General features: G+C 40.8%; 8 protein-coding genes across 13 annotated transcripts; 3 read left to right on the forward strand and 5 right to left on the reverse strand.

Annotated features, from left to right (window-relative positions):
- Positions 1-9,516: 9,516 nt before the first annotated feature.
- fndc5a (fibronectin type III domain containing 5a) lies at positions 9,517-34,578 on the forward strand. 2 transcript variants are annotated; one of them, XR_003840365.1, is made up of 6 exons: positions 9,517-9,698; positions 25,104-25,219; positions 26,047-26,245; positions 31,017-31,106; positions 31,205-31,396; positions 31,783-34,578. XR_003840365.1 is itself a non-coding variant. In XM_029493882.1 (6 exons), the coding sequence occupies exons 1-6, from the start codon at positions 9,641-9,643 to the stop codon at positions 31,837-31,839; spliced, it is 654 nt and encodes a 217-aa protein (XP_029349742.1). In that variant the 5' UTR covers positions 9,517-9,640; the 3' UTR covers positions 31,840-34,578. The 2 variants fall into 2 exon arrangements, 1 of the variants encoding a protein (XP_029349742.1); XM_029493882.1 differs by having other exon boundaries at positions 31,205-31,338.
- Positions 34,579-51,841: 17,263 nt separating this feature from the next.
- On the reverse strand, positions 51,842-82,443 carry ldlrap1b (low density lipoprotein receptor adaptor protein 1b). Of its 2 annotated transcripts, XM_029494415.1 has the most exons (9): positions 82,195-82,441; positions 69,477-69,619; positions 68,607-68,719; positions 64,510-64,624; positions 63,425-63,497; positions 58,649-58,744; positions 56,125-56,258; positions 55,710-55,744; positions 51,842-53,258 (listed from the first exon to the last, which is right to left on the reverse strand). In XM_029494415.1, exons 1-9 carry the CDS (start codon positions 82,277-82,279, stop codon positions 53,114-53,116), a joined length of 939 nt encoding a protein of 312 aa, XP_029350275.1. In that variant the 5' UTR covers positions 82,280-82,441; the 3' UTR covers positions 51,842-53,113. The 2 variants fall into 2 exon arrangements, with proteins under 2 accessions (XP_029350275.1, XP_029350276.1); XM_029494416.1 differs by lacking the exon at positions 58,649-58,744 and having other exon boundaries at positions 82,195-82,443.
- Positions 82,444-85,663: 3,220 nt separating this feature from the next.
- On the reverse strand, positions 85,664-96,347 carry maco1b (macoilin 1b). 3 transcript variants are annotated; one of them, XM_029494455.1, is made up of 12 exons: positions 96,240-96,347; positions 95,935-96,068; positions 94,408-94,549; positions 92,876-93,002; positions 91,920-92,043; positions 91,406-91,584; positions 90,511-91,066; positions 89,168-89,326; positions 88,758-88,940; positions 88,496-88,616; positions 88,156-88,330; positions 87,845-88,047 (listed from the first exon to the last, which is right to left on the reverse strand). In XM_029494455.1, the coding sequence occupies exons 2-12, from the start codon at positions 96,012-96,014 to the stop codon at positions 87,845-87,847; spliced, it is 2,049 nt and encodes a 682-aa protein (XP_029350315.1). In that variant the 5' UTR covers positions 96,015-96,068; positions 96,240-96,347. The 3 variants fall into 3 exon arrangements, with proteins under 3 accessions (XP_029350316.1, XP_029350315.1, XP_029350317.1); XM_029494456.1 differs by lacking the exon at positions 96,240-96,347 and having other exon boundaries at positions 85,664-88,047; positions 95,935-96,014; XM_029494457.1 differs by lacking the exon at positions 96,240-96,347 and having other exon boundaries at positions 90,511-91,057; positions 95,935-96,014.
- An 886-nt stretch (positions 96,348-97,233) lies between these two features.
- Positions 97,234-102,339, forward strand: rhd (Rh blood group, D antigen). The gene is made up of 10 exons (XM_029494178.1): positions 97,234-97,408; positions 97,691-97,871; positions 98,076-98,226; positions 98,349-98,496; positions 98,631-98,803; positions 98,941-99,078; positions 99,155-99,282; positions 99,367-99,446; positions 99,690-99,763; positions 99,914-102,339. Exons 1-10 carry the CDS (start codon positions 97,258-97,260, stop codon positions 99,938-99,940), a joined length of 1,251 nt encoding a protein of 416 aa, XP_029350038.1. The 5' UTR covers positions 97,234-97,257; the 3' UTR covers positions 99,941-102,339.
- Positions 100,232-103,979, reverse strand: tmem50a (transmembrane protein 50A). The gene is made up of 7 exons (XM_029494179.1): positions 103,890-103,979; positions 103,265-103,411; positions 102,969-103,081; positions 101,715-101,782; positions 101,366-101,458; positions 101,080-101,140; positions 100,232-100,993 (listed from the first exon to the last, which is right to left on the reverse strand). Exons 2-7 carry the CDS (start codon positions 103,364-103,366, stop codon positions 100,948-100,950), a joined length of 483 nt encoding a protein of 160 aa, XP_029350039.1. The 5' UTR covers positions 103,367-103,411; positions 103,890-103,979; the 3' UTR covers positions 100,232-100,947.
- A 615-nt stretch (positions 103,980-104,594) lies between these two features.
- Positions 104,595-106,367, reverse strand: mgst3b (microsomal glutathione S-transferase 3b). Its single transcript, XM_029494026.1, has 4 exons — positions 106,140-106,367; positions 105,838-105,960; positions 105,594-105,666; positions 104,595-104,952 (listed from the first exon to the last, which is right to left on the reverse strand). Exons 1-4 carry the CDS (start codon positions 106,263-106,265, stop codon positions 104,852-104,854), a joined length of 423 nt encoding a protein of 140 aa, XP_029349886.1. The 5' UTR covers positions 106,266-106,367; the 3' UTR covers positions 104,595-104,851.
- A 678-nt stretch (positions 106,368-107,045) lies between these two features.
- rsrp1 (arginine/serine-rich protein 1) lies at positions 107,046-110,637 on the forward strand. The gene is made up of 5 exons (XM_029493950.1): positions 107,046-107,269; positions 107,771-108,347; positions 108,472-108,650; positions 109,885-109,962; positions 110,287-110,637. The coding sequence occupies exons 2-5, from the start codon at positions 107,789-107,791 to the stop codon at positions 110,443-110,445; spliced, it is 975 nt and encodes a 324-aa protein (XP_029349810.1). The 5' UTR covers positions 107,046-107,269; positions 107,771-107,788; the 3' UTR covers positions 110,446-110,637.
- Positions 110,638-112,805: 2,168 nt separating this feature from the next.
- syf2 (SYF2 pre-mRNA-splicing factor) lies at positions 112,806-117,070 on the reverse strand. 2 transcript variants are annotated; one of them, XM_029493952.1, is made up of 7 exons: positions 117,017-117,070; positions 116,615-116,713; positions 116,341-116,466; positions 116,096-116,213; positions 115,109-115,199; positions 114,453-114,551; positions 112,806-113,212 (listed from the first exon to the last, which is right to left on the reverse strand). In XM_029493952.1, exons 1-7 carry the CDS (start codon positions 117,032-117,034, stop codon positions 113,047-113,049), a joined length of 717 nt encoding a protein of 238 aa, XP_029349812.1. In that variant the 5' UTR covers positions 117,035-117,070; the 3' UTR covers positions 112,806-113,046. The 2 variants fall into 2 exon arrangements, with proteins under 2 accessions (XP_029349812.1, XP_029349811.1); XM_029493951.1 differs by lacking the exon at positions 117,017-117,070 and having other exon boundaries at positions 116,615-116,737.
- Between the last annotated feature and the right edge of the window lie 26,539 nt (positions 117,071-143,609).

Below are 143,609 nucleotides of genomic sequence, written 5' to 3' on the forward strand. Positions count from 1 at the left end.
CACAAAGACTTAACTCACTACAGCAGCTACTGCACTTCCATCTGACCATATACATAATATATATATATTATATTATATATATATAATATATAATATATATAATATATATATATATATAGTATTCATTTAGATTATGGGTTGGTCTGCAAATGAGGGAAATTTTGCAAAAAGAAAACAAGGTCCAATAAATTCTAACTAATTAACTTGAATGGAATTACACTGTAATTGTGTAATGCTACTCATTGTTACACTTCAGTACTTTTACATTTGCATTTCAGTCGGCCCTCAGTCTCACCTCAGTCAAGATTGTGTTTAGCGTGAGCACAGTGTCTCTCCATATCTGTGTTAGCAGAGAAATCAACAACAGTTTAGCTCACTAACAGGTCAAGGTGGAATGAAATGGGGCAGATGGACTGTGAGTCACTCATTTTCAGTTCAGATGATCAAACGACAGTAACTTGCTAGTTCTATTTCAATGGCCCTTGTAATTGTAAAACATCTAGAAAATTTACTTTGGCCAGAGTTGTATGAATAATTGCACAAAAATTCATATTTTTATTAGATTGTGTGGGGCGTTTTGGGGTGTATATGCAGGATTTTCCATGAAGAAAGTAAGCATGTATCTCAGTGACATACATGCCTCAGCATCAGTAGCTGAGCCTCAAAGAGGGTACAACAACTTCACAAAGACGCCGTTGTATTTCATCCACAAAACACACCTATACCCACAAAGCAACACTTCCTCACAAAGACCAGCCATGTCCGACAATACCACCACACTAACACCTTCACCATCCCCCTGCTTTATTAATTAATGTATTCATCAAAGCGCGGAAGGTGAAGTCAGCCTTTTTTTTTTTTAGCCGGCGCAGTTGTTTTCCTGAGTGCTTTCTTGGAGCGCTGGAACTTCCATGACATTGCAGATCAAAAGTCGGAGTGGAAGAAACCAGACACAGAAGCAGTTTAGGGGGCTTTCTCTCAGTCAATCTCTGATGTTTCATCTCAGATGATCTGTGCACACTTTGAGCTTTTTGCAGCGGTGGATTTCAATGCAGCTTTGATGAACACGCACAAGAATTTGCCAATGCCGATTTCTGTCTGGGTGTTAGATCATCAGCTGCACTAGGTGTGAACAGAACATCATTTGGCTGACTGAGTAGCCCAGAAAGTGAGAGGTTTGACTTATTGGCCCATGAATCACTGAATTCAGCGCTAATGCTGCCACAGAGCATTGCCTAAGCTGCTCTACTTACTAATGATCTTTAAGGGAACGTCCTTCACTGCAATACGAGCACACTGCAAAGTCTTACTCCTGTAAAAATCCAAGTATAATTTAAAAATGAAAGGTGTATAAAAGCATCTCGCCATTTCAAAGCAGTGCTTTCACTCATCTGGGCTTATGGTACAGTTAAAATGAAAAGTTCAGAGCACATCTTCCATTCAACTAACAACACTTTGTACAACAGATAGGTCTTTGCATTTCACCTCACAAAGTAAACTTTAATGTTTCTCCATTAAAGTAAAGATTATAGTCCTGATGAATAGGTACTGCAGAAAGAGTCACAAAGCATTATTATACTGTGGTCTGCATCTGCTGCTCATGCAAAAAAACAAACAAACAAAAAAAAAAAACAGCTATGCAAGTGTGCTCTGTGATGCAAAACATGGTCAATTAAATTGATTTTTTTCGCCAAGGGAAGAAATGCTTCTACTCGGCTGTGACTATTCCACCAAATCAAATCATTCAGGTTTGGCTAAGCTGAAAGCAAGAGCCCCTGATACTTATTTCAACACAAACGGCCTCCGCTATAGTTTTATCATCCACTTCTAGGGTTAGTTAAAGGCAGAAGTGCTGACCGTGGTGCTGTAGCCAATGGCTGTCTCATTCATGGGTTGATTCATGGCAGTCATTATTTGGGCAGACGGCATGATTGCCTCCATGAACAGGCTGAACAGCTCTGACCCAGAGACCTGCTCTAAATCTCACTGTCTCAGAGAGGCAAACACTTAAAGGCTGTGCGATGGTATCAGAAAACCATTAAAAAAAAATTACAAAAGAGAAAAGGAAGATAGACTGGAAATGAAGAGATGAGGCGGTGCCAAAAATTCAGGATGATGAAAGAAAAATTAAAGGTGGGAGGACTACACTGACAGAAGACTACGCCCAAACAAAAGTCAGAGAGATAAGATGTTCTTGTGGTCAAGAGGAGAGGCTGGAAGTCAGTAAGGATCCAGTAATTCCTCCGACTCAAGTCAAACACAGAGGATGTAACGTCTGAGACAGAGACGGGAGACAAGGGGGGGCAGGGAGGAGGCTGATGACTGTAATTGCATCTCTGAGCTGACTGCTTTTATCTCTCCCAGAGAGCTGGACACGGTCTCCCTGCCTCAGAGAGGAGCCAGATCTGCCTCCTGCCTTCAGTGACTTACAGGCCATTCTCCCAGTACAGCTGCTGCAAGAAAGCTGACACAAGCACACACTTACATACACAGTGCAGGGTAGAGAAACTGCTATCAGGAGTGCAGGTCCACTTTTACAGTACAATTAGTGCCATATATTCATACTGAACTATTTCATAGTTTGGGTTCGGACCCCATTAGTTTTTTCTCAGGTTCATGAGTCACCACTTTGGAGTCTTTTGTTCTAATATAACACAAATAGAATAATTTAATATATATATGCATACTATAAAAAAATACATTGCAGGAGCAACTCAGAGGGCAGGCTTTATTGAATAAGGTCTTTTGCTTCAGTGGGAAAAGAGGTATTTCAATGAGGAATCAATGAGTCTGGTAAATACTGCATTTTCTCAACTAATTCTATTGATTGATGTGGAGAAGTGAGTGTGACTGGTAGCTTGTCTTTATGTGTGTTTATATGTTTGCCCTGCAATGTTACTCCGGCTGGGATAAGGGGTATGGAGAATAGATATGGGATAAAAATCGATTCCTGAATAGAGCACTTCCTGATACACAGTAGTAAAAATAACCTTTCAATTTTTGTTTTACGGCTTTTTCGTTCTTTAGTACACAGAGAAATCCAACATTTCACAGGCCTGCTAGGCTAGAAGGACACTCTGTTCAGGGGGAGGGGTTCCAGCTGACGGTCAACTGAACAATCACACGTGTTCACTGCAGTAGACCACTAGTCACTGTTTTCACGATCAGTAAATGTAAACAAAGAGCTTGATAACTTGGCATCAAAACAACCTGACAAAGTCAAAAACACCCTGAGCCTCTGCTGTTGCCTAATCCGACAGATGTGCTATCCTACATCTCCACAAAACATGTCAACAATGATAGCATAGCCCTTCATCAAATATTCAAGACTCAGACAAAGTGCAATTTTATTCAAGAGGCATTTGCTTATTTCCCATTAGAGGTTTGTGTGATCTACTCTATCTTTAAAATTCATTTTGTTGAATTTTGGATCACACCAAAACATTTCCCATGTTCTTCCATAAGAAGCTTTGAGTCCGTGAGCTGCTGCCAGTTCAGATTTAGCCCGCTCTCAGATAGCAGCATGTCTTCGCACAAAGCTACAAATGAACTCTGAATCTGCAGCACCGTAATGAGATTATGAGCAGCAGCACAATCGTCCAAAAGCTGCAGCTGTTCCACGTGCAAACACAAGCAGCATGCATTCCTCTTAATCTGTCAAAAGGAAGTGGCAATCAAACTTTCAAACTTTAACAGACTGAGGGAAAGTTTTTTGAACTTATTCCATGTGTGAATTATGATTCCTCTCTTTCTCTCCCAGGTTTAGTCAAACCTTCCCCTGCTGTCGCAGCTCAGCGTTTGTTGTTCTCTTCTGCCTTGGCAAGACTCCCAATCCTATCAAGCTGAAACAGCAACAGAGAGACCACTGTCCCTCACTTCCTACTCCCTCAATCCCTGCTCCTGCTGCACAATCTCTAAAATATCCCCTCTTGGTCCTGGTCCTCACCTCTGAGCAACCTGCCAGAGCTCATAATCTAAACTCTATTTGAATGGCGGAAAAGTCCCAGTAAGCCCAAATGGTGTGTCAGGAAATACTGATGCGTGTAAAATATTCATGCCAGGGTGTCCTACTTACTATTGCTTCTGGGTCTTTAAGGGAAAAACGCTAAATCAGGTTGTGGACTGTTTTTCTTTTTATATATAATCTTCTGGCCATAGTGCTTGGTCAGATGGAGTTTTTCTTTGTGACTAAAAATGATAATGGCTGATCTTAATGCCGCCGCAATTTCAAATTAAATGCGAAGCCAAGTGTTTAAATTGTCTGAAAAAGCCATCAATTAACTCCCTGACCTGCAATATACATACTGCAGGAATTTATGCTTTACTTCAACGAAAAATGAAGATTTGGATCATATTAGAGATTTAGGGTTGAGGTTTTTTTCTAACCTTTGAACCACACGATATGTCGGCATTTTTTATTCCCACTTTGTTCCTGCAGCTCCTCCTTGGGCGGCTTGAAAATACGCCCACTGGGTGGGAAATGCAATTTTTGATTCAGCAACTTTAAACGGCTCATGGAGTATCTTATAGTGTACACAATCTATTACTGTTACTCTATATCAGAGAGGTTTGAATTTCACATTTGTTTGGGTTGCTCATTATATATGACGCACCTGTTTGTATAGTATATACTTTGTGTGTGAGATGGTATTGGTTAATGTTGCGAATCTGCAAAGCCAAAGCTGACATTGACGTGAAAATATTACATGGATTTAGCATGCCTCCAGAGATAAATCCACTAATCACATCAATTCCAGTTAAATTAAATTATTATGCTTCGAAATGTAACATTTTCATCCTCTGTAACTTGGCAAAGGGATATATTGACCTCATAACCTTGGTATTGGTAAATTCTTCAGGCCTGGCTGCAGAGCAATAAAAAGAAAAGGAAACTATGGAGCATGAAAAATATGAAGGGTCACCATTGGTTGGACCATCAACACAAGCAAAGTAATAAGCGTTTTAGCAGCAAATAGATGAAATAATTACAGTCCATTTAACAATTTATTGCCTTCTCACGGCAGCAACAGGAAATCGTTGCAGTCATTTTCATGAGTGTGTTTGTGTCACAATGGGCAAATGCAAGAGCTTGTGAAGCCGACAGGAGATATTCTTGGGATGTTTGTACAGTGTGAATAATGCTGGGATGCAGCTTTTCTTCTTTTTAAGCTCAGTCATGTAAGATGTGAATGGAAACTAAATATGTTTATTGGGAAATTAAATCTGCGGTCTTTTTTCGCGAGGCAGAGAGAGGCAGCAGAAACAAACAAGCAAATGTGAGCCTCTGTGATTCATCAGCTCAAATGGGTCACTGCTCTGGTCCAGCTCATTTAGTTATATTTGTTTGTTGTGGTCTCCGGGTCAGGCCACAAGCTTTTACCACCTAGGTGCGGCGCTGCTAAAAATATTGGGAAGACAAACAAATGTTGAGATTGTTTTTTTTTTATTTGTGCGCTGCTTGGTGGAAACATCTGATTACCATGAGTGTATCACTAAATCAGGTCTCACTGTCTGCTCTTGGTTTCGGTGTATCTCTCAGTGTATCAGCAACCAGCCAGGCATGCTGGGGGCTTTCTTTCATTACACAAGCAGGAAGATGCTGCCTAGTCTGCGTTACAGGGACCCTACAACTACACACACACACACACACACAGATTAACTAAAATGTCCATAAAGACATCCAATATATTGCTGATTTTCTGTGTGATCCACGTTTTATGGAAAAAACTCTACGGTATCAGTGGGGCCAATTTCCAGGCCCAAATTACTCGCTTGGGCTGACTCTTTTATGTGTTTGCTGAGTGCTGAATTTAAAGACCATTAACATTCTGTTGGCCCAGGACTTTGAGAAATCTCGGAGTGATCACTTCAGTGTGGAAACTCCTGCCAGTTTAGTGGGCTGTCTTTGAACAGTAAATTAGCCTTATGTGTATGTGCACTTCTATTGCACAACACATTTTCTAGAAAAATGTATATATTTCCTAACAGGAAACTCTTTGTCGAGATCTCAGTGACTTAGTGGTTTAATGACCGTGTCGAACATGCACTCCTGTAAGCATCGTTAGCACAGCAGGGTATCCACAAATGTTCCTCTGAGGCTCAGCCAAATGTATTTAATTTGAAATCAGACTTTACCTAACAAGCCACCTACAAGTGTGACACCACCCAACTTTCCCTCAAAGGTCTGAGTAATGAAATACTTTTTAAATTATAATAATTTAATTTGTTTTTAAATAAACCTCAAGAGGCGATTTAAGGTACTGCAGTTTCCCCACATTAGCTACACAACATCCAACACATCTGAAAAAATGTGAAATAACTGGTTTATAGTTTGTAAAGCAGCAATGACAATATCCTGATTCTGCCACAACAACCATTGTGTTTGAATAAAAATTTTACAAGAGACATTTAAGCACCATGGATACATTTGCTGATGTGGAGCTATATGTAAATATTTGTTGCAACTGCAGCACATTTCATCAAGTCTATATGTGGAGCCGCGTCATTGCTATTGATGATGATAATGATTTTCTTTGTTTACACAGTTCTCATTAGTCTAGCACCCCCAACCAGAAAACATCAGCCATGTCAACATTGTCCAGTGTTTTGGACGACACAATGACAACCTTGTTAGTCCACGACCGATAGAAACACATTTTTTTTTTTATAAGAAAAGCGGTTTTAGTATGCTCAGAAATGCTGCTCAAATTATGGTGTTCATCCTGTAACGTTATCGACTCTCCTTCTGCCCCGTGTAGCTGATCACTACACAGTGCTTTCTGAATGAGCAGATGTCTCTCTGGTCTCCGCTCCATCTGCTGACTCTATAACAATTTAAGTTTATCATCCTGTGTGAGCCGCTCCATAAAGACAAAGTCGATCGAGTGGGAATAAGAAACAATTACCATAGTTGTGTCATTCATCGGGGTGTTTGTCTCCATTGATCCATCCATCAACTGTCCACTCACTCAGACACTTTCTGTTCGAATGTGGGTGTTCTCTCTCACCCCTGAGCCACACTACACACACTTTCACTGAACATCAAACACTGCACTTTGTCCTTCTACTCACTGCTTTGTATTGATGACTGAGCTGAATCTATTGACTTAGACCGGTACTGAAATAAACACAAATAGGAACAAGAATTACACATCATAACATTTCATTGTTTGTGTGTGTGTGTTTGCCACATCTGAATTTACCAATCTCAGACAGTTCTGGGTGATCTTCACACATCAGCTGATAGCACCACTGGATACTGTCTATTGCAGATGTTACAGATGTTCTTGCACATGGACGCAGGGCTAAATGTGAGTCATAAAGATAAACACAGCATGCCTTTTCATTTCACTCTGTGCTCCAAACATCTCAGATCAAACTCTTTCCTGTGAAATCAAAACATCCAAAGAAACTAATAGGACTCATCTGGCGCCTTATATTTCCTCGCTCTGAATATCAGCCACATCTTCTCCACATTTTATGTGATTTGACGTTGCCGACAACAAGATGGGGCAAAGACATCTGAGTTAGACGAGCAGGAAAAGCTATTCACCAGGCAGCAAGAGAAACATCTCAGTCACGGCAGGTGGGATGTGTGAGCAAAAACTGCAGGCTGAACATCAGAATGAGTCTGCACTGAGCTGAATATGGCTGCTCTCCTATACTTTTGTCCCTGCCAGCGAAGCCCATGATGGAATGGATGAATTGAAATCGATTATGTTGCCCTGCATTTCCTGTGGACACAAACACATTCCGTCACGCTATTGTACTTAATTCCTCGCCCCCATGTTTCTCCTCTTCAGTGAAGAGGAGCCTCAAGTGATGTTTAGGTCTCATGCCTCATGATTTATTTGCCAAGTCTGTTACTGCTTCTTTTTATTTGTTTTTGTCTGTTGCAATATTTAAACAACTGCTCAATTTGGGTGTCATTCGGGTTATAAAATAGTCAGGAAAAGTAATAGCATAATAAAACAATAATGAGCTTACATGTGATATGTTCACTTTGGCAGCACACGTGGAGCGGAAGGGGGCCAAGGAGGCAGCGTTGGGAACACCACAGATGAAGACGTGTTAAGAATGGATCTGGAGCAAGTGCTCTGTTGACAATATACCAAGAAAATGTAGCTCCCTGCAATTAGACTTGTGTCTGCTTATAAGCTTCGGTGATGGGCAAAACCTACCAACATTAGCTCACATTAAAAAAAGGATTTTTTTTTTTTAATCACTTTCTACCTACAATGTCATTCTTTTTACTACGTTGATATTATTTAAAATTTATTTTGATCATACACATGCATTTTCACACTGGTGCTCTTACTTGAAGTAATTTAAAAGGTGTGAATCCTGCTGATACATGTTGGTGGTGATGGAGTTATTTGTCTCCTTACAGTATGTGCTCTCCCGCTCTCACACTCAGTGAAATGGAGGAGGGGGCGGGCATGCAGATAAACAGTACAAAAGCCCCCCTTCACCGCCATCAACAGTGTTCCTCTGTAGCACGTCAGAGGCAGCGGGCTATGAGCCGCGGTGCACAGCGGGGTGAGGACACAGCTGGGGGACTGTTCTGGTCTCCCGACCCGGGACTGACGCCCACACACACTTAGACACACATCTCACGGAAAGCTTCACGTCCACAGTGCGCTTCAGGGAGCCCATCAGGTACTGTAGCCTACCCAGACTTCATCCGCCTCTCGCTTCACCCTGCGCCCCAGGTGCTGCTGGATAACAGGAGGTTCAAGTCTGTGGTGAAGTCAAGAGGCGCGTTTGGGTTTTTTTTTTAGGGGGGGGGGGCAAGTTCAAAGCAACGGCACAGACTTTGTCTTTGCACAGGCGACTGTTTGCGTGGGCCAGTGTATGCATATTTAATCGGTGAGTGGGCAGCAGCAGCAGTTCGGCGTGCCGGCTCACTAAGTGGGCACGTAAAGCAGGAGGATGCAGCTCGGTCCCTCAGTGCTTCGGGTCTCAGCTGGTAACTCCTGTTGGTGGCTGGCCTTCTGCTTTTCACAGTGAGAGCCATGTGGGATGGATATAGAACAGGGCAAATTGGACAAAGGTTGCTTCTTATCTGAAAGTAGGCCATAACTACTGAAGTAGTTGGACAAGGGAAACCCTTAAAGTTTCATTCTGCGCCCCCCCCCCCCGACACTAACTGATATTTATGTTGGATCGGGTTTTGATCCAGCTTCCACTGACTCCCTCCCTCACTGTAACACCTTGGGGAGTCAGTGTGGCAGACAGGGACGGAGCCGGCACGTTTCAGTCTGTCTGCAGCACCTCCAGCAGCAGCGGCAGCAGGTCGGGGAGGGTTTGTGGAGCCTGGCTGTCGGAGCGGGTTAGGGGGGGGGGCGGGCGACGGATAACCGACGGCACCGGGCTCGACAGCGGTCAGTGGTGAAGCTCGCCGGCCGGTCGCCGGTCGCCTCTCTCCAGGCGCTCGGGGACGAATGAGCGGCTGGGGGGGGGTGAGGGTGGGGGGAGGGGGGGAGGGGGGTGGTGAGGAGCTGTCCGAGGTGCTGAAAGCCGCTATTGCTTTTCCCAGTCGAGACTGAACGCATGAAGTGACGCGAATGCCGAGCAGCAGCAGGACACAGCTCCCCCCGCCAGAGTAAATGGGACCGCACGGCGGCAGAGCGTTTGAAAGATGGAGAGATTTTTCCTGCTCGTCCTCAGCTGTCTCGGCGTCTCTCGAGTCACAGCCGGTAAGTTGACATTTATGTGCAATAAGCAGGATGTTTCGGTGATTTTTTTTTTGTAGCACAGCAGCTTCACAGCCTGTCTCTTCATCACTCACAGAGTGCTATTTTATCGCCCTATTAGACCAAGTATGGGGGGGGGGGGCAATGCAGCGGTATGTGGGCAACATACCCCTGGCTTTTCATGGAGCTCTGTTGTGGAGGCTTTGGGTTTTAACCGCTATTGCTGTGAGACGTTGCGTAGTCTCTTGTGTTTGTGAGAGGGGCTGACTGTGTTTGCAGGCTACTGCCATTTCCGTGTAGTCATCTGATGAAAGAAATAAAGGAAGCTTTCACAAACATGCGTGGTTTGAACAATTCACATGTGAGAATGCTGCACAGACTCACAACCAGACAGTTGTGTCATGTGCATCGATTAAGATAAGTGGAGCTAAAGTGACCTATGAAAACTATAGTATTATCATTGTGTGTCGCTTTGTTTGTGTGTTTGTGCGTGTGTGCGTTGCTTTGATGGGAGCCAAGCTGACCTTTGAATCTCATTCCTTATAAATTACTGCACGCAGACACTCAGCGTCGAGCTGAGCTGAGCTGTGTATTAACAACATCAATGTGAGAATTGTATGACCACTTATTGAATACTGATTACAAGCAGGTATTGTTGTCCACTGAGTCTAATATCAGTCTGTAATGGACTGGAAGCGTCCATTAACACATGATTGGATGGCTGAGGGACTTGTCGCACAGACCCATGGAAACACCAGTGATGCCTGCCGGTGGGAGTGCTGGGAGTCCAACATACACTGTGCTGTCTGTGTGCACATTGTAACACATGCCTGTGTGAGACCAAACTGCACACACTCAGAGTTTGAGCACTCACTGCGATGAAGCGCCACACTCTGCCACACACACTCCTAACAAACTCCTGCCATCAAAGTGCACCTCTGTTTCACTTTTCAACCTTTTAGTTGACTATAAATCCCTTTGAGGGCCAGACAGACACACACACACACACACAAACACACTTACTATGTAACCTACTATTTAAGTTTTACTGACCAACACAATTTAGCACACTCGCACACCCTCACGGTCATATGTGCTTTTGACTTTCTCCCACAACACTTTTACACTCATACTTGAAAAAAGAATATTTGACAAAGTGGAGTCCAGGCACTTGAAGCACAAAGCTACTGGCAAGCAAGATGTGGGATGTTCCTAATGGATACCTACAATTGTTATAATTTGACTATAATACACGGCACTTGAGAAGAATAAAGACCTTTTTGTGCCCTCAGGTTTTTAAACATTTTAAGTAATTTTCCAAAACTTTATATAGATATATACATATAGATATTTTGGTTATTTCAACTGTTGACAATTATTACTTTATTAAATTTCCACGAATGGTTCACAACACACTGATGTAGTTTCAATCTTAGACTGCAATGACTGCCTAATAATACAAACATCATCACACACACATCACACAGCCAAATCTTTCAGCATTGTAAAGAATTTGTTAATTGTTATAGAGGTTTGACACTAAAACTCTACTATAACTTCTTGCAACTTCATTACAGTGTGTTATAATTTATTAATTACTTTACTTGCTGCTTATAAATGAACGTATTGGAGGTACATGTATTGTAAAAACACAATCAAGAGTCAACAGTGGCACTTGATTCATATCAGAATAAAAAGAAAGAACTCGCCCTAGTTCATCATGTGAACACCATCTTCAAAGATGAGTGCACACATGGACAAAATAACACTGATTTAGTTGTTGGCCTGGACCTTTAATTCATATCACAAGATTTTCCTAAATTGGTGCCACCAAACAGTATCTTCTCATGTAAAGAGTAACTCAACAGCCCTTGAAAGTCACATTTCTTTGACTTTTCACCTTGCTGCAGTGACGCAACAATGCAGCACTGGAGGAACCCGTGGCTCCACTGTTTAATGTGAGTGCAAGAGGAGCACCATTGTGACCACACCCTGCTTCACCTATCAGTGATGTTGGGTGTGGTTAGAGAGGTAAAAAAAAAAAAAAAAAAAAAGGCTTCATGCTTTCAATCAGAGGGGGCAGCAAAACACCGCTTTGGCAACTGTTGCATATGAAGTTGCTCTGTCAGCAAACAAGGACAAATCCAGATGGAAGCTTTCTGCGCCAACCTTAAGTTTCATTATCCAACAGTTGTGAAAACCTTTACTAACAACAATCTGATGATAGTTGTACTTGTTGTCAAGTAACAGTGGTGTCATTTTTCAGTCGTCTGAAATTTAAATCTACTTATACTCTGACTAAATGGCAGACAGATCTTCAGTATTTAGAACCTTATGAGAGGACTGAAGAACAGAGGATTTCAAATCTGAATAGAGTCTGAATCTATTTAGTGATTAAGGTCAGTGAAGTTGTCCGTGCTTTCATCATGTCTGTCTATGGATTTTCTTTCTGCTGGGAAACAGTTCTTAACAGTTCCTAAAGAATATCATGTGAAATGCCCAAAAGGTTAAGAAAAATCCTAGGAGGTGAAAAAATCTTTTTTCAACTGCTTGTTTGTGACAAAGGATAATATTTGAACCTGAATTGTTTTGAAGAAGTTACTGCCTTACTATCATAATTTAACTCGGCAAGTTTTTGTCTCCCAATTTATTTTAGGACTTAGTCAGACACCTGCACTGGGAAATCCAGGCCAAATCAATGTTGAGGCGGTGAGGTGGACTGGCAGGAGTGAGTGGGTGCGTGCCATGGGACCATAAAATTTATAGTAGGCCAATGTCTTTACTGTGTCTGTGTTTATAGTGATTCATAAACAGTTGGTTGATGACGGGAAAGGAAAGTTAATGTTTTCATTTAAAATGTACATTGACTCTCTTACACATTCATCTAAATGAGGTCATAAATCCTTGCAGGCAATTTCTCCTCTGGTCTCCTAACAGTTCTGAGTTTGAGGAGAAGAAAAAAAAAAATCAATCAATCAATCAACAAACTGAATAGAGAGGCAAGTGGAGGAAAGGCTCGAGGCAGTTCTCTGTGTTTATATTAATGAGTGAAGACAGAGAAGCCTTTCAAGAGTCCAGAGGTTATTTCTTTAAGCTGCAAACCAAAACGTCTCAGAAAACTTTGGCAGCCACCTGCCAGGTGATAAATTCTGCCTGAGTACAGTGTATTATGTGTCAGGTGCTAGTCCACCTCGCATCCATGCAGAGGAGCTATCGGCCGCAGCTGTGTGGGCCAAAGTTTGTAAAAGCTATCAATCTTCTTTCTTTCTCTCACCAAATTATCATCAAACACGAAGCCAAACACAGACTGTGAATATCTCTGAGCATCCAATTAGTCAGAGAAATGCAAAAAAAAAAAAAAAAACACTAAATCACAAGATTTCATAAGATTTTCTGCTTGCTATCACACACATATGCATACACACAAAACACTTCCTCATGCAATACGAATTGTTTGGTAGTCACATCATGCTGCATTATTCATTTAGATTTGATGTTATTCAAATGCGGTGGTCTTCAGACTTGCAGGGTTTCTGGAGCAGCCTCTTGATTGCATGGCTGAATCATCAGTGTTCCTTCTTTAACAGGGCATGGGTGTGTCTGTGTGTGTGTGCGTTTCAGGGGATACAGGATTGTGTGAGTGCATGTGATAATCAGTTCATTAGTTTCCCTCTCGTTAATTGCGTGAACACAATTAGTTGTTTGTAATTATTAGCTGTTGGTAATGTTGTTGCTGCTTGGATGTTTTTTTTAGAGGCAGCTGGCTGTTTTTTTTTTTTGTTTGTTTTTTTTTTCAGATATCATGTTTTCTGCTTTCGCATATGCAGCATCAGATTTGGGGGTTTGATATTATTACATTATTGCATTGCAGTTGCATATTACAATGATAGAAATACACTGTGTTCATTTGACTGCTCTCTTAGCCAATGAATAATAGTTTTGAAGTTTGATTCAAGGTATATGTCACTAATTTACAAAAAAAAAAAAAAAAAAAACAGTCAACAACATGAAGTGGTTTGGTGGCACAAATTTAAAAATCCACATCTAGGAGAGAGCAAATCCTTCTTATTTTATTCTTTTTTCCAGTTAGCTTCAAACAGCTGGCAAAGACTGCAATCAGGCGTTAATGTATTTGCTAAGAAATATCTGTAGCACTGGAAATGTGTATTTGGAGAGCATGAGAAGGTAGCATGACTAAATAATTCAGTTTAAGAGGCACAGCAGATATATCTTTTGTAAAGGTGTAATATTTACCCATTTATTTCCCAATGTACACACAGATGGTTTTGGAGTAAGTTGTTCCTTCAGTCTTGGATAAAGGGAAATGTCCCTTAATGCTAACCTAACTGACATTATTTAACAACAACTCCTCTCGATGTACGAATTTGTTTGTGTGGTGCAACCTGCTTTAAAAACCTGTGAGAATTTGCCCTGAGTAAAAGTCACTATGAAAACTTCAACAATAGGTACTGATATTTATATAACTCACAACATCTGACCTGGTTTATAATGAGATTCATCGTTCCCACTTTGTCATCACGCATACATAAAAAATTTGAATCTTTGATCATCTGTGCACCAAAATAATTTTAGGGTTTATTCAATCATTTCATGGGACGTTGATATTCTTTGATCATCGTCAGATGCAAGATACACAAGACAATTAGTCTCTTTTCCACAGCTCTCAAATCACACGGCTCATGCTTTTTGTTTTCCTGTCGAGTTCTCAGCTGCGGAGCAAAAACTCTTTGGCTTACGGATGAGCAAGTTGCAACATGCTGCATAATTCAGGGCCGTGTTTTTGTTAAATATGCACATATTTTTCTTCCGACCTAAATAAAAGCTTTTTTATATGTATATATTGGTACATTTACGGACCTTTTCCAGCTCCACGCACACAGGTGTTTTTGGTGTGTGGTGATCTGTAAATACAGGACAAGCTTTAGGATACAAAGATAAATTTTAAGATAATTTATTTGCTAGGTTTGACAGACTGTGTATATTTGGAACAGAATTGGGGCTAGGAGACAGAAAAAAAAAGAGATAAAGTGCATCCTCCCTGCAGCTTCACTGTTGTTACAGTGTCAGTACTGCCCGGATAATCTTCCTTAATCGTTTTCACTCTCTGACATGTTTTAACTGTAACCTGACAAGAAGAGACGAGAGAAAATCCATTTTCACAGTGTCCTTCACTAAAGTCCTCTTACTTCAGTCCCAATAGAGCGTTTATACAAACACACTTTATTGCTGCTGCTCCTTCTTCCGGTGTCTCAGCACCCTCACTTGAGTTCCTTTGAGAGCTTGTTGATGGCTTTGTGAGACATAGATGAGTAAAGTGATGGCATTGAGCTTGTAGCAAGAGCTCTTATGTGCGGAAGCTTTCAGAATGCGGCGGCAACACAGGCCATACAATTGGACGTGCGGCACAGGAAATAGGTGAGATCTTAACCTTTTGTTTTTATGTTATTTGTTATTGTCTGCTCAGTGTTGGCTCTTTTTTTTACCCTGGGCCTGTGGGAGAAAGAAATGGTGATGTGGCATGACTGATGTGGCAGCAACAAAGTGTTTGTGTTTTATTCTACTGACAGATTTTCGGTTTTCATAAGTGTGCGTTCAGGGCTTTGTTGAGGTCCTAAAGCTTCATGAATGATCCATTTTCCATGCATCTGTTGTTTTTGTGTGCTCACAAGTAACGATCACCACAGACAGTAAGGTTCAGATCCTGTGGCCCCTCTAGAGGAGGCATGCAGAGAAAACGTCTTAATTCACTATTTGTGTGTTGGTAATAACCTAATTGAATTTTTGCATTGTGTTCAACAACATTTGCACTGTTTCTACAGTCCATTTAATTCTTTGAAATAGTTTATTAGGCATAAATGTGGTTACACTCGGGATGATGTGGTGCATACAACAAGTGAATGCCATTAATAGGCTGGTTGATGACACCTCTGCTCTCTTATTGATTCATAGCTGATAAATCACTATAGTTTTTAATGAAATTCAGCTAAATCATTTTTACCTAACACAGTATTGTAAAGGAATAAAGATTCTTCTGTGTAGTGATTATACAAAGAATTGTTACAGAGTGTTACTTATGAGCTACTCACAGATTCCAAATTTGCCAATAAGTAGCTCTTTAATTAAAAGGGGGAGGGTGTTGCATTTTAGAAGGCTGGAGCACAAATGAGACACACAGTGGTTTGACGTTCATACAATAATATAAATGTAATGGTGTAGTCTGACAGTCACACAGGTGAAGGTATAGGTGTGTGTATGTGATAGTCAGAGTGCCAACCACTGTCCCGGGGCCTGCAAATCTGATTTCAATCCAGGGCCAGTAGTCAGTCACACAGCATGCGTTAGTCTTGGAAGAAGAGATGAAGGCAGTGATGCAGTGCCAAAGGAAAAGGGTGTGATTCTTAGGGACTGCTCGTCCACCTGCCTGTGACACCAACCCTGAGGCAGCTGCTGAACATGTGTCCTCAGAGAGACAGAGAAAGACAAAACTACAGTAAAGAGAAAAGAGGAGTAATATCATATTCATAATCCTATATGATTGTTATCTGCCCCATTCCGTGTCACTGATGTTGGCAAGGGGGGGTCTTTGTTGCTCGTGCTTTGAGAGTACATTTCATTAGTGCGCTTGTCAAATAATCAGTCTCACGATACTCTTTTGCCTCTCTGAATTAGCCGGCTTGCACTCTCTCTGCACACAATGCTGCATTGATTTTCATACCCTGCCTTTTGACATTTAATTAGAGAAACGTGTGTGTCCGTGATGTGTGCTTGTGTGTGTCCATCTGATGGAAATAGACAGAGAAGGACGCTGTTTTGCAGCCCCACCATCCTCACAGCAGCGTTCCCATGGCCAGCGGGGTTGGAAATTCATTTCCTATGAGTAAATAACTCATTTCTCTACAAAGGGACACAAAGACCCTTAGGTATGACTATTTGCTGGTGCTGGGGTGCTCTGTGCAGAGGCAGAACGGACTACAGAGAGCACACAGACTCTGTGGGATGTGCACAAATGCAGGAAGCACACACAAACACACATTTTGTGGCTCTTAAAGGAGGACATGCTATAGGCAGACAATACTCCTGCTTCATAAGCAGCACGCCTGCCTACATTGTAAGGCAGCTGATCAGCAGCCTGTGAGCAGCATGAGGCTAATCAATTGTACAATAGCACGAGTCACTGTGAGACACAGAGAGGCTACTGTCTCCCCATTTCACCCACGACGTCCTCTCTGCACCTAGATTCTCATGGATGTGTCATTTAGAGGCAGCAGTGCAGGGAGGCGCTGCCAAAACACCCGGTGTAGTAGGTGCACCGACAGAGATGAAAACAAACAGACAGAGAGGACAATTGAATCTAAGGGGGAGATTAACGTCAAGTGTCCATTACGGCTAAGGCGGTGGGTGTTGAAGACAAGAATAAAAAGATGAAACAATAAGGGAAAGGTATGACGTGGATTTGCTCTTCACAAGGGTGTCGGAGCAATTATATGAAGCGAAAGGCGAAGACGAAAAATGAGGGACACCCATAGGGCCCTTTTTCTGGTTACATCTCCAGCTGCTGTACAGAAACATGGCGGCACAGCTGTGGGACGGCATTTATAGGCAATTTATTATAAAAATACAACACAGCGTTATAGTGTGACTTCAACACGTACACATGGGTGAGACACAACTTCTAAATTATTCACCAGATGCTTTGGCTTCTAAATGAGACACATTAATGCGTCATGGTCACCTGGGGGTGTCAAACTGCTATCACTCTAACTTGTGTGTGTGTGTGTGTGTGTGTGTGTGTGTGTATGCACAAGGACCAGGAATCCCTAAGTGGGCTCAGGCTGCCTTGCCATTATGGCTTCAAGTTTTAATTTCTTCCCTGTCCTCGAAATGCACCGTGGCTTTGATTCTCTCTGCCACCTGCTGGTTATTACACCTTCCACACAAGGAGACTACTTACTTACTATAAGCCGCGAAATGAGCTAAAGTTGTTAAGCAATAATTAGTAGCAGCAGTTATCCATGAAGTGACTCACAGGAAAGGATGAAAAGTCACAATCACCCGTGGCCTGTGCCTGCCTCTGGCAGAGGAGCATGATGTAGCAGACAGGCACTTTGAATGTAAGTTCACAAACCCTGCAGGCTTACTCATTAACATCCCAGAGAGCAGAAGAAGCCCAGCGGCCTGAATGAGAAATGCATTTCTAAGCATTGATACATAGGGCAAATCAGAAATATCTTCCCAGATGGTCAAATGGGAGCTGGGACGCTACGCTGCCAGCTTTCATGCTATCCCAGCCTCAAAGCCCCTGCTGTCTGCCCCGGTTTCACACTGAATCACATCGTTTCAACTGAGCGGGGTCACAAGTGCAGAGCAGCAGCTGAACAAATTGATTTCATTTTCAAAATTGAACTTATCCACACCGGACGCACAATTTAATAACACAATCCAACATGTATTTCTGACATTCACTGCTAATATTAACATTAATGAAGGCAAGTGAGATGATGGCTGAGCTGCAGTAGTTACATTTATCCATAGTAATTCACTTCAAAGTGAATTTTCCATGCTAACATATCAAAATGTCTTCTGTGAAAAGGCCAAAATTTAAAAATGATTCATATTTGTCAGAAACAAAATGTGATTAAACTTTAAATGGTGAGGAAAAATCTTCTCTCATTGCTTTTTTACTGGTGGCTCCTTCAGTGTCACAGAACCAGCAAATGTCCACATCCCACCCTCCCCCCACAATATCAACTCTGCGCCTCTTTGATCCACAACTGTCTTCGACCTTGTTGCATCCGTCTTAACGTTGTGCTGCACAATATAAGAAAACTCCGGTTTTACCTGAATGGGCTCGCCTTTAGTCCAGCTCTTGGTTTTCTCTTGCCTCAGCTGTTACAGTGTCCTTGTGGCTGGGCTCCCTTCGTGCACCCAGAAACACAGGTGGTTCAGAATGGATCAGCCCAGTCGCTCCTCTACCAGCCTGAAAGAGCACAACTCATCAACCTACATTCTTTACTGATGAATGCAATTAATGCTTGTTCTGAACATGACAACATCCATGGCATGTCTAAACAGCACTAACTGTGAGATTCGGATACACTTCACTACTTGATCTCGAAGCACTTTTTGAACAGCACTTATATGGTTATTGTTATCCCTCACTGGCTTCGGACATAAGTGTCTGCCAAATGAGTAAATAATTAAACAAACAAAAAAAAAAAAATCGCTGTGATGCAAGGCTGGATTCACCACCAGACATAGTGAGCAACTACCCTTGGACCCCAGACCCTTAGAGGCATCAGGGTTATTGTGTGGTACCACAGTAGTAGTAGTCTGAAGATATGTGCTGTTAAGGTGCCCTGAATCAAACAATACACATTTCAGTTGACATTAATGTGCATATTTCTAAATCCATCTTCAGCAAAGCTGTGGCAGGATAGTGCTTCGTGTATTTACACCTTGTTTCAACATGCAAGTTTCCTCATCTGTAATATCCAGGTACTGCCTAGAGTACGTGTTGTACCTGTTGTTGGTAATTAATTACATCAAGACAGACTGAGGAAAAGACATCATCATTATCACTGTAACAAATGTTGTAAAAAGAAAGACGAAGAATGTCTTCTTCATAGCACCATCAGGTTTCTTTCTGTCATGTTACCTGCAGTACTTCTGCCAGTGTTGGGAAGTGAGCTTGAAACTGGAAGGAGATGCACAGGGGGAGTAAGGGCAGAGGCAGCAGGCGTGAAGGTGTCGGAGCAGTACGCCTGTCCTTCTGAGGTCGACGGAGAGCTGAGGAGAATGACAGGACTGGACACTGCCTGTGTATCCACAGCATGTCCATGTTGTTAAACCGCAACTTAGCTTCCTCTCCTTGATCGTATACAATTTCAGATATACAAACACACACACACGCTCCCAGTGGGCTCTCTAATGAAAGTGGATATTAAGGAGCTGTCACCCTTCAAACTACCTGGCATGTGAGAGACACCAAGCTGTCAAGCTGATCATCGCTGGACTAGCAAAGTTATCCACACACACACACACACAGACACAGACACACACACAGACAAAGACATACCAGGAGCATACATCAGGTTCAAAGTCAAGTCTCGTCCCTCTGGGTGAGGCAGTCTGTGTGTCACAGCGACGAGGAAGAGTTTATGAAGACATCTGCCAGGTGTTTCATTAGAGCTGACGGTACATCACGTGGATATTTAAGGCCCGTGGTCACTGCCCATGTCAGCTCCCTTCCCCCGAAGAGATACACAAAGACAGACAAAAGGTAAAACTGCAGGACACAAGTACACAAAGATGGCACAGATGATTTCACTTTGTCTTTCAGAAAGTTAAGGAGGGATTTTTACAAAACTTCACTCCCCATTTGTCGTCACAGAGATAAGTTATTCTTTTATTTATTTTCTCTAATTCAATTTTGGAGTATTTTCAGAGGAGACTTAAAACACAATAACTCATTTAGACTATATACAATAAAAGAAGCAGAAACCAAAAAATGGGCTGCCCAGATTAGTTACAATGAAAATGGTAGATATGATTATTTTAAGATCGTCCAGCATAAAAGGAATTTCTAATTTCAAAGAGGATTGCAGCAGGCTGCCCCCTTTTTAAAGAATAAAGAGAAAGCATTCTGACCCAGATCAGAAATATAAAGGCTCTACTTAAAGCTAACCGGCTCGGTGCAAAATTATAGGATTTGAAACACATAAGAAGTAAGGCACAAGGGTTCAGAAGTAGCGCTTTATGGATCAGACTGATGTCAGGCAATTATTGAGAAAAAAAAAGAATTGCAGAGTGACACCACTTCTGGAAAAGAAACCTTTATCCTCCAGTCACATGATCAACAAAGCTCATGTTAATGTCCAAATTTTCTCTCAGTCATTAGTTTCTTCGTCATCTGTTTTTCTCTTGGTTTCAGTCAGTTGTTTCTCTGTAATGAGGCGGCTCAGTGATTTAGCAGACAGATTCATTTTCTTAGTATGGTGACTATTACTCAGCCTATGAAAACAGCTGGAGGTGCTGCAGGACATTTGATGATGTGATATAACCGGGATCAGCTCAACCGCTTGGAAAAATATACATTAGTCTAATGAAGCAGTGCTCACGGGAACTTTAGGATCCTGTGTATGTTGAGCTTACCCATTCAGTTTGGTGTATTTTGGCTGGTGGGAAAACTTTCAAAGTTATTTTAAGAGTCAGATGCAGACTAGAGGCCCTCAAGTCTGCCTCCAGACAAACTCTGGTTTGGTTTGTTTGTTGAATGAAAACAAACATGCAAACCACAAGACTTTATAATAGCAATCTATAAGTCACTGGCTTTAAAAAAAAAAAAAAAAAATCGTGCTTTTATGCCCCTCTCCACTGGCTCATTGCATCATATCAAACAAGAGTTTAATCATTCAGATTCTGCAGTAAGTCAGTTCATTCAACAGGATGTGTCAGCCATCAGTCAATCCACTACAGGACAATACATCAACGCACTGACCTGAAAAGGATTTTTTTTCTTTTTATTTTCCATAACAAAAAAGCAAGTATTTTAACTCAAGTACAAATTTAACTGGACAACTTTTACTTATATTGCAATTGCACTGTAATCCAGGAGGATCACAGCTAGAACCGAAGTTACAGAAGTGCTCACAGTGTCTTCTTTGTGTTCTTCACACTTGATATGTGATTTTATACTTATATTGTTTTGTTGTTAAAAGTCAGTGAACATGAACAGGACAGAAAGCCAACAGTCAGAATATCTTGGCTTCTGATGCACCAATAGTGACTTTTAAAAAGAAATAGGTGTCGATTGAGTTAAGTCATGGAAGCACTATTTTAATAAAATTGAGGTTCAGTTCTTGTTAGAGCTAAGAAGAAAAAAAAGGAGGGGGGAGACATTTACAATCGGAAGAACTTTTTTTTTTTTTTTTTGCATGGCTAATTTATACAATGGCCTGTGTCAGAGTCAGAGAAATGAATGTGTTCCCTGGGGGGTAATATGTGCTAAACATTGGCTTTTTCTGTGTGTTTTCTGGTGCTTTTTGAGAGCGAGAAAAAGTGGGAGAGATAATGAGTTTTATTTGTGACTTTGTGACCTCTCCACCCAAGATGGCTGTCGCTCAGGCAAGCACGCAGCAGACTGGAAACAAAATCAAAGCTACTTCAAATATCCGAGCCCTTTCCTGATGAACCGATGCAGAAGCCTGCCATCTATCATTAGGGGCATATACAGTATGTCAGAGTGTGTACACAAACTACAGCAACACATCATTCTGTAATAACCCAGTGGGATTTGTCCCCATCGAAGGCCGAGTGAGCGCTTACCTATTCAGCAACTCACTTGGTGCAGTTAGTTGGCTGAGATAGATTTATATCCCAATTAAGATAACTGAGTAGCTTTGCTGAGAGTGACCAGCTCCCGTTGCTATTCATCTTTCTCAGTTCTGCTTCACTTTACAGATATTCATAAATCCCAGAAGGCCTGAAGTGCTGCCTACTGTGATGTAAACATGAACACAGTCTTCTCATGATTCAGGGTACAGAACCAACATTGGAAGATTTGTAACTAATATGAATGAAAGCAGACTGTGACAGTGTCTCTTCCTGGCATGATAAACACTTAAGGGAATCGTTGAAATGTAATCTATACAGCATGTAAAGCAGCCAAAATTCCAAAACAGGAAGCGAATGAGAATGTTATCCTGTTGAAACAAAACTAATCATAGGTAGTTTGTGTGAAACATCTGAATGGCAGCATTTTCAAATATTACCAAGAATGAGAATTGTTCACAACCGAGTATAAAGAATGCATTTAAGAGGTTAAGTGTATCTAAAGGAAAACAAAAAGGACACAACATACATATTGTTTTGTTTTGTTGTTTTTTGTAATAAAAACATGATTGATTTCTGTGCATACAGTAATATTTTGACATCAAATTCTACATTGAGAGCATGTTCTCCCTGTGCCTGTGTGGGTTTCCTCCCACAGTACAAAGACATCATATTTGGGTTAACTGGTGACTCTGAATTGTTTGTGGGTCTGAGTGTGAGTGGTTGTTGGTCTCTGTGTGTCTCTGTGTGTTGGCCCTGTGCTGAACTGGTGACCTGTCCAGGGTGTACCCTGCCCTCACCCAGTGTGAGCTGAGATTGGCTCCAGCACCCCCCGAGACCCGGAAATGGATAAGCAGTAGAAGATGAAAGAATGAATTATGCAATGCGAGTCAATAGTCTGCTTGTTTCTGTCCATTATTCCATCACTGGTGACTCATTTTACACGTTGAAAGATTTTGGTCAGAAAAGAAATGAAAGTGATTGTGTGAACAGGGTGAATGAAAAATCCACGTTGCATTTATCTGAAGAAAACTAATAAGGCTTCCTTTGCTGCGGCTACTTTGATCATCTGATCTGGACACACACTGAGACTGCTTCACTGTGTGTGTTGTGCAGACTAGAGCAGCACATGCGGTAAGTAAAGAGCCTTATTTTGAAGCAGCTGGGGCCACCAAAGTACATGGTGACACAAACACACATCTGTAACTAATCAAACCAAAGGTGTATTCTGACAGCCACACGCACGCGCACACACACATTTGTTGAACATACAAACGTTTGGATGATGTTGGCTACATGAAACATGAACAAAATCTTCAGCATATCTGTATTTACATTCGGATAGTTTCTCCACATCAGATAAAACCACTGAAAGCAGTCAGTCACTTTCAGGAAAGAGTTGGCTGTAGAATTTCATGAGACATTACTATGGTCAGTGTAAGACTTTCATTACTATCAGCTATGAACCAGCATCACCCAATACAGCTGATATGAGTTATGAATATAAAGATAAAGAGGGACTGATGAAGCCATATCAGATAAGGCAGGAGGTTTTGAAAAGCTGTAAAATGTTAATGTCTAAAAGCCGCTGTGTCGTATTCTAATAGTTTCTTCATTCACATTTATATTCCATATACGATGAGTATTACAGTGTATTATTGGTAAATGTGACAGCACCACACACTTTGCCATACTGTAAGAGGCCAGGAGATGACATGACTCTGATCATTAATGTGCCTGAGTGATTTAATGTCCTGCACCAGCCTGGACCTGGAAGGTTTCATTCTGAAGATGCAAGTTATTCCGGCATCGTCAGTTTTGTTTGTTGGATTTTCGGGCAACACATTTCCTTCTCCAATGAGGAAATGATGAGACGAGAGTTTTGTTGGAACTTCGCCTAGTGCAGACAGATGAGCTTTTCAAACAGAGCTGTTTGGTGTTTAAGTAGTTTGAAATCATAGCAGTCATTAGATCAGACAGAGAGTAAAATATCAACCCTCAGTGCAGCACAGAAATATTTAAACATGTTTTCTTTGTTATTTAACTCTGGTAAAATGGTAGAGTAAGTCAATGTCTTTCACTTAACTTGGATGCAGCCTTTAAAAATCAGGAAAGTTAGCATCAAGGTATTGTCTGTGGAAACTATCCCTCTGGTGAGAAATAACCTTATCGTTCTTAAAAGATGAATATTTTCTTAAGAGATTTTAGTAACTTTATTTAATTCATGTCTGATTTAGTATCAGTGTAGTATAAAACCTCGGTAATGTTTTGCAAATTTCCACGTTATGGATATCTCATCTCTTTCTCATGACTGTCATTTCCCTATTACAGCCTCCTTATCTCCGTTCCCTTACAGATGGCGTATGATTCTCCTGTAGGCTCACAGATAGTTTAACTTTATCATTTAATAAAAAAGATTTTAGGTTCCTTTTATCAGCAAGTCTGATGTGTGTGCGTGTTCAGACTCCGAACACTGATTCAGGGGAAGAAAAAGGGATTCATTTCTTTTGATTTTGTTGCCCCTTCTTATATTACATATATATTATACATATTTTATTGAATTCTCTATCTATTCCTTATATATCATTCCTTTGCTCTTCTTGTTTTGCACTGTTTTGTCCTCTCATCATTTAAACTGTGTAGTTAGACATCCATGTGTGCAACACCAGTCATTTTGAATTCAGCTCATTTGCGAATTGATCAGTATTGCCACATAAAATTTCACAGTTGAAATCAAACTCTTTTATTTTAACCTAAGTTTTAACTTTCAAAACTTTGTTTATTTTTTTGCCTCATGGAAGCCATCCATCCTTCCCTTTCCAAAATACAATAGTGTCTGCTGCGCCCAGGGCAGCACCACTGTAACACACTGAGGAATTGTGTGTCTTTTCTCTGTCATCGGTTTTACTACACATAATGGATTCTGCTGAGCCATTTATCCACACCACTGAATTTGGTTTCCTGCCACGCTGCTGCTTGTTTCTGCAACTGGTGGAAATATGGCAGCGCTGCAGATGTAACTAGCTTTTGCTCCTCTGTCACTCTCTCTCCTTGCAGATAGCTTGTCGCCTCCTGTCAATGTGACCATCAAAGCGCTGAAAGCGAACTCTGCTGTTGTGACATGGGACATCCCCGAAGGAGACTCTGTCATTGGCTTTGCCATCACACAGCAGGTGAGTAACACGTACAACACAAACCCTGGATGTATATCTAAGTGAATATATTAGCTTCACACACACACACACAAAAAGTAATTCAATTAAGTAGTGGCTCCTTGATAGTAGTTTACTGCCATGTCATTTTCTTTACTCTGTGGTCTCCTTGCTCTGAGTCAGGATGCATTAACTGTATTTTCACAGGAGACTGGATCCAGTTGGACTACTGTACTTGTCTGCTCTCTGGCTACAGAGATAAAGACTGGGCACGTCAGTCACATTAATTCACGTAGGACAGGACTTTGTGGAGACATCTTGCACATACTCATGAGAGATGAGGGTAATTGAGGGGGACAGCTGGGAAAAGATAAATATAACACATTACATGTGTCCAAAAAAGAAAGTTGAGTAAAAGCAGGTTTATTATCCTTCACTGTAAATATTTCTCTCTTTCACAGTAGATGACTCTGGCCAAGACTCACAGAAGATTATTACTATCTGTCCTCTAAATATGAAGTTAGAGCCGGAGACATTTGTCTCTTTAGCCACGTTCATGTTACAGTAATATTCCTGGCTCCAGTTTCATGTTGAGCATACAGATATAAGTGGGAGCATTAACAAGAAAGCAAAACATATTTACCAAAATATGGAACTAGTCATTTAATTGTGGTAATGATAAAGTAAAAATGTTTCATCAACCAGGCCCAGTTTCCTTTTCACTAAGGTAAATTTGGCAGCGTAAACCATTACCCTCTGCGCACCCCTGCACAGACAGTCAATGCGCAACATCTCTCCTCCTGCTTCAAATAATGTTCATCTAACTCTTCAATGTCATCCCCCAACAGAAGAAAGATGTACGCATGCTGCGATTCATCCAGGAAGTGAACACCACCACACGCTCCTGTGCATTATGGGACTTGGAGGAAGAGACCGACTACATTGTGCATGTCCAGTCTATCAGCATGTCTGGGACGAGCCCACTGAGCGAACCACTGCGCTTCCGAACACCCAGGGAGGCCGAGACTCAGGCCTCTAAGAGTAAAGGTAGACAAAACAAGCATATCCATACTTGCGGGGGGGTCCTCACTCTAATTCTGTCCTTTTCGAGATAGTGAGGCCAGAGGAGATATGGCCTTTTGACAATATCTTGAGTGATTTTGTCTAAAGACCAACAAAAATCAATAGATAAAGCGTGAACAGAAATTTTACAACAGAGCGCTCCTGATGCTGACCGCTTCTGACCACAATTCTGGAATAAAACAGGCAAGGGAGGTATATATCTCATTGTGTATTGACATACTTCTGTTGGCCTCACCCTGCAAGCACCCAGCACAGCTGCACAGTTAAGCAAAATGAGGGGAGGCATTTATCACAAGCAGAGAGGAGATAATCACAGCTGCAAGGGGCTGCTGAATCAATGTGCTTTTGGCTGAAGCCCTTTCTCTATTCTCTCATTTATACTCATCTCTCATGTGAGCTGGTGCTGCACTCCAGTACATACAAGGGTGTGGAACCAGAAGGAGCCTGATCCTCTGCTATGGCGGTGAAAAGGCCGAAAAATACAAGTTGAATATAAGTACGATCACTGCAGGAAAGTGAACATGTAACTTCACTAATGAGTCCTAATTAAGACAGGGAGAGTTACCTGTTGCCTGAATTGCTCACTCAGAGATCAATAACTGCACAGGTGACAGATTTTAAAAAGGGTCTTTGTGCTCATTTTACACTTGCGTTCGAAGTACAATTCATTCTTGTGTGTACTTAGTTGTTTTGGTGGAGCTGGAGAACAAACTTTGTTAGTGTAGAATCTATTAACTCATGTCATGATTTTTCTCTTATTTAGCAAGCTGTTAGAAGTTTGGCTTATTCTAATTAATAGTTTTATTTTGATAATATTCTGTTTTCCCTTATCAAATATAATGAGGTTTGGTGAATGCTATTTTTTTTATTTGTGTAACACTGGGAGTCTGGACCAGCGTGCATCTGGGTAGGTTTTTACCACAGAGTCATCAGGAGATTCCTTTGTTTTATTTTGTTTGTTTGGAAACTCTGGATAAACAAACTTCAAAAACACAACGGCTTTGTTAGGATAATGGTTCCTTCTTTATAGGCCTCTGTGGCTTTTTGATTTGATGCTGGATTCGCGTGTCATTGAATATAAATACTCACTGCAGTTACCTGGCTGTTTGTCCAGGTCTGCTCAGCTAACTCCTAGAGAGAAAGAGAATAAGTGTATTCCAATCCATATTTGCAATGACGCATGTACTCAACAAAAGCTTCTCAGTTTACAACAATACTAGACACCTTTCTCCGTCTGCTTAATTAGCTTTGCTATGTTGAAACCATTTGATGGCAGATGAAGAGATGTTTTTCACATTAGTCTGTAATTCAGTCCAAAATCACTATGGTTGGGATTTAGGCGTGGAGGTGTCAAAGTCAGTGTTAGTTCAGTGAGCTGTTTCAAAACATCAGGAAATGTGAGCTTTTATGGTTCATTTAGCAGGATTTGTTGTAGCTACAAATTTACAAATTTAGGCTAATAATTTTCCTACCGATTTAAAGATTCTTTATCCTGTAAATTGCAGCAGAAAAAAACTAAATTGGTTAACTATGGCATTTATGCTGTGAAGTTGAAGCATTACAATTCATACATTTACCTTTCATTAGAGGATGTATGAGCAGAGCCGTGGGAAAGGGACTGCATCTGGAAAATAGATGGGGAAAATGAGAGAAATAGCGTTTGTCTCTCAGTGCAGAGGATTGCACAGAGAAGAGTGTGGGAGAGTGTCTTACAATGCAGCTGTTAGTCCTTTGTCTTCATATGACAGGCGGATGTCCCGAGAAGAAAACGTTTTCACCATCTTCGCTCAACTGCTCGGCTCCTCTGTGCTGCCTTATCACGCTGATCTCAGTGGAAAGACCAAAGGATTTGCACAAATGCTGGATTACTTTAAGTTTCTTCTCAGCTTCTCTTTCGCCATACGTGTAAGCTTGAGGAGATCAAAGGAAGGAAAAAAACACCATAGTTTGTGCACAAAATAGGAGGAAGAGACAGTGATTCAGAGGCAGAAAAGAGGGGGTGACTGACAGACAGGGAAGAGGAAAGAAGTCACAGCGGAGACACATTAAAAGAGAAAACCACACAAACTGTGTGGTTTTCTCACACTCCATTGGCAACTAGACACAAACATAGAAAATAAAAAAAATACTGCCAACTCAGATTCATTGGCCTTCTCAGACTTTCGCTCTCTGGCCCCTCTGAAATTTCTCAAACCTTTTATTTTGTCACATAGTAGCTTCATTTGGATTTAGAAACAGGACTGCAGCCGAGAAGTGTTTATCAGACAGGTCTGCTTCAGAATAACTATAATCAAAGCTCAGACTGAAACCTGATGTGAGCGTTAGGTTTAAATCTGAAACTAAATTTTTGTTTAAAAAAAAAAAAAGAAGTCAGAAACAGCTGAAAGTTTTTGTTCTATCTCACTTAACTGAAGCTAACACAAAAGTGAATGGTACTTGAAAGCTATTCAGTCACAAGACGCTGACCCTCTGGTGCTTGGTCAGTGAGCATCAGCAGTGTTAAAGCTGACCTGCATGCACCAGTGAGGCCGACTGGCAACGGTGTCGGGCGCCTTGGGCTGTTCTGCTTTGATTAGTTAATACTGGGCAACAGTGGCCAATCGATCAGCAGATTGCTTGTTGCTAAGAGCTACTGGAGTGTGGGGCTCCTGCCACATCGGCCCCCTCCAAATGTCACCCACTGCATCTATTAAAAGAAAGCCGTGCCTTCTCATCTGCAGTGAACTTTAGATCAAGTCTATGACTTCCACAACACTCAGCAGCGCCAGAGAAAGTTACCAAGTGTTGCTCTGTTCAATGAAAACCTGCAGACCTCCACATGCCCACTGCAGTATGTGCACACACTACTCCCTCTTTAATACCACTCCTGATGGTTGGCCAACTTCAAAGATGACAATTGAGTTTTATTGAGGCTGGTGTGAATAAATCCTGACTGCTAACTTCATGGTTTCATGACTCATACATTCTAATATGGAGCCACCCCCCCTCCAGTGGTCTTAACTATTCTCTTTATGTTCTGCCTCTCTGATCTTTCAACTCTATTAAGACCTCACAGAATTTAGTCTTTTAGTGATCACACAAAATGCATCCCCCTGGCCACGTGAATGAAGGCAATCTTTTGAAAAACTTCACTTCTGTCTTTCACTGCAACCACACCTGTGTTGGCACTACTAATACAGTGCTACATCTCTAATTTAAGGTGCACGGGCAACTGGAGAAGAGTAGCTGACAAATGGCAGCACCCCTTATCGTTGTGCAAAGGATAGACTGTGATCTGAATGTGTGAAAGTACTTGATGCAGAGATAATTTAGGGAATACGGCATCTGTAATAGTAACACCAGCACACACAAGATTGAAAAGCTAGAAGCAAGAGAAGGCAGTTTGCAAGGAAGCATCCATACCTCAAGAGTATGATTACAGACCTTGAGCTGCAAGTGTCGAAAATAAAAAGCATGGAGTACAACAATGATGTATAAATATAAATATAAATGTATAAAATGAGAGTAGTTTTGCTCAGTCAGGTCTTCTGCTGCTCTACAGTAATGTGCAGCTGAGAATCAAAAACAGAGAGAAGAATCTCATCCTCTCTTGAGCAGCCAGAACAGGGGAATGATGCCAAAAAAACAAAAAGGTATCACTACATTGTTTAAGCGGCGATGAAGTGATCAAATGTGACACCTTCCAATAAAAAGAAACACTCATAGCCTGCTTCCTGCTGCCCTCCATTAACACTGTAACAGAGCAAAAAACAAAAAAACAAAACAAAACACGGTGTATAAGATTTTAACGGTGTGGAAGATTTGAACTAAGACTCAGATAAATCCCAAAAGAAAGACAGAAGATTGAAACATGGCCATGGATTGGTTTGCAAGCTTATCAAACTGTGAACAGCAATTAAAAGAGTATTAGTAAAGTTTGCAGAAATAATTATGTCCCAGTTGTTAAAAACTTGAGAACAGACTGCTTCAGGGACTAGACAGATGTTTTTGGGAAAGCAAGGGCAGGCTGAATCTTCCATCGCACTTTTTAAAAAAGAGAGAAGCCTGCCTAACATTATCAGGAATTTCATGAAAAAAAACAGATAGGAGATAGAGAATTGGTACAACAGCTTTCCTACTGATAATTAGAGCATATCTAGAATTGACGTTAACATGTTCTTATACAAAATGATACATACATACAGTCCCTTAACTACCACTTGATATCTGCTTGCTATGAGTTCTTTAAAACATAAACTTCCTGTTGATCCAATCAGCAATCTTTCTTTGAGGAAAGGTTGATACGATGTGCCCAGCACCAAGCAGCCTGGCAATTCTTCTCCAGTGCAAAAACACTAACAATGCTGATTTGTTTGCCTCCATGCTCAGTTTGCTTGGAGTGTCAGTCATTAGACCGAGCCTAAAACCTGATTTTATAGAAACACATTTTGTTGATATGTTGTATAATTTGCCGTTCAAAGCCAATTAGCTTCTGTTCCTCACTGGATCGCCTCAAGACTGGGAAACAGGAGAGTGTGACAAAGGCTGCAGTAATGAATGGACAAAAAGTGAAAGCGTCAAACTTAAGGTCATGATAGGGAATGTAAGACAGTGAACAGGACAAAAAGGATGAATAAGGTCATGTGTCTTTGTTATTCGGAGTTGGAGAACTAAGAAGTTCATTCCATTACTTTTTTAAATCCAAACGCTCCCGGTGCACCAGATTTGTGAACATGTTGCCTTTTGACTCCCTCAGACGAAGTAACGATGGAGGAAGTGGGCCAGAGCACCCAGCTGAGGGCAGGGGAGCTCATCATCATTGTGGTGGTACTTATCATGTGGGCAGGTGAGCACTAAACTGTTTGATAAGCCGTGGTCAGACAGCTTGACATGTTTCGCAGTTTATCATCTAAATGGAAATGTGAATACTCTCTGTCCTCCCAGGTGTAATCGCTCTCTTCTGTCGCCAGTATGATATAATCAAAGACAACGAGCCCAACAACAACAAGGACAAAGCCAAAAACTCCTCAGAGTGCAGCACTCCTGAACACCCAACAGGGGGGCTGTTGCGCAGTAAGGTATAACCCACCCCCTCCTCCTCTCCCCGGGTGCCTCTCCCTCAGCGGCGCTGGGCAGGTGAATGGTCCCGGGCACTTCTAGACTTTTTCCACCAACACTTCACGCACACTCTCAGTGGCATCGAAACATCTGCCCCGGTGGTAAACAGAATACCACATGGCCCCATTATGTCCATGACTACGCTGCATTCAGCATCAGCCAGCAAACACGACCAAGCCACCGCTTCTAATAGCGTCCCTCTTCAGCTCCATACCATCATCGCCAAACCACAGCACATGTCGAGAAAAAAAAGAAATCTCTATTCCTTTCACTGCCTCACTACCAACATCAATAAAACATCCAAGTACAGAGGCATCCTCATGCTCAATGAAGAAGCTTATTGTGTGATTCCTGCGAATCCTGCAGCCCTCTCATACCTGTCATCTTCCTCTTTCCTCCCACAGTTCCCCAAGAACAACAACAACAACAGGATGCCATCCGTCAACATCATTGAGGTGTGACTGCCAGGACGTCTCTTCTTTATCCAAAAGACTTTGTGTTCTCACAAACAAGCGAGCCCCTTTTTAGCCCATCTGCTTGTCAGGATGAGGCTGGGACTCTGGGCCCCTCGGCAGCACCCACCGTCCTTTGGCACAGGGCCCCGTGCTGAAGCGAAGTTGCAGGACTCTGGGTGTCAGACATGAGCCGACCACTGCTGGTCTGAGAGCAGAGTCAACAGTGGAGACACTGTGGTGTGAGCTGTGCTCAATGTCCACCGTACTGTAGGGCAGCAGAGATTGGGGCCAAATGGCTCCGGTGGCAGAGACACTGCAGATAAACCAACCCCAGGGACCAAAGCCAATAAACGGAGACCTTTTCACTCTCTCCCCCTCTGTCAACTCTTTTCTTCTTGCCATCTTTCAGTGCATTATCAACCACAACTCTGGACAGTTCCTTTAACTGAGTGGCACTTTCTGTATGCTATATCTCATCTTCAACATTTTGTTTTCCTTAAAACATCCTGTTTTATATTTAATCAAAGATAAACACGACAGAGGATTCACCTCCATCTCCACAGTACTGCTACAGTATCTCTGCAGCTTGATTTGATTTTTAACAAGGTGCCACCAGAACAGTCCCACTGATACATTCTATTTTCATTTAGTTTTTTGTTTGGTCGTTTTTTAAATTCAGATCCACTCCCCAGGCAAAAGGAAACTCTTTGCCGTCCTGTGGGAAATGATTTCATTCTGACGAGCTCATTTTCTTCCTCAAGGAATCCAGACCCCATCTGGCCTATTTAGGAGCCATTTCTTTGATGTGCTGCGATGATGCCAGAGTAGCTTTAGAGGGATCACTGGGCATAAAAATCTTTCACTCATTTTGAAAGTCAACCCTGAACTAAAAAACACAGTTAAGGCCAAAATACTTCTGCTCACGTTCTCTGAGTAATTTCATGCTTCTATTATATAATTTTACTATACATTTCTGAAACGTTACATTCCACGTCCAGGATAAGCCCTTTAGTATTTCCTTGTGTCTTTCTCTGTGAGGGAGATGAATTTCAAAGCATTTCTGGGGAGGAAAAGGAACTGCCATAATGAACTTTAAAAGGGGCTGGATTCTAAAGACGTCCACACAGAAGTGAACTGAAGAGATCCCTCATATCAGCAATAACAGCTCTCAGTGGAGTGCGGAAGCAAGGACACAAACTCTGTAGCCTCTATGTCCAGAACTTGACCGCCCGGCATGCAACATTTAGACAGGCGAACAAGCTGGCCATTGAATACGAGGGAGTTCATCCTACGCCTTCCAGTTTGCTGGCGATCCCTCTTCCGGACTTTCAGAGCAAAGTCTCTCAGCGCTGTTGTATAAACTTTGGTTTCTGATGGTGAGCATGAAAAAAAGAAAAAAGAAAAAAAAAAAAAGAAAGTTTTTATCAGCCCAATCTTCAACCCTAAGACTTCTTTATGACATCATGAACAGATGCCACCAAGACCGAAGGGCTCCTATCTAGACTTTTTTTCTCTTGATTCAAACTCAATCTGTGTCAAACTCCATGTTGAAGAGGCTAAACATAATGATAAGGGATCAACTGTGGCCATACGGTACTCTGTATACTGTAAGAGAGCAAAGGGTGTGTTTGAGGGCTGATTCAATCTCAGTAGTACTGCCTTAAAACTATTATGTTTTAGCTAATGTGATGGAGGGCCTCATATCTCACATTTGTATCATATATTTTATCTTTCCCTTAATATTTAAACGTGTGTGCAAGGAAAAAGGAAACAATGCAGATTGATATTTAGACTGAAATTGTGGAAGGAAAGATTGACATTTAATGTGTACATACATTTTATATCCCATTATTGTTTGGTGGTGTGAGTTTTAGCCGTTTATAAAGCATTACAAGACTCACATGGAAACTGTATAGACTCGTACTATAAGAAGGCACTGCTGCTTGTGAAACTGTAAGTGATTTTTATGTTGTTACACAGCTGTAAGAGTCCTGTTATTCGGAGCTTTTTCATAGCACCCCTGTGATGTTAATGTATTTCTACTACATTGCCACTGTGCTGTTTATGTGCAAAAGGAAAAAACTCTTTTTGACAAGGAAAATCGTTTGAAAAGCACTGGATATGTTACATAACCAACTAAACATAATGTTTCACAGCCTTTCAGCTGGAAATCTCTATTGACAGGCAGAGCGATACGCTGTTGTTCTCCATCTCATTTTGTGATGCACTGGCAAGTCATTTATTGTAAGCATGTGCACACAATTGTAACAGGTCACAACTCACAGAGCTTGTAGAGGAGGGAGTTGCTAAAGAGTGAGCAACAAAGGTTACAGTTGAGTGGGCAGAACGATGACTAATGCAAAGGCAGGTTTTTATCGCTCCCTACCTCCCTCTCTCGTCTTCCACTCTTAATAAGAAAGGTAAAGCTCAAGATTGTGCTCCACCAATAAGCACCAATTCGTGTCAAAAGCTAGGATGGGTTGAATATTTTTCTGAAAGTCACAGAGTGGTAAAAAGGTTAAGGAGAGGGCCCTCTGACTGACTAAGCCAGACATTTTAAGCTGCTGCCAGGACACTCTTGTTGAAGACTCAAAACACTGTTCTTCAGCATTTCTCCGAGTGATCAGCACTTCACCCACAATTTCTGCAGCTGAGGGCAGAATCCATTTTTCCCCAGGAGCACTGCACCGGTAACGGGCTCTCCAATCGATAGGCATCCATCCACACAGCTACAGATAATGATTGTCTCCCCACATGATTTTTTTTTTTTTTTTTTTTTTTTTTTTAAACTAAGGCCATGCCTTAAGTTTGCCAACAATATATTTCTCAACATTCCCTGCAGTCCTTACTTTCTTGCTCCCCAGTCGCTTAAATGAGTAAAACCTACACTAGCAACATAAGAGGTGTCCTTTTAAAGCTGCCCCAGATTTGATTGAATGAAGCAGCCTATAAAAATACGTAACATCCTCTTCAGATAACAGCATACCTTATGTTGCCACTACAAATAATGTACTCTTTGAAATGTAGCAGCATTGTGAACATTCACTTGTGATGCAGGTTGTTTTACCAACTAAACTGTTTAAGGAATAGTTTGACATTTTTGGAAATACTTTTTTGCGGTTAGTATCGCTTTCATATCTATACCATAAACATGAAGCTACAGCCAGCAGATGGTGAGCCTAGTTTCACACCGACATTAGAGACATAACTTTGAGCAGGGTTCAGTCTTTCAAGTCGCTAAATTAGAGTAACCTGCTGCTGGTATAAGCATGTTTCTCAAAATGTTCAATTATTTAAGGGTTGTAGCTTTTGCATCAATGTGTAAGAACTCCAACACAGCATGCAACAGCCTCGCCTCAGGAAAATGTTTAACAACAGTGTGCAGCGCCAATTTAACCAGGATAAAGAAAAGCAGGTTTCATATGTTGTGTGGATCAATGGACGATATCTGGGTACCTAATAAGAGTCCACACAATTTGATATCTGTTGGCGAAGTGCAGTTTACTCAGTCAGCTATAGATGGACTCTTGTTAATGCTACATAAGAAAATAGTTTGGATTGAAGTTGATTATGTCTGAGGACATCCAGCCACAATTAATGCTTGTGTGTAGAAGAGGTGATCCAGGTGTCCACCTGCCAATCACAGATGAAAATTTTCCTTTAATCACACTTGACAAATGGTGATGACTGTAAGAACTCAACATTCCACTTGAGCCCTGTGGTGTCAAACCGCTTGAACACACTGAGTGACTTACTTTCAGTGTCACAGGCCCAAGATGTTTTCTCAAGCTACTATGCGTTCCCTACAATGCCTGAAAAATATGCTGGGAAGCTGTAATGGACACTTTTTAAAAACAAATAACACAATGTGTATTTTCTATTGGACTAGAAAGATGTTCAGAAACTGAAACTATGTGTTCTGATAATGAAGAGAGACATTGGACTCTTTTGTTATGGAATTATTGAACTATCGGAATGAAATCAAGAAAGCATGGTTTAGAAAAACGAACAGCTTTATTAGTGCTATCATGTTTATATTCATTGTATGAAGTGTGCAGTCATTGCTTACTGAGGGCTAGCATGGTTTAACTATTATGCACAAGATTACACAACTTCTATTATGAAGAATATGGTGTATGCTTACTTGTGTATGCTTAAATAAACTATTACATATTTTCCACAAAAATGTCTGTTTGCAATTTGAAACAACAGCATTAAGTACTAAGATCCAAGGCTGTTTAATTCTTAATGAGAAAAAAGTCCAGGTGGTGAAATACCTTTATCCTTCCTAGAAATAGTACAAAACCCTGGTAGACAGCATTTTATTTGGGTGAATAATAAGTGCGAAGCTGAGACTTCTACAGGTTTCACCTGTCACACTTTTCCCCATCAAATAAAACACTGTAGTGGTGTTTTAGTTACTTCAAAGACATCTGCTTTTGTCCAAAAACTTTTATTCAGAAAAATTCACCTATCAACATGGTTTGAGAAAAAAACAGGTATGAATGAGTTCTGTTTGTGGTGCAGAACATTATTTTTTATATAAAAACACTTATAAAAACGGGCATAATTTCAAATCTAGCAAAACAAACAAACAAACAAACAAACAAACAAAGGCTTGTCTTTAACCTCTTTAGTGCCTATTCTGTAGAAAAATATCCAGAAATAAAACACTAAAATATGCATAGATTAACACAAATGTATAACTGAAGGAAAAAACAGCAAAAGCTCAAAAGTGTAAACCCCAAAAACATGCAACACACCACACAGATTAACAAAGAAAAGCAGTGCCATTTTTGTACCATACATATCACTGCATATACATGTGCATATACACACATTGATACATATAGACAAAGTTCATCAGCTGAATTTTAGGTTAAGTGCAAGTTCAAACCTACAGATAAGAACTCCTTTCAAAAATTTTGGAGACCTTAGCAAACCGCTTGTATTTTTCACAGCTCTTGGCCTGCCATTCATCAAGGGCTGTGTTTGGCTTCAGGTTGCCAAAACGTCTTTGGTAGTTCCTAAAATTGAGTACAGATCCTGAGCTGAGTCTTACATCTGTCTCTCTAAAGATTGTTTTAAATCCACCTTTTTAGCTATAAGAGAACCAAAACAGAATGATGTACCTGCGTGTGAGGTCTGAGGGATGCTGCCACTGTCTGTGATGGGAGGTGCCAGGTGTCTGTTCAGCCACATGGGTCATCAGGTTCAACAGCTCAGACATGACATCTTGAGAGATACAAAAGCCAGGAAATGTCATGTACTTTAAAAATATATTGAGATTTAATTCTTGAGTAATAACAAGCCATTTGAGGTCCATCAACAAACTTTCATAAAACAATGTAATTAAAGGCTGTTTGTCTGATTTTCTAATCTACATCAGAAGCCTGACACGTATTGTGACATGCTGCCATTAATGATCTGCTGCTGAAAAACGTGAGATTCAGTCTGGACTGGAAACTTTAGCAGAACCTGTCAGTTATGTGTTTTGCTATTGTGATGTCAAATAACCACTAACAGGTTTTCTTTGTGTGTTTTAGCTGCAGGATGAGGAAGAGTTCCTGCCTGTCTGTTGCTGGTAACAGTCGTGTTCATACCTTGTGCCACGCCTGGTTTCTCCTTCATGTGTCTGGTGACAGCATCAACATAATTCTTTTTTCTGTGCACCCATTCCTGCCGGTCAAACATCACCAGCCTGAAAAAGAAAAACTATTTCATAACAAGTACCCTTAACCACAGTCAACCATTCAAGACATTTCATGCCTGAGTCAGCAGTGTCTGGGCATTGGAGAGCAAAACCATGCTCAATTAACATGTGCCTGTAGCCACACAGAAAGACAAAACTGGTAAAAATAATAAAAAATAAAATATGAGACTAACAAGGACAAAGTCAGCCTAAAAACAGCTAAATCACTGAAAAAAATAGCAGCCAATGAAAGATGTACTGACGGCACTATTTCTCTCATGGTCTTATGGAGCTTAGCTCTCCAAGTTCAGTGTGACTGAGGGTGTGTTAGTTTGAGTGGAGTAGCAGTGAGAGACCAAAAACTGCTAGCTCTTCCCTTATGTCTACAGTGTGCAACCTGTAAATGTATTAAAGGAGGAATCTGAAATGTGAGTGCACACACACTGTCTCTCATGTGGTCATGCCCCTCCCCCTAGTGGTGAAATGGAGATGTAGCTACTGTAACTTCGACTTATGCCACTAACACGTTTCACTCTGGGAAACTCTCTTATCTGAATTTAGTCTAGCAGGTTTAGCATACTGCTCTGACAGAGAAGTTGCTCCTGGTTTATTTGTGGTGGTAGTCTTCTGGTTAGGAATCGTCACTACTGATTTCACCTTTAAAGGGGATAAAAAAAAAAAAAAAAAAAAATCAGATGAAGACCAAGAATGGCCTCTATGTTGTTCAAAATGAAGTCATTAAAATAAGCATAATTCATGCAAATAGGATCCCACCGTCAGTGCTTGGTGTGGGAGTGTAGTTGAGGCAGCTTACCTGTACTTGGAGAGGTAAGGTGGTTTCATAACTGCTGTCTAAGGTGGATTTCTCAGCACCATGTGTGGCATTGATAGATTGTGCCACATTTCCATCCACCTCCTCTGTTACCTGTCTTCTCTGCTCACTGCCATAATTCAACTTCACTGTGACACCGTGACAAATCGATGATTCAAACATCGGGGGTCCAATATTCCACAACTCTTCCACATCTCCATCTAAATTTTCTGTATCAGCATTCGCAGACTCCACTGGTGGACCACTTACAATGCAGCACCTATTATTATCTAACTTATGCTGTCCAGACACGGTAGCTTGCTCAGTTGACTTGAGAAGATGGCATTCATGCTGGGGCAAGTCACCCTCAGCTAATCTGGTCAGGGGACTAGAGGCTGCAGTTGACAGCTGTGGGTATCCAGACTGAAAGGGGCTCTTTCCCATGTTAAGTTCCTTCATATAGGACATGGAGAAATAACCTTTATCTGCGTCCTCTTCTCTCATATGCATTTCTTTCTTTGGGTCCTCTTGTCCTTTGTCGATTTGCCCATTTGATGCAATTGGAATTGCAGTCTTACTTTGGAGTATGCTGCTCCTTCTTCTACTGTCTCCATTTTTAGAGAATACTCCAGCTGCGGCAACAGGAAGGCACAAGATTTCATCAATATCACAATCAAAAGCAGGCGCCAGATTTAGGACCACCGTCTCACACTTCAAACTTTGCGTTTCAGTCTCTTTGCTGGCCCTATCTAAGCATGCAGGTATGGCACAAGAGGGTGCCAGATCCAATCTTACAGCAGGACTACAGTCATCCATGAAACATCCAAGGTCTGGGGAAACAGCCTTTGGATTAAGGAACTTTTTTGTTGCTGACTCATAGCCATCATCTCGACTGGATTGATCCAGTTTCCTTTTTCCTGCAAAGTCGTTCAACACTTCAAATTTAAAGTTCATAAATGAATTGGAAAACTTTCTCGGGTGATCCAGATTGGCTTTTTGGTCAGAGGCAATCATCTTTGAATACACAGAGAGAGGTTTCAAATGTTCATATTTGGATGGACTGAGCCTCATGAAAACTCTGCTGGAGTGTGGCTTTTCATCCATGTCTGTTGAGGAAAAAAAAAAAAAAACATAAAAATTAAATCATCGTTTAAAGTAACCCATCAAAGTTTTCAATTTGAAAAAACGTACCGTAATTTCGGGTTATAAAACGCTACTTTTTTTTTTTTTTTTACACGCTTTGAACCCTGCTGCTTAAAAAACTATGCGGCTAATTTATGGATTTTTACGGTAACAAGCTTCATGCCGCCAATACATTCAGCGTCACATCACACCAAGGAAATTACCGAACAGGTCATAGTGGACCAATGAAATTGTTCGAATTAAATTAAACACACCCACACTAAATTCTTAAGATCAGCCATTTATTTTGTGCTTCATGCACACACCCTTATCATGGAAAACACACAAAGCAATGCATATGATGCAGGCAAAGGCGAAATCTTTGTGTAACATAATTCCTGCCCTATGCCATTTCCTCCCATATTTCCGACACCTGTGGTTTATAAACAACTGCGGTCCATATACATGTACAAATCTGTTTTTCTCTTTAAATTTAACAGGTGCGGCTTTATAGTCCGGAAATTACGATATGTATTTAACTAATAAGACATAAATCAAAGAAACAGAGAGAGCCAATGTCTCCAACAGGTGAAGAATCTTTGGAGTAATGTGTAAATTCCTGCCTTGTCACAGATGGTTTTGCAACTATAATTGCTTTATGCTCTTTATTTAGGTGTATCTGTTTATTCCACCATGACAGTTAATCTGGTGCATCAGTCTTCCATAGAAAATTATTCAAGAGTGGGGTACTTCCCAGAACACCACCACCCACGTGCCAGAACAACTCTCTTCACTCAGGGAACCATCAGGAGCAGTTTTAGCCAATGTGAACAGAGACACACTCACTTCTTGGAAAAGCACAGCAACAGTAGTCATCAAGAACGCCTCAAAACTTGCATGCAATTATACAGTCCCCTCCAAAGGTATTGGAATAGCAAGTTCAATTCCTTTGTTTTTGTTGTATACTGAAGACATTTGAGTTTCCGATAAAATGATTATGACAAGTTCAGAATTACAGCTTTTATTTTGTGGTTTTTACATCTAGATGTGTTAAACAACCCAGGAAAGATTACCTTTTCTTTCAACCCAACCACTTTTCAAGTGAGCAAAAGTATTGGAACAGAAATTAAATTAACTTAAAGTGAACAATATTTAATATTTGGTGGCATAACCCTTACTTGCAATAACTGCATCGAGCCTGCAACTCATTGACTTCACTAGGCTGTTGCATTCTTCATTAGAAATGCTGTTCCAGGCCTTTACTGCAGCCTCTTTCAGTCTCCTCTTCAGGAGGTAAATGCATGTTCTATTGGGTTAAGGTCCGGTGATTGACTTGGCCAGTTCAAGACCTTCCACTTTTTCCCCCGTGATGAAGTCCTTTGTTGTGTTGGCAGTGTGCTTTGGGTCATTGTTTTGTTGCATGATGAAGCTTCTCTCGATTAGTTTGGGTGCATTTTTCTGTAAATTGCCAGACAAAATGGTTTTGTAGACAACAGAATTCATTCTGCTGCTACCATCATGAGTTACATCATCAATAAAGACTAGTGAGCCTGTTCCAGAAGCAGCCATGACACTACCTCCACCATGTTTGGCAGATGAGCTTGTATGTTTTGGAGCATAAGCAGATCCTTTCTTTCTCCATACTTCAGCCTTTCCATCACTTTGATAGAGGTTAATCTTGGTCTCATCAGTCCATAAAACTTTGTTCCAAAACTTTTGTGGCTGATCTCTGTACTTCTTTGCAATTTGGCCTTCAGATTCTTTTTGCTGATGAGTGGTTTGGCCTCTATATTCCTTCTCTCGAAGTCTTCTTCGAACAGTGGATTGTGACACTTTCACCCCTGCCCTGTGGAGGTTGGCAGTGATGTCAGTGACTGTTGTTTTTGGGTTTTTCTTCACAGCTCTCACAATGTTTCTGTCATCAACTGCTGTTGTTACCCTGGGCCGACCTGTTCAAAGTTTGTTGCTCAGTACACCAGGAGTTTCTTTCTTTTTCAGAACATTCCAAATTGTTGTAGTGACTATGCCCAATGTTTGTGCAGTAGCTCTGATCGATTTTCCCTTTTCTCTCAGGACCAAAATGGCTTGCTTTTCTCCCATAGACAGCTCTCTGGTCTTCATGTTTGCTTAACAGGTGAAACCCAAAGCCAAAAACAAGAACTATTTAATGTCTCTGCAATCGATCTAAAAGGCAACACCTGAGCAGCTAGAAACACCCACCAGTCACATGTTCCAATGCTTTTGCTCACTTGAAAAGTGGGTGGAATCAAAGAAAAGGTCATCTTTCCTGGGTTGTTTAACACATCTTGATGTAAAAACCACGAAATAAAAGCTGGAATTCTGAACTTTTGTGTCATATTCATTATTTTATCTGAAACCCAAATGTCTTCAGTATACAACAAAAACAAAGGAATTGAAATTGCTGTTCCAATACTTTTGGCGCGGACTGTACAATTATAATATATACACACTTAACGAACACACACTGCGTAGCCACAGAAATTGTCATTCATAGTCTGCAGTGGTTACCAAAGTGAAATATTAAAAACAGAAAAAAAACAATATTCTTCGATATAATTTAAATGATAACCTTCGCTACGTGGCAACTAAAAAGTGCAGCCGTCAAAACTAATCCCTTAAAAACTATCCTTCATGATTTCTGCTGTTTTCGGAGCCACTTAGCTGCTAAATGACGAACACAGTTAACATCCTGCTTTTCACAGTTCTTCTGTCCTTCTGTGGAAACCTTTTCCCCCGCTAGTCAATAAATGCAAAATATGCCAAACACCGGCCAAATGGAGAAATCCGTGGATTCGTTGTGGTGGATGCATCATAATTTTGGACACGTAGGAGAAACGTTTTCAAGCGGAAAGTTATTTTTAAATGAAGACAAACTCGGCGCGCATTCCTGTCAGCAAGGGCGGCTTTAGCTAACGGTAGCTAGCTAGCGCCCGCTCAGGTGAATTTAGAAAAAAGTCCCAAATGAGCTGGAAACTGAGCTAAATTCATGTCCGTCAGCTGGGCCGAATAACAGGGCCGAAGCACAGTATTAAGATGAAGGATTACACTCACCTCTTTTCCAAGACACCAAGGTGCAAAATAAAAACAACCTGCAACTGCTCTCATCTGCTCGGGTCTGTCGGTGACGCGCACAGGTGCACGAGCCCACAACGCACAGAGAGTTCGGGTCGGCCGGGGCCGCGCTCAGTCTGCACGTTTTATTATTAACATCGCATTTATCCAAAGAAAGAATCAGGCATTTCTTCACAAACCAATAAGAAGAAAGGGGAGAATGGACAGATTAATTAAATATGTCTGACTGTAAAAGTTTCTGTGCATCCTTTTATGAAGACAAAACAGAGAAGATGTATTTATTTTTCTATAAACTTCTGAGATCATGTTTTATAAAACCACTATCAGATCTAAATGTAACTCACCTGGTGTATGTTTCACCCACCCTGCAGGTGTATCTAAGGTCTTTGTTCTAAGCCGAGACATGCAATGGAGCAGTAAAACTGCTGATCACCTTCCCTTAATGACTCACATCAACAAGCATAACTTGTATTAGTTTTAGATTTAGTTTCAGTTATAACAATAACCTTCCAAGTGTTTTATTTATTTATTTGCGTACAGTGGTGCCATCTGCATTTTGTCACAGTAGCTTGTGTAGCCTCATACACTGTTTGGGCACAAACAAAAAATTATCACAATTATTATATTTGTCAGTGGCTGTACAGGAATGTAAAGGCCGTGCTCAATATGATGCTGTAGCTGCTGACGACACAGAAAGGCAGATTGGACCAAATATAAGAAGATATTATTATCTTCACATGCTGGAACTGACAGTGGCTTGGGAAGATCGTATGAGGAAGCCAATGGGAGATAGTGGAGGAGTGCAGGGGCAGAGGCTGGAAAACATTCTCAAGCCCATAGAAGTTGGCTGTAGAGGATTGGCACAACATTCTTTCTGCAAAGTCCTGACACGGTTGGGTGTCACAGGAGCAGCCAAAAGAAGGTCATTCAATCTGCCAGTCAGGCCGCAGAAAAAGCCACTAGGTGGCTTTGGTCAAAGAGGGCTGACCTGTGGGTAGCTGCTGGGACACAAGTCGGGGCCTGATCAACCCTGGCTGGGTTGCCTGGACGAGGGTGTATGTTGTGAGACACAAAACACCTTATGACCCCGGTGACAACACTGATGATCCGTCCCAGTGCATCTTGGCCACAAGTCCAATAATGGGTTTGTGTGTCAGTTCAATTCAATTCAATTGACTAAAATATAAATGTCCGCCAGGGCCACACTGCTACACCTTGATCTGAAGTTACTACGGTACTGTTGACTGCTGAGACCAGTGTTAGCTGAATCTGCTGGGTTTAGGACTCCGGTCAGGCAAAGGCAAAACTCCCCATTTACTGCTGGTGGTGGTGTTAACAACCTATTATCACTTTGTGCTTGAAAACTACAAAGGCCGCAGGTGCAGACTCTACATAATAAGGTTATTAAATAAAACCTTCATCAAATAAACATCCTTTTCATCTCTTCAATCTGATAAGACACAGATAAGACATGGGTTCATATTTGTCCTGAGGGTCAAAGAATTGCAGCAAACAATAGAGGGGAAGGAAATGTCACAATTCATTATCACAATTTACTTACTTATAGGTGATGTAATCAACACATACATTCCCAATTCCACATCAAGCATGCTTTAGAATGCTTTCAAATGATGTTATTACTGGCTATGTCAGTGGGATTTTCTAAAATTACTGGTTAGCTGCATGTTAATACCTGAATCTGCTCATGATCACATTGGTATTTAACTATTCACCACATATTCCTGTCAGCCTTCACCAGCCTAAAAAAAGAAAACAGGGTGATGATGCTAAAAAAAGGCTAAGAAAGAACATACAATTCAGCGATGAGTTAAAAATTAGATATCAGTTTTAAGATGTTTTGATAAAGGAGTCTCAGTCAATAGTTGACTCTTTTGAATTACACCTGATGAAGTTTCAGGTGTAAGTGGGGAATCCCTACTTTTAGACAAGGTAACAGGTTTCCTTTGGCCACCACCCAACAAGATTAGTTCCTTGAATTACTTCAATCACCGAACCGCTTTTCTAAACCTTGACCCCAATTCCAAAGTAGAAATATTCAACCACTGACAAATGACTTTGTCCATATTTTGTTTTGTATCATTAAAAAAAAGTTGACAAATTAAAAAGGTCAATAACTAGATTTTCATTGGACAGGTCTAAGTATAGAGTGAATAAAAAAAAATTAGACATTGTAAGTAAATTTAATTCAAGTAAACCATGATAATGGTCTATAAGTGCAACACGTATACTTTATGACACCCTAAAAGAAGGAAAATATAAACTTGGCTTCATTAACTGGGCCTGCAGTGTGAGAGCAATCAGTGCTAAGTGTTTTCACATTAATGGCAAAAAAAAGATAATTAATCTAAATCTAAATTGCTTGTAGGTGTGAGAAGATATTTGTGTCTGTGTGCTGGCCCTGCAACCTGTCCCCTGATCCCCCATGACCTAAAAATGGATAAGCAGTTGAAGATGAATGAATTATTTTATGCTTCCAAAGCTCACTTTATTCCATTGTGGGTTATATCAATAAAAAAAAAAAGAAATCTGTCGGTTTTGGTGAAGTAACGGTGGAAAGTGAAACATGTATTAAAAAGGATTGAATGATGGGGTAACACTCATCGTGTACATGCTCAGTTAAATTTTCCTCTTGTCAATAAAAAAGGCCACATTTGAAACTACCAGAGAAAGTTCACCAAATAGTTTTTTGTTTTTTGTTTGAACTCCAAACCAGTATTATCAGAATCAGTGACTATCTATTCTAACAACTGCTGGGGTAAACAGTGAGCTTTAAAAACCAATAAAAATAAACATTATTGTCTGTCTGGCACATCAAAAAACAAACAGTAGCTGAAACTGAAACCAATGTTCAGCACAGCTAATGGTAAAAATCTAGTCAATTCATCACTATCACACAAATACCACAAGTGCAGGTGCATTGATGTCAGACACAAATTGATAGATTGGTGAAAGGGGCTTTCTAAATAAGGAAGCTTCTGTCATAGAGCAACACACCAGTCAAAGTATTATCTAGTGTGAAAGCAGCAGCACCTATTTAGTCATATATTTGTTAGTATTAACTAAATTGGAAGCAAGAGAGGATCGTAGAGAGCCTGACAATCTTGAAGGTAAAGTTAGATGGATGAAAAAAAAAACAAGCCATTCATGTACCTGGAATGTCAAAGTGACATTTCTAAACTTTCTTACAAGCTGTTTTTCTTTAGAATGGAATACATACTTTATTTTCTAGTCATTCCTTGCTAGGGTTATATGTCAGGACGGTGTTGTAAGACAGACAATTGACAAAATACTCTTCAGGAAAATGAACTGTAGCGACTCCTCCCTAACCACATACTTCTGGCTAGACTTCTCAGAAGTCTATATGCTGTGTGTGGTAGGATATGACAAGGTCCCCCTTCTGTGTGGCAGCTGACTCAAAATGTAACAGATATAAATCTGATGAATTGTTCAAACAAAACATCAGACACCATATTTGCCTAATATTTTCCACATATTAGGTGCATGTGTATATGAAGAAACTCTCAAGAAACAAGGGGGAAACCAACTTGGCTAACTATGACTGGTTTCATATCAGGCCATGCACAATTCAAAATGCACTCGACAACACATCTAATTACACTTGAAAAGCGTCCTCTGTGAAATGAGAAAAAGAGGTTTCTCTTTCAATATGGTGAGACATTTTGGTAGGAAATTGACATCCAACATTGAGATATAAACAAACATCATTGTTGTCTGAGCAACAAGTGCACGAAATGCACCTCTTTGAGTGTTCCCATACTGTCTCTCTTTTTTTGTTGCTATTTCATGAGCACGTATTTTGAGGGCTCATAATGAAATTATTCTGCTCCGTAGAATGAGCTGTTAAAGGTTTGAAGATTTAAAGTTTCCCCTTAGGCTAAATCTAATGACATTTCTTTTTTTGTGCAAGTCAACACACTTAGTTCAGAGCAATGCTGCACCTTAATACCTGTGCTTCACAGAGCTGCTGGAGTGTAACAGTAAACATTTAGTCTCGTCTATTTAAGATAATAAAATCCAATTCACAAGGTCAATACAGGTGTGATGTTTATGTAAACCCTGTTAAGGGTGAGGTGTAAACAACTATCTGTGTCACTAAGAAAATAGATTCCACTCATAGTAATAAAATCTAGATAAACACAGATTGCAGTGTTTTAATTATGAAAAAATAATGTCACAAGTTCAGGTCTAATAATCAAAAACTTACTCCTGTAAGTTACATGAAATGGCATGTTTACTTTCTGTTCCTCCTATTGGCTGAATGAGTCACACCACTTTGAACGACTCCTCTTGGGCACACTTTTACAAAGAGGGAATTCCAAGCTTTGATACAGCTTGCCTTGTAAACTTAAGGTTGTGAAGCCAGTGAATCAGAAATGTTACTGTCCTTAAAGAGTATTTATGGAGCATCTGTTCCTTTCTAACAGCTCTTCTTAAACTTTGCAGTGACCATGTGATGCATTAGCTACATTAGCATAAAGACAAGATGCACTCACACTCACTAGATACCTCACAACACGAGCTCATTTTCCCTCACTGGTTGAGGGAAATCACCAGATGAAACAAAACAAAAAGAAAAAACCTTGTTGAAATAGAAACCCTACAGGTACATTAGAAAATACAAATCCCAGAAAAAAAAATGAAACTAATTTTATTGTATTTAACAGAAGGTGACAGGACATAAAAGTATCACAGCATAATATAATACAGCATAACAACAGTCTATCTCCCAGTATCTTGCAGCCAAACCCTAACAGTGTATTTGTAACATATGTTTCTCACTTATATTCTACGTATTCACGTAACTGTCAGGGTCATGGGGGGTACTGGAGCCAAGCCCAGCCAGCATTGTAACCCTAACCCTGCACCCTGCACAGGGCCACAACATAGAGACATCCAGAGACAACGAATAACTCACATGAAATTTAGAGTCACCAATCAACGTATGTAGACGTGCATGTTTTTGGACTGTGGGTGGAAACCGGGGGAGGAAAATGCACACAGGGGCATTAAGAACATGCCAATTCTAATAAACATGTATAAAATATTATTAAAAGCTATAAAAAAAATCAATATATTTCATAATACGAATACTACATGTATATCTTAAATCTACACCAGCATATAGATATGAGGTATCTTGCATCTTGAATTGTATTATTCATCCTTGTGAATATAAATATATAATAATGTAAAATACACTATATTGATATGAATATAACATCTTCAATAAATATAGTTTAATACTATCTTAAACACATAAACTTTTATATTTAAAGCCATCTGTATTTCTCTCTTCAGGGTTTAAGGGTTCACATCAAGAGGGGTTGCTGTGAAGCCAAAAGACACTGAAAAGGCTCTCCCTGAGGTTGTGTTATCTCCCTGAGTCTTTTATCCTCCTCAGCTTTCATGTTAACGCCACCAGTGGGTCCTGACTGGATACGGGGGAGGGTTGCTGCATTAGTACTGGTATTTCCTCCAAGTGCACTCGCTGGTACAGCAAAGAGTCTGTTGGCTTCCACAGCTTCAACAGCTACTTATCTGTTCACTGATACATCACTACTGATAACTAGCTTTACCACTAACTGAGACTGTTAAAAAGCTTTCTGTGTTTTGGTTGCAATACACTGCTACCAAATGAAAATGCTTCTTTGTCAAAAATAATTTGAATCTGATAATATGCAAGGCCATCTACAGTGTAAAGTCAGGAAAGACCTTGTTAAAAGATGAGGGAAGAAGAGGTCTACACGTTCTCCATTACCATGTCATCTGTTTGTGGGCCAGTATCCACAGGTGTGTAACCGCAGATCCTACCAATGATAAGAGAACTGTAGTTGTAAATTATTAAAGGAATAGCAGATGAGGAAAATCAAAGAAATCTAATATACTGGCATGACTGATTTTTTTTACTTTTCCAGAATTTGAGAACTGTGTTTGCAGCAAAGAAAACCCAGCAACAAGGCAACAGCCAGCAGGACAGCACCAGAGACGACATAAATCCAGATAGGTGAAGTCTCTGTCAAAGGAAAACACGTGGACAGTTTCTCTACAATTCCACTCCAAGTTTCTCATTCAAACAACATGATTATCAAAGGGCAGTTGTGTAAAGCATGTTGCAGATTATTTGTGAAACCATATGAATTAGTCAGACAAAGTGGGTTAGTTGCGTGTTTGATCGCTCACCCGCTCTGGTTGGTGAAGATGTGGAGGTGGGGGGATTGTCCCCATGCCCAGGTGTGTATTTCCAACTACTACAGTTGCCTGTAAAAAGCTGACATATTGTTATCAGAATTTGGGCACATAGGGATGCACATTTCTCGATACTACATATTTCGAAGATGAGTGATGGAACAGGATGTTCACAAAGAGTAAAATAAAGTTGGTAGTTTTTAAACTTATGGGATCCAATACTCACTGGTGCAATTTGCTGTGTAAGAGTGGCCCTAGGTGGAAGAAACACAGGGAAAAGACAACAGCATTTTATTTCAAATTAGCTTCTTTAGTTTTTTGCTTTTAGCACTTCTGCAGTGTAAATGATCATAGATTTTCTGTGGTGCTGTTGCCTGACAACAAAAATGTACTTTTCACTCTTCTAACTCCATGCAATTATTTGGTATAAAAACTTTTGCCTCAGCAAAATTAATAAATCCCTTTCCACACTATATCATTTTACATTTATAACTGTTTTTCAGTGTGAAAAATCTTAATTCCTTCATGTCATGGGTGTGCGGTAACGTTTACAGACAGTCAAAGGATTATACCTCTGAGATGCAGTTTCGATTGTAGAAGATCTTGTGTAAGCATATCTTGGTGATGAGAGTGCTGATGTTGGAGCCCCTCACCAGTAGCCCCTTCCCACTTTGATGTGCAATCACAGTGCCCTAAAGTCAACAAACAGGCCTTTATACAAATCACAAGACAAAATCTTTTACCCTGGTGTGGATCAGGTGTAACACTGTGTACAAACAGTAATAGCAGTACTGCCGGCAAATACAACTTTGTTTTTCTTGCTGTGACAAATATGGACTATGCAGCACTGACGGCGGGGGGTAAATGGGTTGGCTTAAGCCCCCCCCCCCCCTTCTCAATAAAAAAAAGAAATGCAAAAAATGCCAGCAAAAATACTGTAAGCAGCTTAGCCTGTGTTTCCTTCACTGTGATATAGGTCGTTTCGTTGTATTGAAGGTTTTTCTCTCTGAGAGGAGGCTTTGGAACTTTACTTCACTCCGCTCATGCTGTGGGCGCGAGGCCCCGCTCTTTGACGCGGATTTGAATATTCAAATGAGGGTTTTGTGTCTGAGTGGAGAGTTGGACAAGCAGAAAGCTGCAGCCGGAATGCGCCCGCCTGCTCATCCGCAGACTGCATGAGCGCAGAGTGGATGCGTGAGCTCGGATTGATCACGTGTCTGTGTGTGTCTGTGTGACCGACAGACAGTTAAAATCCGTAAGCCCCCCCCAACGCTACGCGGACAGGTTGCATATCAGAAAACTGAGTCCAACTACTCTAAAATCGGCAACTTACTTTGGTTGCATCTTCCCAGAAGAACTCGCATCCAGATGCGTTGACATCTGGGAAGTTGTAAATGGTTTGATCACGCTGCTCGGTGACATTGCAAACGATCTGTGCAGCGCAAATGAAACAATCTGCGGAAAAATGTTTGGTGACAAAATGGGCTTAGGTCAGCGCAAGTTGGCTCCAATAAGACGATACAGGCAATAAACACCAATCCTATTTTATTTGCTGTATCTTAGTTTTGTGTTTCTTCACGCTAACTCCTGTCACGTCACAGGAGGGCTGGGGTTTAGCCCGCTGTGTGCCGGTGATCGTACGGCACTGCACAATCAACGCTCACATCAACGGGAAAACAGACTCAAACAACAAACCTCCGCTCTTCTGAAGGAGGAGAAACTAACTGTGCGGCGAAACTTTCAGTTGGTTTGTTTCTTCCGGTCGAAAGTCAATCTCAGCATACAGATGCGGCTTCCAAACGATCAGCTAGTCTTTGTGCATGTTACAGACCCTAACGTCAGTTCACAGTACTGTTACTTACATGGAGACAGCAGAAGAACAGCGGTGTTTCTCCAGCAGCCGGCCATCTCCTTCGCTCCTTCCTATGAATGAACGCGCATATGCACTCCGTGTTGGCCGACTTCATGCCCACGCCCCTCCGGACACCGTCACTTCCAACATATGACAAATAAACAAAAAGGAGTCAAATCTCAGAGAAAAACAAGCAAAATTTTAATTTTAATTAAGATTAAAAAATATCATAAAAAATAATAACAATAAAAATAAAAACACGAACTTGGCATTATATTAAGGAAGAAAGAGAGAAAAGTCTGAATGGTGGTTCTTGCCGATGACGGTGAACCACCTGGCACCACCTTACTGCAAACGTTTGCTGGAGGAAGCGGGGAAGTGACAGGAAGAGTGTGACTATCAGGTATTACACGCATGAAGCACGCGTCTTCTGGTCACTGTAGCGTTCCCGCCACTAGGGGGCAATGGACAAGCATGGAGTCTGCATTCTCTTCATACCTCATACTCGCGCTTCAACTTGGGTGGGGACCGGCGCCACAATTTTCCAATCACTGATGGGAAAATGTACTGTCATTAAGCAGTGCTCCACTGGAAATGTACTCAGGACGTAGAGAATAATTAAGTGCAAACAATTACCCACAATGTGTGTCAATGTTATCTATTTAATGTCTTTTTTGTTGTTGTCTATTCTATCTATCTATCCTTCAGGAAGAACGAACCTGGCAGCAAGTTAAAATGAAATAGAAAATTTTGCAGGCTGGTCAGTGACTTCACTGTAGATGACAATGAACAAGTGAGGTGAATAGATTAGGTGTCTGTTATACTGAATGTCAGCATTAAAAAAAAAAAAAGCCCGAAAAACTGTCAAGTTCTCTTGATGGATGGATGTAAATGGGAGGAAGGCACATCTGCAGATGAGGAGACTCGAGGCTTAGGTATTGTGTCAATTTTCGTGCTGTCTGGTGCTGTATTTATGGACCCTGCAGCCGACAAATCGCAGTCCATCACCTGAGAATCTATACCTGTCTGAATGAGATAATCATCTCCAAAGGCCAGTAGGTCCGGCCTGTTCCAGAAGACTCTTTCACACCTAAACGCTGGTCTGAGGATTGGGACTTCCTCAAAAAAAAAAAAAAAAAAAGGGCAAGCCATTAGATCTACATTAGAATTATTAGTCTTATTAGTCTAGAAGGAATAAGAATTACACTCATACAGACTTTGCTTTTATTGAAGTTTATGTAAATTAATGAATTAAATTATATTCATATACATGTATAACCAAAATGTCAAAAATAACTCAGGGAACCAACCATACCTGGAGTGAAGTAAACTAAAAAAAAATGCAACATAAGTTAACATAAACAGGTAGATAGCCAGTAATTAACATAATCAAGCCCTTGGACTTAATGTGGTGTGTGGAATCCGAGTTAATTCCTGGGTCATGACCAAAGAAAACACTAATATGAAAGTCAAGAAAAACCGCTCCATATTCATGTCATCATCCTTGAACACCTCAATATAAATAATCCACCCTGATTCAAAATGAAACAATAAAACCTGAAAAGCACAAAGGGGAGGAGTGAATAGAGGCACTGGACAGAAGCCAAAATCAGAGTTTCATGCATTTTGACATTAACTTCCCTTACATGAAATGTGTGCTTTTAAACTGGGATGAATGTGAGTGCAAAATAGATTTTGCATTACAAAAAGACAAAAATCAAAATAATAATAACAATACAAAGATTGTCACCTTGTTCGCATCCATTTTTCAAACAAAAACTCTTGACCAACACATGCATACTTTTTTTTTCTTTTAATTAAAGCTTTTGTCGCCCAACAAAAGGGTGATGCCTTGAAGCATGTAGGTAGTAACTTAATTGTTTTGCAGAGTATTAGAACTAGTGCATTAGTGGTGTTCACCACTGAGTCTTAACCTCCAATCCAGTTACATTTCTCCATATCTAAGCAAATAAAATTTTGAAAATATGTGACAGCACCATTATTGACCTTTATCTCATGTTCATGAAAATGCTTCTCACTCAGCTCCTTGGAACTCAAACATCCATTTGAACATCAATATAATGAATATATCCACATGCGCACACAAACACCCATACACATACGCAGTGTATACAAGCACATATGACTCATCACAAACAATGAACAGGTAAACTGGACATAAAAATGAAGTAACACATTGACTGTAACAAACATTAAATAACTGCATGTTATTCCTTAGAAAAGGGAGAAATTAGTTTTTATTGCTTTGGCCTGTTCTGGGAGCAGCCTGCTCATGTTGTCGTCCTCTGTAGATGCATGTGCATCAGAGTTCAGCTAGGCTGCACCAGTGAGACAACTTGGCAGCAGCGAGTAGGTGGGAAACCTTACGGATGTCACAAATGTCTGTTTTGTTACTCATCTTCTTTGACCACCATTTCTCCTCATCTTTCCCTGGTTTTCCCTTCTTGGCAGAGACTTCATATTAGCACCCAAAAGTGTCTTTTTGTGCTGTGAAGTCTGTGTCCTCTTGGTCCCATTTGCCTGGGGACAGGCACTCTTCAGTGTTGAAGTCCTGAGGGTTTACCCCAATGTCCAGGACCTGGGGGTTAGTGCGAGACTCAGCGAGTCTGGAGAAGCAGAGGAAACAAGAAGAATGATTAGTGACTGCTTTATAATAAAACCTGGGTAATGATTAAAATAACATGCAATATTCATACATTTACTTATAACACTTCTTTACATTTAAAAAAAGTACGTTCACAATATGTGGACATACAATCAATGAATTCTAAACAAAGAGGCATTCCTCTTTATACTGAAGAGTATCATGATACTAAAAAAAAAAAAAACAAAGCCACATCTGGCCAAAAGTGGTGATGAAATGGTTTACAGTAACAGTTTAGACCTGCAGTACGTATAGAACAAACGCTATCTCCATTCATCAGAACATCACTTGTTTAATGTCATGGCACTAACAGAGTGCAAAGCTGATGAGTGTGAAGCAGAGGTCTAAGAAACATTGTGATGAACATGTGGACACAGTGAAGGACTGACCAGTCTCTGTGGCAGAGAGCCTCGTCTTATGAGATGGATCAAACAGTGGAGTGACAGTGGGAATGGGTTTCCCCTTTCAGTAAGTTAAACAAAGATTTTGAGCTATGTTAATGGGTCATGGTCTAAAAAGAAAATGAGAAACTATGTGCCATAAACAATTTAACATCCAGGCAGATGAGCAGGCTTGAATGTTGGGTTGGCTAAGGAAGAATGAGGTGAAGTGACCACATCCATATATGATATCGTTACCTGAGTAGGATTCAAAACTATCCAGACTGTGGCTGGGGGTGCAAAGGAAACATCACAAGTCAGGCAAAATTTGATCTCCTCTCTCTTTAAATAAAGAGGATGGTGATTGGACTTAATGTCTAAGTAATTGTGGTTAGAGTTGACCTACAAAAGTGCATAAATAAAAAACAGGTAAGATTTCTCCCTGCATGACTGGAACCATATTTAAACCACATTCATTTATTATTGCTCTTGATCAACAGGCACTGGGAAGGGGGTTCACATCTATAGCAGCAATCAAACTCAGGAGCCAGCAGATGGCAGTGCTGTTTCTCAAATAGCAACAAGAAAAGCTGACTTTCTCTGCAGTACAGTTACAACCTGCAGCTCGAAGAGAATTTAAATATCTCGCTTTAATTCAAAGGAAAAACTCTTGTTGGTCTTGTTATCAATTTGCTGTATGGTACATGATCTCCAGGATGTTTACATGCTGAGTACTTCAAAGGGCAAATTAAGGAAAGTATAATCAGTGAGTAAAAAACATGAATGCTAAGAGAAAAGCTTTTTTTCCCCAGCGTTGAAAGCGTATGACATGTTTTTCCAAGTTTAATTAAGTCACATGACCACTAAACTCAGCTGTTTATAGTTTTTGATATGAGGAAGCTCAGTCAGGATGTACATAGTTGAGAAAGGACATTAAAATAACTCAACTATAAAGTAACTGCAAGTCTGGAACTGATTTCAACCTCCATGCAAAAGGATATGTACTACACAAAAACTCAGGTAAAATAAAGCTGATACAGATGCAGTCATTATCTACAGTCATATTCTCAATCAAGGAATCATGAGTCAGCCCATGTTGCTTCAGAAGACAATGACACAAACCCTGGCCTAAGGTCACTTTACTTGCTGCAAGTCCAGAAATTAAATGTGGATTCTTCTGCTAATGGTGGCGGCATCCTCATTAATCAGAGAGCGGAATATTAACAGCATTAGGGTATGATTCCAGTGTACGCAAAACAAATAATCATCTGATAAGTGGGCAAAATGGCCTCTTAGCACCTAATTAAAAGGACTGTGGAGCCCAATCTCTCCTTCATTAAATGGATGTGAGAGAATAAGAGGATAACTGATGAACCAGCCGAGGCAATAAAAAGAACAGCCAAAGAAAATAAATGCACTAACATGGCAGTTCATAAACAAATCTTTTTAAACAGTGTGCTGTGCAACCTGACAGCAGACTCCCAGAGCATAGTGCTGCTAAGAGAGACTAAATTGGAACACCAATTCCACTGGACTGCAGCTCCATTCTTACTTGATTAGTTTGTTGGTGACATGTAGGTTGTTTAAGATGTTCTAAACTGAACAAAAAAGGACTTTCCAAGCACCCTTGAACCTGAAAATTACAAAGCCTGATCATTTCACTCAACTTTTCTCCTTATGTGGCAAAAAGTACATTTCTTATGATTTTCTGATATAAAATTCCAAAAAGTGTGTCCCTCAGCAGCGCCGTCCAGTAATTATAGGCTTCAAAAGGCTCAAATGAAATCAGTGTGTGGGTCCGAAATGATGGCAAACTGACTACAAAAGCAACATGACTCAGGGAGGGTGTTGGCTGGGCCAGGCCCTGGAAACTGAGCCTGTCTCCTTTCTGTGGGAGTGCACCCGGATGAGCTGAGCAGAGGGGGAGGCAGTGTTTATTACAGACCACAGGGGGCTATTTCCAGAACAGCAGCTTGCGTGGCTGTTAAGAGGACACTGTTCTCGGGGAAGCATAGATCCACACCAATTCTCACCTTGAAAAAGCCTCATCCAGACCATCCTCCAGCTCCTGCCAAAGAAAACGCAAGACATATTGGTTCAAGTTCAACTTATTGTTTTCAGAGACAAGTGAACAGTTATTGTTAATAAACTCACACATGAATGCAGTCACCTTTAAACACTTTTCCTCTAATCTACAATGGCTTTGGGAGGTTAATCTGGGAAATTTGCTACCCCACGCCCTTTCGAGCTATGCAACCATTTGATTAAGTCAGTCGTGTTCAATGGCCTATTGTCTAACTCAGCATAGCAGCACTGCAGCTACAGAGTCCACCCTGATAAACACAGCTACATCACCATACCATCAGTTCCCAGCATGGTATCCCTCTCCTCCTATCTTATCTGGCCTAAACAGAAGACACTCACTGACCAGCCTGACTCTTGACTTACCCATACAGTATTGTTGTTCTCTGTTGCATGATTATGCACCACAAAGGGATCCGATTCAGCCTGCTTTGTTCCTGAGTGGACCTGCACCACATTGGCTCCCTCAGCCAAGTCTAGAAGTTTCCCCGTGGCTACCTCTGCAATGTGAAACAAACAAGCTGGATTTCAGAAGAAGAAAAAAAAAAAAAAAAACCCAAGCAACCATTTAATACATTGAAATCACAGGCAACCTCTCAAATACCCCAAGACATCAAATTCCCTAGTAGTTTTAAGAATGTACAGCATGTGAGTTGAGTGAAGACATACATTTTCTTCATATAAGCATTTGATCAGCTCCTCTTGCAGTCATGCAGCTGTATGTTAGCATGCACAGTAAGTGTGATGACATGATATTAATTACGGTCTGCTTTAGCTCTAATGTTTCTCATTAAAAGCAGCCAAATGTGGATTGTCACTTTGGGATAATAGAGCATTGAGTCACCCCCGACCCTGACTTCACAGTGATATTGCTGATCTGTAACAGGACTGGTTTGTAATGGCCCTGCCTGATGATAAATGTGCATCAGTAGTGTATGTCTACCCCAATTCCTATCTTGTCTTTAGCCTAACTAATGTGGACTATTGAGCACAGTGAAACCTCAATGACTTGTCTGATGCTTACACAACCCAGCTCTGCTTTTCACATGTTAATGGTTAAATCTGGTTATCCTTGGTTGGCCTTTTCCTCAACATTCATGTTCTTCAAAAGACCCATAAACAACTGAGTCAGCATGCAAAAGAAATTCGCTCCAACCTGTCCTGTGTGTCAACACCAGCTCGAAGGCATTCACAGTATTCTGCTGCTATGAAGAGGGAAATGTTATGGGACTAGGACTGTCATTTGTGTGGAAAAAAGGGAAGGCTCTGGGTTTGTCTCATACTAATTTCTAGAAGTCAACAGCTTTTGTAAAGGTAAATGGGGAAATGAGCTTCTGGCAAACACCTGACCACATTTAACTGAGGCTGCTGCCAATGTGCAATTAATCAATCTGCTCATTAAATGTCTTATGGTTTTAGATTGATGTCAGACAAAATAAGTTAGTGACAGTATCAGAAAGAGGGTCAAGTAGAAAAAGCTGAGGCCAATCAAACACAGGAAAAAGTGACATTTATATTTTGTATCCACTGCAAAAGGCTTGGTGCTGGGAGCGAGCAGAGGGTATCATGTCTCCTGGATAAAGCTGAATCATGCCTGACAACACTGCTGAAGCTGAGAGTCCCTGTGACTCAGTGGTATGCTATTTGATCAGTCACAGTGAGGGGTGCATAAATGTAACCTTGTGATAGCTCTAAAACTCTGCTGTCCCCAATCACTGCTTTAAGGCAGTGAAGCCCACTGTCAGGACAGAAATACTCAGCCCGTTTCAGAAGGCACTCACATACTTGTGCCACACTGTGTATTGCTCTGCTATAAAATTACACCAATTTGCTTTACAGAAATCCCGTAAACTGGCAGCTAAATGACCGACAGAATAGTGAGTGGGATAATGTTAGTCCAAAAATGTAGACTGAGCCTCTCTACTACTAGAATATGTTTCCAAGTCCGACTTTGTTGGCTCTTCTCACTGGGGATCAAACTTAAAACCTGTGTCGGTCATAAAATGCAACACATTCCGGGCCAAAGCCCTACATAAAGTATCAGGGCAGATTTAGACAGATCTCTCTCTGGCTGAAGGCCACCTGGGCAGGCAGAGGAGGAAGCTCAGTGCAAAGCAGATATTTCAGCTGGGGGAAAAAAAAAACAAAAAAAAAAACAACAGCAACAACAAAAAAACCTTGGTCTCAAACTAAAACCTCCAGTACAAAAAAAGATCAGTGGAAACTAACAGTGGCCTCTGGCATACAGAATATGACAGGAAAAAGACATGCACAAACACAAACAAACAAAGATGACAGCATTATGGGGTATAAGTGTATACACACTGAGCCACTGGCAATAGGACGATCCTCATCTCATTTCAGCTTAGGCTGTGGACAATATGTGAAGCTAATCATGCCTTCACGTTGTCTGGCTCAGTCGATGTCAACTAAATGTTTTGCAGGCATGAGCTGTGACTTAAGTCAACGAATCTTGCAAATTTGATGCAATAACGAGGTCACTGAAAATCTAGGGCTTTTTCATGCTTTCTACAAAACCATAGTAAGGCACACTGCATGCTTATAAACAGTTCTCCATTATCATAAAATGTCAAGGGGGTGGCTGAACTAAGATTTGCTTTTAATGGACCCCCAACACAGCAAGGCATCATCATTGCCATTATCATCAAACATAATCAGCTGAAATGTCATTTGCTGTTTATTATAAAGATGTTAGTGAGAAAGAAAAACCAAGAAAATGCAGATTGTGTCAGCTGACCTGAGGCCTCAATATAGGCCAACCTTTGACAAGTCGCTGAATACTCTCCCCTCCCTTAAGGCTACAACTGCAGTCACGGAGAACGGTAAGGGAGAGATAGAGAACAATGTGATGATGGGTGACATGACTCACCTCCCCCTTTCAGGCTGCTCAGGCTAGTTGAGCTCTCAGACTGAGAGTTACTGGCTCCTTCCCCTTCTGAACCTGACTTCACTCGCTTCTCTTTCTCTGTGCGGGGTATGATGAGATTTGGAGGAAGACAAAAAGAAAAGTGTGGCTGTGATTCAGGAACTTATAACCACCAAAAGAATGACCTCTTAGTGCTACCGCAAAGGGGCTGTTTACTCTTCTAACAAATCAAAGTGTGTGTATCAAAAGGTTTCACTAAGCAAGCATATAATGTCTGTAAACAAATTGGCAGCAGCAATTTGACACAAAAGGTCAAGGTCGTTACTCAAGCCACCTATCACCTGAAACTTAATAGGCCTGCCTGGGTTCCAAAGACAGTAACACAATTCAGATTTTACATAGCAATAAGTACCGCAGCATTCAAATAGTGTAGGCATGGCATCTGGGTCAAATGGATAATAGGCTTTGCTCACTCTAAACATACTCACCTTCTAAGAGAGAGGTTTAGAACGCAGTGCAGGTTACTAAGTGCAAATGAAAACAGCTTTCATTGTGTTGACTGTGCAAGACACTGCTCTATTATACCATGATCTCATAGAGTTGTTTCAAGGACTATTTATCAAACATGTCAGAGTTAGTCTACAGAGTTGTGCTGAAAGTTAATTCACTAAACACTAAAAACACTTTTACTTCAGGATTGACTTGGGGCTAACTAACGGCGCTGCCTACGCTTGTATTCAGCAGAAAGCAGGGCTACTCCTTAGATAGAGTGAGATGTGATGCTGCTCAAAGCAGACATTACCGTGACAGGGACACCCTGTCAGCACACCTGGTAGACCGTATACTATGAAGGCTTAGTCTTTCAATTCTCATCATCATCATAACAACAATTGGGCATTTAAAAATACCTCCTCTCCCTGAATATCTATCTGTGAACAACATCTCTTGAAAAAGAAGGAAAAAAAATATCTCAGTTCCCATGAGCCCAGGTAGCTTAGTGATGGCAGTGTTTCAAAAATTTCCCCAGCTATCTGTTGTGTCCCTGTGGCCTTTCCTGTGTGTAGTTTTCAGCCTGACTGGAGCATCAAATTCCTACTAAACATGGAACCTGCGTAAAAGATATGCAAGTTCAAAGCTATCTGCAGTGTTTACAGGGAATATTCTATCAACACATATTTATGAACAGAGATGGGTGCAGTAATTTAAGGAGAAATTTAGGTCAGGAACGCGTGGTGATCTGTGGAGAAACACTGTGGGTGGTTGAGAGAAGCTAAAGCAAACTAGACAGACATACAGTTGATAACTCTTCCTTCTACCCTGATCCTAAGGGGTCTTCTAACTTTAATGAAACAGGCTCAAAAGGATTTTTTCATCTCCCTTTCTTCTCATGTCACAAGAGAATGCCACTACTATCTGAAAAAATAGATTTCCCTTTTTCCCTCCATAACCTCTCACCAACTATGGCATCAGCTGTTCTTCATCAGTGATACTGTACTGAACTATACGAAAGCAGTTTTGCAAATTAAAAGAGAAACTCTAGACCCACTGAGAAAATGGAAACGTGGAGGTATTAAGAACAGTGAGAAAGAGGAGAGAAAAAAAAAAAAAAACACATGGCAGTGAAGTGTGTGAGAAAAAATGTAAGGTTAAAGATGAGGAAGCAGGATGCACTAATTTACAAATTTTATATTCAGCTCAAAAATACAAAAAGGCAAATGAAGAGGCATGAGATGGGGGCCTGTGGCCTTGATCTTGGCAAAAACAATCCACTCCTAAAATGGAAATATGCACACATTAAAACATTTTCCTTAAAAACATCACAGTAGAGCAAGAAGTCAACGTATAAAATGTGGAGTAAATGAACAAGGCAGTAGGAATGTTCATACAGTGTGAGTGCATGTCTCTGAAGGACTGAATAAATAACCTCGCCTTCACAAGACAGAATCAATGGCACCAACATTCAATCTGTCAGGAGGGTGAGCTCCCACTGACACACGCATACAATCATTTTCCTTTCTCTCTTACACACTTGCCATCCCAACACTCCTCTCTGCCCTGTCTTTCATCCTCTTTGCCCTCGCTCCTTATCCCCATCCCCCCTGTTTCCTTTGCTCTCATCCTTACACCTCTTAATCAACAGAAGCAAGTGCTGGAATGGGGGGAGGAGCGGGAGAATAAAATAATGACTGGTGTGGGGTGAGGGGGGATTAAGGTGCCAGGTGCAAAACAAGACAGGCCATAGCAATGGATAATCATACAATTCAAAGTACACCCACACAGCAACATGCATGTAAAATATGGGGAAGATAGGAAGCGGGTTAGTGGTAATGCTGAAGTCCCTATAACGTGAAAAGAACAGCTAATTTACACTGAGATCACACATGCAGTGCATTGCATTTATGTTCTGCTGAGCTGTACAAAAGAATGTGTGACACCATCCTTACACAGCACTTCCATTGCTTGTTATGCTCACAGTGGTACCTGGATATCTCTTTGCCCTATACAGCAATTAAAAGTCCTCGCAAATTCAAACAGGTAAATTATTTACGTTTGACCTCAAGAAAATAAAAATATAAACAGTATATCATGAGGCGAAAAAGAACGTATATTAAATGCATCGAGAGGAATTCCCTGTTCTTATGCACAAGTCCTGCTCCCACCATTAAAGAAATAGGAAATATCTACTTAACTCGGTCTACCTCTCCCCCATGCTAACCTTAATTCCTCTCCACCCCTCCCCATGTCAATACCTAGATGAATCTTTAACCATGACTGAGTTCTCTATAATAAAGAGGTGTCACTGTAGTAAAGAGTCTCAGACACTGGTCCAATCAATGGAGACATTCCTCCACTGTATGCAAGTGTGTGTGTGTGTGTGTAAGACAGGAGGACAACAGTGATAGGCAGGAGCAAGAAAACAGTTTTCCAGTAGTTAACATGACCTCTGTAGAAGATGGTCAAAATCAGGAAGACCTCGGAAAATATTTGTTTCCAACAGGGGTGTGCCAAAAAAAAAAAAAAAAAAAAGTCATAAGAATCGCAATTATCGTTTACTATGATTCAGAATCGATTTAAAATGTCTCAAAATCTATTTAAAAAAAAAAATAAATAAAAAAAATGTGCAGGCTGTCTGCCTCCATTTTGTATGCGGGACGTCCTGACATCACCACGGACCTAGTTCTGGAACATACGCTGCACAGTAAGCACCACAACAAGGAGGAAACTACAATAATGGAGGAAAGAGAGATTCAACTGACCGTCCTTATTGAAGGCGAAGATTTAGACTCATTTTGGTTTTTAACTAGAGTCCTATAAAATCTATTTTATTTTTTCCCAAACTCCGTTTTAATTTTTGCTATTATGTTTTTTTTTTTCCTCAATTTAAAATTTTTGAGAATTGCTTTTTTAGCATTTTACGCAAATTTAACCCTGGCACAGTGTTTTAAGTAATGAAATAGAGACAATTTCTTCAGTTACAACTGAAAACTTTAATGCTTCCACACATTTCAGCAAAATCATAATAAAACAATTAAACATACGTTTCACAACTTTTGTGAACATATCAAATCCACTGTAAACTTTTTAATTTCTTCTATCCCCATGCTCTTTGGTTTTCCAACAATTACTGACATCTCCATTGAAGTACATGATAGTCAACCTCTCTGTGTTAAGCTCAGTGAGTGACTCTCGTTTGACAGATACGTTCCTCTTTATTCTGAAAAAAGACCGGGAACCAGTTTCTGGTCTAGTCTCTAGTCTCTAGTCTCTGGAGAGTTCTGGTCTGGTCTAGTCTCTAGTCTCTGGAGAGTTCTGGTCTGGTCTAGTTTCTAGTCTCTGGGGGTCCGGTGTCTCGTCTAGTCTGGTCTGGAGGGGTCTGGTCCAGTCTCTGGTCTGTTCTAGTCTCTACTCTCTGTAAGGGGCCGGTCTCTGGTCTGGTCTCTGGAAGGGTCACATCTCTAGTCTGGTCTGGTCTGGTCCGATCTAGGACCTGGGGGGGTCACCGTTCCTTGCTGTAGCCCAGTCCATCACTTGTCATCAATTAAACAATTATTGGTTCTTTCCTTTTTATTGTAGGGCGACTACGCCACCATGCTCCTCAGGTCAACACATACATTTACATCAAGTCACCAATTAAACTAGACATGTTCAGGAGCCCCCACTGGGAATCGAACCCCGCCCACTACGCTCAAGTAACCATCTTCCTACCTTCCTACATTCATTCATTCATTCATTTGTGACCCACGTGGAGCATTTTGACAGACAGATATGATCCTTTTTATTCTGGAAAAAAACCCAAAACGTGTTATGTAAAATGTCGGCCGGTTCTGTTATTCATTCATAATGAATTCTGTTTTTAATGTCTAATTCCGTGATTGTGGGTTTTATAGGACCCCATTTACCGAATGCCTGGGAAGACCAAGCTTGACACAAAAAAACTTAATAAATGTGAAAAAGACACTTTAATGTCTCGATTAGTAGATTATGTGAATCCTTTACACACCTATAGATGGAAGCAGGAATCATTGAATCATGATTCAAATCGTTTTGAATCGAAAAATCAATTTTGAATCAAATCGTAGCCCCAAAAATCAGAATCTAATTGAATCGAGATAGTAAAATGTTCCCACCCCTAGTTTCCAAGGTGTCCAAGTTAAGGAAAAAATTAATCGCTGTATACTGTACATATAAGAATAAAAAACAAAAACAGAGGACACTGAAGAAAAGAAAAACCTTTTCATTCATCTGCCATACTCAGGTTGGCAGGTCGACCATGCTTACCTTCCTTTGCAGCCTGCCAGAATTCAAATGCCACTCTGAAAGCCTGAGCCACTGTGAGGGTTACCGCCTGGGCCTGTTGGGAAAGACAGGCACGTGCAAAGCAGAGAGATACAGAGAAAGCAAAGGAAGATACATTACATTCATATGCATCTCATCCATTGAAGAAAAAACTCCAAAAACATGAAATATGCTTGATGCAACTGACCACTGACACGAGTTTCTTCACAGATACCTGAAGTAGGAAGCTAAACGTGGGGGCTCCATGACAAGTTGTTTATGTAACTGGGAGGATACGTGGCCTTTTGACCAGAACTAAATTAGTGAGGGGAAGGAAGCAGAGGGAGTGGTTCACCCATTCTGCAAATCCCTAGAGATGGAGGGAACGCCAAGAGAGGGATGACAACCTCTATGTTCTGACTTTAGCCTGACTTCATACTTGGACATTTGCAAATAAAGAGTGGCTCAAAGTGGCAGTGCAGTTGTTCCCTTGGCACACAGCCAGGAGCTAAACCTAAATTCAGTCTCACTGTATTTAGCTTTTAGTCATTTTTTTTCTAATTAACTGTAAGAAGAATCTATTGTCTGCATTGGTAGCTTTAGAAATGAAGTACATTTTACTATGTTTATTCGTGTGTAACCAGAGCCACTGATGGAATAGTCTGACATTTTGGAAAGACGCTCATTTGCCAAGAATTACATTTGAAGACCAATACATCTCTGGTCTGTATGTTAAATATAAAACCACATACAGTGGAAAAATTATTTAGGATTATGACTAGAATCCAGGGAAAACAGCTTGACTGGCTCTGTCCAAATGTAAGAGAAATCCACCTACCAAAAGCTCCAAAACCCATTTATTAAACTTTGCATGCATTTCAATAAGTAATTGAAAAACTGCCTGTTCCAGAATGTTGAACTATACTTTAATATAAAAACGATATTAGCCGTAAAGCTTTTATTCAACTTTTAGAACCAGGTGGTTTCAGACTGTGTTATGTCCTTCTAGTTGTGTGTTATGTAAATAGCCGACTTTTGCATGCTATGTACTTCTGAGATCACTAAACTGTACAAACTAATTTACTCACCATTTTTTTCTTTGTGCAGAGGAAGGCATGGCACTCAAGAGTCTCATTGTGTTGGCTCTGGACAATGTAAGCAAACACTTTGTCATGCATCTTGTCTGCCGTGCAATACGATATTCTGAAAGAAAAACACAGGCACGCATACTTGAATAAAAACACTAAGACCTTATAGTCTGCACAGATAAAGGGGGACCATCATGTCACTTCATCTGCACTAAACCCTTAAGCTACCACAGCAATCCGATTTAAACTGTTCAATCTAGCATTTCTCTAACCCCCCCCAAAAAAAAAAAAAAAAAAAAAAAAAACCTGTGGCATTGCAAAAGCCTGTTGCATTCACGATCCAACTGCTCTGCACATAATCAAATACAGCCCCGTTGTGTCTGTGCAGGTAAGACGCTGATAAATGTCATGAAATTTAACTTAATCATGCACAGTGGACATCTATGCTGCTCCACCAAAATAATGCCATTCCTTTATGCTTTTTAAAGCTGTTACAATCCCAGTGTTCACACCTGTTAAAAAACCTCAGCACAACCGCTGTAAGTTATATTAAAAACAGACTCACATAGACAGAGAAGAAAGTCATTTCCTGCTGTTAGAGTCTTCTACACCCATGTTAGTGAGTCATCAGTCTCGCTTGTCAGTCTCAGGTGCAAAACAGAGTTTTAAATTAAGCTGTAATGCTTCACAAATAGTTTTGATCATCATGTCATTACTGTAATCCCAAAACGACAGGCACACAGGTCAGCTGTGGAGGGAGATGCAAAATGATGGAGGAAGGCTATAATGAATGTCAGCCATCTGTCCTTCCTTTCTCCTTTGAGCACTGGGCACTGTCCTTAAACATCACTGTAGTATAGCTGCATGCTTTGTTAACTAATGACAACCAAATAAATAAATGTGAGATAGAAAAAGTTTGGAAAGGTCTGAGAATCACAGCTGCACTCCAGACAACAAAACTAAGATTCACAGGCAAACATTTGGGTGGGCGGGTGTCCGGGAGATTGGGTGTCTAGGCAAATCCATTTCTTTTATTGGTCATCCATCTTTTCAGCTGATGTCTGGGGAGGAGAGCTCCAATGAGCTGCAACATACAACCAGCTGCTTTATGTCTTCACACCAACCTGAGATTACAGCTGGACTCAACTCACCCAATCAGCCTTTTAATTACTGTTCTATTTATGTACCTTACATTCTTCAAACGACAGAATCCATTATCAGAGCTGCAATTTACTGGCATTGCATTTAAGGCAGAAAGGATGGACACAAAAACAGTACAAGTATTTTGTCATAAAGGCATTCTCTTTGCAGGTGAAATATGAGGCATAAAAGCCATGAGCATTTAAGTTTTCTGAGGAAGTTTAGTGCACAATGCACTAACAATTGGAGCATCAGTGGATGTTAAGCAGTGGACACAGCTCATGAAGGTAATTTTGGTTCCAAGGAAACCCACAGACATGATGCAAATATTCTTATGTCCACCATAATTCAAATGCCTTTCAAACATTACAAATAGGGCTGAATGACATGGAAAAAAAAATCATGTCATGACTATTCTGTTAGATGGGAATGGGAATGGGATGGGATGGGATGGGAGTGGTATAAAAAAAAAGGAAATTTGTTGACAACCAGATTTGTTTATTATATTCTGGACCAAACAAGCATATTGAGGAGAATACCAATGCTCAATTTGCAACATTTTATAACAAAGTCTACCTGTCAAATATTTGTACCTCTTGTGGTTTGAAATATGTTGTGAAATTGTGCTGTGTGTTATAGTTCGATTAATTATACTGTTCTATTTCCAAGAATATCTCTGATGCCCATAAAGGAAGAATTCTTAGGAAAAAAAACATGTCTTTAGATCTCCAGAAGTTGCCCGAGGTCAGACTTGAGGATTACACCTGGTTGTTGCATTGTGGTCAGATCAGATTTCCTACTACCACAAATTAACTGTTGTTAAGTTTGCTCTTGTGCCTAAATACCTTAGAGACCTCCTAGTCCCCTACTACGCATCGAGGCTGCTCAGATCCTCAGGGACAGGTTTACTCACTGTTCTTAGAACCAGAACTAAGCAGGGTAAAGTGGCTTTTAGTATTTATGCCCCTCACCTGTGGCACAAACCTGAGGCTTGCGAGCTCTGTAACCACTTCAAAACAGGTCTAAAAACATTCTACCACCACATTCACTAAGTCCATTGAAACCATTGCTTCCTTTTAGTCACTGCTTTGTAATTTATTTTTAAAATTGATTTTTATCATCTTATTTTTATTTATTATTATTATTAGTAGTAGTAGTAGTAGGAGTAGCAGCATTTTTTATGTAATTGTTTTAATGCTTTCAATGTTTTTAATGTTATAAATCTTTTGTTTTAACCCTGAAATGCTGAATATATGAGTGGTGCTATACAAATCAAGTTGCCTTGCCTGCCTTTAGGACTGGACTGGATGCCTCTGAGGACTACAGAGGCCTTTCTATACAGTTAATTTGGTGTGCATCCAAGAGCAATCACCCTATCACACTGATCAACCAAATCAGATTTGGGGGGGAGGGGGACAAGCCACAGCCCAAGTCTTTGCGCATTAAAAAAAAAAAATCATAAAAACAGCAATTAGATCAACTCAGGATAAATATCCTCATTAGCTGTAACACTGATTATCAGTGATTCAAAACTACACAGGTAAGAAAACAACTGATGTTGACTTGACTGTTCAGCTTGATCTTAGTGCATTTTGTTGCTCATACAGCCCATCTTAGCCTGAGACAGCAATATCTGTCATCCTGCCTTTGATGGACTTTGGGTCATTGAAGTTCAGTCTGGGGAAAAAAAGAAGGTTCAGGCCAGTTTTAGAGACTAGATTTTTAATATAGATAAATGGCGTGAGTCAGACAAATTGACTCTAAAATACATAAAAATCCCCAAGCCACCCTGTAGAGATGGAAATATGATTGGTGAAGACAGCCTGTCAATTAAACTGCTCAGAGGTAACTTATGGAATTTGCCAACAGTTGGGATTTAGTCTTCAATTTGCCAGCTTTTCAAAAGTGTTATTCAACATAAGTCTGGTCAAACTTGGAGAAAGGATGGAAAGTCCCATCTTGATTTGATATGTAGACTCATAAATTTGGAATTTCAGGAACGTGATTTAAGCTTTGCTCATAAACTCGAGGCCAAATGGCGATTAGGTAGATCTAAATGTGCAGGCTGGGGTGGTTCAGACGTCTGTGGACATTTATTCGAGGGGCTCAGTGTGTGTAGGTAAGTTACACTTGAGATGAAAGCTCAGAAACACAGTGTTGCTACCATGAAAATTGAGATTGATCAGACAAACTGCTGATGGACCATCTATTCTAGTATTACAGTAATATAATCTAGTATTACACCTCCTCACTCACATTCATCAAGTGACTGATGAGAACAAACAAAAAAAAAAAAGAAAAAGAAAATTTTTGTTTCATTGCAAATCATGGAGACAAACTCAGGGTCAAAGTATTTCTCAAATCGGACTCACCCAACTGAATCCAGGACACAAGATGAGTGTAAAGGCATGTATGTCAAACTCAAGGCCTGCGGGTCACATCCGGCCCGGGATACAATAATATCTTGCTTGCAAGATCGTTTCAATTCTCAAATTTTTTATGGCCTAGCTGTATGAGGCGCCCATAACACTCATGCTGTGCCAAACCATAGGCTACCTGCAAGAACCCTAATTTTAGCTTCCCCAGACAACACACCAATCAGGCATCTGTGGATGTTTTTAGTTGTGTACAAAATGTGTCTTGTTTGTGGAGCTAATGTGGCTGTAATTTAACACTTAAAATTTACATTTTTATTTAGGCTTTCAAGTTTTTAGTAGACATTTTTAATGGAGAACAAAATATATACAAGTCTTTTTATTTTGGGGGGCAAAATATAGTATTCTGTCCATTTCAATTCATATTTTTATTCAAAACATGGTTAGTTTTAGTCTGTTCAATAATTTTTTTTTTTTTCTGTCCTGTTCTTGCCCGCAACATAATGTGTACTATGAGTTTTGGTGTTTTGGAGTGTGATTGAGTTTGACACCGCTGAGCTAAAGGGTTGGAAGAAGACTGACCTGTATATGGAGATGTTTTCTATCAGCTGGTTGGAGGCACTGTCGTAAAGAATGATTCCTCGAGGGGAGACCTTTAATGTGACTTTCTGGAGTTTTTTTCCACTCGCTTTGGCCTGGAGGATAAGGAAGGGAAAACAGGAGGGGGAAGCGAAAGAGCGTGAGAGATAGAAAGATAATGAAATTGAAAAACTTAATGGAGTTAAGTGCCAATTAAAACTCAAACTTATCACCTGTATTCAAGCTTTCAAAAGATACCATTGAAATTGCTAAATGCTTGGAGTTTTCAACAGTACAAAAATATAAAAACATATCTGAATAAAGAGTTAACCAAGTTAATATAACCAAGTTTAACAGCAGGTACATGTGTGACTGAAAACAAGAGAGTCAGTTCAATTTCTTAAATTGTTCAGCCTATGCAATAACAAAATATTAACGCAAAATTAAGAACGTCTCAACCAGCAGCTTAACATCTTTTTCAGAGGGACACCAAGGGCACAGACAGATAATAACCAATCAGAGGCTCTACCTCTCTGTCCATATATCACTGTGTGCTGAGACCATTTTGCCACGGTTAACTTCATTATCCACTGAGCCGCCAGATCTAATCATATTGAGCCTTTTCTACCACGATAAAGCTTTCTGAGCTGCACAATGAGCCAAAGTGTCCAAACCAATTGTATCCTTCTGTAAATGTCAGCCTGGGCCTTTTGTTTGGGGGGGGGGGGGGGCATCAGGAGTTTCAAAAGGCTGAGTTGATGATGGTGAGAAACTCAGAGAATGTAATTTTAATGGGAAAAATGTTCTGTTGACAAGACATTTTGGGTGGTCCCCCATTAGTTTAGTAATTCGGCTATGCGTGACGTCACTCACCGTAGCCACTATCCTCTTGACAGCCGCTGCAGACAGCTCCTCTCCTTTGGGTTGCTCAACCATCGTGACCCCCAGGTACTTGAGCTGGAAAACCATGCCCTCCAGCAGGGTCTCCCTTGTGTCAGTCCAGTTCTCAGGAAGTTCTGTGAGATGAGAAACATGCACCAGTGACTATCTATATTCACAGAAAGGTATGTGAATATATTTCTAGGCCTAAAAGGAAAAGTAAGAAATAAGTTTTCTGAAACATTTTAATAAGAAGCAGATCATCATCTCAGACGCTAGTCCTGTCGGATATGAACATTATGGTAAGGGGAATGTAAAGTAGCCATTTGTCTAAAAATAACCAGCGGAAGAGTCTCTGAGGACTCTTCCAACCATGAAAATTAAAATGATTTTTAAGTCATATTCCAACTTACCACCATTTTTCTCATCAATTTTACCAGACATGATGTAAAACTCCAGGAAGAAAGGACCTAATCCCAGGTTTGAACCCAGGACCATCTTGCTGTGAGGCAACAGTGTGAACCATTGATTGTTTTTTAGTTTTTTTTGTTTTTTGTTTTTTTTTTATAAACACTATTTAATGTTGCTTATCAATGCATCTGTTTTGTACATGTCTGCTGCTGTGTGAGACGTAAATTTCACTTCATGGGGAGGGCTTATCTAATCTCACATCAATACTTGTGCTGGCCCTGGCTGCACTCCAATGTAAACTCTTCATTTCCTCTCTATCACTTCATGCAGAATGGTCAAGTACAAATGTCATTAAAACGTAATGACTGTCAAGTATGAAACATCACTGCCGCTATGTGAAATAACTGCATTTTTTGCAAGGTGTCGAAAACGAGTTCAAGCAATCAACAGAGATAAAATTGGCCTCTTTTAACTGACAATCCTGATGACTGCAGCCATTAATAAAAGATCAGCATCTGCAGCTTATGAGACAATGACACTCATCCACAGCTCAACTCAATTTTGTTAAGACTTGTGGTTTTAGTTTATTTCATCAGAGAAAACCTTGGTGAACAGCTTTAGGAAATATCTTTTTTCTTATTGTTATGTCAGTACAAAGAGTGGCTGAAAGCACAGAAACGGAACAGAGACAGGAGCAGAATTACTTGTGTGAACTGGCCTGTTTTCTACATAACCAAGACCCATGCTCCCATTATGCTGACAGCCCATAGATTCTCCTACAATAAGCATCAACTTGAGTTCAGGAAGCACATAGTTGCACAAACTGTGGGAACAAAATCTCATGCTATCTTCTCCTAGAAGCTCATAAAAACTCTATGAACTTACCACTGTGTGGTGATAGTAAGCTGAGGCTTTTTGACTCTTCAATAGGTGAATCTAAAACCCCTCCACCCTCTCCCAGGTGGCCCTCAAGCCACAGTATATTAGTCAATTTAATTATTGGTAAATCAATAAAACAACCAACCACTCAAATGTTTTCAAAGTTTTGTAAATGCATTTATAGTTTATCAACACAGTCACATGGCTGAAGAAACAATATGATTCTGGCAATATAAACCATTTGAAGAAAGCAACAGAGGTTAAACTATAACATTCCTCAGCCAGACCAAGCCAACTGTGAGTGGGTGTGGAGAATGGTTTTTTATGGTCTAAATGCAGCTCCAACCAAACCCATACTTAAGTAATGGGTGAGCCTAACAGTGAACACCCACTCTAAGTTAAAGGTCTTTGCGCTCTTAAGTGTGGTGAACAGATCAGACGGTCCCCCTTAGTGCTTTGGTAAGAAGTGACCTTACTGTAATACAATCTATGCCAAGGAATCACTAATGGCTATCCATGACTTAAACCAAGCTATTGAGTGGTCCAAGCTGACTATAAATGTCCATTAGCCACTTAAGGCATTTACATCCAAGTTACCAAAATATGCTATCTTAACTTTAGCTCCCATGATGTTTCTAAGCTTTGGTTTGGTGATGCCTCTATTTGTAAAAGCAGCAGTGAACCCTCAGTATAGAGTGTGTCCTGGATTCTGTATTTACAAAAGTAAACATTGCTGACTGATCTGCCGCTGACTTTCTGAATGCTTCAAGTTCACAGAGATGTTCACGTGATGCAGGATGATATCAAGGGAAAGCCTCACTACTTTAACTGCCCATACTAATGCTTGCAAATGCAAGCCACCAGGGATTACCAGTCTGTTCAGCCTCACTACAGAGGCTTAGAATACCCCATGTCATTCCATGAGACAGTGAGGAGGCTACTGTAAGACTAGACTACAGAGATGATGGGAAATCATTAGCCCATCGTGCCAAAAATAGACAGCTAGATGAATATTCAGCAAAAATAAAACCTACAGTGCAGGCTAACTGTAGCAGTTATAGGGTAGGGAACAATGAAACAGTTTTTTAAAAACTGATTTAATGGCAGTTTAAACGAGCAACCCAGGAGCTATTTTTAGACTGGTGCATACTGCTTTGTATGGAATAATAATCCATTTTCATATTGGTTACATTTGCATTCACACAACCAGCCAACCCCCCACCCAGCCCAGCCCCAGCTCCACTCAACAGCAGCTCTTTGCAGCTGCAGTGCTGATTAGAGTAAACTTCAAAGGATTCTCTGCTACAGTGGACCTATGGCTGGTCCATGAGTGCACGCCTGGGTGACAGTGCCTGTAAATAATCCAGAGACCAGGTGAAGGCCACAGGTAGGATTTGGGCAGACAGGGAGAAGATTCCAGCTACTGTGAACATCAGTGAGAATAAAAACTGTGAGGCTTTGAATAGCCAATCATTTTCAAAGAATGTTGTGGCTAATGAGCCAGTGCGGTTTAAAAGGTTGTGTTCTGGCTCCTGCTCTACTAATCTTTACAGGGGCACGTGTGTGTGCCCTGAAACTCTGGAAAAGTTAACAAAAAAACTCTACACACACAGCGACATAAATATTGCCCACACTGCTGCTGATTCCACATGATGAAAATTGGTCTTATAGAAGAAAACTCTTTAAATAAAAACAAATATCTGATGGCTTACTTGCAAATAATAGGACTGGAAAGTAAGAACTAAATGCCACCATCTGCACAAGAAACCTTTTAATTCTTTGCAATTGTTTACCATACCTATTGTAATCATTTTTGTTCTCAGTCTTCACTCAATACCCTGTAATATCCAATCAAAAACTGATTTATTTATTATTAATCCGAAAAAAAAAGGAAAAACTGACCCTACACCTTGCTATGTCACGCCAACACAGTTGCCTCCCATTTCTCTCTTAATCATCTTTGAAACATTACTACTGCTTCACTGAAGTTTACCTGTGGTAAAAATCAATCTCACAGCTGACAATGCACATTAGAGCAGAAATAATGAGGTGGAAGGAAAAGCCTGCAAAGAGACAGGATCATGTTGAGGCAAAGACCTGGGAGAGGTTTCAAAATATTTCTGCTGTTATGGATGTTACCAAGAGTGCAGTGGCCTCCTTAATCCTTAAATGTAAGTAGTGTGGTGGCAAAAAGTTAATAGAGAATTTTAAAAAGAAAGTCTTCACACGTCAGCTGTCTTTCTTGAGTTTTATTTAGCATTCATGAATGCTAAAACGGGTTAGGGTTAGGGTTAGGGTAAACGTGAGCTTGATGTTCTCAAGCCTACGGTTTTTATAGTTTCTCAAAACAAGTGTCAACAGTCAAAATATATGGTGTTCCAGTGTCCCAGACCTGTACTCATAACAACCCCCACCAAGATACAACACTCCTTTGAGCTCTCACTGGGTCATCAATATCAGAATTTTCCATCATAGGCGCTTGGTATAAACAGGAGTGTGCATAGAGCTGATTATCTAGAAAAATTTAGTAATCAGGGAAAAAGAAAGAAAAGTGGCCATGAACCTCACTCTGGTTGAACTCCATCCAAAGGTCCACCAATCTGGGCTTCATGACAGCAGCCAGAGGGAACCGTCTCCATGGTGACGGTTGGCAAAAACTACAGAACAGTATTGTCTCGTTTGATAAAACCAACAGTAAGCTGTTGATCATTTCAATGACATGATGTTTAAGACCAGTTGTCTTGTGGGGTATTGAGTGTAGATTGATGTGGGAAACAAAGTCTTTTTTTCCATCAAGCATAAGGCCGCAAAAAAAAAAAAAATAAAAAATGAAAGGGGTCTGCCTACTTTCATAATGAAGCGTATTTCTATGTATAAGGTTAACTTCTATTGGGCAGTTTATGTCGCACTCTGATGACGATCTCTTGTGCAAGGTTAAAAAGGTCCAAACACTTCAAAGTTATTTTCCCCCTTTTAATAATGTTCCGGTTACCTTTGGCTTTAAAATATGTCATGTGTAATTTCTAATGTGATTGCTGTTCATGTAGCAGTAGGCCCTGATAAAAGCCCTATTGCCAGCCGACTCAGTGAAGTGTGACCAGCCTGAAATCAGTGCATGTCAGGGTAAGGTCCGCTCTCCTAGTCGAGTGGAAAGTTGCTCCCATCCACTGTCTTATCCTGTGCCCTACAAGTCTCAGCACTACACCAGTAACACTCAGGAGAAGAGCACAGGAACAAATGACTTACATGCAGTCGCTTCCTCACTTTGCTCTATCTCAAACAGAGCCTAATCCTGCAGATATTTAAAAACTATAAATCGTACTTTCAACTAAGCAGACTGTGAAAAGCAGACATAGGTTTAATAGTACAGGAACACCAGACTTCTCAAATGTTCCCCTAAGTGGATTTGACAATAGATCATTAAAGCAATTAGATTTCTGTAGAGAGAATTTGTCTGAGAGCGTTTTACAACACATGAGACTGTCAGATGGTGTTTAACACATTTTTCAAGTGGCCAAAATCTGTGGTGTTTTACTGTATTTTTATTTTAATAAAAACAATTCAAGGACAGCAGTCTTCACCTCAATTAAAATAATTGGACTGGTACAATAATCCCACTTTTTCCATTACCTCAACTTGATGTAACTTTTCTCTGATAAAAGCATTGGAATGCAGTGTCAATAGTTATTTTGTTCAACCCACAGTGCAGAATTGAGGCAGGTTACTGAAGCTGTGGGGTTCACTGAACCTGCTGACAGGAAGTCAGACAGTAAGCTCTGGGTGTCAAGCCGAGCTGCAGTTACCTGATTGATCTGGTGGTTACATGGCTGTACAAACGCTAGTAAAAGATCTTAACCTCTGCTTAAATATCCAGTCATTTGAGTGTATACATAAGCTGAGACTTTACTTTAATGAAGCTGGAACTACACAGACATATTTGATGCAACAACAGATCTAGGGAGGCAAGACAGCACAGAGGTCTCGGGGAATTGTAATCAAAGGGATTTGAGTGCTGAGCCTGTGCAGCAGGAGAGATTTAGAAAGGTGGCTGATGTGGTGGTGGTGGGTATTTTGGTCAAAGCCAACGCAAGAAAATGAAGCAGAGATTTTGGACAAGGAAGAGTAAAAGAGAATCAGTATCGCTATCCTTGTCAACAGCCAGTGAGAGTGAGAATAATGAGGATCTGCTTGTCATGGCCTAGCCTCTCCTCTAAGAGGGACGGATAGGGAGGAACGACAGGCAGAGGCAGCCATTCATAAATGAAGCACAAGCTGATAAAAAAAAAAAGGGAAAAAGGAAACGAGTTAATTATGAAATATAAATCCATTATCAAAAAATATATGCTAATGGTGGCAGCGAATCAAAGTTTTCACTATAAATTCACACACATAAACCTAGAATGGACAGTTACAAAAACGCAACTGTTTAATCGCTGTTGAAACAGAGGCACAATTCTATGCTCTGACTGTAGGGTAAATAATGCACTTAATAGTCTGGGGTTGGCAGAGGGGAGGATATGCACGCAGCAATACAGGGGTAAAAATACAAATCACCATAATGCCATCCTGACATGTTAGTTGTTTCATCACTGTCATCTGGATCTTGCTTCCAGGGTTAGGGTAAGCCCTAACATTAATAATGTTTGTGTCCTTTAAAACAGATGAAAATACTCAAAATAAAAGATAACACTGGTCAATAATTTCAGTCAGACAGAGACTGTTTAAAAATTAAAACACCCACTCTTCCTGGTAGTCAGTGACAACAAATACAAGAAGTGACAATGTTGAGCAGGTAACCTGACTTTGGTGTCACTGAGTCAATCGGCCATGACTCTACACCACAGAGTCACATTGAATAGGAGTAAAGGTTCCTGTGTTATCCGGGAAAGTCATTTTATATCCTTGTTGGCAATCTATAAATGATTCTTTATCATTGTTGTATGTTCATCAACCCAAGTAAATGGGTAAACCACCAGTTATCTATACAATAGAGGTCATGAATGACTTTTGGGGATTGTCAGTAAGGGGAGGAGGGCTGGCAGCAAAGTGGCCCAGCTTAGTTGAAGAAACAAACACAAATAAAGTCTTTCAGGTCAACAGTCACAGCGCTGTTGCCAATACTACAGCTCCAGCAGGCTCCATGAGACGAGCCTGCTGCATCAACACTTTCCCCTTTGTTTTGAATTGAAAGGAGCTTCTGAGCACTGAGAGGCCTCCATGTGGTGTTGCATTGGCCTCAGCGAAAGAATGAGACAGGGGTGTCCCGGTGCATTAATCTGAGCACTCAGGATCCCAAACTGTAAATGACTCATTGTTTTTTCTCTGGCTGTTCTCAGGCCTGCCCACCTGCATACCATCTTCTGTTTAAAAAAAAAAAAAGAAAAAAGATGGGGAAATGACTAATCTAAACAGGACCCTCTTTTGTTCCAAAAAACAAACAAACAAACAAAAAAAACATTTGCAACCTCAGAGAAAGAAGTGCCACTTGGTGCCTGGTGAAAAAACAGGGTCTCTCTTCTCGTTTAAGTTGCAGATGTGCATTACCTTAACATATTGGGAAAAGCTGGGTTGTATTATTGCTGTCACGTCTTCCTTTCACAGGATCAGCAGTCAACTATGGCCAGAGGTTGCACTATCAGCTCGACAGCCATTTGACCATTTCAAATTACCAAGTCATAGTCAATTCAATTCACAATTTCAGCAGTCTGGCATAGGATGGAAAACACTGGATCCTTATTTGTTCTAAACACTGTCAAATCCAATGAAAAAGACCAAAACCAACAATCTGCGGTTCTGTCTCTCAATAGTTTCCCATTTCTCTCTTCCTCTTCCTTACACTTTTACATTTCCTGTTTGAATTGATACATATTTGGTGCACTAGATATTTCCTGCAGCAGGGTGGAGTATTTGAAATCCACTCAATATAAACAACATTTTCCAGTAATGGAGTAAAACGACATCTAGTGCAAAGATGTGCCTGACCCTTTGTTTTTGTTTTTTTTTTTGGGGGGGGGTTAATATTTGTTCACCAGTGGAGAAAGGGAACTGACACACTTTAGTCTTTTCCATAGAATTCTTGTTGATTTTCTTATAGAATTTGCTGGCAATAAAAAAAGATGCTGTAACACTAAGACAGTAATAGTTTGTCACTATGACTGATATGACCAGCCAATTACCAAAGTTAAATTTGGCCTTGGGTAACCTATACTTGCGATGAGATAACTTCCTTTTATCTTACAACAAGAGCTGTACAAAAAAAATCCAATTCAAGCATTATTAGATTCCAATCAGGACACTTAGGGCTAATTTACAAACAGCTGACTCAGATGACAGCAGATGGGGGGAGATACAGAGAGACAGCTTGGATCCATGGACAATGTTTAGCTATGCCACAAAAAAGTTAAGCCCTACATTTCTATTGCGAACTACTGAATTTGGCTGCATGTAATCTTGTCTGCAATCAGCTTGCGTACTCTGTTCAGGCTGTGCAGTGCAGGTCAGAGACAAACACCATCATCACTCTTTCCTAACGGGCATGGTCATTACAGGGCCATTTTTGGAAGAAGGATGGGAAAGAATGGTAAAGAAAAGCAAGACTGTTATTCAAAGGGGAGAAGTGTGTTAGAACACATGGGGTGATTGTCACTGTCTGGTGCCTGGTACAGACTCATCCAGCACTATTGTTCCAACTTTAAACTACAGCTTACGCAGAAAGGACACAGGAAATGTTTTACATTTTATCTGTAACCCAGGTCAAAGTCTCTCTGTGTGACATCCGCAAATAATACAATTAAACAAAAATGGCCAGGCATGAACTACAGGCCAGTTCACTATAGGAGCAATCAATACAAAGTAAGGAAGATGAACAGTCTGTGAGGATCCTTTATGCCCAGCTGCCTATGACCACTTTTGTCTTTGTCCTTTTGTACCAGAATGTTTCTCTAGTTTCATCTTCTACAACAGGCTCATAATATTTTTAAATATCTGTGCATTTTCAGAGGTAGAAAGGAAGCAATGACTGCACAGCTACCAGTATTCAATTTGATGGCCTTTAAAAAACAATTCCGTTGGGTGAAAGGGATTTACAGAGAATAAGAGTCTTATAGTCATGTTTAAAGGCCCAACACTGAGGCACGTGTCTTTCAGTATTGGTTAAATCCACTCAAAGATGGAAAGTGAGGAAAGGGAAAGACAGAAATGTGGGTGGGGTCAGGGATTACAGCTGATGACAATCTGAGGCCAGAATGTACTCTCAACAAGAATCAGGGTTATGAAACTGATCCCCAAAGCATCCTATGGACAGTCACACTAAACAGCAGGAGCTGAATACCATTGAATTCAAGTAACACTGACAAATGAGAACGCCTTATAACTTTAAGTACATGAAAGAAGACATATCATTGTGCTATAGCATGTATTTTATGGCTGCAAATTATTTCTTGAACTTTCATTTAGTAGCTCATCAAAAGAATAGCAATTCTTGTAATCAATTTGTATGTCTGCACCAATACAATACCAGTGCAAGAAAAACAGGAAAAAAGAAGAACAAACTATATGCTTGCTTTGACTTCTTGAATCTATGAAGAGACGCCTTTAGGCAATATGCGTCCAGCCAGTGTTTGACTCAGAAAAGCACACGCCTGTGTAATGTGTCCCTTACATTTGGGAGGTCCATCTCACCTCTTCTGTAATCCTTTTCAGTGCATCATCTCTCGAATAACCTTTACTTTTTGTCCACATGTTTAATATTGTACACTTGGCAGTCATTGCAGATAGACAGGTGGTTGAGAGAAAGAGAGGGCACTGGGAGGTGAAGTAAACTTCAAGTAATTAAAAAAAAAAATCCCTTTTGCATTCCCATGACTTCATAGTTGAGACAAGTTCACTGGAAAGGGTGTGTCATGAGAAGTTTCATAAGATTTCATTGATATTGGCGGGAGATAAAGATTTTTCCAAAGCTCTAACTCTGGGTATATTGGGACCTAACAAGAAAATGTTTTAGAACAAGTGGTTTTAGAGTTGGTCTTTAAAACTAGCGAGTCTTTCCTGAATTACATGCTCACTGGAATGGGAGGGGAAGGGGGGCAACAGGTTGCAACATAAACTACTTAAGTTTCATTTGTGTCTGCTGGTCAATCATCCAACAGACAACCCACAGGCCTCACAGCTTGACTAACAAGTATATGAGGAAGGGCCATAGACCGAAGTAATGTCAATGACTCAGTATGAACAGATTAAAAAGGGAAGTAGTTGTAACTACTGGCAAGACAGAATAACCAACAGCATAAATTCAAGACTTAGATAGCTGTCTAAATACACTAAAGAACTGTGAACTACACCACAATGACCATATGTCTAAGCATATGGCTTAAGGAGATTACTCAATAATTTCTTCCCAGGAAGGTTAGCCACTATGCTGCTTGGTCATATGTTGCTACTGGTTTTATAATACAAGACAGATTCTCATAGTAGTCTCAGCTGAGGAGTAAAAACGACAAATAAAAAAATAATTCGACTTTTTTATTCAATAGTGGGGAGGAAAACTGAATTTACTCGATTTACGAGATAGAATGGAAATTAATTTTTCTTATCACAAATAACCAAACCAAATATAGCAGAGTGGGTAACAGAAGCAAAGAAATAGGCTCTGGCTTGTCAAATTAATCACACTGCAATTCAGAGCACAGTTTAGCCTGTGCCAGTTACTGGTTGAAAACAATAATGATGATGTTTAAAGTATCATACTATCCCTGCTGTATCAGCTGAGAGAGAGAAAGTCAAACATTTGTTATGCCTGAGGATTAAAACAGAGAAATGTAGAGAAATGGTGACAAAGCATGATTGTGAAGCCCTATCCGCACACACTCACATGTGACTCTGTACTCTGTGAAGCATATATTCTATATCTCTCTTGGATATATAGAAGATTTAACAGAACTATAAATCAGTGGGGACTTTACAACTCAATAAAGGAATCCTGCAGAATGCAATTTCCATTATACCCTGTTAACCTCCATGGGATGACTTTGCAGGGGTTGCAACACAGACCAGCCATAGATGTGGTAGAGGTTCAAGGTGGACTGGCCACTACACACCACATTGTAAGTTGCAAAATCCATTACCAAGTTCATGTAACATTATAGGAAGTAAATTTAGCCTACAGATTTAAACTCTGTCTCTGCAGTGATGAATAATGTACAAAAGACAAATTAGTTAACAGCTAACCAACTACCATCTGCAGTAGTTACCCCAACAACAGTAGCTCACACATCTACAGTGTCAAATATAATGGAATCTAATTGGTATGAGATCACACAAATTTCCCACAAGCCATCTGTTTGGGTCAAGTGACATTCTGATATGTAGCTGTTTCTTTATCGACAGGCCTGCAGAAGGCAGCTCCTTGGCCGGGAATGTGGGAGGGAACCAACTCAGTTTAATACAGACAGGGATCTCCTACACTTTTCAGACTGGCAAAGAAAAAAAGAGGGAAAAACACTGTGACCTAAAATGATGGGTAATGTTACATACCATTTTCTCCACTATAAGATGGCAACTACTTGGATATAATGAGAGGGCAGTGCAGAGAAATATTCTGTCAGCTAAACAGACTGCCAAAAAGCAAGTGAACTATTCAAAACCCATGCAGGAAATGACAGACCTGACACATTCTTGCCCATCACAGGAACAAGGTTGCAAGACTCTGATGCCAGCCTGATTTAAATGGTGATCTGCAGTGATCATTTAATGGACACATAACTTCATGAAAACAATACTGGAAGCTGTTACAGTCCTTAATTGACAGTTAAATTAGACAAATGCAGTGCTCAAAATGCCAAAGAAGTGAATAAGCTACCCTGACAGGATCTAGCTCAAAATCTTACTGGAGAAATGTGGCAAACATTTGATTTCAATTATGAAACTGAATACACAGAGACACATTTCTCTTACATAACGACTCATATTACTACACCAGATGTAACATTGATTGCATCTGATGTAAGATTGGTGTTGTGCCAGAAGGTTACCGACAACACCATGAATCAAATTGGTGTTCCTTACAGAGCATTTCACAGCTCCTTACCAGTGACCGCCAGTGAAACCTATGATTTCAATCGCTTCAAGAAAAATAAGAGCAAGAGCAACAGTTACTTACTCACGGTGTCAACCGCCTGAGAAAACAATACAATCGTATCTGTTTAAATTACACACATATTTGCACGAGTCAGCCTGGGTGTGATAGCTGCGGTAGCAGATCAGTGGGGGAGATGAGACTGAGGGTGGAGTTGTGGCAAAGTTCACCACCAGCGACTGATGGCTGAATAAGCATGGTCCCCGGCTGCGGCCGCCGGGGACCATGCTTATTGTGCATCCCCGTCGCCCGGTGAGGAGTAGACGGAAACAAAGCATCGTTTGCACTGGCTGGCACGTGTGACATCTTGCTGCCAACTGCTCTATTGTCTATGCAATAAAAATGGGGAGATGTGTGGGAGCAGGGGACATCCCCCCTTTGTGTGAGGAAACATAAAAGGCAGCACATCTTATATGAGAAAGCAACGCTAGCATAATCAGTGAGACCGTGTTCAGCTGCCCTGATTGTACATACCGGAGGGACGAAGTGGAGCCATGTGTGGAAAGCCCAAGTGAAAGATAGTGATTTGAGCTAAGCTCTGAGATGAACCATAGAAATCTATAAAAACAACCTCTCCTCTCACAGTCTCTCGTTTTTGTTTCGCACTGTGTATCGCCTAGCAACAGTGGGTTGCTAGGATCGTACAGCCTGGTTAGGAAGGCGACACCTCTTCCCTTCACGCCTTTTCACTCTTGTGTCTCCCCCACTTTCGGTCTCCGGTAACCCCCCTACCCAGCTCCCGGTCCAGACCGGCGTGCCTCCGGCCGCTCGGCATTCTGTTGTACATTTCACAACCTTGGCCGTCAGTCGGATCCATGACGTGGCAGACAAGGGGATTTCACGAGAGTTTCAAACTTTTGAGAAGACGAGTGAACCAGGTCTTGGTCTCAGTCCAAATTCGGAAGGGCTGGTTCGACTTGTTACGCACACGGAGGGCTGAATATTGGGGCGAATGTCTCAGCAGGAGTCAGCTTACGGGCTGCGGGGTGTTGCTGTCAGTTTGAGTGTCAAGTTTAACACCAGAGCGAATCGCTTCCGACTTTAAATATCAACCCGTACGCACCCTGCTGAGCCACTCTGTGAGTGTGTGGGTCAGATAAACACCCGTCACAACATGCCGTCTAACAACTGTTTTGTCTCCAGCAGCAGCAGCAGGCTCCCACGGACGAGTTGTAAAGTGACGCTGAGTAAACGCCGGTTGTAATGTTACTTGTCGAGGCTAGCCTGGTTTAGCCAAATTAGCTCCAGCTAATGCCTTGGCGGTGATGGACAGAAGAGCTGTGTACTTACTTTTATGTTTTCCCGCACCCCACGACTGTTTGGCGATGCTGGGGCTCCGTATAATTGCCCTTCCAGCGGATTTCAAAGCGTCCATGTCGTAGTCCAAAAGTGGGGCAAAGAGCCCGACGTGCGCCCGTCCGTCTCTGTCGAAACACGTCGCCCGCTTTAAGACAACCCTCTCTCGCCCAAACTTTGTTCCAGCGATCTTTCGGTCCCCCCCTCACAGCTAGCTTCGGGCCGACGGCAGATTACCATGTTCGTCCCGCTGGGCGGTGCCAAGTATGTAAATGAAGCACATAACGCGAGTGACGCGGATGTGTGGAGTCACGCGAGCGGGGTTGTTGCTGCAACCTGCGGCGGCATCCTGCGCGGGCGGTGCTGAGCCGTCGCTCTGTCACGCAGTTTGGCAGTCTGTTCACGGACAGAGGTCAGACCTCACGTGTTTTAATCCTGCTTTTCTGAGCCCCGTTTCACTGGAAATGTCAGCGGTGTCAGCACCAAAGACTATTTCAGCTCACCCGCTGTTTCCTACTTTCATACAAAGACATGACAGCAGCTGTATTCACATAATGAGGAATAAATAAGAAAGGACACTTTCTCATAACTAAGTAGGTCATATTAAAGTCCATATTTTGCTCGTGTGAACAGACTGGAACTCCTAATTTATGCACATATGTCAATTAAGTGTTCATGAAGTATGTGACTCTTTATAGCTTTGTGTGAGCGTTTGTACGTTTGTGAGTCCATGTTTGGGGATACATCTCAGACAAAAGAAAATTTAATTTGGAGGAGTTTGTCCAAATGGGGACAAAAATGTGCACACGAAATAAAGCTCATTTGAGGTCAGTGGTTGCATTCAGGGTATGTCTATGGAAAATTAAAATAAGTCTATGGGCTGTCCCGAAAAGCGACATCTGTGTGCTTGTGTGCGGATTGGGGGGCAGGATGGGGTAAAGAGTTCTCTCAGAGAAGATGCACAGTATCATGAGGGAAAGACACTGTCCCAGCTGGACATCTGGGAAAGAGTGGTCTCCCGATAAAAAAATAAATGAAGTCAGGGAGAAACGAGCTGCAGACAGAGATGTCTCATTTGCAGTAGAACAAAGAGAAGAAACAAAGAGAAGAACCCTCCTGTTCAGGCAAGGGAAATTCATATCATAATGGTATGTGCTGGATTAGAAATAGATGGTTGATGTCCAAAAGAATATGCTACAGTCAGCTGCTACTGTGGTGGCTGAAATTTCCTTCAGATCAAAATGGCCCACTATCTATAGAGCAAGTTTTTAGTTGATGCAAGAAAACAGGAAGAATGTTTAGTTAAATAGATGAACATAAGCACTGCAAAATAATACTTATCTCTTGATGTTTGGGACAAATTTCTATACACATGGTATCTAGTCTAATTCTTTGATAACATCCTGTGTATCTAAGAATGCTTCATGTTAACTGTTGTTAAGAAATGTAAGTTCATCTTTGTTGCACTGAGTATGACACAACATGAAACACTCATAAGAATGGCTTTCAAAAAATCTTGCAGTACCAGATTTCATAGATGACAAGCCCAGAGGTAAGGGTGCAACAGGCCCTTATGGACAGGACATGGATGTGGACATGGATCAGCTTTGTTTTGAAGCTCAGGTAGCAGTATGTAAAATGCTGGGCGTAGTCTAGAAAAAAAATTTTTTTTGAAAATCATCATCATATTATTGTGGTAAACTAAATGATCCCTTTGTACTCAGCAGGGCATTCTATTCAAATCTTTGCTTTGTTAGCAGGCACAACCTGCCTTTACTGAAAGGCTTAAGAGAAAAGCATGCACTATCTGCTTGTATCTACTGCTTATTGAAGCACGCAAGACATACCTAGACTTTAAAAGCAGGAACCAGCTGTGCTGTGTAGCTGTGTTGGGGAAGAAAAATCAATGAGTTTCTGGAGGTAGAGAGAGAGAGAGAGGGGTTTGGCATGAAAAAGTTAGCCAACATTCAACAGGGATAATTCTACCCTCTGGATGTGAGCAAATACAAATTCATTTATATATGACAGCAAACACACGTAAGCAGCCTAGGCCACCGGAGTTATCTCTGTGGATGCTGCAAATTCACTTAATCTTTGGTCATTATCCGAGAAAACCCATTCAGTTTGAATCTACTTTTGCTGTCTTCCTCTCTCCTCTTTCAGAGGGACAGCTACAGAGGCAGCAGGATGGAAAGTGATTTTCCACCAAGAAAATTGCTCCTGGACTTTATGTTAATTGAGCAGGAGAGTTATACCTGGACTTTCTCATTTAAGGCTTATTCTCTTCAAACAGCAGGATTTCTGTAGATTTATTGAACATAATAGTATTGCAAGTCAGCCCAGCCAAATGTTGACTGCTAGAAAAGACCTATTATGATCGGTTATTCCACATGCTTGACTCTGACATATAGTACTGAGAGAGCAATAAAACATTGAGGGGTGATTGTAAAACAAATCAGTTCCCCAACCTACTCATCGGTTAAATGGAGAAAGTAAGTGAAGAGCTTTACAAGCAATAATCTCACTGCACAGGTAAAGCAAGTGTATTTGGGGAAGCCTGACATGACAAGAGAGCTGAGCAGAGAGCTTCTTTCATGCTTTGCAAGTCTGTGTCCTTGGCAGAGGGATCTCTTATCGCCTTCCTGAATTTCCCAAGTGCATTAACAAAATTATCTGTAAAAATCTAAATGTGTGGCAGCTCATAATGTTTTCCCTTTCATGGAGCCATCACTGAAATCTCAGCCCCAGAGGTCAGCACAGCTCAGAAACCCCCAAATGGATGATTATGTCTCAATTTAAATGTAGATAAAAGAGAGAGTGCAAAGAACTGCATCTCTGCATTTCTCCTCTAGCACCATTTAAATGGTGCACACTTCAAACTTAATTTTACCTACCAACCCAGTGCTGCTAGATAGCTTTGTGGAAACACTTCTCAGTGTGTTTTGACTAGCTGGTGGAAATGAACACATTATTCTTAGTTCCCTTTGTCCAAACTGAATTGGATTTAATAGTCTTGAAAAGAGGGAATTGGTGGTTCTTGACAGCTAATAACCAGAGTCTCTGTGGACAGATTATCTCTTTCGACCTGTGTAATAGAGAGGGACACTGCCTCCTAGTGGCAAAAGGATGATGGGGGGAAGTACTGACTCATCAATGCAAGAAATGTTTACCTTTTTATGGGTTTTCATCAGCTAGTTATAATATCAGTATTATAACCATTAAAAATATATTGTTTTACTTTGAATCACGAGGGATCTATGCTGCATGTCATTCACCCCTCTCTTCCTACTTCCCATTGGCCTTTCGCCACTTACTGCTGTCACAATAAAGTCATAGAAGCCCCCTAAAAATACTACTAAAGAATCGAGAACCTTGTTGTGAAAAATTGGTGGTGTGCCCCTTTAAAAGGGCAAACTAACAGCCAGAGCTGACAAATTGTTTTGAATTTTTTAATCTTCTGGTTTGAGTCATTGCAACAAGCAGAGACAAGTCAATTTGCAAGAAAAAAAAAAAAGTTTATTCCTTGCAAACCTCACAGAGCAAGAGCGCAGCCAAGGTCAGACCTGGGGAGAAACAGAGCAGTGACTGTGGGCATAGAAAACAAAAAACAAAAACTTTTCTAGACAACACTTTTCTAGATTTTCAACAATCAGTTGACCAAACAACCGACTAAACTGTCATGTTCACAATTTCCTCCCTCTCCCAGGAGCCAATGTTAGCAATCTGAGCAAAAAAAAACAAACAAACAAAAAAAAAAAAAAACGCCTCTCCACAAAAACTAGGTGAAAACCACATGCACAACAATGATCATTTCAGATGATGGTGAAACCACATCAGACTCAAGCCAAATTCCCCCTGTAGGAAAATAACAAGACCTGAAACAGGAATAAGGAAAATGCTCTCTAACAGCCACTTGCCCAACAGTTGCAAATACTGTAACATTCACAAAAAGAAATTCAACTTCCTAGTCCCTTACTTTTAACTACAGTCTACAACAAGCAGGTGACCACTTTTTCTACCTGCTTAACAGAAACTTCCATTAAGCAATTGAATTATTTGACAAAAATGTCAGCCAATGTATTTGAAGTACATTCTTGAACACACTACTAGAGAAACAAGCATTCCAGTCTTGGCACATGAACTGAAGTGGAAGATTAATTGATAAATAAAATTATTTAACTGCTATGTTCAAGTTGGAACTTCCAAAGCTTTTGTGTACATTGCACATTCCATCTTTATATTCCCTTTCAAACAGCATGTGTTTTCAACAGTGCAACTTTACATTGGAACTCAAAAAAAAAAAAAAAAAAAAAAAAAAAGAAGAGGGCAATAGCTAAGCCAAGGGGATTTGCAATGTAACAGCAGTGTAAGCCAGAGACCTGGGTGCAGGAGACTGTGGTGGCCAACATGGCACCAGCATAACAACAATGGGCAAGTAGAAGTGCTGCATAAATATGATCTGTATAATAAGGGACAGAGCTGCACTTAAATGCATACAATGGATCAGCCCCACCCTGTGAAAATCTGTGGGGAGCCTCAAAACCAAATTGTCATCTGACATAAACATTGTCCCATTTGACTCGGTGGGATCAAACTTATCCATTTCATCTTAAACAGATTCTTCACAACTAATGCAGAAGGCTAGGGATATTTCTCATTATCACACTCACCCCATGTCCTCAACTCAAGGCACTGTGATCATGACAACTGATGAGAGACTACGCGAAGTAGTGAGAGGCTGTACACAATATTGTCTTACTGCACTTCTTTCAAATCAAAAACCTTGTCAGAAAACAAAGCAAGGGACACCAAACTGCTGTTTTCACTTGATGAACATTTGGAGCTGCTAAGGTTCATTTTGTTTCAATTTCTAGGCTTCTGTTTACAACACTAGATCTTTTCCAGTTTACTGAACTCAACACTTGTATGTAATAAGAGTAAACAAATGGAATCACCCAATACTCTTTAAAAACTACTTACTACAAAACCCCAAAGCAGCTGAGGGGAAGGTTAAATCAGTGTCTGATTGTGGATTAAAAGAGTTCATTAAATGAGACGGGACAAGACTGTGCCAGGTTTGCACTACATTCCTCTGGTTTTACAGATGTTCCCAGCTACCTTGGGAGAAGAACAATCTGCCAAAAAGAAACTGTAATACAAATCAAGCTGTGTGATGAAGGGAAACTCTATTTTCCAATTTCAGAAGGGGGAAAAAAAATATAACGCAACTTGTCCCCAGGACCAAAGAGCAGGCAACTGGTTGCAGGTGGTTGGAAACAGAGAGCCCACCCATGAGATGAAAATGCATGCCCGATTCTGTGAGGTTTCACTAAACACTTAAGCGAAAACACCCCCCCACCCCCCAAAAAAAATAAAAAAAATAAAAAAACAAACAAACGGAGATTTCTTAGTTGACATGTGATGTCAGTTTTAAGTTTTTTTTGCCCTCTGTTTTAACTTCAACAAATACAGTCACACAATACAACACCCTTCTGACCTGGCAAGGAGAGAACAAAAATCAAAGAGGGATGGGGAGACCTTCTTGGCTGCAGACATGCCAAGCAGACTGGGAGGTGGTGGGCCTGCAGATAACATAAAAATGATGGAATATGGATGTAGGAGAGGGAGGGGCAGGAGAAAGCGTTCACTTTTTGAGGGGCTGGTAAACGGAGGCATTGGGGTCTAAGCCGGAAGGATTGGTGTCCATGAACTTGGAGGAATAGTGGGGAGCCACAGGCGTCATGCTGCTGGTGTCAGCTGTGTAGGAGATGCTGGGCATGACAGCCATCACTTCGGCTATCTTCTGTTTCAGGTCTTTAATCTCCTGGTCCTTTTGCAGGATTTGACCTGAAAGTAAGTCAGTGCAACAGCAATAATTTTGAGGACCTGACATAAACCCCAGAAATTATTTGCACGTGCACTCATACTTGTACATTAATTGCCAATTGGACTAACCTTGTGCAATCTCAAGCTGTCTTTTGGCGTCTCCCAGCGCAGAGAAGAGGTCCAATTTGATCCTGGTCTCTGCACTAAGGCTGTTCTCCAGATGCTGGGTCTTGTCTTGCATGGCTGACAGCGCTGACATTAGCACCTCTGTGTCTTTTTCATTCTCCTTATATTTATGGAGTTCCTGAGAGATGGCACCAAACAGACACAATAAGGGTCAAGTCAGTTAAGCTTGTGACTCAGGTCACCAAACATATTCAAGCAACAATTTCTCAGAATGTGTATACGTATGTTTTTAAAACAGAGCTTTAAAATAACAAATATTATTGATATTTTACAATGGTCTCACCTGGACTTTCAATTCTAGCTCTCGGATCTGGTCTTCCTTTAGCTTGATATCCATTGTTAGTTTCTTACACTCTGTTTCTAATTCAGTGATGCGCCGCCGCAGCGTGTCTGTGCACTCCCCTCTAGGAGAAAAAAAAAAAAAAAAAAGAAGTTGTGAATCATATTGGATCTAATAACAAAAGATGCAAACAAAGAAACAAGCAACTACATGGGAGTAAAATGATTATTAAAAACTACATTTGTATGATCAGATTCACACCCACCTGGATGCTGCTGCTAGTGCTACTGCTCGTGCTGCTGTTGCCTCCTCTAACTTCTTTCGCTTCTTTTCATCTGCAAGCTGTTTCTCAGCGGTGGCTCGAGCCTCCTGCTCTGCTTTGAGCCTCTTTTCCAGTTGGCCCACTGCCTGTTTGTCTTTTTGCTTTGCCTGCACAGCATTATGGAGTCTACAAGTGCACCGGCGCACACATAACAGAGCAGAACATGAACAAATGGGACATGTGTGGAGGTAGAATCAGTGTTTCTGATCTAAGTTGTATCCATTCCAGCATTGTTTTACATGTTACAAAAATAGCTTCACCAAGCCAACCTAAATAACTGAATTTGTGAATGTGAACATCCTGAATACCCCAGATCCAAAACAACCACCCAGTTGAATTTAAGAGCCACTCACTTATTTTGCAGCAGTTCGTTTTCCTGGCGCAGTTGGCCCAGCTCTGTGCGTATGGAGCGCTCAGCACTGCCGAGTGAGCCAATCTGGCTGCGCAGGTCCTGCTCAACCTGCCGGCTGGCCTGCAGGTCCGCCTTCAGCTTTTTAACGTCCTGCTCCAATCTGCTCCAAGGCAGATCAGGGGGAAAAAAAAAACAAAACAAAAAAAAAAAAACAGAGGTATTCACATGCTGCTTACATGACATAATGAAAAATGATTTTCTGAAAACACAGATGCACATCGAAAAAAAAAAACAACTAATAAATAAAATAAATAAATGAATAAAAAAATAAAATAGCTACTATAGATACCAAAGCATTAGTTGAGCCATTAATGATGCCAAGGTCCACGCAGACTTAGAAATAAAATGAAAGACTATTCGGATTCTTTCAAATGAGTGAAGCACAAAAAAAAAAAAACAAAAACTGATGCTTCTGTGTTGTAAAAAGAGTATAATACTCATTCATACAAGACCTAAAGGTGGGTGATGGAAGCTTATTAGCAAACTTTATGTCCTTGTCTGAGGAAAGACTATCATAAATCCTACTTTTTCAGACTGAGACGCCAAAATGTATGTGGAAAACAAACCACAACTTTAAAGCTGAATTGGATGCTAGAGATGTTACAAATTTGTGTATCTCTATCTGCTGTCACCAAGCATAATGTGCAACAAAAATCAACTTGCATTGTAAACCAGAGAAAATTCAACAGTTTTACACAGCAAGGCACTGAAATGGCTGACACAGGTAATGCCAAATTTCTTTAACATTTTAAATAATCTGTCATCATCAACTCTTAACTAAATCCAATTTTTACATCCGAGAAACAACTCTCATGAAATATGAGTTTTAAAATTAAATGTTGCATACAAGTACAACCACCAACCCCGTTTCAACCACTTAGTGCAGTTTCTGTTCCTCTATGTCTCAGTTCAGGCAAATTTGGATGTTTATATTTACTATATATAGAACAATCATTTCTTTTTGAAACAGCTGTTAAAACTGGGGCACTCCATAAATTCACTGGAGACACTTTTAGACAACAATAAAGAAACCAGAAAATTTGAAGCAACTAGCCATGAGATAGAAACGTGTGACTTTACTTTCATCATGCAGTTATTCAGCAGCAATAGTACATTAGACTTAGTCTGTAGACTGCAGGTGTATTAAGTATGGTTAAATTTGGACTGATGCCATTATCCTATGCTCAATACGTCCAAAGACAATAGCACAGCTGGATGCAGCTGGACTTTTCTTCAACACTATGGAGATTGGCTTGAATGAACTAGACTGTCCAGTCTTCTTACCTAACAAGTGCTTCTGGCTTGCTCAGCTGGTTGTTGGGAATACAGTTGTCTGTTGGATCCCTGTGGGATCCACCTGATGTCCCCTTCCCCACTGCTAACTTGTGCTTCTTCTCATTCTTCCCAGTGGAAGAGGATGATGGTGCAGAGGAGGGCACACTGCCATTAGTAGCACTATGGCCGCGGGGTGAGGAGTTGAGTGCTGAGGCATTGCTGCTAGCATTTTTGTAGTTTTTAGAGGAGGATGATGATGAGGAAGAACAAGATGAATTGTTGTCCTCTTTAAGCAAGAGATTCTCTGTACTGCCCAGTTCTGTGGTCAGTCTCTTGTTGTTCATATGGTTCTCCATATACTCCATCTCCTGGAGTTTAGAGTCCACTGTTGATGGCAAGATGCTGTTGTGCTGCTTTTTAGCCTCCCCGCCACCCCTTCCCTCTTTCCCTTTTTCCCTATACTCGAGTTCCGGCAGTGGTGCCGACGTCTTTTTATTGGCTAGGGCGCCATTTTGTGACACTGGAGATGTGTCCACTTCGGATATTCCTTTAGCTGCTGCTACTGCTGCATAGAAAAGATGGAAGAAAAGCAACATTTAGAAAACATTTAAGACAACTGTCATGAGACTTTATCTCAAAGGGAGTCAGGTACATACCTGTACATATCCATTAAAAATCTTGACTCACTGACTGATGCAAGACTGACTAGCAGATCTTTCAGCTACCGATGAATATGTCATCACTGCCTCAAGGCAACGTGCCAAAGTTAAGTGAAACAATAACACAATTTGTCTGATATATGTTTTAAGGTGTCTAATTGATGTATGTGAATCCTAGATTTCCTGCACCTGGTGTCTCGTATATGCCAATTGGATAAACTCATGTACTTGGACTTAACCCTTACCTTCTTCTGCTTCTCGCTCTTGCTTTTGAAGCATCTGTTGCTCTGGAGGCAGAGCCTGCTGCAGGAGCTGCATGTAAAACTCATTCTCCTTTTGCACCTCCTTTTGCTTCCGGAGGCGCATCTTATAGCTCACGTAGCTCTTGAAGCCAAAGCCCAGCGTGACCACTGGGTATCCAATACTGCAGACATGAAAATAAAAAGTATATTCAATCAACGAAACACAAAAATTTGACTAGGTCCTAGGGATAGTGACTAACATAAAGAAGCATATTATCTGCAATGGACTGGCAAGTGACTATGACACAGCAGTTCCTACTTGTATACCAAAAGTTAGTGGTAGTCCAGTTTAAAATGTGTTAACTGTGGATTATATGAAGAAATCTAAATTTTCAGAGTATATCATTATGTGTGTACCATGGTAACACATTTCAGGTGCACTAAACCCAGGCATTCCTTTTAATCAAAACAGGAGAGCATTTTACTGGCCCTGGTTTAAACACAACAGTGGTCTCACCAGTGTGCAGCAAAAGGTCGACACAAGTCCACATGGAAGTTCTTCAGGTCTTTGAATCTGATGGCTGCCTCTATGTACACAAAAAGAATCCATAGAGATACTGTGGGCAGACAGACCCCTCTCTCTGAAAAAGAAAAAACAAAAAGGACAAAATCCAATTCAGGACTGTAAGTGTAGAAGACTTGCTTTTGAACTAAGATTCGGCACAAAGTAGAGGATTTTTACAATATGGACAGTGGATTTGTCATTAGCTTTAATTAAAATAGTTTTGCCTTCCTCTCTCACCCAGAACAGGTTAACAGCTGTAAAGATTAGCAGTGGTCTCTGTATTAATTCTTAACTAGGTAATTTATGACAGAGCAGTCAAAATACAGACATTACTCATTGTCACCTTAACTGTCATTCACTCAGCCACCTGTACCACTAGGAAGAGGACTGGTAAGAGTTATTAATACTCGTGTGACATCTTATGGTGAATGTCACTGGTGAGTTAAGTTGGAAGGCTCAGAAATCATCTGGGGATCTCTCTGCATTTCTCCCTCCCCCAGCTGGCACTTGGATTTCAATCTGACACCTGGCCTTAGGTCAACACTGGGGGATACCACTAAATCAGAGTGACAACTAATCCCCAGAGTGGAGCTCACTTACACATACGCCATGCAAAATTCTGAGAAACAAGCCAGCCATTTGCAAATATGATAACACAATGTGCATGGGTATTGCACAACACATTTCACACCTGCTTCTCTCAGAAGCAATAAGAGAATCTTTTACACATTGGTGTGAGCCATGACTTTGAAAAGATTATTTCTTTTTATTATCCACTGAATATATAAGCAAAAGGATTCTTTCTTTCATTTTATTTCATTCATTGAGATCTATGCATGTACCTCTAGCAAACAATTTAATTAAATTCCCATATGCAGTATATACATCTTATCGGAGGAGGGCTGTACCTGTGTGCCAAACATACTGCACCCACACATATGTACTGGCAGCGAAGAATAGCCATTGCACCGGGATGAAGAGGAGGCAAATGATGTCCGAGGTAAATGCCACACACACAAAGAATACTGAAAAGGCCTGTTGGCGAGACAAGAGGTTGTTACAATAAACAAGCAGCATAAGCAGTAAAGACACATAGGCTGTTTGTCGCTGTGAGTATTTCAAGCTTGGCTCTGACTAAAATGTTAAAGTTTGAAGCTGCACAATACATTCAGTAAGACCAAGGTGCCCAGTATCAATACTGGACCCAAGTCCAAATAAGACCAGGAAAGAGCAACATTGCACACCGCCTAAAGCTCTGCATGCCTGAATAGATCTTGAAGTATGACACTTCAGACAAGAGGTCAGATAGGTTAGATTTTTTTAGGGTAGTGTTATGTTGATCATTTCAAATGTGATGCTCACTGTACACTCAGCTGCCTACCAGGTTTTCTGCCCATTTTTATTTGAGTTTTACTGTAGCCAAAACAATGTTTATTCTATGAGCATAAGTAATGCTGCACCAGTTAAATGTTTTTTTCCTTATTCTTTGGCATTACAGACAATTTTGACTGTGCTTGTCCACAATTTGCATGTGACCATTAGCAGATCAGCTGTGGAAACTGACTTAGAGTATTTAGACATTGTTATTGCATGCAAGTTTCAGATTTAGTCAATTTTTGGATGTAATTACTGTGGATACAAAGATCCATCAGTCTGTGTTCAAACATTTAATTACATCACACTAGGCTTCTCTCAAGGCAATACTTTCACTGCTCTGGTTCTTTTTCATTCACATCTCTCCTTTGGCTTATGTTAAGTTCTCGTGTCATCTCCTTAAAACTAGAAAGCCATCTAGTTACTGCAGAATAAAAAAGCAACAAGTGGTGCTAAGGACGCAGCATCTGAATGGCAAAATAATTGAAGAGGATAACCGAAGGCGATGATAGTGACACATGAGATTGTACATTAAATGTGTAAATTAAACACAGAAAAACAAATGTCTGAAAAGAAGGCTTTGTTGAGATGTGTAGGGAAATGTTTAAAGACCACTCTACAAAAAGAGCACAAAATGAAGACTTATGGTTAATGGACACTGAAAAGGCATGAACTGATTAGATCAATAAGATCATACATCTGCCATTATAATATATGTATAATACTGACAGGATTTCAATATTTTGAATGATGAGAAAAAATATTCCAACAGCCCTGCTACGCACCAGGGGCCTCATTTGTAAATGTGGCGTATGTCATTTTCCACGCAAAGGTTGTGAAGAAGCTTCACAGGAAGAAAAGTTGGAATGACTACATAAATTCATAATGACTCTGAACCATGGCTTTTGGGCGTATGTACACATTTAGTAACAATCCTACACATAGTTTTATAAATGAGGCCCCAGGTCTACAAAAGACATGGTTGATATTGAAAAGGTATTTGTGCCTTTTTTTAATATTTTTCTTTCAACATCTATAATACCAGTCTTAGGACATAGCTACTCACCAGCCCCTGGTATCTAAAGGAGTCGTACACACTTCGGATGAATAGCCAGAATGGCCACAGGTACTCAAACCTGAACTCCAGCACAAAGTCAGCCAGTAGCACCAATGCCCACACCACCAAGAACTTCAGGTACAGGAAGGTACTAGTAATGAGAAGACGAAAAAAACAAAACAGAACAAACAAACAAACAAACAAACCAATGACACAACATTCATACAAAATCCGTCATCATAAAGTAATATACTGGAGCAGTTTGTGAATGTAAGATGTATGTCTGGAGCTGCTGCTTGATAGATTATGTCCTTGTGTGCAGTACACTTTGCCTAAGCAGCTTATGTTATAAGATGCAACTCCGTTGTTAATGTGTGTGTGCGTGTCTGTATATACTTGCTCACGCTCTCGCACACGTAAAATACAAGCGTACAGAAACTAGAGATTTCTGAAAGGCATCTAAAAATCACCTTCATCTGTACAGTGACATATTTGCGGAATGATATGGACAGAAGTGTCTAAACTGCTGTTAATTATTTTCTTTAGAATTTTGATGGCAACACATGCACCTAGAATGTCGTGGTGCTGGTCCATTTAATATGATGGAAAGACTTGATCTCAGTTGACATTTTAGTCGTTAGAGTGCTTGTGTGTGTGTGTGTGTGTGTGTGTGTGTGTGTGTGTGTGTGTGTGTGTGTGTGTGTGTGTGTGTGTGTGTGTGTGTGTGTGTGTGGGGGGGGGGGGGGGGGGGGGGGGGGGGTTCTTGGATCTCCAAAGCATGGCTGTTGTATGATGGGGTGCATCTGCTCAATAATTCAGGGAATGCCCCACAGCGGTGGGTCTAGATGCCACGTGTTTAACTAGTGCTCTTTATCGGGTCACATAGACCTAGGACCTGTCAGGTGTAGCTGGAAGGACAACCAGGGAACTTGACGTTGATCATACTAAATCGTGCACCACTTAACTTTTCAGGTTTCAGGCTAACTCGCTGTGGTGTAACCAGCTCGTTTTGGCGGATGATGTTAACATGAGCCTGTCTGGATACTTCTGGTTCAGTGAGGTGTCTGTGCTGAAGTTGGCAATGGGCAGACAAAGCTGCTGTGGTGCTAGCTAACAGAAGTTACATTAGCCCACAGCGAAGCGGCTGGCAGTTGACAACTGTCGCTTAGAGGCGACAGGTAGTCAGGGTTGTTTAATCAGCACACACAACCCATTAGAGCTTCTATCAGACATTGATGCTGCTCTGAAAGAGACGCCGTGACAGGGTTCAAAACAGGCGGCGTTGGGGCCTTGCGCTACAGCTAGCTTTACGGCTAACGTTACCTTTTAACTAATGTACAACGAAAACATACAGCTAGCATACACTACGCTAGCGCTAGCATCTAGCTCGGCTACTGAGAGTGCTACTGGCGGTGGCTCATTGACAAATTGGGGGCAGTGTATGTGAGTTTCACGCTCTGCAGCTATCGAGCCGCAGGCATCCGAAGTGAGCAGCCCCCATTACGGTGTCGGTGAGGACCCTCCGTCAGAAGTTACCTGCCGTATATACCCTCGGTGATTCGGTTCCGTTTCAACGGCCGTCGGAGTTTGCTGCAGTCCGCATTGCGCCGCTTCATCCTCCTCCGCTTGGCTTTGGCCTTCGAGTAACCGCCGTAATCTTATCCAGTTTTCTTGTGTAAAATGACAAAAAATAATAAATGAAGTGCCTGTGGTATATGTCGCTGTTACTGTTTTTTTCTCCACTGGAAACAAAGAAATAAATAAAGGTCTCTATTCGGGAACCTCCTCTTTTTCTGTTAGCGCAGGCTCAATAAGCCCAAACCGAGCTGTATTTTACGTACGTCCAGTTGTCAGGCGCCTGGTACATCCAATCAATCTGTCCGCCCAGGCCTCGCTCTTTGACGGATACAGCCGTGAGCCACTCCGGCTGCAGGACGCCGCTAGCTCGCTTCTCCTCCGCCAAACACAGCAGGACAGAGAGAGGAGGAGAGGCCCGCTGACTGCGAGGCGCCCGGGCCTTCAGCCAATCACACAACCGTGGACAAATCTGGAACCGCTGTTGGACCAATCAGATGACGCTGGGGGCGGGCCCTGTGTCAGACGTTGCTGCCTCTGGTTTATTATGGGCAGAAAACGCTCAGTCCCTGGGAAAAAATTCCCTTTGTGTCAAATAGAAAAACATCCACTCAGATACATGGAGGGTTATTTATATCGGTACCTTTGTGTGTTGTTCTTTGAGAGACTCGCCCCGTGGCCTTGTACGCCATTAACATTCTGTTACCAGATTAAAATGTGTGCACTGCATTCTAACGCACGAGAAAGTGCGTATTTTTGTGATCATTGCTTGAGGTTATAATTTACTTTACCCATGTGTCTTTGATTATATCATTGTCTGCAAGTCCACAGAATAGTGGCATGATAGAAATTGTAGAGAAAGTGGATATTTTTAAATGATCTTACCAACACTGAAGTGACCCAACAAAAATTACTAGCACTACGACTACTAATATTTATGTATTTATTTATTTATTATGCAATATATAAAATAAACCAAATGCCTTGCAAGTGTTGATGTAATTTAGTTAGTTCTTCCTTAGGACGATTAAATATGAATTTCAACAATTTATTTTTCATGGCCCAAATTCTCCAGTTTAAAACTGTTTGTGTGTGTTTAAGGCGTGTTTCAACGGGCGTGAAAGCCAAAACTTCAGTCATGTGTGACAGATCAGGATAGACGTTTTCATTCTGCGTGTCCAGCAGCTGATAAAAGACGTGGTGGTAGAGGTTGCGCCCTTTTTTCAAACCGCCAGCATAACACATGTGTGCAACATTTGGAGAAGAGCGCAGAAAACATCTCCAATGGCTCCACGATACGCACCAAGTCTGCGCTCCCGCCTGGCACCTTTGGTGCTCCTCCTGCAGATAGGTTTCATTGTTGTGTTTGCCTTTTATGCTGAAATCCAAAGCAGAGAAAATCCAGATGGGAAAACCTTCAGCAAGATTTACCCAGGTGAGTTGTACACTTGTTATGTTTCATTTGAACAACACATGAAGGAATAATAAATTTCAAGCTCATTCAAATAGGTAACCTATTTCACAACAACAACATTATTAGGATTCAGGAGTGTGTGTGAGGTTGCAGTTACTATTGGACATCTATAAGCCCTCACAGTTGCTGATTTGGAGTAGATGTCCTGGGTCTGAAAACTGTGCTATCATGTGAAATACATGATACATGATACAGTGTGATTATGTAAAGGTTTAAAAGCTTCCTTGTGGTCGTCTCTTTCAGAATTCCAGGATGTGAATGTGATGGTAATTCTAGGTTTTGGCTTCTTATGCACTTTCCTGGTGCGATATGGATTCAGTGCCTCTGCCTTCACCCTCCTTGTGGCAGTCATAGCCACTCAATTGGCGATTACACTCAATGGTATTGAGTACTATGGACCAAAGATCAGGCTAAATTTGAGAAGGTATGCTGTCACAGTTGACTTCACGAGTCTTTTTTGGTTTTATTTGCCCTTATTTTCTATGATACTGCACACAGCCTGTAGCCAAATAAATTATTACTCTATTGAGCTGAGGTGTACTAAACAGAATCAAAGAATAGGAGGGATATTATATATATACATTGCATTTACAGTTCTTAAGTAATTTCTTGTAATGTTTTTATGTAGCTTGGTAGAAGCTGAGATGTGCACAGCCTCTGTCCTCATTTCCATTGGTGCGATACTGGGAAAGACTAACCCTGTTGAACTCATCATCATCTCCCTGCTGGGGGTGCCAGGGTTTATCTTGAATAAATGGGTCCTTCAGACCCAGCTGAAGGTAGGCAGCATTCAATCAGATCTTCTGGCCAAGAATATTCACATCACACAGTCTACATTCCATGTCCATAGGATATTCCTGATATTTGTTGGTAACTTGTCAATAATATTTCTTGACTGTAGGTCTGGCTAATGAGCAGTGTTATGGTGCTTCATGTCTTTGGGGCTTTCTTTGGACTCATGCTTACCTGGATGTTGTCTCAAAAAGGTTCAGAGCAGCAGTCTGAAAAGGAGAAATTTGACAAAAAATCTGGGTTATTTTCCATGGTGGGTGAGTGACATTCTTTGACATCACACAGGTCTCATAGGGTGCGTCATTATCCTTCAACTTAAATTTTAAGACAATGTGTAAGCAAGTACAATACATGTTTGATAAATAGATGTTTTATGTAATCTGTTCTCCAGGGACTATATTTCTCTGGATGTTTTGGCCCAGTTTCAACTCAGTTCTCCTGGATGATCGTATGCCTGGGAGAAAACTAGGGGCTGTGCTTAGCACCTACCTGGCCTTGGCTGCCAGTGCTGTAACAGCAGCTGCAATATCTCTGCTTTCAAGTCCCAAAGGAAAAATCAACCTGGTACTATCTGACACTTGGTGTCTCCACTCAAACCTCTACTGGCCTTTAACGGAATGATAAGATCCACCTAAAAATCGAATCAGTCAATATGTTTAATGTGTGTGTGGTCTGATTTGGGGCTATTTTCACCCTGTCAGATCCAAATGGAGTCTTGCATCCTAGCCGGTGGTGTTGCTGTTGGAGTCTCCATGCCAGTGATTCATCAGCCATGGGAAGCCATGACAATTGGAGTCATAGCTGCTGTCTTATCAAGCACTGGACACCGATACCTCAAGGTTTTGATCGCCACATGGACATTTTACAGTTTAATAAACATACACATCAGAGTCCTGATAACCCATTATTTTTCAGATCCACATGCTACTTACATTTCAGTGCCATGACACCTGTGGCATCCTCAGTACACATGGACTCCCTGGTCTACTGGGGTGGCTGGTACATCTCCTCCTGCAGATTAAAGACTGTGATGATTACTCAATGTAAGAATGCAGCAGTCATCTAACAATCACTGGAGTACACAAAAAACATAAATAGGTGTGACACCTTGTGTTCTCCTTTTGCAGTGCAATCCGGTTTGCTGTATTTCACATTTGTACTCTCCTCTCGACCATCTCTATAAGTATGTCCATGGGAATCATTACAGGTAACACACATTCAACTTCTTGCAGTCATAAAAGAGGACAGGAAATTAGCACGGTCCTGTCGAAAACGGCATTAAGTGTTACAGTCGCAGAAATACATTCTCTGTAATTTAGTGATATTTTCATTTTCCAACACAGTCCAACAACACACAAGCTGACAACACTTGTGTGCTGTGTGCCAGAACTGTTTATATTTTCCATTGGTGGGCTTGTTTTCCTCAGCAACCTTATGTTTTTCTTAAAAGGACTTATACTCAAGTGGAAATTCTGGAGAACAGTCCAAGAGAATAAATGTTTTGACGACCAGGCTTTCTGGGAGGTATGCCACGTATCTAATATATAATACTATTTCTAGTTTAAAAATAAAATGGTTAGTGATATTGAACAGTATTTCTTTAAGTTTTATTTTGTGTTATGCCATGCCTAATCAAGGCATATTGAGCTAAATAAATTGTTTTGTATTTTGCAGTTTCCCCATCTTGCAGTGCGCAAGTAAGATGACCAAATCTGAAATCCATCCTTTGAAATATCATCTAGATCACTTACTTGTCAGAGTTGTAAACCACTGGAGCCAGTCTCAGCTGACTTTGGGCGAGGGTCACCCCGGACAGTTTACCAATCTATCACAGGACCAACATATAGAGGCATTCAGCAACAACCACTCACTCTCACTCCTATGGGCTGTTTAGAGTCATTAATTAACTGAAACTGAAACATCAGGTGTTTTATGTGTGCAAAACTGCGACTAAACATGCGTAACTAAAGAAGTATGAATGAAACACTTGCTTTTTGTTCTGTAGGTCTATGTTTAATGACAGAATGTGACCTTATGGTTTGGATATTACACAAGAAAAATGGAAAAGTGTAGCTGTCAAATATGACTGTTCAATACATAAACAGCAAATTCCCAAGTCCCAGTCGTGCAGCCTTTGTTGACTTTACAGAAGCAGTGTGAGCTCATTAACCCTCAACAATAAATCTGGATCATGGCAAGTTTCAAAGCTGACAAAGTGTAATTTCAGGAGAAATACAAACAACCCTATGGCTACATAACCCAACCCATATGGCTACATTCAGTATATGTGCACAATATTTTGCATCATTGTTCTCAATATATTTTATACCAGGATAATTAACCTATTTTCCAGTCAAACAGTTAAAATGATGTCATTGAAGTCAGTATACCAAAAGAAACAGTTCATGGAGGCACATCTCCCAAAATACATATTTTGTAAACCATACTAAGTGCATGGTTACAGAGTCTCAGTGCAAACCGACATATGCAAAGATGTGTCACATTTGAAAATAGTCAAACTTTCAATAACTAACTTTAATTTGTGCTTAGTTGTGATTTTGCCATTGGAAGCAAATTACATAAATTAAACAGGTTAAACTTAATGCTAAAAAAGTCAATATACATAAAGTGAATATCCATTAAAGCATATTGTCTTATACAATATAGAAGCAAGCTGTATAGTGGTGGCCATCAGGACACACTGTTCATTACTGCCACAGGTCCTCTGTGCGTCCAAACTTGAACACCAAACCCCTGCGTCAAAGACAGGAGAATAATGTGAGGATGTAAATGGCGAGGATGAGTTGAAAGTGACATTTCAATGAGGGACACTGACTTACCCAAAGAAAATGAATGCGTTTTGGAAGAAAATGGCAATACCAGGGTACACAATGGGCTTGTCTGCAAAATACACCAGAGGGTTACAGAGGAAACGTATATCATTATGAAGGTGTATATAAAAAGTCACTGAATCATCCTGCCTTCTGTTTAATATCACTATTTTCCAAACACATTTCAGAGTTGTTTAATACTGTAAAATCACTCTCAATGTCACACTCTGAAACTGTATTCAAAATAGTCAGTATAGGTTGTGGCGTGCCAAGTAGACAAAAAGGCACTACTTACTAGGCACCACAAATCCTCCAAACAGAATCCACATGGATGCAATGAGAGAACCAAAAGCCAGCATGAAGCCAATGAAGAGCCACACTCGTGCGCCTGCAAACAGAGATAAGAGAGGGTGGATTACTCTGTGACTCAACATTGCACTTTTGCATGGTTTGTGTTTTACTGAAAATGTCTCTTAATAAAAATACAAGGAAGCTGACTAAAATTAGAAGATAAGTACTTAAGAAACCAAATTTCAGACGATTAAAATAATTAGCCAAGACGGGAACTTAATACATTTAATGTATATGGTGGAAATATGATAATAATTCAGCATACTTTAACATGTATTTGATTTTATACACACCTGTCTGTCCCATGCAGCCTTCACTGTAGCTGTCTCCTCTCACTTGGCCATTTGAAACAGCGTTTATCCTGAATGGGTCAGGTGACAGAAAAGCAATTACAAAACACATCAGATATTGCCTATGTTGAATGTCAGCTCTTAGATTGCAAATACCGTATTTTGCAGACCATAAGGTGCATGATAAAACATATATAAAGTGAAAATAAACAGTCAGGCAAGTCGAAACTGCACTGCATAACTAGTTATCTAAAATTGTCTAGCATTGCAACCCATATCCAACCAAGGACCAACGTTAATACAATGTCCCTGTGTCAGCTTGGAATGCTCCGACAATCCATTAAACGGAGCGGCTTTGTTGCTTACCAAAGTCGCACTAAAACAAGAATTCATACATGAGGCACACCGAATTATAAGGCGCACTGCTGATTTTTGAGAAACTGTAAGGATTTAAAGTGTGCCTTATAGTGCAAAAAATATGGTAATTATAGGAATGAGGAGTTATTGACCACACAGTGGCATAGTGGTTAGTGCTGCTGCCCCACAACAAGGTCACGGGTTCAATTCCCAGGCCTGGGGCCTTTCTGAGTGAAGTTTTCTTCTTCTCCCAATGCCTGCATGGGTTTCCTCCCACCATCCAAAGACATGCATGTTTAGGTTAATTGGTGACTCTAAATCGTCTGTAGGTCCAAGTGTGTTGGCCCTGCAGATGTACACTCCCCTTGCCCATTGTGAGCTGGGATTGGCTCCAGTATCCCCTGCGACCTGGAAACGTTTAAGCGCTGGAAGATAAATGAATGAATAAGAATTTCTTGACTCCAAAAATGTCGGAACAGTAAGATAATTTCATCCCAAGGTCCACTTACTCTGTGTTCTGAGGTTTTCAGCCACGTATATTGGCCCTCCTTTGTTGATGTAATTGTTCAATTGTCATGGACATGGTTAAGTTGCTATCTTGTGATCCGAGTAAGTAAATTCAACCACGTGATAACAGCTGTGTGTGGAAAACCTCTCAAAACCATTTGCAGAAACCATCTTTGAAAAGGGACGGGGGTGACATTCTCCCCCCATATAAGACCACTTGTGATATCATGTAATAACACTAAACAATCTTTATGCAAACCAAGCAATTCCATTCACCATGGCACGCTCAAGATGGGGACACAGGCTCCAATCTACAATGAGGGGAGCTTGTAACAGTAATTTGACCAAACTAAGGGAGCTAATACTTCCTGTGAGAGAAACAGCCTGTCTTACATGAGAAAGGCCACTGTAGCGATGACTCCGCATGTGTGATAGGCATGATGAAACTCTGCCTGATCTGGATATTTCACTGCTGCATCAATGATGATCCACCAGCCTGTGAAGAACTGCAACGACAAGACTCCCAGTTAGTTTCAGCTCTTCATTGACTATCTACTAACGTGAAGTCATAGTCTCGGGAATTCACAAGTCTGCAAACACTAATCAGTGAAAGCAAATGGTGCACCGACGAATAACACAAATCTGAAAATATCCGAAGTGAGCCTATGTGAGGACGTCAGTGAACATACCAGCACTCCAGCACCTATAGAGGCGATGGTGTTTCTCCTCTCGCCCCAGTCCACATTGCACTCGCAGTCTCCGCATCGGATCCCGTCCAGAAAGCCTGACATATCTGTGAGAGGGCGTTAGGTCCGACTGGCTGGCTGGCTGGCTGGCTGTGGAGATGAAAACGACTTCAGAAACTCAGCAGAAATACTTTAACTCGACAAATGATATTTATTACTTGACGCCAGTTTCTCCCAGAAGTGAGAAACTAATTTGTGCGCAATAGGTTGGGGAGAGAGGTTGATGCTTCGCTCCGCACCGAGCACAAACAATATCCGTATCTCCACACTTCGTCTCTAAACCTGCAGCTTCCCACCGCCTCTGTCACAACAAAGCTGTCGACGTATTAGACATAAAAGTCCCATGAAAACACGGTGTGTTCATATCGGGTTAAAACACGGCCGTGTCGACTCTTTTGTTCATCGCGATGGCACTAGCAAACATTTCCTTCAAGTGCTCTTCTTCCCACAGGGTCGTTATAAAAAAAAGAACACAACACAAATCGAACGACAACGGGTTGTGCCGGTTAGAAATGGGCACACAAACGGCATTATTCGATCGCAGTGACATTTTCAAGTGAAATCTCACCTTTTGTTTTCGGTTTTTTCGGATGTGTGTCCCTTGGATAACGCCGACTTCGCTTCCCAAAGAGCTTGGTCACGCACATGCGCAGTTGCTGCACACCATTAGCTGCGAGAACCTCTGAGACGCTGTTCACGACGGTGTATTCAGGTGTCGTAGGACAAACCGCGACATAAATTTATCATACAAACTGATAAATATACATTTGACAACTTTTGACGTAAGGTATCAAAAATCCCATGACTAAGAATTCGTACTAATATTTATGAAATGCAAGCCAACATGCTATATGAATATTTTATTCAGTTGGTTATAATAATAATTGAACGCACTGAACAGTAAGAGCAGGATTTTGCATTTTGACTCTTTAACCTGGGATGAAGTCGTGCAGATTCAAAGCAGCTAATTATGTTTTAAGGAGACAACTACTACAGAGACAAATTGATCAGATTTTACACTTTGGTTATCTTAGATGAGGCAACTTCCTAGACACAGTAACAGACAACAGAACATCCTAGATGTATAGCACAGCTGACCTAGAGTCAGCCGTATGTCTTGAATTCATTCACTGTGAGAGATTTGTGCTTAGTTTGGACATCATGTGTGAGTCACACGGGGTCTTCGTGTCTGCTGCTAAGGCTTTTGTTATTCACCCTGCTTTGTTTTCAACTGGGGGCAGAAGACTATAAACACCAGAACTGACGCAGTAGCTTTAGTTAGCTAGTACTTTATTGCCAATGATTGAGTGGACAACAACACAGCAAATGCAAGAGTTTAAAAATAGCATGTACGAAGTTAGTTGTCGATATGTGTATGACTTCTATAATGACTTCAGATAAGCATTGTAGAGGGGCTTTATATTGATACACTGGGAATGTCATGCAAGATATTAAACAACCAGCCCAACAAACTGAAAAAAAAGCACAACAACTTGAAAGTTAGATGGGAAACTATAAATTGTTATTGTCTTAAAAGACACCAAGCAACTGCAAGGCCACTGCTATGGACAGAATGATGACCCCAAAGTATCCAATGTAGCCATAGGCACCATTCAACCTCTTGGCTGGATCTGGAATAAAACATAAAACAGGACAGTGGAAAAGATAACCATAACAGAACTACAGGAGACGTAACTACTATTCATTGTGAATGTAGAATACTAAATTCATCAGTGGTGAACTTTTTTGGTCTGATTTTGCAATTCCAAGCAACTCACCTTTTACAAATAACACATTAAATAACAAGCACTGCTTTACTACCTAAGTTGAACAATTACTGCAATTGAAATGTCTCAAGTGGCTTGGCTTTCTCAACTTTTGCACATAAACTATCTTCTGTAAATTATTAAACTAAACTACATAAAGACCAATCACTGCACAGTGACCTGTGTAACACCTGGCAGTAACACATCCAATGCTGAAGTTTCACAAGGAATATTTTGTGGGGAAATACAAAACAATTTTTTCCATATAAAGTAGTACATAAAAATGCAGATGAATTAATTTATATCCTAATCACATGGAAGTTGATTCTGCTTTGCATTTTACACCTATTAGTCTTTTGACGCACAAACAATTAGATCATAGTCAATGCTTTTTAATGATTATGAAAACCTGGAAAACCTATTTGACTCATAAAAAGAAGAGGTGAACTGAGTTCAGGTACTTTTGCCCTCCATCGCATCCTTTTACCTTATATAAAATAGCTTACCTCCTGTGTAGTACCCCCAGGCATAGGAAAACCTGCTAGTCACCCAAATAGCCCCCAGCACTGATGCTGTCAACTGAGAATCCAAACACAAAGTTTTTTTTAGTGAAAGTATGTGTGTCAAAATGTGCTTAGTCACTATCTTTTAGACATGTCTGTACTCCTGTCAGATTAGGGATCCACAGACAGCGCAGACCGTTTTATACCAAAACACATCGTATCATGGTAAAGTAAAAAATATACATACTGGATAGACAAGTGCTGCGATGGTCTGGAAGACGAGCCACTGAGGATACACCTCAAGGGTGTTCTGGTGTGCTCTCTGGATACAGTTGAACATTTCTTCCTTGTCACTGTACATGTTGGGATACTACAAATATCAAACACGCAATTAAATTGCAAGAGAAGCAAACGGAAATTATTTTACAAATACTCTACACCTGTATATTTCTGTCTCAAAGGTCAAATATCTAACGAAAATGAAAACTATTCCAAACGGAGACAACGTAGAGATCACAACCATATTTCCAAGCCTAAAAGTAAAAGTACCTTAACATCGTACTTCTTCCTTGCAGCCCCAACCTTGATTGCTAAATAGCCCAGCATCACCCAACTGTAGAGGAAAGTGAATATGACATATCCAAAGCTGGAGGGCAGCACGGTAATAATGTCCATGTTTAGTGAGGCTGTTGTTCAGGGCTTGGGTTAGCAGAAGAACGACAATGTGTCAATAAAGGGACATGTAATTTATAACCCGCGAGAGGGAGGAAGTGACAGGACAGAGGTTATAAAGTATCGCGAGAGATCCCCCCCCCCTTCGCATTTAGTGTACATGTCATGTTTATAAGCAATTACATTACTAGTAAAAAGAAATGCGACTAATGAGCAGAATAAACGCATCGTTTATTTATTTCGTTTTATTTTGCAGCAATGCATGTGATTTAAGAAGTGTGTATCATATTTATTTACTGGTAAGGCTCCCACGTTAAAAACAAAGGTTATCGAACCCAGTGTGCTGTTGCGTTCATGATACACCGGAAAGTTGGAATGATTCAAAACGAAAGCATTAATGAATACATGTATTCATTTATTTATTTGCCTAAAAATCGCCCTAACCACATCTCTAATGATTTTGTGTGTACTTATGTTTGTATAGTTATTGTGTTCAGATGCTCGTATTTTTAAGGTCCTTCAGTCGCAATAAATTATTTGAATTTCCTGAACAATTTTGAGTCCGGACATTGGCATGAAATCGGTTCCGACTAATTTCTCATTCAGAATAATTTACTGTTACATCAGGGCACATGTGACACCAGGGCTTCTTACAATTTGCTTGCATATTGTGTTCGCCAATAACGGCTAATTACTCCACAGGATCGTTTTTTCGTGTAGGTGCCATCTTCACAGTGACCGCCCGGAAAGGGAGTGGAATTTTCCAGAGTCGGGTCAACGCCGCCGCTCCTCCTCCTTCCAGTCACTTCGCAGACGACGCCTGAAGTCGCAGCATCGAGACGGAGGCATCAGCTACGATTTGAAAATATCTGATCACAAACCGACTGTTTGAGCTCAGCTTAGTCCTTTTGACTATCTATCGCTTGGTGATATTTCAAGATCATTTTCTTCACATCGCGTTTTTATCGAATTTGTCAAAACAAAGGTTTCAAGCGGCACCCGGCCTGGTAAGCATAACAACGTCAGCTAACTTTGGCACAACTTTCTTTTGTTAGTCTAATGTTACATGACAACTGTTCAAATCGACTGTAGGTAGTATCAATGTGTTATTTGTGAAACTATAATATTAATCTTAAACATGTCTTAAGCCAGTGACGAAAACGAATTTATCAGTTATTTTGTAGTTAAACATGCTCATCGTAGCTAGTCAAGCTATTGTTAGCTTTGCGTCATACTGGAAATTTCCAGTTCTCTCCAGTCCGCCATGACAGTTGTGCAACGTTAGTTTGCTCACTAGGGGCAGCACTTAGATAACAACTGTTACACAACAACAGTTCTTGACAAACGCTGTGACTGATTACATCGAGGCACTTTTTCAACAAAACCGACACACCTTAGTTTCTGCTTTGATGAAAAGGACAGATACGAAACGCTGTTCAAGGGTTGTTGATTGTTGTATAAGGTTATTTGAGTTGAACATTAATGGAAATGCGTTTGTCTCCTCTCAGCCTTTGGGAGAAAACACAATGGCCAAGGGAGAGGACTCACACTCCGAAATGGCATTCGCTCGTCAAAGTGATGGCATCAATGTAATCTTTGACCAACGCAGCCCTGCCTCATCACGCTCTCGGTCTCAAAGCAGCAGTGGCAGCAGCCACATGTCAGACCATGGCTACAACAGGGGGCGCAGCAGCTACAGGGGTCGTTACAGGTCTTCATCGTCTTCTTCAAGATCATCTTCATCCAGCAGCAGATCGTCCTCTCACTCCAGGTCCCGCTCCCACCCTCGCTGTCACAGACGCTCTTCTCGTTGTGGCTGCAACAATCACCGCAGATATGGCCATAGTCGCCACCGCCGATCCCCTCCACGCCACTACAGGGCCCACTCTCGGTCCTTCAGCCGTTCATCCTCCCCAGACAGGTACTCAAGACGCACACACTATCGGTCCCGATCCAGGTCTCCCAGACGTTGGAGCAGACCTGAGAGGACTGAAAGCAAGTCCAGAAACAAGCATTCCCAATCCACAGTGAGAAGATCCAGTCCCCAGTCAAGGTCCACATCTTCAGGACATTTGAGTTTGGATGGTATGTTGAAAAGTGAAAATGGTCAAATAGTTATTTTTAGTTACTAGTTATTTTTATTTGTTTGCATGAGAAGTAACTTGCAACTGAATTCAATCTTTTTTTTCAAAACAAATCTGCTCTGCAGATAAAAGGGAACTCCTTGAAGCTGCAAAGGCCAATGCTATGAAGATCCTTGGTGTGGAGAAGTTGGAACTTCCTGAGAGCGTGAAACCAATTCTATCAGAAGAGTCAGAGGGGTCCAAACAGTCATCACCAGAACCAGAGACAAGGGTGAGACATGACCCGGCAAAGACCCTGTTACAGGTGGGTGTCTGAATGTCAGCTCAAACTGAACACACACACACTAAAATCAAGTCTGGGTCACCAATTTCAATTGAAGGACTTGAAGTAAATTTAAAACAAACTAATAGTTTGTTTTCTTTATACCACTTGTGCATAACTGCACTGTGGCCATTAACCAACCTATGTTTTCCTAATGGGTAATGGACTCATAGGTCTTTGGCTGTGGGCTCTATTAAGGGACAACAAATGTGGAGTATCTCAAAGGTACTGTACAGCAGTGTACTGTCTTCAGATGTCTCTTGATAATCTTGAGGTCTATGTTGTGTTGCATTTCCTGTCTTGTGTTAATCTTTGGACTCCTGAGGGAACACACATACTCTCTGTATTTATTCCTGTCTTCATAGATAACATGACAGTGGTCTCCTTCTCTCATCGGCACCTGGGATTAAAAGGCTGTCATGTGACTTGGGTGACGACAATATGTGTTTGCGTGAAAGGTTAACTGCAATTCTTGTAATGTTGTAATGCCTTGTATAGACACAAGTGTGTAATCAAACCAACACATATGAGGCCAAGCTCACATTTGGACATGGCACTAACACACAACTTCATTGTAATGCTAAGCACACAGATAACTGGTTGATGCACAAGCAATTCAGATATTGTATTACACTGACTACACTCCATATAGCAAGGCATCATAATTTTGACATTACAAATGTATTTATGCTTGCAGTTGAAATGGGTCATTGTTATTTAGCAGAACCATCCACTCGCTGATGGAGTGCAGGCGTGTGGACTGCGTTATAATGACAATTCCTGTCAAGAGAACTAAAAACAGATGAAGAACTCCTCTCCGTATGCCAAAGATAAGTTGGTACATGAGGCGTGTGCTGAGGGGCTGGGAAACTGCATCTCCATCATTCTGCCACTCAAGACAGAGAAGACATCCCTTTTACTTATTTTGTTTGCATATTTTTTTTTTGTTTTTATTCTGTTTTAAGGTCTGTCCTTGAAGCATTTATTTAATGGTTGAGCCTAGTCTTTGAACATTTTGGGGGGTGGGAAGCGTGCATGAGAGCTGCAGTTTGTTGAAGCTAATACTTAAATAATTTATGCAGTAGAAGTGCATTACAATATTAGTAACAAAACCGCAATCCATCTATAAAAACTTCACAAACTGTAAAAGCTCACTCTTTCCTTAGTGCAATATTCACATCTAATTAGGTTTTCCTGTCTTGTCTTTTTGAAATAGACCGTTGAGACGGAGCCTGATGACATTTCCAACCTAAAGATGTCCCCAAGAAGGAGAATCATCACATTCAGCATTAACGTAAGTGGCCTCAATTGCTACTCTAATGCAGTGCTTCTCAATTATTTTCTGTTACAGGAAGAAGAAAATATTTTGCGCCCCCCACCCCCCTCTCTGACACGACTATAATAGTATAATTTGTCTACAAAATTGTTATAAGCACACCTCTGCATAACACTGTACGCTCATGTAAAACTTTAGTACGGCAAAAAAAAGCATGTACAGTAAGCATCGTCCCACTATTTCAGAAGCAGTGCTCTCATGTTAATATGCAGACAAAACTCTTCCAAGTACCATTAAAGTGTAATGAGATGTAATGGCTTCTGTTTTGTTTTATCACTTCAGAATTCTGTGGCCAAACCAACAGTGTCAGCTCCATCCTGTGCTAAGGTAACTCCCAGAGTGGACAACTATGAAAGCAGGAAGCCCTATGGCCACTGGGTTCCAGTCAAATCACGGAAAACCTCCAGCGCACGCAAACACACACTCACCAAGTCACACTAGTGTGGCAGCGCAAATGGACACTGTATGTACTGTAAATATTTTGTACAATAATTTCATGGCCAACATTTTCTTACAGATGTTAAGGAATTAAGTCGTAAGAAGTGAAGGATTCGCTTCAGGTGGGATTTTTTTTTCCCCAGTGTGTATTATACTGTTTATAGATTGAATAAAGACATTTATTTGATCAGATAAGGATTGGTGTCATGTTTTATTGCTAGCCATAAAGATCATAGTTCTCCACAAAATGACTTAATTTCTAGTGTGTGTATAGTTAATTGAAGATTCCAGTTTAAAGTGTCTCATCAGAGGAGAATTTCCAAATGGACACGAATGCTGTTTGAATTTGGTGACCTACTTATCAATGTAGAACTAGTCAATTACAAGCCATTAAGATATCCCAGGAAAGCATATGGTTAGCATTTAAAACTAAAGGCTCATGAGTCATATGTAACTTGATGTTTATGATACTTGAAGATAGTTCTCTTCCTGAAAGTTAGGTGCTTCAGAGAAGACATGAGCAAATTGACAGGTTAGGCATCTGAGGAGTCAGCGGGGTGCTGTGTGAACCTTTCTTGAATAAGATGAAGGGCTTTTACTGTCTTTGTTGCCAAGTTGCTTGTTTGCCCTGTTTGTACAGGGATGGACTCCCCTCTATGGGTTGAGCTGTCCACAGGGAAGGTGGGCACCGGTCTACTGCAGTCTCTACAGTCACCACATGATGTCAGTGTTCTATAATTCTGTATCATGGTTATTGTGAAGTGAATTTTTGGAAATGTGAGTTTATGCTCATTCTCCAGCACACAAGGGGACTTAAATCTGCCATGTGTCCTATGGCACATAATATCACAGAAACTTCCATGCTGAATTATTTTAATGTTGCTTGTTGGTTCACTGTCATGTGACAGTTGAACATAACAAAGACATTTGTAACTTTACAGATAGGATGATCCCCAATTATATATCAACTGCCTGCTACAGCAGGGAGTTAAAAATGTTGTTCCTAGGGTAACATGATACAATCTGCTGTTGTGGCAGCTTTTGTGTATTTTTAACTTGACATGTCCTTGGCACACCTTGAGATAAAAGTGAATTATTTAGAGGGTAACTCATCTATTGGGTGAGATTTTCCATTTAGCTGGTGATAAATTAAAGTTCTCCCAAGATTTTTCAGGCTGATAGTTGGATATGTGTTGTAATAAAAGGGTGAAGTCACTGTTTTAAATGTCTTGCTGTCAGACTCACTGTCTCCTGTTGTAAACTGACCTGTTTGCTCTGATTAATTGCTTTGATGTGATTTAAAGTGTGCAAAACCGAGTCACGGTGGAATTCGGAGCAGATGATACTGGAACAAAAGTAAGTACTGTTTATCTTATATACTTTCATGGCATTAACAGTCCGACATGCGCAGCTGATCTTTGTGGTTTTAGCATGCAAGACATACAAAACCATTGTTATTGTATGACTTAGTTACATATGGAAAATGCATGTTTAATTTTTCAAATAGATTGAATTGATGCCACTAAATGGCTTGTAGGTTTGTCTGACTATGAAAAAACATGTACCTGCTGACGTATTATTGAGTATTTTCTTGAACACTTGGAACTGGCAGTTGGCCGAACAAGAATCAAAGGTGTCTCATTATTTGTGAGACAACATTTGTTCCTCACAAAATTCCCCAGCCAATGTCCTCAGGTGAATCAGATATGACAACAAAATATCACAATAATAAACTTGAGCACTTATTTCCACTCCTCTCTTGATATCTGTCAGATCTATCAAAAGCAGATCTGAAGACATCACCTACCTTTCATCAGCTGAACACAAACAAAGTGCGTCATGGACTCCTTGCACACCATTCTTTTGGGGAAATCCCAGAAATTTACCATTTAGATTTTGCTGACATGAGAGACTGAACAATGAGAAATTTAACAATCACTAAAATTTGTCAATCTCAGTGTAACCAAAAGCAATTAGAGTTTGCCCTGTAGGAGGCGCACATCCACTGTGTTTCAAAAGGATTTCATAAATGTGAAATTTGCATGGGAACCTGGTTTCTTGTCTTTTAGCTCTTATCTCCAGTCCCAAAGTCACAAGGTCTTCCTGCTCATGTCACAGCTTGGGGCAAATTGGTTAAACTAAGATGCGTGTGATAATGAATAAATTCAATTGCTCAATTGTTGGGCCTTTGCTTTATGTGCACCTACACTGAGATTCTTTTGGCTGGCATCTTCTGCAGCTAAACATGCCCTGAGGTTTGATGGTAGTTTATGGTTGTTCATTCTCACGCTCAAAACCTCTCTTGTCATGAGACCACACGCAGTAAAACCCACAGAAAAAAAAACAAGTGTGAAAGATAACTGGATAATTGGATGTGGTTTATTTAAAAATAAGGATCAGGGCACTCATAAAACTCACAAAAAACACCAAGAATTATATATGTTGCACATATGTGAATTATAATTCAGATCACAATAACTGCAGTATTATATAAAGATGTTTGAAACATATTTTTGCATTTTATGAAAGTGGTACCTTGCAAGCTGAGAAAAGAAAATCTCTGGAAAAATGAAGCAGAGATGTCTGCTGAGGTGACTGGATCCATTAGACAGCCGTTCCTCTCTCCAAGTTTTGTTTGATCTCTGCTGTGTATTTGCCGTAGAAACGCTCTGCCTTCTTGTTGAACTTGGCATTTCTTTCGTTGATGTAGTCGATGTCTGCGTCGTCGTTGTAGGCCCTGCGCCGGCTGTACTTGGCCCGCTTCTCAATCCTGACAATTGCAAATAAAATCAACTTAGGGAGGATTTCATAAACCAGTACAGCCACTATCCATGGCATATCCATTAACAGTAATTGGCTGCAGGCAATAATTTTGCAGCATGCATTTAAATTTGGCAAGGAGAGTGGCAATGGAAAACCTAACACACACAGACATACATACTCAGAGGAAAATACTGACAATTTGTGAGCTCCCAGTCTATATTCACTGTGTCTTCAAAGCATTGTTGTGCATCATACCCTGGCAACTGAATCCTTGTCTAATGCCCCACAGTCACATTTCTAAAACAAGCCTCAGACTGTCTCAAATATAGAACAGTTCAGGGAACGACCAGGGTAATCTAATGTGAAAGAGACTTCTGTAGCAAAAAAAAAAAAAAAAACAAAGAAACAGAACAGGAATGAAACTGTTTGAAGTAGCGGTCAGTTAAATTTGAGAGTCACCAATGGTACTCTTTGATCTTTGAGTGGTGAGACTCTGAAGTGGTTTTCACAAAGGTTTAAGAATCATCTACCCCAATCCACTTGGCAAAATACTTCATAAGTTGATGTTAGTGTATTGTGTGAAATAAAAATTACGAATATGGTTCCTTACTTGACTATGAATCTGAGCTACATCCATGGGCATATTCAGATAATTATCAACTGCCTCCTATCAGCTACTTGCTTCAGGATTTCGACTCTGGGGCTGATTTATTTAGTTCAGATAAGTCCTGCTTAACTCAAAGAAGAGCTAAAGGCATTACAAACTCACTCTTTCCACATATAATTTATCCCAACTGAGACAGTATCATATTTCCCAGTGTATCACAACACAATGTTTGTGGTGTGCCAGTACCAGACAAAAAAAATGTCTGACTGAGCCCACTGTCTTTCAAAGATGCATGAAAAAAAAACCCAAAACATTTTGTTTTGTTTGAATCACTTGAGCCAATCATAATAAGCAAGGTTGGCCCAAACAGTGCTGACCTCATCAAGCCTTTTCTTAAATAAAGTCATGGAAGAATTCAATTCTATTGAGGAGGGTTTTACATACAACTACTGTTTGTACTGTTCATTATTTTGTCAAATTTTCCCATCATTAGCGTTTAGCTTATTGGTCTAGTGTAGTGCAAAGAGATGATTAAAATTAAGAACAGTTGGTACAGTAAAAAGATTTATCTTAGCAGTCATCCCAGTGAGTCAGGCTAATCCTTCATGTGTAGAGTGAAACAAAGATAAAACTGACGTACTGTTTCTCAACGTCTTCCACCATGCGGTCAACTCCCTCCTTTGTGGGGACATGCGTCCCGTGGATCAGGCTGTTGGATGTGGGGTAAAAGTCCTCACCACTGGCGCACCAAAGGATAGAATTAGAAATGGATCAACGCAGATAATCATCATTTTCACATATTTTAACAGACTTCTATTCCAACATTGTGATTATGGTCATCCTACTGAGAGAAGATGCTGCAGCTTTAGGGCAAAATGTGTTGGTACATCATTAATGGATATACACGTGGCAACCTCAAAGGGCAAAAAACCTGCAGGCACTGAACTTCATTTAAGCCTTTTGTGACGATTTGCACTTCTTTAAATTATTGCAGGAGTGTGCCGTTATGCCATAACTCACCCCAGGGTACATGAGGGGCAGAGTAGTTAAAATATAAGAAATGCTTTGTGCACATGTGATGAGTGAATGCCATTATAACTGCGTCAAGCTAATTTCACAGCTACAGTCATAATAGCAAAAATGTTTCCATGAGTTATTTTATAGCCCTGTCCATAAACCTTTAACGTCAGAGGACACATCCTCCAATGTTTTACTGTATCTTTCTGGGTAAAGAACTGAAAGACTTTAATACATTTCCATCACGATATCGAAAAGAGGGACAGAAGCTCCACTCACCATTCTTCACGCTGTTTGTTGTAGCTTTCCAAGTCTGGTCTGATCTGCTTGGTGAGCCTCTGGTACTGCCTGAATTGGGCCTCAGCGTAACCTGAAGCCGATTTCAGTTCATTTTGACAGAGAAAATGTTTTTTGACTGAGTTATAATTACCGGAACAAACAGCAAGCAGGCATGAGGTTCAGCAACACAACCTGCAGCTGGTTAAAGAGGGATGATGGGGGAATTCTCCTCCCTCCCTCTTTTGAAGACCCTATGGTGATAGTTTTCTCTCCAGAGGTTTTAATTCAGAGGAGTTTTTGATGCAGCAGATGGCATCCATACTAAAGAGACAGTCTCCCTTCAGTTTATTAGATTAGAAGCAACTTGGGAAGATTAATATTCCAAGGGGTGTCACAACTGCAATTGTATGCATGACTGCTTTGAGCGTGGAATTTTTATTTAACTCTTTATGATTTAAACAGGTAGTCTTAGTCCAAGATTGGTGCCTCTCTTTTTTTTTCAAGAGAAAATTAAGTTCAAAAATAAATATACATTGTCTCATTTAAGTAAAGAATGTGCAATAAAGATTATTAGTGAAAATGTAACGTTATATTTTTTTGGATCAGTTTTAGAACCAAGTTCTGTTTGCACATTGAAAACAAAATTTCTCCTGAAACATGCAATATATATTTATATTACTCTTGGCATTCAATCCAAATAGGACTCCAGAGTTTTGTCTATACTTTAAGCGTCACTAATTTTAAAATAAGTAACATGAGCTTGATTGTTTTAACAGTCTAAATGTGTGCATTTACAAAAACACACATATTTCATTACTTAAAATGGCTCAAAACTTATTTCATTGTAGAGCCATGCACAGTCATTACCTTGGTCGCTCCCTGACCCAAGCTCTCTCAAATGCACATTAACCAGGAACACATCTATCAGCGATGAACCAGCTAAACATTTATTTGGTTGTACAGCAGGGAAGTAAGACTACCACCAACCTGCAAATCCTGTGTCTGGGTTCTTCTTCTTTTTCTTCCTCTCCCACCGCTCTGCATCTTCAGCAGTGATCTCCAACAGTTTCACTCTGTCGTATTCCTCTCCTCTGGCAGCACATTCCTGACCAGAAAAGGTGTTTTTCAATTAAGAAAAGCAGGACTAAGCGTACATGAATTTCAAATTAATCAAATCTCACAGCCTCTCTAATTGTCTACACTGTTACTCCAGTTGATTAACACTTAGATACCTTTTTCTTTTCATCCACAGCAAGCTCCCATTCCAGCCGTGCTTTCTTAGCCTCCCAGTTAGTGGGGAGTTTCAGCCTCTTGTCCTCCTCCACTACCTCCTGGTGGTTCAGCTTCCTAGCCTCATTCTGTTGTGAGAAACGGTAGAGATGACCGGTTGTACATGTTGAAGGAGAAGAAATACAGTATGACAACATCAGCGCTACTTGTTGGATGTGTTTTTCACAGCTTGACTACACACATGTTGCCTCTGCGAAATAGATGCAAACAACTCACCCGTTTGAAATGCAACTCTCGAAATTTTCGTAGTCTGGCTTCTCTCTTCTGGGCCGCAGGACTATCAGTCAACTCTTCCTCTGTCACTGTAGCAGATTCCTGGAAGATAAAGACCGCTGCCATTATTATTATATAAAAAAAGTGTTATAGACGTGACAAAACACAGCCCATAATAAAAAACTGCCAAAAACATCGGAGACATAGACTAGCTAACGTTCGCTAAATAGCATTCGCTAACATCGGATAGCATAACATAATAATACAAGACTGTCGAAAAGTGGAAGAGAAACGTTCTCCGCGGATAAAACTACACCGATCAAAACTAAATGACACGAATCGACCATTGCCCTTCTCAACATTGCGTTAAATGAGTCATTTGAAATAAAAAAAGAAACTACAGACCTCACTGCGGGACGCCATTGTTGTGCTCGCAGAAGGAAGAAGACCGGAAATGACACAAAGATACCCGGATATAGAAAAAAAAATTGAGGTAAATGTCTTTTTTTTTTTGTTATTGTGTTACTTTGTCAGAAAACTATTTTTGTAGAAGACATCTGTTCCTTTGAACACGACCGTTGTATTCTGCCAAGTGCAATGAAGTGACACACTAAATAAAACATTTTCTTTAATAATGTTTTCCAATTGTGCCTGGGTTTAGGATATCTAGTATTAACACATCACTCTTCATCAGTGATGGTGAGAATTACTTTCAATACTATGTGAATTATGCCGTGTGTATTACTTTCGTGAAAGAAATCTTTGTTTTTCACCCAGTAAAAAAAAAAATTCTGTGGTTTCCTATTACAAAATCTAAATGTCTGTATTTACTGTCTTCTCTAAAATCGCTGTCATAAAAAACCTCTAATATCCTGATATTAAAACAAGATAAAAACAAATCACTATATATTGGTGAATTTCCCTTTGGGGATCAAAAAAGTTTGATCTATCTATCTATATGAATGCTTTATCCTCTAGCAGCCTCTTCTATCTTAAATGTAAATATACATTACTGATTGTTCTGTACTGTAAAAGACAATTTTGCACACATAATTTGTAAAAGAGCTGAAGGCTTGTTCTGGTTAAAATGCAGTTTGAAATTTTAATGGGTTTTGCGAAGTCACTTTGACCACCAAATATTTTCAGTTCATCTTTGAATCCAAGTGAATTTTTGTGCAAAAGTTTAAGAAATTCCCTTCAGGCATTACTGGGATATAATACTCTCAAGAATGGTTTAAAATCTGTTGCATATAAAAACTCCTTTCTGATAAAGCAATAATATTCAAAGTGGTTTGCCTTCATAAAATTCCAGCTATCAAAATACCATAAAAACTATAATTCAAGATGAATAAATATACTAAATGAAAGTAACAAAACAAGTTATGCTAACCAAAAAGCAGAAAAGCTTAATGACCACAAAAATATCAAAAGACACATGTGTTAGCGCAACAATGATTAACAAAGCTCAAACATAAAAAGACTTTCTCCCAAAGTTGCTGGACTTAATGCTACACTGAGCATTCAATGATATAACCAAATCAGTGATACATCAATTCTAGTTCCCCACTTCAAAACAAAGCTGTATGTGTGATCATGCTGAAGCTTGCCTGTCTCGATTTAACCCTAACAACGTTCAAAAATAGCCCAGCTCCTGCAACTGAATTAGCAAAATGTATAAAGACTCCCTCATTTATCCTGGGTAGCTGCTGTGAATTACTCATAAAGATCAAGATTTGGTATGAGCAGTGGGCTAACAACAATTAACAGAACTAGAAACCTTTTAGACTCATTTTTAAAAACAAGACGACTAGGGAAACTAACACCCCATACAGCAGGGTGAAGGGGAGGAACATCAAAACATAATATCAGATGAGCTGGCGATGAACAGGAAGTGCGTTTTTTTTGCCTTGGGTTACATCTCTGACAACTGTCTGTCCAATTATTGCATATAAAAAACAAAGCCAAGACAGTTATATCACAATCAGTACATGCTGTTATTTGCTGTAATTTTCCATCAGTTGTGTGAATGTTTTATGGTAGCACTGTGGTACAAGTAACTGTTAGGCATCTTGTATTTTACAGTAGTGTCTTTGTACTTGTAATTTTAAATCAGGCCATCATGCTTTTTTTTGAAGTTTGAATAATCAAAAATCCCTGTAAAGACTAATAGAAACTGGCAACCCCACAGAGAAAGCAATTATGAATATAACTGGAGGTTATATAGTGAGAGCCATGAAAGGTCAAGCATAAAGTCATTAGTGTGCCACACAGTGAGACTGTTTAGACTCCCCTAAACTCAGTCGTTATGGTGATTTCCACTGTACAAAATTGGAATCGCATATGTATTACCACTGCCTCTTATTTTTGCCCACAAAAAACAAGTATCAATCAGTTCTTTGGAACATAACCTAGGACCTCCAAATATGAATGGATCAGAAGACGAAAGTAAACACTTTCAAGAGCCATTTGAGCATGTTTGACTTGCAAAAATGAATGTCCTCCCCATTTGATTGCATTATACTAATAGAGCTCTTTTGGAGGATGTAATTAAGTGGAGTTTATAGTCTTAGATTAAAGCATCCTCTAGATCACAGGCAATGTTAATGGAGTGATGCATTTTCACTGGAAACCAGATGGGAGCACATCACAACAGAACAAAACATCATTGGCTACAGTAATAGGCAGGGCTCCACTATTACCATGCAAAATAGAAAACATCTTCATAATAAATGACTCTCAAATGAGTAAGAGAGAGAAACAGTAAAGCATCAGGGGAAAAAAAATCGTGCATGTAGTTTAAATTTAAAATGGCAGAGTACAGGACAGAGTGGCTGCTTTTAAATTTGCAGCAATCAGTAGAAAACAAACCTACATTTGTTCTACTTTTTCTTAAGCAGCTGTTACTGTCATCTCTACATTGATGTTGGTCAAACATCTTTTACAGTTCTCATGTGTACTCACATGAAACTCACATGCAAACCTAACCTCTGGTTGTATTTGTTGTATTCACTCTGCTGTTGAAGCTTTCATATGTTTTGCCTGCAAACGGAGAGAAAAGCTGGTTACTTAAAATCTATGTGGCGATAACTTACTTCATTTAAACGGTCTGTTGAAAGAAACCCAGGCAAAGTGTATTTGCCTTAATTTTTCTACATTATACCCGAAATCAGTAAAGAGAATGTAACATTTGGGCAATAGGAAGCATGTGTTAGCAGTATTGCAAGTTTACTGTGGGTACATACGGTAACAGTGCTCGGGCTACAATTTGGTAAGGGTGAAGAAAAAATAAATCTTTCCCTCCTTGCTGTGCCAATGCTTGTCGTGGGCCTGAAAACAACTTCATAAGTTTCAGCAGAGATTGGATTGATCTAAATTTGAAATAAAAATTGGCTTTGTGACAGGTAATGTGATCTCAGTAACGCTGTCAGTGCCATTTAAAGAATTGTGAATTTTAGCACAGTACGACATGTATCTCACATGTGTTGAGGCCACCCAAAAACGCTGAACAGCCGTTCCTCAATATTAGCTTTTCCAGTCAGGCAAATCAGGCTTGAAATAGAGTAACATTATATCTGCAAATAAATTGCACTTTAGGGGAACATTTATAAATACAGACCGTACCTCATGGTACTTCATAAGTGTCTCCCATTAATCAAACCGGACATGATATTAGCTGAGTTAGTTACATGCTGTGAATGAGATACTACATGTTTTTGTACATACAGAAATATATTTAAACGGGGCTGTTATCTTTCTCTTAATAAGAGTTCCTCTAGATAGCACACTGGGGGTGGGGGGGCTCTTGCTGAGCAGGCAGCTGCTTCACATCTGGAACTTAATATAAACATCATGGCCAATAAAATCATTCCATTTCCTTAATTACTATTCCTGTCATTTCCGCACTAAATGAAAAGTTATTAATTCAGGGCCAAAGCAAACATGCTTCTCCAATACAAGGAGCTGCTCCTGAAGCGTCGCCACCCTGACTACAGGCCGCTGTCGCTGGACTGGAACCACAAGCTCCTGCCTCACTCTGCCAGTGTGTGTTTTGTGTGAACTTGGACGTGTTAGTGTGTACGTGTGTATAAGGAACAGGGGCCAAGGCGCCGTCGACATGAATGGAACACAAGATGGCGTCTTGTTTTCCATCTCATCCAAATGTTCCCACTGGTGCCAGTATAATCATGACAGACGCAACCCGTCCTGTTTCATCTCTTTCCGTCTCCTTTCCTTCCTCGTCCCCCTCCACACTCCTCCTCTTGTTCTTTTGCTGTTCCTCGGTGTGTTCAACATATGCTCTGCCACCCTCTTCTTCACGCCATATACTGTTCTTCCCTTCCATCCACTCTTTCCCTCAGATTTTTCTGACGTGCTTCTCGTGTTAAATAGCAGGCTCGTTATCATGATATATAGGGCGAGGAAAGGACTTTGGAGATATTCAGAGAGGATCTGTCTGGAATTATGTCAAAATAAGTACAAAAACTCACTGCAGCTATAGATGTTCTAAAAATTGAGAAATTGCAATCTTGCACAGGGTTATATGTCATCAAGCTAATTTTCAGCTGAAACATTTCTCATAACACATCATTATCAGCAATGCCTCGCAGTCAAAATGCTTCTTATTCATTTCAAAGCTGCTGCTGCTCTTAAACATATCCAAAGGGCATGAATGAATAGAGTGAATATAGAGCTATGGATGTGGCTCTTTGTAAAATGCCCTATACCAAATGCATCTTTGTGTCAACACAGATGCCACTGTACATGCGTTTTAATGAGTTCAACTACCATTTACCATCTTCCCCTGTAGGCAAAATAAAGCTAACATCATGTACATCGTGACATTTGTAATTTGACACAGTGCTGGTTGCTCTCATTCTAGCTGAACCCATTCACACACCACGAGAGGAAGATGATTTGGTTCAAGACACATATACTTACACAGAAGATGCATGTATCCACTCAGATACCACCAGTTTTGTAGTCAATGCTTTTGCTCCACCACACACAATTAAAGTCCCAATTAAAGGCCATTATGGGTTTTCCACTAGCAGCAACCACAGGGAGAGCAGCTCCACAGCTCATACATTGCGGGCACGCAGATGTCTCCTGTGTTGTCATCCAAAGGAACTTAGACACAAACTTTATGATCATAATTACTGATCAAAACGAAAGTGCAACAACAATGTGAAGTCTGAGGATGGCAATAAAAAAGTTTGAGTGATTCCAGTAAGTGTGGCCAAGTGGGACTATCAGTGGGAAGTGTTTGTGAGATTTTCCTCCTGAGGAGAAGAGTCTAAGGTGATGAAGGGCAGCAATGAAGCCGTTTTCTCCCAAAGCCTTTTCAACTCCTCTTTACCACAAGAGGGAGACATTTCCTGATATTTTACCAAAAAGCCGATTGAGATTAATAAGTATATGCAGTCACATTATCATGCTTATTCTTACTTATGCATTTGTGTCTCTGGTTCCCACTACCACAATCACCAATAGAAATTAGTTCTGGGCACAGATGAAAGCACTGAGCTACAGATCTGCTGTGAGGCAACCATTCACCACCAGCATACCCACACGCAAGTTCAACACAAGTGTCCCCCCTTAAGCGTTCCTCAAAATTGTCATGGGTTTCCGCTTTTGAGTTCCCATGCTCTTACCCAGTGACCTTCATGAAAAAGTGAAGTTCTCACTTGGTTAAATAATACACTGTTATAGGGGGCTGTGATAAGAGGTGGCCAGTCAACACCCTCTGGACATGCAGCTGTGTAAGTGAACAGTCCTCACTATCTGTCCCCGGCAAGACGCGCCAAATCAGAGGATGGATTAAATAATTTCATACACTCACTTACGCACATGTGTCAAAATGCTTGTTGCTGCACACACACACACACACATACAAAAGTGAATCCTATTCTCACCCAACACTGTGTTCTGAGAACTAACAATCTATTTAGTACAAAACGGCAGGCGGTCCTTTCATCTTGAGTTCAAGGCACAGATGATCTAATTCCAGATCTGATGATGAGCAAACCAGTGCCAAGTATCTAAAACAAGTGTCAACAAACAACACCACGGCTGTGAATCACTGAATGATAAATGAGCTCTTTCTTCATGGTCAGTATGGTTTATTCTCACAAATATCTAGGGCTTAAAAGTGCTTTTATATTTCTGAACAAACTTATTTTGTGAAGCAGAAAATGTTAATTTAGGCAAGCTCAGGGTGGATAATATTTTCCTCTGGGAAAAAAGGATAGAATTTCTCTTCCTTTTTGGAAACCAGAGATGAATTAGAGTGCTTGCTTAAATCACTACTATTATGTCTAGCATGTTTATCAAGAGTCTTTGCTACCAGTACGTATACCTGATGATCATGGCATTTGGCAGGGGCCATTTTCTAAAATGTTCAATCATGCCGAAGGTATCAAAACAATTTAATGGAACATTGGCTGTGGCTCTTGGCAAGAGACCATTATCAACAGTACCGTCCACCTGCAGGAAGAAGCCGCTTAAGCAAACAGCTATTAGAACCAACAATGGCTTTGTAGCGATGGCAAGTTTTTACATAAAGCGTCAAAGGTGACAATACATCAATATTTAATAACTGTTAGATAGCTCTGGAAGAGACAGACAAAGCATAACTTTGATAATATGTTTGAAATTGCTAAAGAAATGAAACCCTTCTATTATTTTTGAGCCATCCCATTTAGTCTATTATATTATTTTATTTTTATAATTATATTATTTATTTTTTTTAATGTGCGTTGGTTTGTCCTATATGTAAAGGTTTCTTTCCGTCTGTTCTCCACGATTAACTTCCATCTCCCAGACTGCCTTATGTTGCACAGCTTGTAAAATTATACATCAAAGATTAAAATTTTAATGTACCACAGATATCCTGGTATATACTAGATCTATAAAACTTCCTCTATCAAACATCTCCATCCGGAAGAGTTGGATGAACAAGTGCGTGCGCTGTGGCTGAAAATTCAGTCGTGGCAACTGGTGGGCAGTTGCGGAACCGTCTGAAGTAACAGGAGAGGCAACTACTGTTTGGACACAGGAGTGATAAATCAGATCCAGAGGAAGGAGCATGGCCCACAGCATGCAAGCAATACATGACAAGCAAATACAATTAATGACAGAACCAATTGGTGGTGTTAGAACAGACTGAAATAGCTTCTTTTTTTTAAAGGGCAAAAATTTCCAGTGTGGTATTGGCACTATTTGGTCCATCAAGTTATAATGGGTCTGTGGGTGACTTGTAGTCATTAAAACCAGACACACATGGGAGTGCTGAACAGGACAGGGAAAACAATGACGGATATTCCAGAGTCAATGAACTGTCTCAGTCAGACAATCTACAGCGATGTCAGGTTATGCGCGTGAATGAATGAGGTGTTTCCCCTAATGTGGGCTATAATCTGACCCTCTTGGGAAGAGCAGGCGCTGTGAGTGCTGTGGAAAATATTCAGCTCAAATTCAAACTGGGCCATATGAAAAATTTTATACATGCAGGAAAAAAGAGAACTGCTATGAGCAGGGAAGAAACAAACTAAACACAAAGCAAAACAAAAAAAAAAAAACAAACAAACAAGCAAAAAAGAAAACAAGAACTTAAAGAAAGAGGAAAAAGTAACATTTGCTAAAATGGAGGAATAAAAGCAAAGAAAGTGAGGACATTAAGCGGCACAAGCTTGGGCCACGGGTAAACAGAGTATATAGAAACCAGATAGGGGCCAATCCTAAAGGTAATATACAGAGAGAATGTGTTTAGCAGAGTCCATTAAAGCCAAAAGCCTCTGAGGGAACGTTTCTAGCCAGACATGGGATTCTGATGGAGGTAGCCAAGACACTCTAACACACACTAACACCAGGTTAGCGTCTCACTCTGAGTAATGGACCAGGGTGTTTTCAGACTCCCATGGCCCCTCGCAAGCCCCCGTGAGCCCCTATGATGAAGTTAGAGAGGCAGCAGGAACGTCATGGCAGAGCATATGAGCTGTGCCCGTCTCCTGTTGCTGTTGAATGTAATTTCAGATCATATTCCAACGGAAGCACAACTGACAGAGGGGGAATATATCGAATTCAGCTCAGACATCACAATAATATTGAGTCTTGTTTATAAACACACTTTCAGGATGCTGCAGGAGTACCATTCGTTTGAAGGCCCCTGTGCTGAGCATCTACAACAAAGCCCGAAATAGGTGCCATTTGAAAAGGCTGCTGAAGGACCAACAAAACAACATAATTTAAATGGTCTAAACCACATTTCTTTTTCAGCATCTTCACAGAGTTTTAACTCAGTCAACTCTTTATTTTATCACTATACACTTTCATAAATACTCCAGAAAATCAATATGTGAGCAATAAGACTGTTTGCCACCATTCTAATGGTGCTCTGAGGATGTTAAGAAACACTGATGTTTTGAGCTCAATGCTAATGTCAAATTGTGAATGCTGGATGATAACAATGGTGATTTTCTATGTTGGTTGCTCATCTTTTTAAATTCTTCTGATTAGTATCAAATACAACTCAACTGAGTGTTTTAGGACTGAATACTGAAGCAATCACCAGAGTTGTTAAAGCTCTTCCTCAGGGGGGTGTCTATCAAATGTCTATCTACTAGTTGTTGACACATTTCACAGCCCAAACCACAGCTGTTAATCTCATGGTGGTATCAGAGGAAAAGTCAGAATACCAGTGAAGTCATTTTGGATTCATCCTCTGGATGTCCTGGATATCTGTGACAATTTCCATGGCAATTCATCTAAAATTTGTTGTGATATTTCAAATGGAACCGATGTGGTGAATGGACTGAGCAACATCACCTTCTATAAAGCCATGCTGTCTGGCAAGGCTGAAATCCAGATCAATTAACCATCACCTGACAACATAAATCCTCCTCTTTCCCGTCTTGCCACTCACTGTGCCCCCATGGATTTTCCTCACTGGTTAACCGATTCTTGGCTCGTTCCTCCAGCACGACGCCATCGCTATTATAATATCATCATCCCTGACTGCCAAGCCATAGAAAATGATGTCACTTCCACCCTTGGTCATGGTGGTTTGGGTTTGGCCACTGGTGCATGTGACAATTTGTGCCCTACTAGGAAACCCTTCAGCTTCCAACTTGGCAACCAGCCAGGATATCCACTCCCTCTCCCAGTGTTGCAGCAAGGCACCCATTGACGCAGCTGGATGTTTTCATTCAGTTGACAATTTTTGACTTTGCTCTTATTTCTACTAATGTTCTTTTTAATACTTCCATGATAAATATCCACCCCCTCCCTCTTCTTTCTCTGTCAAGCTGTGCATCGCCTCTGCTCGTGTCATTTAGCCCATGGCTTTGTAGTTGTGTTGTGAGGCGGAAAGGAGCTGGAATGGGCGAGGCACAGGCCCAGCAGTGGCTGATCTATGGCTTCTGGAGAGGAAACACAGCACAGGCGATGAGAGAATGTGGAAATGTACGCATGGCACGATGCCCGCTGGGCCCAGCCCACTCTGCACTGTGTTTAGAGGCAGGCTTTCTTCTCATGCCAGGTGGGTGGGGGATGAAAGAGGGCAGTGGGGGCTGGCGGGTGGACACAGGCCTGGGATCAAACACCAGAGAAGCAGTGGAGGGTGGCAGTGGTTGTTGTGGGGGGTTGCTGGTTGTGTGATGAGTGCGAGGAGGGGTCAATTGTCTGCACGGCTTTAATTCATATGATTAATTGCTGCACAAACTGTCCTTTCAATCTCTTTGGCTTTTTTTCTCCTGTCACATGTTATTGTTTATGAGGCTTCTACATCTCTGGCTTGGGAATATCTGTGAGGGCATTAATGCCTCTTTCATTAAAATGCTATATAGTATGTGTGTTTCATTTCCTTTTCTGATACCATGTGAAATGACACACAACAAAGTTGAATCACTAACTCTTTATCCAATAAAAGGCGCCACAAAAAGATTGGAAAAACACTGTAAGTGTGACTAAGTATAGTTTCAGTCATGTTTTAAATTGCTACTTCATATGTACTGGCTAACATATTCAATGAGCTATACCACTTTTTCTCCATAACCATGTCTGTAATTTGCCACTCAACAGCATTACTCTCCAAATTCTGATTCTGCATACTGTGTTTGAGGTTGGGAATTTCACATTCATACTTGCAATGTGACTAAGGGAACGGGCAGATGCCTTTGTTGTCCCTGTAGTGTCTCATTATCCTGGCCCTTCCAGCTCAGGCGTGTGGGTTCTCAGCGGTGGCGAGGATGGAACAAATCAACCACCACTTGCAGGCTTCAGCCGGATGGGGAGGGAGGAAGACGACACTCATCATTTGGAGGTTTAGGTCGGATTGCTTCCCCTTGTGAGGGACTTAAGTGTCCCCACTGGGAATGTGGTCCCTTTTACACCCACACCCACAGAGGGGGAGAGAGTTGTTAAAAAAAAAGTAAGAAATACAGCCATGAGGAGTAAAGCTGACAGTGCAAAACAAGCTAATTTACAAGTCATGCCTCTAAAAACACAGGAATAAAATATGCATGCATGAAATCCCTTAAACGAGATTTAGATAATATTGTGGGAATAAGCCGATTACTGAATACCGTTTATTGTGTAGCAGGAATTTAGCATTTTCTACTGACCAAAATAACTTGTTCAATTAAGTCTGTAAAAAGTACAAACATCTCTTCCTTTTTTTATAGCTGATGTCAAAGGGCTAACCGTGGCATAAAATAAACATTGAACAACTTCAATCAATATTTCAATATTAACAATGGATGAAATGACATCGTTCATCATGAAAAACCCACAGAGATTCATCGGGCAGCTTTTTCACTCAACTCTTTGGGTCTTTTTTGTGTCTTTCAGCTCACTGGTTTAGTTTCCCAGCCTGTGAGTTTACTGTTTTGGTTGACCCTCACCGCTGTCATGTTTTTGGCCACGAGGGCAGCTGCTATATTGCTAAAGAGACCGATATTTGAGTTGGTGGAGAAGAAAAACAGATTTGGAAAGAGTGAGTTAGGTAGACTCCAAATGAATCCTAATGTTGCTTTGTAACTGATGGTTGTATAAAAAGACAGCTATTTGTTAAGAATGACCACATAGAAGGTGATGATACATCAATGTTATATTCACGTTATTTCCACTGCCCCAACTCACTATACATTTGTTTTTCCAGGTTTAACATAAGCACCGACCAAAAACACTCACTGATGTCAAAATGGTGATATAGTGGAAGTTCAATTCTTTCATGACAAAAGTGTCTGTCTGTGATCAAAACCAGACATTGTTTGGAGGGATTTCTGACTGTACCTCTGAAATTTGACCATGTTTGAAAGCCAACTGTATTTCATAGCGAAGTCCGTGGGTTGGAATACATAATCAATGTCGCTGTCAGTTGTTGCTGTTCTGGAGCAGTGGGGCCTTGCCAGTCGTCGTGGTTACTATAAAAACGAATCATTTCAATTTCCTTGTATCTTATTTCATTCATTTGCTTTAATCACAGTTTGTGGGAGGCGCCAACATTTCCGCACGAGTGGCGTCTGCTAAGGAGAACAGATATTTAGAGTGGGTTTTCTTTCAGCTGGCATTGGGGCAGAGACATCCATACTACTGTATTTAATGACCACTGAAGTTCAAGCGATTAGAGCTCATCTTAGACAAGCTGCACGTCCTTTTGATCTTTGAATCCTGCAAACGAAGTCAAGGAGAGAGACAGAGACGAATCACCTGCGGTTTTGGAAATCATTTCGAATGATCTGGTTTCCCAAACTGATAGGGGGTGAAAAAGGCTTGATCTCTGTTGGCTCTACTGTTTAAGATTCCTCATCTCTCTGTCTCTCTTTCAGCAAGTGAGTTTGTTTGAAAAAGAAAGAGGGAAAGAGTGGGCTTGGGTTTCCTTGAAGACTAATAGGCAAGAATCTTTTTAAATAAAAAATAAAAAAGCGCTGCTCTAAAACAATGTAAGCATGAGGCAAGCAGCCTGCGGATGATTGTGATCGCTGAACTGCCTGGCACTGTGGCTGTCTCGGCCCAGTGAAGAATTATGGCCTTCGTCTGCTCCATTAATTAACAGCCATTCAGACAGGAAACCAGAGCCAGCACTACAGTTTGCTTTCATGTCTCATCCCATTTGCCTGCAGAAACCTCATTTTTCATTATTTACTGTATCACTTCCAGACTGATGATCATCAATATTGCGTAAATGAAAGTGGGGGTACGGGGGGCTGAAATCGTTTCAGAAAAGGTTTGAAGTGCGTAATAGTTTGCTGTTGAAATATTGGCCTGCGGTACGTGTTGTTAGTGAAACCCTCAGTGGGCTGTCACAGTGTGACATGAAAAAGGCAGTCTTGTACAGCCACACGTCCAGGCGTAACAATAATGAACCGTGGGGACTTTGAGAGCAGGAGGAAAGTGGATGCAAGTGCTTTATGACCTGGCAGTGCTGCGGACAAAGCAAATAATCGCCAGACACAGGAGAGCAGGTAGTTTCACTTAACCTCTGCTCAAGGCTGAGCGCCAACTTAACTGGAAGCACATGGCTGCAGAGCACATTAGCTGGAGGGAAAGAGACGGCGAGAGACTGATTATTCCTGTTAACTGACCTCCCAATTAAATATCCATCGCAGTGCAGGTGTAAGAGAGCGATCAACCTAATGACACTGTTACCACACAGTAGCTGGGCCTTTGTCAGTGTTTACAACTCTACTGTACAAAGTTACTCAAGTTACCCAGGTTGCACCGGCTAGTGGTAACACACAGATTGGAGGATGTCACAACTCTGGTGGGTGCTTTGGTGTACCTGCATGGTCAAATAGAAGTGAGAGCATACATCCCGTGGACTGTGGTCTGATGTTTACTGGATGTCTGTGGCCTGTGGCTTTGTCTCCCTCCCATTAGTGTGTTTGGTGTTGTTCGCATGCCGACAGGCCCTACAATAAATGCTCCTTATCGGTCGGCCACTCCTGAAGGCACCGCAGCCGCAGAAACCCCTGAGAGGGTGTAGGATGGATGAGGTGTGTACACAAGGGCAAGTGAGAGAAAGTGTGTTGAGGCAGGCATTTTAGTGTACATACATATGAGTATGCATTTGGGATGACATTACATTATATTGTATTATATTGTGTGTGTTTTAGTGTGATGTTGAAGGTCAGACCCAGCGGTTGCAACCATCCATCTTACAGGCTTTGGAGCTGTCTGTCACACTGCCTAGGTTAACTCCTCCTCTGGCAAAGCACCACTATCAGGTTCCCCCATGTGGTTCCACTTAGAACGCCAGGGGCTCCAGCTACAGTCTGCAGACAGCCTCTCAGGCCACAGGGCAGGGTTGGTGCGGCGAAAAGCCCCACTGAACTGGCTCCATAACCCACATTGTGGCACACACCTCATTGCTAGCAAGCGCTTTGCTGCCTGACTGCCCCAAGTGAATGTGTCACTGTCCACTGATCATTACTGGGCTTCTTTTCTGACTTGGAATGATAACATAGGTCACATAGGCCACCTCTAACCCTGACAAAGTAAGTGACTTAACGTTCCAATAAAAAAAGACAATCCATACATGATTTGGATGATATGCATGTTTAACTTCAGTCAAACAGAGCAACAAAGTAAAATTTAGGAGCATTGTTTTACCAGAGTTATGATTTATGGGACCAATGTACAGTATGGTGGTGAAATTGCAGCTTTCTTGTGACACACCCTACTATATATGTTCCCAGCACTTTTTGCCTCAGCCCAAGCTCTGTCTCACATCCCTTTTTGTCCCCCCTCCACTACTTAGAGTCTATCACGGTATATTTTTATTGATGAGGCCTGACAGCACCCCAATTCCAATATAGCAGGGGACATTTGATATGCAAAACCCCACCCTTAAAAACAAAAGAAGAAAAGAAAAATGTACTTCAGCCTCACTCTCTTGGTCTCTTGGACTCACCGCCATAACAGCATGGCCCTAATTTCTCCTTCCAGTCATGGAATATGATAATTTTCTTATTTGCAAGAAATATCAATTGCTCAAGGCGGACACATAATCATTGGGGAGGAAAGGAGAAGCTACCTGTGTAATGTGCTTAACAGGCTAACCCATTTAGCCGCAGGCGCTGTTTGAAAATGAGAAAGTGCTGATGGTCAAAATCAATTTTCCCTGTGTCCAAATTACTCCCTGCCTGGCTTAGAATTTCACCTAAATGGCCAAACCTTAAAACACTGATACTAATTCTATCATATTAGAGCCTGGTCATATAGTTGAAGTTATTGCTAATGCTATTTTGCTGTATTTATTGATGTAGCTAGATGACTCGAAGGCCAGGGAGCGGAGAGTTCTGTTACTGCCTTTGTGTTTGTGTGTGTAGATGCATATCAGTACAACTCTGTGCCTGCACCGTACATGCAACCATCAGGTTTTAGCACAGATGTTTGGTGCTCATGACGAGGACATGAACAAAAAGTACAGCAGGAACACTATTAATTTGAAAATGTACAGTATGAAATCACTTGCAGATCAAACTGGATGAGCTTAGACTGCCAACCTTTTCTTTATCAGGAGGCTCTGCTGAGGTCAGGTCACCTACAGGTCAGTGTGACTTTTGATCAGTGGCCAGAAAATTCTTTTTCCTGTTAAAATTAAATAGAAATAGATAGAAATTGTGTGTTTTTAAAAATTACTGTGAATTAATATTTAATCCAGACTCTTGGGAATAATTTCACATTTTGCGCTTCACCGTGCTTATTTGCTTTCTTGGTGAAAGTTTAACTGGTATTCCCATGTCTCCACAGTATGTAGAATAGACCAGTCATTTCAATATTGAACAGAGAATGACAGATCTTTTCCCCTTGTGGCTCTGCCACTCTGCCACAGACCTCGTCGTCGACATTGTGCAGCAGTTTGGTCTGTATTTAAAACCTGTTTGTACAGACTGTCTTGTCAATCACTGTGTGGCTTGAAACTGTCACTTACTTTGGTTATATTAATGACGTGATGCTCACATTAGGGATGTACTACATTTCTGGTGTTTACACTTCCCTCCGTTGCTTAGTGGATTGGTGCCTCATTTTCTCCATATAAAATACATTATAAAACCAAAGCCCTGACAGTGCTTTCCAAGGAAATATTTATAGACATTAACAACTTATGAACTCAATTAAACTGACTGCTTTTATTTTTAAGTACTATATAATTACTGAACTACTTCTTAGAAATAAACTGGAAGGCCTTTACTGAAAGTGAGGATTGCACGTTTGCTCCATTTTGAATATAACAATATATAATAAGGGTTCCAGGAAACTTCTTGATTTCCTAACCATAAATTACCAGTTTCATATAAACTTAAAATTATTAAGAACTGAAGAAACTGAAGCATCTCCTATTTTTGTCAGGCACGGTGGGAGGTTATGTGTGTGTGTATGTGAGTGAGACAGAGACTGAAAGGATGGGACGGGGGTTCATGTCCTTTACAGTATGTAACATTCATTTACATGTATATTTGAAGTGATCACTATCAGCACTTGTATTTGTGCCCTATTAGCCCTCATTGTTACTTTTATGGTTATGGCATCACTGTCAACTGTTGACCTCATTTAAAAACATCTGTCCTGTGACTTGCTGTTTCACTTTACATAAGATTTTTGTTACTTTGCCTGGGCCTTGCTAGGACAGAACTGACTTTTCTTCCCCCTTCTTAAAAACAGCTCTGGTTGGGACTATAGATCTGTGGATTCAGGGTTAGGTTGGCTTGTGGCCATGGCCTGTCCAACTGGGCTTTCCACATCATAAACAACAGCTGTGTGTCAGGCCTGCTACTGTATCAACATCACCACACTGGCCACTGGCTGGAGCCGTACACAGGTATTATATCCATGAGACTTCCTGCTGGAGGACAGCCCTCAAAACCCCAAGGCCACTGTCCAGGAAGTCTGGTACCCCATCTGACACCAAGTCATTAAAGGGTAACTATAGAGGAAAGAACAACTTTGAGGTGTGTGTCAATGTGTGTTTGACATATTCTTCATTTTTAAGATGGTTTCACTTGCAGCTTCATGATACTTAAAGGGCTTCAACATCCCCCTGACCCCTAATACTCTCTGTGTGCAAATTCCCAGGGCTTAAGATAACATATCTGATGCAGCTATGATTTATCTGTTTGGCCCTTTCTTCTGCTCCGAGTTCAGGCCAGCCTAATAACCTTTGTCAGCTCTTTAGGCGTGAAGAAGGTATATTGTAACCATTTGGGCAGAAACGGGCCGGCTTTCCCGATATTGACTCAAATACACAGAGTGGAGAAGGAGGGGAGGCGCAGAATAAAGTGACACTAATGGAACATTGATGACAAAACAAGGCGCGCACAGGGACCACTTTCCAGTGTTTTTAATTCTTAATGTCGTCGCCTCAGGTTTCAACATGTCTTGGGCCGAGGCAGCTGCTTGCGCCTGGACGGATCTGGCACGAGGATTAGGATTTCTTCGCGAGGAAATGGTCACGTGATTTACTGTTGCTGGAGAAGCGCTACAGGTGCCAGTGCGTGAGGAGGGAGGGATAAGATGACCAAAAACTCGTCTCTTTGGAACCACACTACACTCTTCTCCCAGCTCTGGAATTAGCTCTATCGTGACTGGGCTGAGAGATCGGAGCGTCACCCTATACTTTGAAAACACACTTTGATGGCAATTAAATATTAATATGGGGAATCATAGCCTGAGAGCTGTATCTGCATTACATGGAGCATGCAAATCGCTCCAATCAGTGTGCCAACCGAAATAGCATCTGGAGAGCTGTATAAATAAGACTATGGTTATCTTTAATATCATTAATACAGACTAAACCAACTGCGGAAGGAAAAAATGATATAAGAATGGGAAGCAGTTATTCTAATTATGAGCTTTTTTTCATTTGCATGTGATTCCACAGTGTATATCTGCTTTGACCTTGTGTGAGTGCCTCGCTTTTAACCATCTTGAACCATCTTCATTAGACTCAAATATCAAATTAAAAACATTTCAGATATATTAAGGGGAAAGAGGAAGGGAGTGGAAATGTGAAAAATTCTCTTCTTTCTCCTCTTCATCTTTGTTCCCCACAAACCTACATTCAAACGCAGTCATCTGCCTTTTCTCTTGGTTTCTCTCTCCCCTCCATAATCAGGCCTGGTTTCCTCCCAATAGGAAAACATCCCTCTTTCCTGCTCGCCTGCGTCTGTCAGCGATTCTGTGTGGGCCTGGCCTCAACTCAGGCTGCGACCAAAAATATCCCCCCATGGCTCCAGTGAATGCGACTGGCCACATAGACCACAGACGCACAGCCCTAAAAATACAGAGCAGCTCAGCCACAGCTCTCCTCGTTCATTCATTAGCACTGAATAGTCAGGAGCTAATGCAGGGAAAGCAGAGACTCGGCTGCAATATGTCGTCAAGACACTTCTAGCAGTAGGCGTGGAAAAGTAATGTCCAACTTAAGACAATTTCACATCTCAGTCACACCCAGGAAAACCCTTTTTTTTTCTCCCCCTTCTGATAGGTGGCAGATACACGCCTTCAGATTTTAGCCCAGAGACAAAAATTTCCTCCAGCCATGATTGAATATCCAGTGTCGGTGGTGGCGTGGGAGAAATTCATTAAAAGTCATAAAGCTGCCTCATCAAAATGATTGATTGCCCTCAGGCTGGCTCTCACAGCTAATTATGGTCTCGTCATACAGTGCCACCTCTTATCTCCTAGATGTAATGATAGAGAGTGAAAGAGAAGGTGAGAGGAGTGTTTGATGAGAGCATTATTGTTTAATAAAGACAGTTTATTTGTCTACATTCCTCGCCTTCTGTTCAGTTGCTTCACTTCCCAGCAGTGTGCTATGCCAACTCAAGTGTTGGGCAGCTCGATGTGTGGGCACCATTACTTACACATTCCATTCCTCTAACTCGCGAACAGACGCGACAGGCCTGGGCCAAATCATATGATGTGTGTCTTTTTGTACAGTGTACATGGAAGAGACTATTTGTGAGTTTCTGTTTGCAAAAATGTGAATATGTTTTCATGGAGACTGAGTTTATATAGATGTGTTCTGTGTTTGAGTGTTTGTCTGTGTGTGCAGGAGAGAAAGTCTGCTTCATATTTGTGTTTTCTAAGTATGTGCGTGTGTATGCGTGTGTCAGTTTGAGTGCGTGTGCACATGTGTAAACAGCTGGCAAGCCTGCCTGTGGTGCTGTGTACACAGAAGTGAAGGTATTCTGGCTGAGGTTACAAGGTGGGTGGGGGGTATGCAGGGGCTGAATGAGGCATTTAGTGCTGACAGTTAAAAATACACCTAGAAGGGACCAGCCGTGCTGCTTGAGCTGACCCATGCTGCTTGCGCCCCACACTCACTCTTCACATCAACCACCTATTTCAGGCCTGATCTGGGTTGCGGCCTAGCATGCCAAACCTGATGTAAGATAATGGTTAACCAGAAGTATGAGTGGAAGCCAGGGAGCCCTCCCACACATGAAGACCTGTGGATTCTTCGTTGGCATAGCTCAACACGTTTGATATTTAAAACTAAACAAGGTCATTAAGCGGGACATGGAATAGAGGTGTGTGCATATGACGGAAAGATTACACCGATAGGGCCTAAGAAGAAGAAGAAGCAAAGATCTGTACTTTCCTTTAAACCCCCATTGATTTGATACCTATTAGAGTTTAAAAGTATGTTGATATTTGATCTAGTATGTTGATCTCGTATTTTATCCTTCCTTTTTTTTTTTTTTTAAACACATTTTAGTGAAGTTGGCGTCCAGTCACATATTTCCAAATTTATCTTCATATTTTTCCAACATATGCTTTTACTATAATGGCCAAGGCACTTTCACTCTTTTTCACTCTTTGTTACATTCCAGCCATTTGCTAAAATCGTTAAAGTTGATTTTTTTGCCTCATTAATGTACACACAGCACCCTATTTTGACAGAAAAACACAGAAATGTAGACATTTTTGCAAATGTATAAAAAAGCAAAAACTGAAATATGACATGGCACAAGTATTCAGACACTTTGCTGTGACACTCATATTTAACTCAGGCGCTGTCCATTTCTTCTGATCATCCTTCTACACATTCATTGGAGTCCAGCCCAAAGAGCTCAGAGACAGAATTGTGGCAAGGCACAGATTTGGCCAGGGTTACAAAATTCGAAACGAATGCACGAAAACGAATGTCTGCTGCACTTAATGTTCCTAAGAGCACAGTGGCCTCCATAATCCTTAAATGGAAGACGTTTGGGATGACCAGAACTATTCCTAGAGCTGGCCGTCCAGCCAAATTGAGCAATCGGGGGAGAAGGGCCTTGATGAAGGAGGTAAGCACAAACCCAAAGATCCCTGTGGTTGAGCTCCAGAGATGCTGTGGGGAGATGGGAGAAAGTTCTAGAAAGTCAACCATCATTGCTGCCCTCCACCAATTGGGGCTTTATGGCAGAGTGGTCCAACGGAAGCCTCTCCTCAGTGCAAGTCACAGAGTTTGCCGACAAACACACACTCTCTCAGACTATGAAAAATAAGATTCTCTGGTCCGATGACCAAGATTAAAACTATGTGTGGAGAAAACCAGGCACTGCTCATCACCTGCCCAATACAATCCCAACAGTGAAGCACGGTGGTGGGTTTCAGCTGCAGGGACAGGGCCACTGGTTACAATTAAAGGAAAGATGAATGCGGCCCAGCACAGAGATATCCTGGACGAAAACCTTTTCCAGAGTGCTCAGGACCTCAGACTGGGCCAAAGGTTCACCTTCCAAAAAGACAATGACCCCAAGCACCCTAAGCTATAATAACAAAGGAGTGGCTTTGGAACAACTCTCTGACTGTTCTCGAATGGCCCAGCCAGAGCCCTGACTTAAACCCAACTGAGCATATTTAGAGAGACCTGAAAATGGCTGTCCACCAACATTCACCATCCAACCTGACAGAACTTGAGACAATCTACAAGGAGGAATGGCAGGGGATCCCAAATACAGGTGTGAAAAATCTGTTGCATCATTCCCAAGAAGACTCATGGCTGTATTAACTCAAAGGGGTGCTTCTACTCAGTACTGAGCAAAGGGTCTGAACACTTATGGCCATGAGATATTTCGGTTTTTGTTCTATAATAAATTTGCAAAAATGTCTACATTTCTATGATTTTCTGTCACTATGGGGTGCTGTGTGCACATTAATGAGGAAAATGAGCTTAAATGATTTTAGAGTGAAAAGTTGAAGGGGGTCTGAATACTTCGTGTACTCACTGCATACAACATTAACTAATGCTAGTACTTGGTAAGTTTTGGGACTCCATACTACTGGTACATACATACTGCCTGGCGTTAGAGGAATTTACTGTAAGATACCATTGGCTCAGACTTAGCTGCTTATACATTGGGACTGAAACAACAACTTAATTTCACTGATTCAATCTGGCCATTAAATCATTTTAGTCAGAGGCAAATGGAGAGCTGTTTGCTGTTTATCAGGCTGAAAGGCTTCCTCTCGCTCATTTAATGATAGCATTACAGTAATATAGGTGTTTACGATAGGTGTGGGGCTTATTTAGAGTTAATAAAACATTCTCTTTCCTATGTAATGAAGGATGCTATTTGACATAAGTGCTTTTTGTTTGTTCTGTTTGGTCTCAAGTGTGAGGAGAGGACCATTAACTTGAGACAAACATTTTTACCAGTGGTTTGTGAAAGCCTTCTCTGAAATTTACCGGAGGAAAGGCACTGATGCATAGTTTCTTTCTGTCAGCTCCAAGCTACACGGCAGTGGGTGTAATTGAAATTATTAAAGTTAAATGGATCGTTTTGAAAGCTAAGGTGACGTAAACATAAAAATAACATTCGAAGAAGCATTATTCAAATCTCATTTTAGATTTGGATGCACAAAGTAGCCTCTGCAAGAAGGAGGCAGTGCAGTTAAGGTCAGGTATATAAAGGAGATTCATCATTTATTGACATGAAACACACCAGCTCCTTTATGGGGGCTTTTGATCGCAAGCATGAAGATGTTAGCATAACATGAGGTGGAAAAAAGGCTCAGTGTCTTTTTAGCAGGGCTGGGCTGGTTGAGGGGATATGGTTGACAAAATATAAGAGAAAGAGAGTGTGTTTTTGTGCTAAATTTGATAATGTCTCCCTTGGGTTTCCAGGAGCCCATGGATTGGGCTGAGTGCAGAGCGCACGACAGAGCTTCAAAAAGCAGCTATTTAAAAGTCTCAGTTAACAGGACCCTCCAAACAGCCAAACCGCTTCAAACGTCAGCCAAACAAGATCCACATTGTTCAATGGCATGCCCAAAGTGGCCATAACCCAAGCATGGGCCCATAAACAACTCCTAATTGGTTTAATTATCATATAATTTCAAAAATATGTTTTAATATATGGTCTATCCTTTTATTTACCCAGAGCGAAGTGGAAATAAGACTTGGCCCCAGTAACAAATCCAATATGTTCATTATGTAAACACCTTAAAGAGCTGGGAGAGTGAGGAAAAGAGATTGAACTAGTCAAAACGTAGAGATTAAATAAAAGTCGAGTTTCCACTTAAGTGTGCACATATGCAAAAAGACTGAAAACCAAATGGTTGATGGTCTGCGAGATAATCCAAACATGCTGATGGATAGACGATGTCAAAAGCCCTCTTCCTCTTCTTCTTTTTTTTTTTTTTTTTTTTTTTTGTTGCTGCTTTTCTGAGAGCTGACAGATGATGCACAGAAGAAACCTGCCGAGTATTTAACAACAACTGCTTCCTTCCAGGATGGAGGCATGAGCAGTTGAGAGGGGTAAGACACGAGAAAAGGGTCAAAGTTGACAAAGAGGCTTTTCAGCTAAATTCGTCGGCTCCTCTCTTCAAATTGCAGACTGCACAGGAGAGTAAATAAACCACATACAGACGCTGGCCCCCAATCAATACGCTCCCTTTGGACCTTTACTATTGAGTATTGACACGCAGGGGGCAACACATCCCTCAGTTACTGGTCCTGAGATGTGTGAGAACACTCTGTACCACAATCACAACACACAGGAATGTTCTGCATGTTTACTTTACTGCTCCCTTATTGGCAGGCTGATGTGCCTTGCCACAAATTTCTAGTTGGCACAGCAACAATGAAAACATGCAAATGAGATGACAAACCCAAGAATGGTCATGTCCATTCATGTCTAATGAGATGGGAGTTGTGGTTACATTGAGAACACCTATTACAGATATACTACACAGCATTCATACACAGTGTGTGGCATGTTTTGTGATGAATTGCTGGAGGGAAGTAAGTTTCGCTGTAGGAACAGAGAATTTGTGTTATTTGTCCTGTGCTGATGATTTTAGACGTCCATGAATGATAAAACCCAATGAATACCCATGGGGTATTTTCAGAAATCATTAGTGATTTTCACTTGGGCTTTGTTACGGCATGTGTGATTGACAGCAATTATTTCTACTGCACACCAATACTCCAGAAAATCTTTCTTTCTTCAAAAGTTGAAAAAGTGACTGAAGATTTTATGCATGATGGGATGAAAGCGATAGAGCAATCCTAATTAATGAAGGAAACCCTGTGGGGTGACCATGACGGTGCCACGGACCACCAGTGGAAATATCCATTTTGTTTGTAATCCTTTTATGTACAAAAACATTGGTAATGCAAAACATCCTCCTGCCATTTTATTGCTACTCCACAGTGGCAGTGGTAGCGTGCCAAGCGAGGCTTCAATGCGCAATTACATCATTTGCATTGTATTTTCAATTTTATATGCTACTTTTTGGCCACATGTGGGCAGCTGTAAAACCGTGAATACAACTTAGAATCACAATCTTTTTTCCATGACAACTACCTACTGCCTATCCACCCGCCACCCACGATTTCTGCCCCTTCCCAGACATGAGCAGCTGTACCCAACTGTCAGCGGCATAGTATAGCACAGAAACCACCAGAGCTGTCTCTGCATCGTTTGGATTGCCAACTGTCATGTGCTGTGAAACAATCCAAAAAACAAAACAACAATAACAGCAAAAGAAAAAAACAACACAATTCTTCTTCTGACATTTTCTGGCAGTTAGAAAACGGCTTTTTGGCAGATTACTGCCATCCTCTGGTGAGTCTTTTCATGCTTTTTGTTCATTTCTTTTGAATGATTACATTCAAGATCATGCTCCGTGTCCAGAAATGTGCTCTTTTAGCACATTCATGCACAACACTTCACATCAGATGTATTCCAAAACACAAATGATTAACGATAACCATTGGCTAACACCACAAACTATATTTGTAAGACTAAGTAGTAGGTAGGTAGTAGGTGGAATAAGCCTAAATGTTTTTAATTCAAATTTGCATTTAATGACTTTCCCTTAGTGGGACAAAGAATGTTATTTTCTGTTGTGTAAATGAAGAATGCCACTGAAATTCTGGAAACTATATAGTAAGTGTACATATAGTGTTGTGTATATAATGATGATGACAGGGTGTTTCAGGGTCAGTGTTGCATCACTGTGTTACTGTATAGACACACAACAAGGATAGTACAGAGACGCCATTGCACTTCCTTTGAGACCAGATGCTATGATGCCAGATTTGCGGCCTCAATTTTAGGCAGCTCAAAATGAGGGATAAATAGCCTTGAGTCATCGGATTCCTATTAGGGAAAATGTTTGCGGAATGATTGGCAGTGATACCAGAACCACTTTTAAATAGTCAGAGAAGATGAAGGAGGAAAAAGCAATTGATGCATCAGGTCTGTTCCAAGACTAAATCTGACTGTCAACAATGTCAGCCTGTGATCGGGCCCTCCACAATGACACCCTCTGCATGCCATGATTTTAGGAGGGGAAATAAAGTAATAGCAGGAACCTGATAGTGTTTAGATGGTCAATTCAACCCTTCGGCAGATCAAGAAATGTTCTGCTTAACTGCTAAAGAGGACAGTACTGAACTCTTTCTTTTGTGTGCTTGTATGTGAGTCCAGGATTAAGACAGATGGGTTTATTAAACAAGAAATTACAACATGGGGCTCTACTTATGTGGTACACCTTTGAATTAATAATCACAACACAAATTACAACAAAGATACATGAACGCAGTTTTGTTTTGGGAGCTCTGTACATCCTCTTTTACTTTGTCCTATATGAGCCCTGAAGCCTGTGTTTGATTTGCAGCTTTGACCTTGGCATCACGTCATAATTTTTAAAACGAGTTCACTCCTCATTAGGAGTGAGAAAAGTGATGGGGCAGTAGAGGGCAGGGAGGGAGAAACTGAGAAATAAAGATAAATGGGACATGGGGAATGAAGAGAGAGAAACACCGAGAATGAAAGAGTGTTTCGGGTGATGTGAGTCAAATGACAGGCGTTGGGACACGAATGTGAAAACTTAATGGGCCTGCCCTCTGAAGTGGGCCTCTCCAGTAAAATGAAAAGCCTGTGGAACTGGCTCCTGTGATGGATGAAGCGTTGTGCTCGCCGGAGCCTGACAGATTCTGGGAAAGCGCTTGAGCCGTCTCCGGTCCTGATAAAGAAATAAGAGGAGAGCCAGGGCTGCTCGTCTCGCTCCTGAAGTGACAGAGGAGCTTTAAAATGTTGTGGATTTCCCCAACCAGACAGTCATCATCTACAAAGCAGAGGAACAATAATGCTATTTACATTGCAGCCTTCTTTTATGACAAGCAGAGATCAATACTTTTGTGTGTGCATATATCAACAGCTATAACTAGAAACACACAAATGCTCAGAGCTATCCCTCCAAGTCTCTGACCCACTGACTGCATGGCTGACTGTCGATGCATAGACCAGGGTCTGCATCCATATGTCCCTGGCCAGGAGATGTCTTCAGTCTGGTTTCTAATTGGTACCATCTCCTCTCAGAGTGACATCACTGGAGTCACAGGAGAGGTGATGGGGACCAGATGGCGGGGAGATGGTGATGAGCCACTCCTGAGCCCCTTGTCTCTTCACCTCTCATCCATGTGGGTTTTCTTTCTATCCTTTGCTTGTCTTATCTGTCAGATTGTTGGGGATTATCCTTTTTGTTCTTTTGCTAAAAGAAATTGCTGTTGGTTTCCAACCCAACTCCTGACTAAATCAATGTGTCTTCACCTAACACATTCCTCATTACAGTGATTGACCCTCCAAGATCTGCTGCATTTTCACTGTACGTAGATTGATTTAGCTACAAAAGATTGTGCTCTGATTTTAGTAAAGTGGCTTGTGGTAGCTGCCTCCTTTTCTAGACCTTTGACCTCTAATTAACACCCGTTCTGCCTCTCCTTACCCCCCTCTATCACTTCCCATAAGTGATTCAACAGAGTGGCTTGATGTCATGGTGAAGGTCGAACATTTTCAACTGCTCTCAGTCACACATACAAACACACACACAGAATACACATTGATCCTAAATGCTGGTGTTCATTTCAGATTCCTGTTTGGATCCATAAACCACGTTGATTTCACCATCTCCTCTGATTAGGCAATTGAGGAGAACATACCAGTGATCCGATGGGCCTGATCAGGAAGACTTGTCCCAAAGGATAGCAGATAAAAAAAGAAAGAAAAAGTGTAATGAGTTATGGATACAAAAATTCACTAGGCTACAATCGACCATTTGCCACATCCCACTCTTTAGTTTTGACTTCTGCATCTTGCACTTGTGCAGTTTACATCGATCGTATGTTTATCATCAAAATCCTAATGAAAAAAATAAAAATTCAGAAGCCTGCCAGTGTGGATAGTTGAAATCAGAAATGTTTTGATTGTACCAGCTTCAAACTAACTGAGCAGCATGAGCTGAAAATCAAAGTACAGTGCAGTATAGTATCCCAATGACTTTTGGATGCTTTCCGCTGAATTGTAAAATGAGAATCTTGTGAAAAAATTTTCAAATATGGACTTAATGGCTGTTGGGCAAAAAGACTGAGGCCAGTGATACATTTTCTACTCTAACACCAGATTTACACCCACTATCAGTGATCACATACGGTACCTAGGTAATAAGCTATCTGATCTTTCACTCATATTCACACCTGGTATTTGTAATATGTTGTTGCTATCCTCATTTTGATCACATCTCTGCTCTGCAGAGCAAAATCTGTATGTCTTAACTGATGTGGTGATAAATCAGCTGTCGGTTCAAAACATTTACTTTCGACCTAGACTGTTGACCCTAACACTGACAAGTTTCAGAAGTGGTCATGCAGCCAGGAAAGGCATTTTCCACATGGTGGATGGGTCGTTTCTTGTTGTATAACCTGTAAGCCAACAAACTAATATAGCTAGCTATTGATTCATTCGTTGGCCTTAGAAGTGCATACATTGGTTACTATCCTGCACTTATAGGCCATACAAGCTAACAAGAGCAGCTTAAGTTAGACCTGAGAAACACTGTTTTATCTACCTCTTAAACTTTTTGAAGAAGAGACCTCCCTCCAAACTCTATAAACTCCTATATGCTGAGCAGTACAGTCAAATGAACAAAAAATTTTAGATACTGAAAAAAGCCACAACAGTCATGCTTGTAAGGCTACATGGCCTTAAAACTGTGAATTGCCAACCAGACATTCTTCCTCGTCTTTGTCAACAATGACACACCTCTGTTCCAGTTTTCCCTCTTCCTTCTTCAGCTGTCTGGCATTAACAGAGTGAAAGAGAAAAAACCGACATGTGTCACACTGTGAAGCCAAAATGCTTCCACCCAGAATGCTTTCATTCATGGTACTTCACTGTCTTGTGCTGCGCCTAATCTCGGCCTTGCTTGGACTCTGTGTGTCTCCTTTTCTCTCTCTTTGGCCCCACTTGCTTTCTTTCTTCAGAGGGATAAAGCAGCAGTTGAAGAAGTAGCCCACCCTAGGGGTTGAAAGCTTGTATCCCATCCAACCCTGAAAGCTGTTTTCACTCAAAACATTGTCAGCGTGCCCAAACATGTCAGAGGAAGTTATTTGTAACAAGGGGGATAGGGAACTATCCCTTAGATCTGTCATTAGGCTCTGGAAGGGAAGCTCACAGCTTACTGGCCACACACCTCCGCCGGCCAATCAGAAAACAGGAAA

Source organism: Echeneis naucrates, chromosome 22 (genome assembly GCF_900963305.1).
Source record: "Echeneis naucrates chromosome 22, fEcheNa1.1, whole genome shotgun sequence".
NCBI classification, from domain to species: Eukaryota; Metazoa; Chordata; class Actinopteri; order Carangiformes; family Echeneidae; genus Echeneis; species Echeneis naucrates.

Excerpts from the sequence above, each read along its gene's own strand:
- fndc5a (XM_029493882.1), top strand. The coding sequence starts at position 9,641 with ATGGAGAGATTTTTCCTGCTCGTCCTCAGCTGTCTCGGCGTCTCTCGA. Across the intron at positions 25,220-26,046 it reads GCTTTGCCATCACACAGCAG|AAGAAAGATGTACGCATGCT; the intron begins GTGAGTAACACG and ends ATCCCCCAACAG. Across the intron at positions 26,246-31,016 it reads TCAGGCCTCTAAGAGTAAAG|ACGAAGTAACGATGGAGGAA; the intron begins GTAGACAAAACA and ends TGACTCCCTCAG.
- ldlrap1b (XM_029494415.1), bottom strand. The coding sequence starts at position 82,279 with ATGGACGCTTTGAAATCCGCTGGAAGGGCAATTATACGGAGCCCCAGC. Across the intron at positions 68,720-69,476 it reads TCAAGAGGATAGTGGCTACG|GCCAAAGCGAGTGGAAAAAA; the intron begins GTGAGTGACGTC and ends CTTATCCTCCAG. Across the intron at positions 64,625-68,606 it reads GAAAACATCTCCATATACAG|AATATCGTATTGCACGGCAG; the intron begins GTCAGTCTTCTT and ends TTTTTCTTTCAG.
- maco1b (XM_029494456.1), bottom strand. The coding sequence starts at position 96,014 with ATGAAGCGGCGCAATGCGGACTGCAGCAAACTCCGACGGCCGTTGAAA. Across the intron at positions 88,617-88,757 it reads GCACTAGCAGCAGCATCCAG|AGGGGAGTGCACAGACACGC; the intron begins GTGGGTGTGAAT and ends TTTTTCTCCTAG. Across the intron at positions 88,048-88,155 it reads ACAGCTTGAGATTGCACAAG|GTCAAATCCTGCAAAAGGAC; the intron begins GTTAGTCCAATT and ends ACTTACTTTCAG.
- rhd (XM_029494178.1), top strand. The coding sequence starts at position 97,258 with ATGGCTCCACGATACGCACCAAGTCTGCGCTCCCGCCTGGCACCTTTG. Across the intron at positions 97,409-97,690 it reads CTTCAGCAAGATTTACCCAG|AATTCCAGGATGTGAATGTG; the intron begins GTGAGTTGTACA and ends CGTCTCTTTCAG. Across the intron at positions 99,764-99,913 it reads ACGACCAGGCTTTCTGGGAG|TTTCCCCATCTTGCAGTGCG; the intron begins GTATGCCACGTA and ends TGTATTTTGCAG.
- tmem50a (XM_029494179.1), bottom strand. The coding sequence starts at position 103,366 with ATGTCAGGCTTTCTGGACGGGATCCGATGCGGAGACTGCGAGTGCAAT. Across the intron at positions 101,459-101,714 it reads AGGCTGCATGGGACAGACAG|GCGCACGAGTGTGGCTCTTC; the intron begins GTGTGTATAAAA and ends CTCTGTTTGCAG. Across the intron at positions 100,994-101,079 it reads AACGCATTCATTTTCTTTGG|GGGTTTGGTGTTCAAGTTTG; the intron begins GTAAGTCAGTGT and ends TCTTTGACGCAG.
- mgst3b (XM_029494026.1), bottom strand. The coding sequence starts at position 106,265 with ATGGACATTATTACCGTGCTGCCCTCCAGCTTTGGATATGTCATATTC. Across the intron at positions 105,961-106,139 it reads GGAAGAAGTACGATGTTAAG|TATCCCAACATGTACAGTGA; the intron begins GTACTTTTACTT and ends TGATATTTGTAG. Across the intron at positions 104,953-105,593 it reads CTGGGGGTACTACACAGGAG|ATCCAGCCAAGAGGTTGAAT; the intron begins GTAAGCTATTTT and ends GTTTTATTCCAG.
- rsrp1 (XM_029493950.1), top strand. The coding sequence starts at position 107,789 with ATGGCCAAGGGAGAGGACTCACACTCCGAAATGGCATTCGCTCGTCAA. Across the intron at positions 108,348-108,471 it reads AGGACATTTGAGTTTGGATG|ATAAAAGGGAACTCCTTGAA; the intron begins GTATGTTGAAAA and ends TCTGCTCTGCAG. Across the intron at positions 108,651-109,884 it reads CGGCAAAGACCCTGTTACAG|ACCGTTGAGACGGAGCCTGA; the intron begins GTGGGTGTCTGA and ends TTTTTGAAATAG.
- syf2 (XM_029493951.1), bottom strand. The coding sequence starts at position 116,737 with ATGGCAGCGGTCTTTATCTTCCAGGAATCTGCTACAGTGACAGAGGAA. Across the intron at positions 116,467-116,614 it reads GAGAGTTGCATTTCAAACGG|AATGAGGCTAGGAAGCTGAA; the intron begins GTGAGTTGTTTG and ends TTCTCACAACAG. Across the intron at positions 114,552-115,108 it reads AACAAACAGCGTGAAGAATG|TGGTGAGGACTTTTACCCCA; the intron begins GTGAGTGGAGCT and ends TTGGTGCGCCAG.